The sequence below is a fragment of the Ranitomeya imitator genome, chromosome 5 (genome assembly GCF_032444005.1).
Source record: "Ranitomeya imitator isolate aRanImi1 chromosome 5, aRanImi1.pri, whole genome shotgun sequence".
NCBI classification, from domain to species: domain Eukaryota; kingdom Metazoa; phylum Chordata; class Amphibia; order Anura; family Dendrobatidae; genus Ranitomeya; species Ranitomeya imitator.
This window is the reverse complement of record NC_091286.1, coordinates 580,904,638-581,048,816: the sequence shown is the minus strand read 5'-3', so window position 1 is coordinate 581,048,816 and position 144,179 is coordinate 580,904,638. Positions and strand designations below refer to the sequence as shown.

Here is a 144,179-nt window from a genome sequence, read left to right as displayed (position 1 = left end):
TGGAATATGCAAATTAGCCTCCTAAAGCTTGAATCCCTGGTTTGGTGATGCTTTCGAAGCAGCTGGTCCCGGCTGTACCCAACGATCTTCTAGCTTAGGGAGACTTCGCTTCTCCCAGAAGGCACCTGGAATATGCAAATTAGCCTCCTAAAGCTTGAATCCCTGGTTTGGTGATGCTTTCGAAGCAGCTGGTCCCGGCTGTACCCAACGATCTTCTAGCTTAGGGAGACTTCGCTTCTCCCAGAAGGCACCTGGAATATGCAAATTAGCCTCCTAAAGCTTGAATCCCTGGTTTGGTGATGCTTTCGAAGCAGCTGGTCCCGGCTGTACCCAACGATCTTCTAGCTTAGGGAGACTTCGCTTCTCCCAGAAGGCACCTGGAATATGCAAATTAGCCTCCTAAAGCTTGAATCCCTGGTTTGGTGATGCTTTCGAAGCAGCTGGTCCCGGCTGTACCCAACGATCTTCTAGCTTAGGGAGACTTCGCTTCTCCCAGAAGGCACCTGGAATATGCAAATTAGCCTCCTAAAGCTTGAATCCCTGGTTTGGTGATGCTTTCGAAGCAGCTGGTCCCGGCTGTACCCAACGATCTTCTAGCTTAGGGAGACTTCGCTTCTCCCAGAAGGCACCTGGAATATGCAAATTAGCCTCCTAAAGCTTGAATCCCTGGTTTGGTGATGCTTTCGAAGCAGCTGGTCCCGGCTGTACCCAACGATCTTCTAGCTTAGGGAGACTTCGCTTCTCCCAGAAGGCACCTGGAATATGCAAATTAGCCTCCTAAAGCTTGAATCCCTGGTTTGGTGATGCTTTCGAAGCAGCTGGTCCCGGCTGTACCCAACGATCTTCTAGCTTAGGGAGACTTCGCTTCTCCCAGAAGGCACCTGGAATATGCAAATTAGCCTCCTAAAGCTTGAATCCCTGGTTTGGTGATGCTTTCGAAGCAGCTGGTCCCGGCTGTACCCAACGATCTTCTAGCTTAGGGAGACTTCGCTTCTCCCAGAAGGCACCTGGAATATGCAAATTAGCCTCCTAAAGCTTGAATCCCTGGTTTGGTGATGCTTTCGAAGCAGCTGGTCCCGGCTGTACCCAACGATCTTCTAGCTTAGGGAGACTTCGCTTCTCCCAGAAGGCACCTGGAATATGCAAATTAGCCTCCTAAAGCTTGAATCCCTGGTTTGGTGATGCTTTCGAAGCAGCTGGTCCCGGCTGTACCCAACGATCTTCTAGCTTAGGGAGACTTCGCTTCTCCCAGAAGGCACCTGGAATATGCAAATTAGCCTCCTAAAGCTTGAATCCCTGGTTTGGTGATGCTTTCGAAGCAGCTGGTCCCGGCTGTACCCAACGATCTTCTAGCTTAGGGAGACTTCGCTTCTCCCAGAAGGCACCTGGAATATGCAAATTAGCCTCCTAAAGCTTGAATCCCTGGTTTAGCTTGAATCCCTGGTTTCAAATAGAACATAATTTCTCAATATATACACCAATACAGTCCTTATTTGCGCCCGTGGTGGATAGGTAAAAATAACAACATGAATGTTCCTACCTCCAATGGCAAGTCCGTGATAAATGACCCTCACAGCGTCCCGTACTCACTCCCGGGCTTCGGTAACGGTCACGTGACCACACACGTCACGCAGGTCCTGTGCCTCACTCGGACTTACTGCTCTCGCACCACGCGGCGTCTGGTATTCCAGGACCCCGTTCCAGCTCGGAGGCTTACTTCAGGTGGCTGCTACCGGCCGGGGCAGCCACTAGTTTGGATTCTACAGCAGCGATCTGCACCTGGAGCTCCTTGAAAATACAGCGGCAGCACGATAGTCTTCTCATTTATCACGGACTTGCCATTGGAGGTAGGAACATTCATGTTGTTATTTTTACCTATCCACCACGGGCGCAAATAAGGACTGTATTGGTGTATATATTGAGAAACTATGTTCTATTTCACTACCCATTTGGGTTATTCCACTTTTTGGTTATAAACGTTTTTTGGCTATTATCAAGCGCGTACCTATTTTGCACTTAGGTGCATCATTTTATTGTGTTATTTATCTGTTTACCAACCAAGTGTGGAGGTCGGTTTGGTACTGCAGCAAGGATTGATAGCCCTCTCTTCCCTTTACATTTTGCGCCACCATCTATATTTTTATTAATTATCGATCAATGATGTTCTAAAAGTGTATGATGGAAGACAAGTCCAGAGAGGTTGCACGCCATTGTAACACAACATGTTTAGGCCATACAGGCTGCTCACAGTATCACGAGGAACAGGTGGCATTGGAGTCGCCTTGTTGAGAAATGGCTCTTAGGACACTTTTGAAAAATGACCGTATCTCTGCATTAATGATTGAGGCTTTCTGTTCTCACTAGTGAGAATGGACCTGACATAAAAAGCCTAAGGCCACCTTCATTATTTGGTCAGTATTTTACCTCCGTAATTGCGAGCCAAAACCAGGAGTGGGTGATAAATACAGAAGTGGTGACGTGTTTCTATTATACTTTTCCTCTGACTGTTCCTCTCCTGGTTTTGGCTTACAAATACTGAGGTAAAAAACTCACCAAATACTGATGGTGTGAACGTGGCCTAAGACATCCAAAGGTTAGTCTACATAAACTATAAGAAGGTGTTTGCATTACATTGTGCTATGAGCCAGACATCCAGATACAGGTGTCCATGGACCTCATACCACCGCTGTCAAAAGCTATCATGGCGCAGAACAAGACTGCATGGAGGTCTATTGTCTTCAGAAATGAGTTCTGCTGTTGTTTTAGATACAGTGATAGTAGGATATGGGTGTGGAGGTCACATAGACAACACCATGAAGAGGCCCTCATGAGGTAACGTCACACTGGTCCTACTCCTAGGATTATGGTGTACAATGGCATATCGTTTGGTTGTTGGATACCTTTATTCCTTTTTTTCAGGTACACTAATAGCTCGGTGTTGTCTAGATTTGGTCATGGTACCAGTGGTACCGCTGTTTCCCCATAGTATACCAGGTGCATTTTTCCACACAACGGCACCAGGCCACATGTTGCTCGTGTTACTGTGAGCAGCCTGCGTGTCCTAAATGTGCTTCCATTGCATGCACAATCTCCGGAATTGCCTCCGATCAAGCACACCTGGGACGTCATTGGTCGGCAACTACAAAGGTAGCTGCCAGCAGCGGATCTTGATGACTTTCCAAAATGCATTCAGCGCAGAAGAACATTCCTCATTGATAGCAGCCCAGGCGTGTAAGTGCCGGGATTTCTGCGCATGGTGCTCATACTCGTACATGTATATACACAAATCGCACAGATTCCATTTAATATATCCCATGTATGTATGATACAGTGTTACATCACATGTTAGTGTACATCCAGCTGTTCACTCTCGGCATTCTCTAATGCATATTAATGGTAGTAAGCCTCCTCCTTCCACAGAGAAGAGGATTACATAATTTATATATATATACCCTTTCGGATTCAATAGCTAAGCCATCTAGCCAGAAAACTGACCTTGAATCATTGGTAATATCCCTCCTACAAGCCATGAATGAGCACAACCAACTACTCCGAACCAGAAGACAAAGGTTTGAGCAACGCCGGCTACAGCTTTAAATGTTTTTGCAGCCGGAGAAGATGTGTGAATGATTGTCACAGTGCGGCTGTCTTTCTCTGTGGGTCTCGGAGACCTGCAGTAAAGCATCCAGTGCAGGGTCGCAGCCTGGGGTCCCAGCTTAGCTTCCGGTGGAGATCAAAGCAGAGAGGTGGCCCTGGGGTCAGCCAAGATCAGCAGTGACGTGTGTTCTGGGGGGCCTCCGACTGCACTGCCAGGGATTGGGACCATTTCTTGATCTCCCATGTGACCATCATTAGTCTTTATTCTATACACCTGCTGTGGGTTTCTGGCTTGCAACTATTAACCCTTTTCTGGATGTTTTTTTTACAAAGTGAGGTGGTGGTGGATTAGCCTAAAGCCATAGATTCCATTGTATGTGATATTTCTGCCTGGATTACACATATAAATAGAAAAAGCGTCAGTGCAGAATTCAATACGCACATATATGGCGACTCAAAAATCCAATAATCAAAAGTTAGGAGACACACGAGTCAAAACTGGCCACAATATATAATCAAAAAATAGTTTTTATTAAATAATCAAACTTACAAGTATATAGTAATCAAAAAAAGAACTATAAAGTGCATAGCAACTAAATCTGAGGGTACATCCAAGTCACCCATTAATCCAGGACAGGGCCCTAATGAGTATAGAACAATAATATATTCGATAATAAATATAGTTCTTTTTTTGATTACTATATACTTGTAAGTTTGATTATTTAATAAAAACTGGATTACACATAGTCGCACCAGTAACCAATATGATAGGGCTCGTGCAGACAACCATAGAAATCGGACGGGTGCCATCTGTGATTTTGACGGATGGACATACCCATGTTATTCTATGGGGCTGTGCACCTGTCTGATTTTTTTTTTTTTGTGAGACTCGTGGCACTCTTCCATTCAAGTCTATAGGTCTGCGAAAAGAAAAAATTTAGATTTTCGTGGACTGACACAGTGAATAAGATGGAGGAACGTGTTTTTTTTTTTTTTTGTTTTGTTTTGTTCTCTCTCCACCCCAGAGAAAATCGGATCTCACTCTGATCATAGTCTGAGTAGCACAATTGAACCAATTTTTTGGATGAAGATAAAAGGGTCATGTGACACTATCCTTAAAGGGGTTGTCCATTTTTGGGGGGCTTTTTTTTTTTTTACATGCATGTTTTTTTGGGGTTCATAAAAAAAAAAAGCATGGTTTTGTCTTCTACAGACTCTGTTTTACAGTATTGCTGGCTGCAGCAATAATAGGTTAACTGAGAATCAGTCAGTGAGCTTGTTCTGCTGCTCTGATAAGACAGTTTGCAACGTTTGTCTTTTTTTTAACACTCCTTTCAGCTGTTCTATTATTTATTTTTTACTACCATCTGTAATATAGCAGTGGTGCCACATTTTTTTTTTAATGAAACGGAATTCCAAAAATGATTTTTAGTCCCAAATAAATGCATTTAAGTAAAAAAAAAAATATAAATTTGCCCCCAGAGCTGGGCAACCTTTTTACATTAGTATATTTATGATCATCTATGCTTTTCTATGGTCCCACTATAATGAATGGACCTTCCAGTGATGAAGAAAGCAGCTTGTGTTTACCAGGCCCTGTGTTTTATGTAAAACATATAAAAATCCCATATTTCAGGGTTTTTATGGGTCAATATCCTAAAAACTATCATCTCCAATCACATCTCCCAGATCAGTGGGCTTTCTGAGCATAGTAGTTCATTGCCACAATTATTATTATTTCTTATTATAGCGCTATTAATTCCATGGCGCTTTACATGTGAGGAGGGGTATACATAATGAAAACAAGTACAATAATCTTGAACAATACAAGTCCCTACTGGTACAGGAGGAGAGAGGACCCTGCCCGCGAGGGCTCACAATCTACACTATGAGAATTCCTGTAGTTGGCTTGATGTGATGTATAAGTTGGTAAGAAATAACTAGTTTGTATTAGACAAGGTATAAAAGATGACTTCAAGTCATCTCGGGCTCACCATCACCATGTCATTTTTTGTTCTTCTAGATTATAAGCACTCCCCAGAGACTGAGCGCTGGAGCCGATCTTCTCATAGGGAGACAGTTCACCGCGGCCACCTCAGCCATGGTCACCCAGACTCACATCACAGATGCCTCCAGCTGGATTCCTGGGTAATTGTTGGCCCATGTAATTTATTTAAGAGAATTGAAAACCTCTGCAGTTTCTCATCTTTGGTGCCACTTTTGGTTCTTGTCAAGTCTAGCTTTTCTATACAATTGTAATAGTTATGTAAGGGAGAAACGCATAATGTTTCATGGGTAAAGGTGAAGCCAGACGGAGAAATGCGACGTAAATGTGGGAGAATGACGTGTCATCAGGTAGGACGTACATGTCCATTCAGGACATATTGTCAGTATAACCTAATAGGTTAGGATACTAATGAATGAACTTGTAAGTTGGGAAATTCTCCCTAAGCTTTCTCTAGATAAGCACATACTTATTGTTACAGGCATATACTCAGTTACTAACGCAAGAAATATTTTTCTTCCATAGGGATCGGAAACGTACCCGTGAGTTCATAGAGTCTGACTTCTCCGAGAGGTAAGGGCAAAAAACAGACGAGTGGTGCTGAAGGGATGGCAGTTTTGATAAAGGTTACACTATTCAGCCTGGAAAAAAAACACACACACGCGCGCGCACGCACACACGCACACACGCACACACGCACACACACACACACACACACACACACTATGGAAAGTATTCAAACCCCTTTAAATTTTTCACTCTTTGTTTCATTGCAGCCATTTGCTAAATTCAAAAAACTTCATTTTTTCACATTAATGTACACTGTGCACCCCATCTTGACTGAAGAAAAAAAACAGAAATGTAGAAATTTTTGCAAATTTAATACAAAAGAAAAACTGAAATATCACATGGTCATAAGTATTCAGACCCTTTGCTCAGACACTCGTATGTAAGTCACATGCTGTCCATTTCCTTGTGATCCTCCTTGAGATGGTTCTACTCCTTCATTGGAGTCCAGCTGTGTTTAATTAAATTGATAGGACTTGATTTGGAAAGGCACACACCTGTCTATATAAGACCTCACAGCTCACAGTGCATGTCAGACCAAATGAGAATCATGAGGTCAAAGGAACTGGCCAAGGAGCTCAGAGACAGAATTGTGGCAAGGCACAAATCTGGCCATGGTTATAACAGAATTTCTGCAATACTCAAGGTTCCTAAGAGCACAGTCGCCTCCATAATCCTTAAATAGAAGAACTTTGGGACCACCAGAAGTCTTCCTAGACCTGGCCATCCAACCAAACTGAAGAATCATGAGAGAAGAGCCTTGGGGGAGAGGGGTTAAGAAGAACCCCAAGATCTCTATGGCTGAGCTCCAGAGATGCAGTAGGGAGATGGGAGAAAGTTGCATAAAGTCAACTATCACTGCAGCCCTCTTCCAGTCGGGCCTTTATGGCAGAGTGGCCAGACGGAAGCCTCTCCTCAGTGCAAGACCTATGAAAGCCTGCATAGTTTGCTAAAAAACACATGAAGGACTCCCAGACTATGAGAAATAAGATTCTCTGGTCTGATGAGACGAAGATAGACCGTTTTGGTGATTATTCTAAGCGGTATGTGTGGAGAAAACCAGGTACTGCTCATCAACTGCCCAATACAATCCCAACAGTGAAACATGGTGGTGGCAGCATCATGCTATGGGGGTGTTTTTCAGCTGCAGGGACAGGACGACTGGTTGTCATTGAAGGAAACATGAATGCAGCCAAGTACGGAGATATCCTTGATGAAAACCTTTTCCAGAGTGCTCTAGACCACAGACTTGGCCGAAGGTTCACCTTCCAACAAGACAATGACCCTAAGTACACAGCTAAAATAACAAAGGAGTGGCTTCAGAACAACTGTGACCATTCTTGACTGGCCCAGCCAGAGCTCTGACCTAAACCAAATTGAGCATCTCTGGAGAGACCTGAAAATGGCTGTCCACCAACGTTCACTATCCAACCTGACGGAACTGGAGAGGATCTGCAAGGAAGAATGGCAGAGGATCCCCAAATCCAGGTGTGAAAAACTTGTTGCATCATTCCCAAAAAGACTCATGGCTGTACTAGCTCAAAAGGTGCTTCTACTCAATACTGAGCAAAGGGTCTGAATACTTATGACCATGTCATATTTCAGTTTTTCTTTTGTAATAAATTTGCAAAAATTTCTATATTTCTGTTTTTTCAGTCAAGATGGGGTGCAGAGTGTACATTAATGAGAAAAAAAATGAACTTTTTGAATTTACCAAATGGCTGCAAAGAAACTGTGAAAAATTTAAAGGGGACTGAATATAAATAGATATATATGTATGTGTGTATGGGTATATATACAGGTGCTTCTCACAAAATTACAATATCATCAACAAGTTAATTTTAATATTTCGGTTCTTCAGTACTAAAATTGAAAGTCATTTCTTATACACCATTTATTACTAACAGTGTTATCTACTTCAAATGTTTACTTCTGTTACTGTTGATGATTATGGATTACAGCCGATGAAAACCCAAAAGTAATTATCTCAGTAAATTAGAATAATTAACATAAATCACCTGCAAAGGTTTCCTAATCATTTAAAAAGGTCCCGTAGTCTGTTTTGGTAGGCTCCACAATCATGGGCAAGACTGCTGACTTGACAGATGTACAGAAGGCAGTCATTGACACACTCCACAGGGAGGGTAAGCCACAAAAGGTCATTGGTAAAGAAGCCGGCTGTTCAGAGTGCTGTATCCAAGCATATTAATGGAAAGTTTAGTGGAAGGAAAAAGTGTGGTAGGGAAAGGTGCCCAAGCAACCAGGATAACCGCAGCCTTGGAAGGATTGTTAAGAAAAGGTAATTCAAAAATGTGGGGAAGATTCACAAGGAGTGGACTCCTGCTGGAGTCATTGCTTTAAGAGCCACCACACACAGACGTATCCAGGACATGAACTACAAGTGTCGCATTCCTTGTGTGAAGCCACTCATGACCAATAGACAACGCCAGAAGCATCTTACCTGGGCCAACTTGACTGTTGCTCGGTGGTCCAAGGTGTTGTTTTCAGATGAAAGTAAATTTAGCATTTCATTTGGAAATCAAGGTCCCAGAGTCTGGAGGAAGAGTGGAGAGGATACAATCCAAGCTGCTTGAGGTCTAGTGTGAAGTTTCCACAATCAGTGATGGTTTGGGGAGCCATGTCATCTGCTGGTGTAGGGCCACTGTGTTTTATCAAGATCAAAGTCAGCGCAGCCGTCTACCAGGAAATTTTAGAGCACTTCATGCTTCCCTCTGCCGACAAGCTTGTTGGAGATGGAATTTTTCATTCTCCAGCAGGGCTTGGTACCTGTCCACACGGCCAAAAGTACCAATACCTGGTTTAACCCCTTTACCCCCAAGGGTGGTTTGCACGTCAATGACCAGGCCAATTTTTACAATTCTGACCACTGTCCCTTTATGAGGTTATAACTCCGAAACGCTTCAACGGATCCTGGTGATTCTGACATTGTTTTCTCGTGACATATTGTACTTCATGATAGTGGTAAAATTTCTTTGATAGTACCTGCGTTTATTTGTGAAAAAAACGGAAATTTGGCGAAAATTTTGCAATTTTCAAACTTTGAATTTTTATGCAATTAAATCACAGAGATATGTCACACAAAATACTTAATAAGTAACATTTCCCACATGTCTCCTTTACATCAGCATAATTTTGGAACCAATTTTTTTTTTTGTTAGGGAGTTATAAGGGTTAAAAGTTGACCAGCAATTTCTCATTTTTACAACACCATTTTTTTTAGGGACCACGTCTCATTTGAAGTCATTTTGAGGGGTCTATATGATAGAAAATGCCCAAGTGTGACACCATTCTAAAAACTGCACCCCTCAAGGTGCTCAAAACCACATTCAAGAAGTTTATTAACCCTTCAGGTGTTTAATAGGAATTTTTGGAATGTTTAAATAAAAATGAACATTTAACTTTTTTACACAAAAAATTTACTTCAGCTCCAATTTGTTTTATTTTACCAAGGGTAACAGGAGAAATTGGACCCAAAAAGTTGTTGTCCAATTTGTCCTGAGTACGCTGATACCCCATATGTGGCAGTAAACCACTGTTTGGGCGCATGGGAGAGCTCGGAAGGGAAGGAGCGCAGTTTGACTTTTCAATGCAAAATTGACAGAAATTGAGATGGGACGCCATGTTGCGTTTGGAGAGCCACTGATGTGCCTAAACATTGAAACCCCCCACAAGTGACACCATTTTGGAAAGTAGACCCCCTAAGGAACTTATCTAGAGGTGTGGTGAGCACTTTGACCCACCAAGTGCTTCACAGAAGTTTATAATGCAGAACCGTAAAAATAAAAAATCATATTTTTTCACAAAAATTATATTTTTGCCCCCAATTTTTTATTTTTCCAAGGGTAAGAGAAGAAATTGGACCTCAAAAGTTGTTGTCCAATTTGTCCCGAGTACGCTGATACCCCATATGTGGCAGTAAACCACTGTTTGGGCGCATGGGAGAGCTTGGAAGGGAAGGAGCGCCGTTTGACTTTTCAATGCAAAATTGACAGGAATTGAGATGGGACGCCATGTTGCGTTTGGAGAGCCACTGATGTGCCTAAACATTGAAACCCCCCACAAGTGACACCATTTTGGAAAGTAGACCCCCTAAGGAACTTATCTGGATGTGTGGTGAGCACTTTGACCCACCAAGGGCTTCACAGAAGTTTATAATGCAGAGCCATAAAAATAAAACAAAATTTTTTTCCCACAAAAATTATTTTTTAGCCCCCAGTTTTGTATTTTCCCTAGGGTAACAGGAGAAATTGGACCCCAAAAGTTGTTGTCCAATTTGTCCTGAGTACGCTGATACCCCATATGTGGGGGGGAACCACCGTTTGGGCGCATGGGAGGGTTCGGAAGGGAAGGAGCGCCATTTGGAATGCAGACTTAGATGGAATGGTCTGCAGGCGTCACATTGCGTTTGCAGAGCCCCTAATGTACCTAAACAGTAGAAACCCCCCACAAGTGACACCATTTTGGAAAGTAGACCCCCTAAGGAACTCATCTTGATGTGTTGTGAGAGCTTTGAACCCCCAAGTATTTCACTACAGTTTATAACGCAGAGCCATGCAAATAAAAAATATTTTTTTTTCCACAAAAATTATATTTTAGCCCCCAGTTTTGTATTTTTCCAAGGTTAGCAGGAGAAATTGGACCCTAAATGTTGTTGTCCAATTTGTCCTGAGTACGCTGATACCCGATATGTGGGGGGGAACCACCGTTTGGGCGCATGGGAGGGCTCGGAAGGGAAGGAGCATCATTTGGAATGCAGACTTAGATGGATTGGTCTGCAGGCGTCACATTGCGTTTGCAGAGCCCCTAATGTACCTAAACAGTAGAAACCCCCCACAAGTGACCCCATATTGGAAACTAGACCCCTCAATGAACTTATCTAGATGTGTTGTGAGAACTTTGAACCCCCAAGTGTTTCACTACAGTTTATAACGCAGAGCCGTGAAAATAAAAAATCTTTTTGTTTTCCCACAAAAATTATTTTTTAGCCCCCAGTTTTGTATTTTCCCAAGGGTAACAGGAGAAATTGGTCCACAAAAGTTGTTGTCCAATTTGTCCTGAGTACGCTGATACCCCATATGTTGGGGTAAACCCCTGTTTGGGCACACAGGAGAGCTCGGAAGGGAAGGAGCACTGTTTTACTTTTTCAACGCAGAATTGGCTGGAATTGAGATCGGACGCCATGTCGTGTTTGGAGAGCCCCTGATGTGCCGAAACAGTGGAAACCCCCCAATTATAACTGAAACCCTAATCTAAACACACCCCTAACCCTAATTCCAACGGTAACCCTAACCACACCTCTAACCCTGACACACCCCTAACCCTAATCCCAACCCTATTCCCAACTGTAAATGTAATCTAAACCCTAACCCTAACTTTAGCCCCAACCCTAACTGTAGCCCCAACCCTAACCCTAACCCTAGCCCTAACCCTAACCCTAGCCCTAACCCTAACCCTAGCCCTAACCCTAGCCCTAACCCTAGCCCTAACCCTAGCCCTAGCCCTAACCCTAGCCCTAATGGGAAAATGGAAATAAATACATTTTTTTTTATTTTTCCCTAACTAAGGGGGTGATGAAGGGGGGTTTGATTTACTTTTATAGCAAGTTTTTTAGCGGATTTTTATGATTGGCAGCCGTCACACACTGAAAGACCCTTTTTATTGCAAAAAATATTTTTTGCAATACCACATTTTGAGAGCTATAATTTTTCCATATTTTGGTCCACAGAGTCATGTGAGGTCTTGTTTTTTGCGGGACGAGTTGACGTTTTTATTGAAAACATTTTTGGGCACGTGACATTTTTTGATCGCTTTTTATTACGATTTTTGTGAGGAAGAATGACCAAAAGCCAGCTATTCATGAATTTCTATTGGGGGAGGCGTTTATACCGTTCCGCGTTTGGTAAAATTGATAAATCCGTTTTATTCTTCGGGTCAGTACGATTACAGCGATACCTCATTTATATCATTTTTTTATGGTTTGGCGCTTTTATACGATAAAAACTATTTTACAGAAAAAATAATTATTTTTGCATCGCTTTATTCTCAGGACTATAACTTTTTTATTTTTTTGCTGATGATGCTGTATGGCGGCTCTTTTTTTGCGGGACAATATGACGCTTTCAGCGGTACCATGGTTATTTATATCTGTCCTTTTGATCGCGTGTTATTCCACTTTTTGTTCGGCGGTATGATAATAAAGCGTTGTTTTTTGCCTCGTTTTTTTTTTTTTCTTACGGTGTTTACTGAAGGGGTTAACTAGTGGGACAGTTTTATAGGTCGGGTCGTTATGGATGCGGCGATACTAAATATGTGTACTTTTATTGTTTTTTTTTTTTTATTTAGATGAAGAAATGTATTTATGGGAATAATATATTTTTTTTTTTTTCATTATTTTGGAATATTTTTTTTTATTTTTTTTTACACAGTTGGAAATTTTTTTTTTTAACTTTTTTACTTTGTCCCAGGGGGGGACATCACAGATCAGTGATCTGACAGTTTGCACAGCACTCTGTCAGATCACTGATCTGACTTGCAGCGCTGCAGCCTTCACAGTGCCTGCTCTGAGCAGGCTCTGTGAAGCCACCTCCCTCCCTGCAGGACCCGGATCCGCGGCCATCTTGGATCCGGGGCTGGAGGGAGCAGGGAGGGAGGTGAGACCCTCGCAGCAACGCGATCACATCGCGTTGCTCCGGGGGTCTCAGGGAAGCCCGCAGGGAGCCCCCTCCCTGCGCGGTGCTTCCCTGCACCGCCGGCACATCGCGATCATCTTTGATCGCGGTGTGCCAGGGGTTAATGTGCCGGGGGTGGTCCGTGACCGCTCCTGGCACATAGTGCCGGATGTCAGCTGCGATAAGCAGCTGACACCCGGCCGCGATCGGCCGCGCTCCCCCCGTGAGCGCGGCCGATCGGTTATGACGTACTATCCCGTCCAGGGTCAGATAAGCCCAGGGCACCTCGACGGGATAGTACGTCTAAGGTCACAGAGGGGTTAAAAACAACAGTATCACTGTGCTTGATTGGCCAGGGAACTCGCCTGACCGTAATCCCATAGAGAATCTATGGAGTATTGTCAAAAGGAACATGAGACACCAGACCCAACAATGCAGACGAACTGAAGGCTGCTATCAAAGTAACCTGGGCTTCCATAACAACTCAGCAGTGCCACAGGTTGATCTCCTCCATGCTACGCCGCATTGATGCAGTAATTGATGCAAAAGGAGCCCCGACCAAGTATTGAGTGCATTTACTGAAAAATACATTTCAGTAGGCCAACATTTCGGATTTTAAAGTAAGTTTTCAGGATGGTATTATAAAGTATTCTAATTTACTGAGATAATGACTTTTGGGTTCTCATTGGCTGTAAGCCAAAATCATCAACATTACCAGAAATAAACACTTGAAATAGATCACTCTGTTTGTAATGATTCTACATAATGAGTTTCACTTTTTGCATTGAAGATCTGAAATAAATTAACTTTTTGATGATGATGTAATTTTGTGATAAGCACTGTGTGTGTATGCGTGTGTGTGTGTGTGTATGCATGTATGTATGTGTGTGTGTGTGCGTGCATACATAATGGCATGGTCTCCTATACAAGCCATCACACTAGTAGAGCAGTGAATAGATGCTATATTCCTCCATGTGAATATAGAGCAGTTCGGGCCGGTTGCTCCCTGGCAGCGTCCTGACTCTTCCACTTCTATTCATTTCCTCGTCCTATTCCTTCTTATTCCTAACAAGGAATCTGGAACTAATCCCTGTGGATTTTTTCAGCGAGTGACTGGCCACTATGGCAACCACTTGTCAGGAAGCATCTTTATCATCTGCCATATTTCTTCTTGAGTCTCTGCATTAGACACCTATCTAGTGTCAGTGCAGCAAATTCCAAATGCAATGAATTCTTTCCTAGGAAGACAATGGCTCCTGACAGCCTTTGGAATATCTTTTTTTATTCAATTATTTAAATGTTGGGAGTTCATCTTGTGTGTTCTTATTAAGTAGATTTTTAATGCATTTTGCTTAAATTACACATTTTATATCTGATATACGTTTGTTAGTTGTTTATATATTTTTATTCATTGTATATATAAATTACCAGTTATAAGGTATCCTTTCTTTTTTTTTTTTTTTTTTTTTTTTAAATATCTGAAACACAAGGTCGTTTAGATTCTCGTCCCATGTGCATCACACTCCTTTTTTTTTTTTTCTTTTTTTTTTTAAATTATAATTCAGGGATAATAATGGGATAGAAAGCATAGCATAGTCAAAAAGTACCCACACCACCCGACTGGTTTACTCTATTGTGAATGAATGGGATCTGTTCATAAACTGATCCGTCGTGCTCCCATTACATCATTACTAAACAAAGAAAAAAAGAGAGGGGCGCCAGCCAACTAAATTGAAGAGTGTATAAACTGCAATATGCGCTACATACGAGGTGGTAACGATGGACACATGTGATAGTCTTCCAATATAAAAAGTGGTTTATTTAAGAATTCATACAATAAAAAAAATTGCGATATCTACGAAGGGGAAACGCGTAGGTATTTTTCTCCGTTTTTTTTCTGAAAAGTTTTATGAAATGGTGTATTTATATTTTTTGTATCTGATGTTACTTTTGTTGTTATGCTATGCATTCTTTGGGCCCCTGTAAATCTTAGATGATGATAGCCAAAATATGTCGATTATGTATGGTTATGCTTTCTAGGATATCGTGACTCGCTTGTGGTGGTAATCAGCAAGGGCGTTGGCTGTCACTAGCTTCTTATCAGATGACATAATATCCATCTGCACCCTTCCCAAAAACACGACCCCATGTGTGCCTACTTTTCTGAGTTCTTTTTCGCAAAATGAAAAGTTAAACCATTTTGATTTTGATGTGAGGTGCGAGATGTGTTACAAGACAAAGTTCTGATAACTGTACTGTATCCGTCATCAGGACGGCGTTATTGACATGAGACAGACAACGTTGAATTCACTGATCGCAGACTGAGATCTGGGAAGGCTGTGAGGAATTGGTACAGAAAATATATTGGAAAGTCGTATAACTTCATTGTGCAAAGAATAATATTTGTTTGTACTCATGGAGTTAGATGAAAGTTTGTGTTTCATTGTAAGGTTCTAGTTGTTTATAAGATTGTAGAGTTGTTGTTTTTTTTAGGATTTACTGTATTTTAGATATGAAATCACCAAAAATTTGGAAAGTTCATGATCGATCCATCCATATATTCTATAAATTGTTGCCTTCCCATCTACAGTAAAAGAAGTAAGAGAGGGGAGAAGAGCGGGAAGGGTCTGCGACATTTCTCTATGAAGGTTTGTGAGAAGGTTCAGACCAAAGGGACCACGTCCTACAATGAAGTGGCGGATGAACTGGTGGCTGAGTTTACCAGTTCTGCGGGGCAGTTGCCATCCGACTCTGTAAGTAAAGTCTACATGATCTTATACTATTAGCCTTTTTTTTATACTCACTTTGCACCATACATTTATGTAAGATGTGGCACTGCTCCATCCAGATGGGACATTTCAGGGCACTGGTCTCTGGATCAGGGTACCAAATCATGGAGCCCAACTGATTCAGAAAGTTATCACCCTTTTGGACGTTCACCAGAGGGGTTGTTCCATACTTTGCAGCTTATACTCCATGGGTATACTGCTGGTCAACTGGTATCAGTTCCTAGTGGGCGGTGTCAAATGGATGCTGCCACCAATCAGCAGCCAGGATGGGAGTGTTTATCTTCATCGCGAGTCCGCTGATTATAAGTGAAGTAAGGGATAACCTCTTTACGAGCGCAGGGAGTAAGATGAATGGCCACCGAAAGTCCAAAAATCAAACAGTTGTTTTGGGGAAGCACAATATTTATTCTTGTAAAGCCATCATGTTCTTTGTATACCATGGAAATGGCTAATGGTATAGGCTAATTAATGGATGGCGTTTGAACACTGGTGGTCTAATAAATGTACACTAAGCCCCTGCTTCATCAACACTGGCGGACATGAAGGGGTGTGATCTGACGAGTGGCATGTACCTCTGTTCACCGCGCAGAAGTCTTACACCAGTCCCTATTTTGACGTATCTAAGAGAAAGTAGTGGCTCCAAAAGTTGCAGAATTTTTTGCACAACTCCAAATTTGCCTCCAAATTTATAAACCCATTACATCAGAATTTTGACAAAATTCCTTTAATGAATCTGGTCCTATATACTTTGTTTGTTATTCCTTGTTTTTTTCCCTTTAGTCATTGCTTATGATGCTAGTGTGCAGGGAGTAATAGTTCCTTGTTTCATACTCAGGCTTATGACCAGAAGAACATCAGGCGGCGAGTTTACGATGCCCTGAATGTACTAATGGCCATGAATATCATCTCCAAGGAGAAGAAGGAAATTAAATGGATTGGTTTACCGTCCAACTCTGTGCAGGAATGTGAGAATTTAGAGGTACGCTGATAATATTGTAGCATTTTTTTTATTTTATTTTTTTTACATTTTATTAATTCATTTTCCCAAAATTAAAACTGTTAGATACTTTTTGATTAAAATTAATACAAAAATTGCTCTGTTTCAGGACTGTGGTTTTCACCATTGTTTAGGGAAGTGTTTGTTAAGCAGCTTACCAATGTTCTTTGCTGCTCTCCATATTTATAAACCTACAAAAATGTGCACAAAGACCTCATCGTACAAAAATATAATACATTTTATTAGGAACAATAACAACAATAGATGTTTAAAAAACAATATTGATGGGAACTGGTACTAAGTAAAAACACCCCAGACCAGAGGTAAGCATATTACAACGTTTATAACCAACCGCCATAGAAATATCTCTGAGAAAGGAAGTCTCTCATGCCTGCACGGCACAATCACTGTATGACCCCAAACTACCATCGAATCCGGCGGCACAGTAGGACAAAGATATATATATATAATGTGATGATACTATACCTCTGGTCGGATGGTGCCACAACCCCTGCTGAAGAAGTGTAACTACCAGGATAGCAGTCTCGGCTCCTTAGTTGAGTTGGGGTGAGGGAAATGGCTAAAGGGGGGTTTCTAAAACTTCAATACCAGACTGGTGGGGTCCAAATTCCCAGCACAGCTGCTAAGCCTCTGTATCTATACACTTAGATGGCAGAGAGATCGCAGTACCGTTCATGGCCACTGAGCAGTGTGTGGAGCTCTGCGGACCCTTCAACCAGCTGATCACTGGGGGTGATGGGAATTAGACTCCCATTGATTTGATAATCATAACCTATTATTGAAAATTTTCTCACCCCAAAGAAACTTTAATGAAGTCCTTAGCGATCTTTTTTTTTCCTTTGGAGGTAGTTATTAACAGGGTCTAAAAAAAAAAAAGTAGCAATGATCTTTTCAGTGCAAACCCTGGATGAGCGGCAGTGACTTGTTATACACAGACTGCCACTATATTACATGTAATATGGGGGCGGACATATCAGTGGTGCAACGTGTGCAGCTGCACTGGGGCCCAAGAGGTAAGGGGGCCACTGCTAGCTCCAAAGCAGGTGGAATTGTGCATTATGACGAGATCCTGGACTATAAAGGGACCATATACTGTTCTTATACACAGATCCTACCATTAGTGCAACCTATGCAACCGCACTGGGGCCCAAGAGGTAAGGGGGCCAGTACCACCTCCCAAGCAGGTGGGATTGTGCATTATGAGGAGCACAGGGACCCTCTCCTGTCTGTGTCCGCCCCTCTTGTGATGTATCTCCGCATGTGCTCATGGCTTTGCTCTATATTCTTGTCCTGTATGCTGTTATTCCGGTGCTGAGCAGATTGTGGTCCTGCTATAATTAGGTGCCTGACATATTTTCTTGGATCTGAATGAATTAATCCTCATGCTAGGCTGAACCGGGTTATTCGGGGTGGTTTTCCTTCCATATATCAGCCTGGATAGCATGCACATGGATGCACGTTGTGAAGATCCACGGTGTCTGTGTATTTGTGTATATGTGTGCACTAACACACCCCTCCCCCTGTCTGACCACAACCTACTGACATTCTCGTCCCTCTCCTCTCCTAGTGTGCAACCCCCACTCCACAAACTCACTCACCCTCGCAGAAATCTCAAACATCTCAACTTACAATCACTCTCGGAGTCCCTTCTCCTTCTCACAGACATAGCTTCCCTTCATGACACAGATGCTGCTGCCACTTTTTATAACACCACAATAACCACAACACTCGATTCGGCCGCCCCACTCATGCATAGTAAAACTCGTACAATTAACAGGCAGCCCTGGCTGACCAGCCTGACCAAAGAATTGAGACGGGCTTCCAGGATTGCCGAGCGGAGATGGAAGCGATCCCACTCTGCCGACCACTTCACTGCATACAAGCAGTCCCTCGCCAGCTTCAAGTCTGCGCTCACTGCCGCAAAACAAACTTACTTCTCATCCCTCATATCCTCCCTGTCCCACAACCCTAAACAGCTTTTCAACACTTTCAATTCTCTACTCCGTCCCCCCGCACCTCCTCCCTCCCCCCTCATTTCTGCTGATGACTTCGCCTCTTTCTTTAAACAGAAGATCGATACGATCAGAGAAAGCTTTGGCCCACAGCGCCCACTGCCCCTCTTAGCTGCTTAACCCTGCTCCTCCAAAACCAGCTTCTCCACCATGACAGAAGATCAGCTCTCCACCCTCCTGTCAAGATCACACCTCACCACCTGCACGCTTGACCCGCTCCCATCCCACCTCATCCCTAACCTTTCCACGGTCTTCATCCCAACCCTAACGCACCTCTTCAACCTCTCACTCACAACAGGTGTCTTTCCCTCATCCTTCAAGCATGCCAAGATCACACCCATCCTCAAAAAGCCCTCCCTCGACCCATCCTCTGTGTCTAGCTATCGCCCAATATCTCTTCTCCCTTATGCCTCCAAATTGCTGGAGCAACACGTCCATCTTGAACTGTCCTCCCACTTCTCCTCCTGCTCCCTCTTTGATCGGTTACAATCAGGCTTCCGTTCCCATCACTCAACTGAAACTGCCCTAACTAAAGTCACCAATGACCTACTAACTGCCAGGAGCAAGCGACACTACTCTGTCCTCCTTCTCCTGGACTTGTCTTCTGCCTTTGACACTGTTGACCACTCCCTTTTGCTACAAATCCTCTCATCCCTTGGCATCACAGACTTGGCCCTTTCCTGGATCTCGTCATATCTGACAGACCGAACATTCAGTGTCTCCCTCCCCCACACCACCTCCTCACTTCGCCCCTTGTCAGTCGGTGTTCCTCAAGGCTCTGTTCTAGGACCCCTACTCTTCTCCATCTACACTTTCGGCCTGGGACAGCTCATAGAATCCCACGGTATGCAGTACCATCTCTACGCTGACGACACGCAGATCTACCTCTCCGGACCGGACCTCTCCTCCTTGCTTACCAAAATCCCGCACTGTCTGTCTGCCATTTCAGCCTTCTTTTCTGCTCGCTTTCTACAACTGAACATGGACAAAACAGAATTCATCATCTTTCCCCCATCTCACTCTACCCCTCCACCACATCTATCCATCAATGTCAATGGCTGCTCACTATCCCCAGTCCCACACGCCCGGTGTCTCGGGGTGATCCTCGACTCTGCCCTCTCTTTCAAGCCACATATCCAAGCCCTTGCCTCCTCCTGTCGTCTCAAACTCAAAAATATTTCCCGGATCCGTGCTTTCCTTGACCGCAACACTGCAAAAACGCTAGTGCATGCCCTTATCATCTCCCGCCTCGACTACTGCAACCTCCTACTCTCTGGACTCCCCTCTAGCACTCTGGCACCACTCCAATCCATCCTACACTCTGCTGCCCGACTAATCCACCTGTCCCCCCGCTATTCCCCAGCCTCTCCCCTGTGTCAAGCCCTTCACTGGCTTCCTATCGCCCAGAGACTCCAGTTCAAAACCCTCACACTGACATACAAAGCCATCCACAACCTGTCTCCTCCATACATCTGTGACATGGTCTCCCGGTACCTACCTACACGCGACCTCCGATCCTCCCAAGACCTCCTTCTCTACTCCCCTCTCATCTCTTCTTCCCATAACCGCATCCAAGACTTCTCCCGTGCTTCCCCCATACTCTGGAACTCTCTACCCCAACACATCAGACTTGCGCCTACCATAGAAACCTTCAAAAAGAACCTGAAGACTCATCTCTTCCGACAAGCCTACAGCCTGCAGTGATCCTCAACCTACTGAACAGCCGCACAGCCAGCTTTTCCCTCTCCTAGTGTATCCTCACCCACCCCCTGCAGACTGTGAGCCCTCCCGGGCAGGGTCCTCCCTCCTTATGTACTCGTGTGCCTTGTTATCTGCTCATGTTTAATGTATTTGTCTATATTTGCCCCGTATTCACATGTAAAGCGCCATGGAATAAATGGCGCTATAAAAATGTATAATAATAATATAATAATAATATTTCAGGCTCTATATGATGCCGGCAGGACATGTACAGAGCTGAGGTCCCTGTACCCAGCTGTGGGGAGCAGCTGACTCGGCAGCTCATTACTAGTGCATCAGACCATGGCTGCCCGCATGAGCTGGGGCAGAAATGTATGTGCCGATGAGAATCCACATCATGGTCACAGCCTGCATTATGTAAAGAGCTATTTTTATGTATCACCAGGAAAGCTTCATCCCAAACGCTCACAGTTCAGCTCCCGTCTTCTCTGGCGTCTCTTCCTAGTATTCTCTGCTTTGTCGGTTCCGTCTGTATATGTGATGTTGGCACTAATGTGCACGTGACGGTGAAATTATTATTAATTAGCTGGTCCAATGTTTGGGGGTTGGGAAAAGTATAGTTTCTTGAGACACGTTGTAAAAAGTCATTTTAGCATACATCAATGGTACAAGCAAATAGAAGACACGTTTTTATATCTTATCAGATAAATATGCTTCTTTATCCACTTATAAGCCACCTCCTCCCTCTTCCTCTTCAATTCCTCATTCAGTCTGAAGTACTGCTAAAATCTGTCTTGTTAAAAGTCGAGTTAGACCTGCCTACTCACTGAGAGATCAGATTACATTTACTAGTAATGTCTATAGAGAGCGGAGGGATGAAGGAGCAGAGCGAGAGGGAGTTACAGACAAACACCTGTTCTTCTGCTTTCTAGTAAGCATTTATCTCCCACCAGTGCTGGAGTCGCAGCTACACTGGTTAGTACTGCTGAATAATGTCCTCCACGCTTCTGTCTACTTGCTACATAGACTCAGGAGAGCAGATTCTCCTCTGTTTGTGTGCTCGCTGTATGGAAGACCTCATCGAAGCTAGTTTCCAGCCACTAGATCAGAGACAACTGCAGAGTTTTGAAATAGGGAAGGCAGGGGGTAAAACTAATGAAAAATGCAGGCTAGAAGAACACAGGGCTAAAATGGTTTTATTTTTCCTCATGTAGATGGCACAACCGCCTAATCTGAGAAGTCCCCTGAAATAGATATGTGCTCTTTACAGGAATTGTCCAGTACTTTTTGTCTTGATGGCCTATTCTTGGGGTAAGTCATCAATACCAGATCAATGACAGCCCCGACGATCAGCTGTTCCCGGAGTTGGTGGGTTAGGACCTATGCTAAGTATAGGCCATCAGTAAAAAAAAGTCTCAGACCCGACAACTTCTTCAAGAATTGTACATTGTGTTATGCACTTGATATCTGGATTATGGACTTTTATGGCTCAACTGGGGTCTTTGTACAGACATCTCTCTGATATAATTTCAGCAAAGATGAAATCATTTCCTTTCATGTTTGCGTTTGGTGTTGCAGATCGAGAAGCAGAGGAGGATAGAGCGCATAAAGCAGAAGAGTGCTCAGCTCCAGGAACTGCTGCTCCAGGTACGCCGCCCGCCACCACACTGGTATCACAACGTCCAGAAATGGCCAATAATTACAGAAATCTGGTCATTTATTTTAGGCGTTCTTCCTGAAGGTACTCTGCCTACGATATATACACCTATACCCTTTCCATGCACTTTTCTATGATCATCCTGTAATCCAAAATATTCCATAATTCGTCACCTACCATGTCCCATTGGCACAGTATTAATACACTTCTCATGGTGTACCGCGAAGCAACATGAACACATTTATTAGTGTCAGTCGTAAACTTCATTTCTATGTCTCAGATACTGTGCAGGTTAATATTATAATTTCTTTATATATAAGGTCTATATCGATATCCCCTGCATATATTTGAGATTCCTTCCATAGGGACATGTTTTTGTTTTTATTATATGCTCTCCTTCTTCCAGGAGAGATGACACCTTTTTTTTTAAATTTTTTGTCAATATACGGTAGTCTTATGAGGATGTTTTTGTTGAACAAGTTGGTGTTTTCTGCCATATACACTGCACAAAAATGCCAATCCGTGGTATGGGTGTGGGTTATACAGAGCTCGGCATTCAGAGAACTGCTAGATCTACAGCAGGTAAATTTTATCAAAATGGCAGCAAGCAGCTCCGTAAGTGACACATCATGGGAATCAGGATCTCTGCCCCTACCGTATACTGGGGAGCAAAAACATAACATTCCCTTTTAAGGAACTACAGTTGTGGCCAAAAGTATTGACACCCCTGCAATTCTGTCAGCTAATACTCAGTTTCTTCCTGAAAATGATTGCAAACACAAATTCTTTGTTATTATTATCTTCATTTAATTTGTCTTAAATGAAAAAACACAAAAAGAATTGTCCTAAAGCCAAATTGGATATAATTCCACACCAAACATAAAAAGGGGGTGGACAAAAGTATTGGCACTGTTCGAAAAATCATGTGATGCTTCTCTAATTTGTGTAATGAACAGCACCTGTAACTTACCTGTAGCACCTAACAGGTGTTGGCAATAACTAAATCACACTTGCAGCCAGTTGACATGGATTAAAGCTGACTCAACCTCTGTCCTGTGTCCTTGGGTGTACCACATTGAGCATGGAGAAAAGAAAGAAGACCAAAGAACTGTCTGAGGACTTGAGAAACCAAATTCTGAGGAAGCATGAGCAACCTCAAGGCTACAAGTCCATCTCCGAAGACCTGAATGTTCCTGTGTCTACCGTGCGCAGTGTCATCAAGAAGTGTAAAGCCCATGGCACTGTGGCTAACCTCCCTAGATGTGGACGGAAAAAAAAATTGACAAGAGATTTCAACGCAAGATTGTGCGGATGTTGGATAAAGAACCTCGACTAAAGGTACCGTCACACTAAGCGACGCTGCAGCGATACCGACAACGATCCGGATCTCTGCAGCGTCGCTGTTTGGTCGCTGGAGAGCTGTCACACAGACAGCTCTCCAGCGACCAACGATGCCGGTAACCAGGGTAAACATCGGGTTACTAAGCGCAGGGCCGCGCTTAGTAACCCGATGTTTACCCTGGTTACCATCGTTAAAGTAAAAAAAACAACCACTACATACTTACCTACCGCTGTCTGTCCTCGACGCTCTGCTTCTTTGCTCTGGCTGTGAGCGCCAGGCAGCCGGAAAGCAGAGCGGTGACGTCACCGCTCTGCTTTCCGGACGCTGTGCTCACAGCCAGAGCAGAGAAGCACAGCGCCGGGGACAGACAGCGGTAGGTAAGTATGTAGTGGTTGTTTTTTTTACTTTAACGATGGTAACCAGGGTAAACATCGGGTTACTAAGCGCGGCCCTGCGCTTAGTAACTCGATGTTTACCCTGGTACCAGCGAAGACATCGCTGAATCGGTGTCACACACACCGATTCAGCGATGTCAGCGGGAGATCCAGCGACGAAACAAAGTTCTGGACTTTCTTCCCCGACCAGCGATATCACAGCAGGGGCCTGATCGCTGCTGCGTGTCACACTGGACGATATCGATAGCGAGGACGCTGCAACGTCACGGATCGCTAGCGATATCGTCTAGTGTGACAGTACCTTAACATCCAAACAAGTTCAAGCTGCCCTGCAGTCCGAGGATACAAGAGTGTCAACCTGTAGTATCAGTCGGCATCTGAATGAAAAGGGACTGTATGGTAGGAGACCCAGGAAGACCCAACTTCTCACCCCGAGACATAAAAAAGCCAGGCTGGAGTTTGCCAAAACTTACCTAAAACGTTTTGGAACAATGTTTTCTGGTCAGATGAGACACAAGTAGAGCTTTTTGGGTAAAGGCATCAACATAGAGTTTACAGGAGAAAAAAAAGAGGCATTCAAAGAAAAGAACACGGTCCCTACAGTCAAACATGGCGGAGGTTCCCTGATGTTTTGGGGTTGCTTTGCTGCCTCTGGCGCTGGATTGCTTGACCGTGTGCATGGCATTATGATGTCTGAAGACTACCAACAAATTTTGCAGCATAATGTTGGGCCCAGTTTGAGAAAACTGGGTCTCCCTCAGAGGTCATGGGTCTTCCAGCAGGACAATGACCCAAAACACACTTCAAAAAGCACTAGAAAATGGTTTGAGAGAAAGCACTGGAGACTTCTAAGGTGGCCAGCAATGAGTCCAGACCTGAATCCCATAGAACACCAGTGGAGAGATCTAAAAATGGCAGTTTGGAGAAGGCACCCTTCAAATATCAGGGACCTGGAGCAGTTTGCCAAAGAAGAATGGTCTAAAATTCCAGCAGAGCATTGTAAGAAACTCCTTGATGGTTACCGGAAGCGGTTGGTCGCAGTTATTTTGGCTAAAGGTTGTGCAACCAAGTATTAACCCCTTCATGACCATGGGATTTTTCGTTTTTCCGTGTTTGTTTTTCACTCCCCTCCTTCCCAGAGCCATAACTTTTTTATTTTTCCGTCAATTTGGCCATGTGAGGGCTTATTTTTTGCGAGACGAGTTGTACTTTTGAACGACCTCATTGGTTTTACCATGTCGTGTACTAGAAAACGGTAAAAAAATTCCAAGTGCGGTGAAATTGCAAAAAAAGTGCAATCCCACACTTGTTTTTTGCTTGGCTTTTTTGCTAGGTTCACTAAATGCTAAAACTGACCTGCCATTGTGATTCTGCAGGTCATTACGAGTTCATAGACACCTAACATGACTAGGTTATTTTTTACCTAAGTAGTGAAAAAAAATTCCAAACTTTGCTAAAAAAATAAATAAAATTGCGCCATTTTCCGATACTCGTAGCGTCTCCATTTTTCATGATCTGGGGTCAGTTGAGGGATTATTTTTTGCGTGTCGAGCTGGCGTTTTTAATGATTCCAATTCGATGCAGATACGTGCTTTTGATCGCCCCATTATTGCATTTTAATGCAATGTCGCCGGCGACCAAAAAAAATTCTGGCGTTTCGATTTTTTTCTCGTTACGCTGTTTAGCGATCAGGTTAATGCTTTTTTTTTATTGATAGATCGGGCGATTCTGAACGTGGCAATACCAAATATGTGTAGATTTGATTTTTTTTTTTATTGATTTATTTTGATTGGGGCGAAAGGGGGGCGATTTAAACTTTTATATTTTTTTTTTATTTTTTTCACATTTTTTTTTAACTTTTGCCATGCTTCAATAGCCTCCATGGGAAGCTAGAAGCAGGCACAATGCGATCGCCTCTGCTACATAGCAGCGATCTGATGTTCGCTGCTATGTAGTAGAAAATCAGGTGTGCTGTGAGCGCCGACCACAGGGTGGCGATCACAGCTACCGGCAATCAGTAACCATAGAGGTCTCAATGACCTCTATGGTTACAATGGAGAAGCATCGCCGACCCCCGATCATGTGACGGGGGTCGGCGATGACGTCATTTCCGGCCGCCCGGCCGGATGCGGTAGTTAAATGCCGCTGTTTGACAGCGGCATCTAACTAGTTAATAGCGGCGGGTGAATCGCGATTTCACCCGCCGCTATTGCGGGCACATGTCAGCTGTTCAAAACAGCTGACATGTCCCGGCTTTGATGCGGGCTCACCGCGGAGCCCTGCATCAAAGCAGGGGAGCTGACATCGGACGTACTATACCGTCCGATGTCAGTAAGGGGTTAAGCTGAGGGTGCCAATACTTTTGTCTGGCCCATTTTTGGAGTTTTGTGTGAAATGATCAATGTTTTGCTTTTTGCTTCATTCTCTTTTGTGGTTTTTCATTTATGACAAATTAAATGAAGATAATAATACCAAAGAATTTGTGATTGCAATCATTTTCAGGAAGAAACTGAGTATTATCTGACAGAATTGCAGGGGTGTCAGTACTTTTGGCCACAACTGTATGTAGTTTCCTATGAACTTGGAGATCATATAATCAGAAAAGCATTGCCCTGACTGCTATAAATATGTATTATGGAATTAATCAGCACATAACGCTGGGCCTAAAATCTACTAATGTTCAATCTTTTTTTTTTTTTTTTTTTATCAGATAGATTTTTATTATCCGCAAAGAATAAACAATCAGAATATTTCTCATGGCAATGTTTCATTAAACATTTACAGATAACTTTTTCCCCCCCGACCCAGAGCCCCCCCACCCTGCCCAACCCGAGACCTCAGCCAGAGCCACCCCACTTCCCATCATCATACAACCATTTGAATAAACATCCGTTATATTTCCATTGAATACTAGGTTCCCTATATTCTCATTTATCATCCTAATTCAAGTCCATCCACGGTTGCCACAGCTTGTGGAAGATGTCCAGCTTATTCCTTTTGGTGTAGATACTTTTCTCCAAAGTAAGTATATGCTCCGCTTGCTTAAGAAAGTCTCTTCTTGTTGGAGGTTCCTCTCTAATCCAAAATTTGGCGATCAATTTCCTAGCAATGAATAACAATCGTGCAATAGCTATTTTAAACATGTTGTCCGTAACAATTTCCTCCACATATCCCAATATGCAAGTCAGTGGAACCCTAGGGACAGAACATCCATACACCAGTTCAATACGATTTAAAACAACTATCCAGAAGGAGGACAGTCTAGGGCACTGCCACATCATATGCAATATCCCCGCCTGGGATTGTGAGCACCGAGGGCAGTCCGAGTTCTGCCTAAGCCCAGCCTTGAACAACCTGTCAGGGGTTCTATAGGCCCTATGGATTACGAATAACTGTGATAGCCTGCCTGGTTCACTCATTGATATCTTGGGCACATATTCTAGGACCGACTCCCATCTATCATTGTCAATTATTCCCAATTCAGCTTCCCATTTCCCTTTGGCTCGGATGGGATATTTTTCCAGGAAAGAAAAAAGTAGAAACCCATATATTTCTGAAATCGCCCCCTTCGTGCAGCTATTCTTAAGGATATAGTCGAGCATGAGATCAATCTGTACCACTATGGCTCCCCTTTTATTCTGTGCCTGATAAGCATGAGAGATACGATTATACTGGAACAATTCAGACCGTGGCAACTGAAATTCTTCCTGCAACTCCTCAAATGTTTTAAGTCTGCCCTGACTTATCAGCTGCCCCAGCCATTTAATACCTGCTGCAGACCAAAAGTGAAAACCCTCCCTCTGCCTAAATTCCGGTAGATAAATGTTGTCCCAAATAGGCGAGAATCTGGTGAACCCACTCACTTCCCTAATGAGTTTGACTTTTTCCCATACTCTGTGAATTAATTTGATAGTGCACCCCTGTGAACCCATTTGTTTGAATTGTCCTCCCTCCAAACTGTCACTCAAAACGTCTGCCTGTAGTAAGAACCTCAAGCTATTAGGTATTTGCACACTCCCTGCCTCCTCCCCCCATCCTTTGAGATGTTGACACTGTGCTGCTAAGAAGTATAGCCATGGATTAGGAAGTGCAAGACCCCCCTCTGTTTTGGCCCTCTGAAGTATCTCCTGTTTAAACCTAGGACTCTTTCCTCCCCATATTAATTCCCCAAACAAAGACCTAATCTTACGGAATCTGCATTGTGTAATCCAAATGGGAGAGTTAAGGTACTGTCACACTAGACGATATCGCTAGCGATCCGTGACGTTGCAGCGTCCTCGCTAGCGATATCGTCCAGTGTGACAGGCAGCAGCGATCAGGCCCCTGCTGGGAGATCGCTGGTCGGGGAAGAAAGTCCAGAACTTTATTTCGTCGCTGGACTCCCCGTAGACATCGCTGAATCGGCGTGTGTGACACCGATTCAGCGATGTCTTCACTGGTAACCAGGGTAAACATCGGGTAACTAAGCGCAGGGCCGCGCTTAGTAACCCGCTGTTTACCCTGGTTTCCAGCGTAAAAAAACAAACAGTACATACTTACATTCAGCTGTCTGTCCCTTGCTGTCTGGTTCCTGCCTTGACTGCTGGCCGTAGTGAAAGCAGAGCACAGCCACAGCAGTGAGTCACCGCTGTGTGACTCACTGCTGTGCTGTGCTTTCACTTTCACTTTGCGGCCAGCAGTCAGTGCAGGGACCAGACGGCAAGGGACAGACAGCTGAATGTAAGTATGTACTGTTTGTTTTTTTACGCTGGTAACCAGGGTAAACATCGGGTTACTAAGCGCGGCCCTGCGCTTAGTTACCCGATGTTTACCCTGGTTACTGGGGACCTCGGGATCGTTGGTCGCTGGAGAGCGGTCTGTGTGACAGCTCTCCAGCGACCAAACAGCGACGCTGCAGCGATCCGGATCGTTGTCGGTATCGCTGCAGCGTCGCTAAGTGTGACGGTACCTTTATGTAGCACGTACAACAACTGTGGCATTACAATCATCTTTAAGAGGTTCACCCTACCAACCACCGATAAATGTAATTTGTTCCATGCCGCAATCTTGGTACGAATTTTCTGCATTAATGGACTTAAATTCAGTTCCTCAAAGGTAGTTAGAGGAAGAGCAATCTGAATACCCAAATATTTGAATTTTTGAACAATCTTTAATTTTGTGGTTATCGCCCTCTCTCCACTGCCCATACTGTCCCCCTCAATCAACAACATACAAGACTTATCCCAGTTTATTGTGAGACCCGAAAACCGACCAAACTCCTCAATCAAAGCAACCGCATTGCACAGGGACCTTTCAGAATCCTCCAGGAACAACAAAATATCGTCAGCATATAATGCAATTTTGTCTTCCCTCCTACCATAGATGTAACCTCTAACCTCCTGAGCACCTCTTATTTTAGCCGCTAACGGCTCCACGGCCAGAGCGAAGAGCAACGGGGACAGCGGACACCCCTGTCTGGTACCCCTAAACAGCGGGAAACTCTCTGACAAATTATTATTAACTCTAATTTTTGCCATTGGGAACGAGTACAGCAACTTAACCCAGGAGATGAATTTTGGACCAAACCCCAGGCGATCCAGTACCGACCACAAGTAACTCCACTCCACACAATCAAAGGCCTTGTGGGCATCTAAAGACACCACAACTCTTTTTCCGGCATTGTCTGCAGGAATTTGCATATTTAAAAATAGCCTTCTCAAGTTAATTGCCGTGGATTTATTGGGCATAAAGCCAGACTGGTCTGGGTGAATCAATTTATCGATCACTTGGGTCAGCCTGTTCGCCAGGGCCTTCGCCAAAATCTTTATGTCAGCCGTTAGAAGTGAAATTGGTCTATACGACTCCGGCTGTTGAGGATCTTTATCAGCTTTAGGAATAACCACCACGATGGCCTCTCTCATTGATGGGGGCAGCACTCCCCTCTCCAACGACTCAGAGAACACTCGCTCCAATTTGGGCATTAACTCTGCATTAAGAATTTTATAAACCTCTACTGGGATACCGTCCGTCCCCGGAGCCTTGCCCCCCGCCATATTCGCCAAAGCCGCCTTCAATTCTTCCTCCCCAAGCGGTCTATCCATCCACTCCCTTTCCTCTCTACCTAGTCTGGGTAAGTCAACCTCTTTCAGATATCTATTCATTTCCTCAGGACTTTTATCCACCCTAGAGGAATATAATAATGTTCAATCTTTTAAATGAAATCTTTAGTTGTAGTTTTCTTTTGCGTAGTTTGTGATTTCGGAAATAATTGAAACTGCCATTAAAGTATAACTAACTATAGGCCGGTAGATCTGTCACCATAAAATGCAGGATCTTCAGCGTATGTTTTCCACGGTCCTAATCTAAGCGCTTTACCACCAAATACCTTAGACGACTTCTCTTATCTAATCACTCACATCACATTTCTTAATGCATGTTTGGCCTGCCACCGAGCAGAGACGTATAATGGCCCGATTGCGAGCCCTACAGACGCGATCGTTCTTCTACCTCAGGCCCGGAGCCGTGTGCGTTGTGACGTTGTGCACTCGCTTTCCGGAAGCATCCATCTATCGTATTCTCCTCATCTGCTCATTCTGTTCCCATTTTCCATTGAATACAGAAAGATTCCTCTCCCTTGGTGCCATATTTAGAGACTAAGGGTCCTGTGTGTGATTGTTAATTTAGGCGGGCATCATGTGAGCCGCTGGTCACAGGGCCACCCGTACAATTCCTGCTGCAGGGGCCTGTGACAATGGAAGTATTTGTTAGGTCCCATCAGATGCCAGAATCTCTCATGGGCATCCTGTCCTCCGTTTAGTAGTTTTTTTAGTCATTTTTTTTTTACACTGTTTATTTGGGCTGTGTACATCCATTACAAATGCAGGACACTCCTGTGTCCTACCATATATGAAGGAACATGTCTGGTCTGTAATATAATATTAATGACTTCTGCGCGGTCTGTAATTATATGGAAAAGCTACAAGGGGGCATCACATGTTTCTCCCCTTGATTAGTGTTTTCCCGATGACAGACCTATAGTACCAGCACATCATTCATTATCCCTCTACAAGTGGGAAGTGTGAGGGGAGGGCGGACTGGTTTTCTTTAGAGCCCTGCAGAGAATGGGATCTTATGGGTACTACATGGGGAAACCATGAAAATTGTCCCTGTCCAGAAGGAAATGATCTTAGAGGGGCCACCTGTTGGGGGTATCTCCGGGGCATGTAAATGTCCGACCCATTGGCAAGCCTTGTAACATGACTAGGGATATTCGTCATACCAGGCGCCCATCTGCTGACCCATTTTTAGGTTACCGACCCCTCATCAATGTACAGCAGGGTTTGGCTGAGTGAATGTGATGCCGCCTCTATGGCAGGGAAAATAAAGAGAATAACAATGCTTTTAACCAGTCAATCCCAGTTCTTCACTGATGAGCAGCAGCAGTACCCCGAAATGGGCGTCGTTACTTGGAGTATGGCTTGGTTGATCTCCCTAGTCATGTTGTAAGGTCCATTAAAGGGTTGGACACAGACTTACAGAGCAGCTGCCCTCCTATAGGTGACACCATCATTTTCTTGCTCACAGAGCTTTCCTATGCCTTATAGCCAGGGCTGTGGAGTCGGTAAGCCAAACCTCTGACTACGACTCCAACTCTGACTACGACTGTTCAGTTTTCCTGACTTCCGACTCCACATCCCTGCTGATAGCTTCCTTCCACCTGTGATAAGATTCATTGCTTCTAAACCTGTAATAAGAGTAGAACGCTGAATATACCGCAGCTCCCTGGACAGACAAGACCGCCATGAGGTTGTCAGCTTAAATATTTACTCCATTGGCTCCTGTTCTTTCCCCCTGCCGCTCCAGTGCCGGCTCTGCACTGCTACTTCCAGTTTTTGTTGATATCGCCGCAGTGATGATGTCTTAACGACATCAAGTGACCTCTTTAGCCAATCACTGAGATCATAGGTTTGGTTTTGCTCTATAGGCGTCATCGTTAAGCCCAGTGATTGGCTGCAGCGGTCATATTATGTTGACGTGATGTCCTCACTAAAACCATTTCAACAAAGTCTAGAAGCAGCTGCAAAGATGGAACGGCAGGAGGTAAGGACAGATGGAATTGTTATCTTTATGTACAAGAAGCCTATGAAATAAAGTACACTGGACAGCCCCTGTAATGTGTTATACTGTACCCCCGGGCAAACATGTCCCTGCCACTGTTCTATCTAGAAGATGAGCTTATCTGATGATTTTCTCTTCTTACCTTCCTTCCCATAGCAAATCGCCTTCAAGCACCTCGTACAAAGAAACCGGCAAAACGAACAACTGAATCAAACTCCTCCCGCTCTAAACTCCACCATCAAGCTGCCATTCATCATTGTGAACACAAGCAAGAAGACGGTCATAGATTGCAGCATTTCTAGTGACAAGTGAGTACAAAGAAGTGTTAATCCTCAGTATGGGCTCCACTACGAGCTGGTCTGCTCCTATTTTTAAGTCCAAATTTAGGCCTGACTATTTTTATAATGAACTAGATGGCAGCCCGATTCTAAAGAATCGGGAGTCTAGAATCCATATATACTTTATTTATTCAAATGTAAGAATAATACAATTAATAAATAATAGTAAGAAAGAACAAAAATAATAGGCAGTATATGGAGAAAACACCAAACAAAAGTTCAAAATTGGTGTGAAAATGTCCCTGAACCACTTCACAACTAAATATATATAGTTTTGGTAAATGGTATTATCATTTTTTTGACGAAATTCGGCAGAAGCTTGAAGAGCAACGTCACTGGGCCCGCCTCCACGCAGTAGAAACTTGCTGTGAGGTAAAAATTCAAAAATCACACCAAAATGGCGGGCGGAGTGTGTCACAGTACGGCACGTTTCTGATTGGTCGCTCTCAGCAGGCGGCAACCAATCAGACACTGGACACTGTTGACGTCACTTATCTCCGGACATTAGCTCCGGACATTAGCTCCGGACAGGAAGTTGGCACAAATTGCAGGAAGTAGTATTCTAGGCAATTATATATTAGATTATCTTGATAAATGATATATTTTTGCCTGCGTGCTTCCACCACTAGTGGGCGCTCTTAATTAACATTTACAGCTAGCATAAAGAATCAAAGGTGTGTAGTGAGCTCCCCCTAGTGGTGGGTGCAGGTTGTCCTATAACAAGCTAGCCACATAAAGGTGTATTTTTATAATTGTGTATTTATGACATCTGCCCTCAGATTTATGAATGAATATATATTGGTAAAGACAGTCATAGTCCAATTTATCCTTCCATTTACCCCGTATCAATCACTATTTTTTTATACGTTCCCACTCTCGTACATAATCGTTCGTCTCTAGTTTGTGTGATTTTTGTCGTTTCATCCCGGGCTGCGTGTTCTTCACAGGTTTGAATATCTTTTCAATTTCGACAACGCCTTTGAAATTCACGACGACATTGAGGTTCTGAAAAGGATGGGGATGTCCTTTGGCTTGGAATCTGGAAAATGCACATCAGAAAACTTAAAACTTGCCAAATCTTTTGTACCCAGAGCTTTGGAAGGATATGTGTCAGGTGGGTGATGTTATTGCGAGGGTAAGCCTTGTATTTAGAGGGGGTGGGGAATAATTTTTGCAATTGTGCTCTATTAGAAATGTTCTACTGTTTGTTTGGTTTTTTTTTTTTGCTATGACAAACTTCAATGTGACCTGTGCTCACTGGGCCAGCGGAATGAGCTCGCTGACGGAATCTCAGTTAACCCATTCTACCACAAGCAACACAGTGCATCACAGAAGCTGAAAAACCTTTAATGAAGTCCAATTACTTCAATGCATATATATATATACATTTTTTTTTTGTTGTTTATAAGTTTGCAGTTTTTGCCGTGAGATCTCGGGTACCAAGCTGCAAAGACATAGCGCGGTGTGACTGTGCGGGTGCAGCAGGAGCTTATATATTTTATTGCAACCTGCCGCAAAAACATTGATGATTCTTCCACACTTAATATCCTCCTCCTGCATTCTGCCTTTTCCCGGTGGTCTCCATGAGGAGACCCCTGCTGTTCAGACTGTTGCGGGCAGTTAAAATGAAACTTCTAGTAGGTACAAATAGGAAAAACCAACCCTGGGCGTGATACAAAGAATATGGGACATTAAGTGAATTGTCTAGGCCCCATCTCCTTAGAAGAAGCTCTAAAGTATTGATTTGCGTTGCAATTAAATGTACTCTATTGTTCTCCTTTATCAGCCACTGAGCTGGTGCTTTTGCAATGAAATTAACGACTGTAAGTTCAGAAAAAATGTCTGCCGCCATAATCCTGAATTTATCTCGTACATCTGCACTTTCGAGAATTTATACATGTATTTAATAATCTGCCTCTAGGGTTACTAGCCCTTTAAATATCACTTGAATTTCTTATTTAGGCGCCAAATTTGCAAAGCTCTGATAGGGAACTCTAAATTACTTTGTTGATGCTGAAAGAGTTAAAAAGTGAAGTGATCTGGCAGGGTTTGGATGCATGATTGCAGCATACAAAGCCACTAAGTGGTGGGGGCTCCTTGGTCTTGGGCATTGTCTGCAGAGCTGGCTGTAGACAGGCCCTGCATATTAACAGGGACTGGGCCATTCATTTCCTCCCCGGTGCCATTTCTGCTCAATGAAAAGGGCTTTTCCTGTTGATCACTCAGAACAGTCTGTCCACTGAAGGGAAATCCCATTCACATTTACTGGGCAGCGTGATCCGGTATTATGTGCCTAATGTAGAGCTCTGTCCTCAATGCCAGATACACAGATTCCATTAGTATGCATAGTAACAACTCCTATAGCATCAGGGTAACCGTACTGTCAGCTATAGCACTGGGACAAGGTCTCGCCATTCGTCTAGATTGTCTCCATGTCTACCAATCTAATGCTCAATGTTCTTATATTGAAGGTGTGGGGTCCATATTTGGTATAAAATAATAGCTATAAGTAATTAGCACTTGTATTGATTAAATGAGTTGCCTAACACCACTAATTTGCCCATTTAGACGAGCCAATAATCAGAGAACAAGAAATAATAGGAACGATCATTCTGTCAGCCAAGCTAAACTGGCCAGCAATATCCCAAGCAATGCGGTTGCTCAGTTTTTAAAGAGGATCTGTCCTTTGCTAAAAATAAATTTGAGTTGGATACCTTAAAAAATCCCCTGATCTTGTCAAACTTTTCCGTTTTACTTTGGATTTCTCATTTGCAGAGATATTCACATTTTATGATATTTGGAGCGCAGTATGTGACATCTCTGCTTGCAGTGTAATTTTTTGTAAGTTTCTTCTCTGGGGACTTGCTCTTTCACTTTTCCTCCTCAGGTGCTGTCAATCATAGCTCAGCAGCTGGTCTAGTGGTCTCGGAGTGAGGGATGATGATAGCACACACCCTCCGTTGAACTGCAATCTGAGACTTCACATATTGCACACCAAAACCATAATTTGAATATCTCTACATTGACGAGACTCAGCACAAAATGGAAAAGAGTGGCAGAATCAGGGGAACTGAGAGATTTTTATAATGTATTTAGCTACATTTTTTTGAGTAAAGGACTGGTCATCTTTATGTAGGCAGGTGTAAAAATCAACATTTTTGGCAGCACATTGTCCTGATTAAATATACGCTGCCGAGAACATAGGGGAACAGAAGTATCGCATGTATCTGCATACAATTTTTGTCAGCTTGTGTAAGCGGGCAAGTAAGCGACCGCACATCAGCGGGGATATATCTAACTAGCTATTGAACCCGTTCTACGCCCGGGTAGCGAGCATTTATATTGGTATATGGTCTCCATCCTGGTATGTGCTGCTCCATCCTGCGTCCCCATCCTGTCATGCGCTGCTCTATCCTGCGTCCCCATCCTGTCATGCGCTGCTCCCATCCTGCGTCCCCATCCTGTCATGCGCTGCTCCATCCTGCGTCCCCATCCTGTGATGCGCTGCTCCCATCCTGTGTCCCCATCCTGCGTCCCCATCCTGTGATGCGCTGCTCCCATCCTGTGATGCGCTGCTCCCATCCTGCGTCCCCATCCTGTCATGTGCTGCTCCATCCTGCGTCCCCATCCTGTCATGCGCTGCTCCATCCTGCGCCCCCATCCTGTCATGCGCTGCTCCATCCTGCGTCCCCATCCTGTCATGCGCTGCTCCCATCCTGCGTCCCCATCCTGTCATGCGCTGCTCCCATCCTGCGTCCCCATCCTGTCGTGTGCTGCTCCATCCTGCGCCTCCATTCTGTCATGTGCTGCTTCATCCTGCGTCCCCATCCTGTCATGCGCTGCTCCATCCTGCGTCCCCATCCTGTCATGCGCTGCTCCCATCCTGCGTCCCCATCCTGTCATGCGCTGCTCCCATCCTGCGTCCCCATCCTGTCATGCGCTGCTCCCATCCTGTGATGTGCTGCTCCCATCCTGCGTCCCCATCCTGTGATGCGCTGCTCCCATCCTGCGTCCCCATCCTGTTATGTGCTGCTGCATCCTGCGTCCCCATCCTTATGTGCTGCTCCGTCCTGCGTCCCCATCCTTTCATGTGCTGCTCCATCCTGCATCCCCATCCTGTTATGTGCTGCTCCCATCCTGCGTCCCCATCCTTATGTGCTGCTCCCATCCTGCGTCCCCATCCTTATGTGCTGCTCCATCCTGCGTCCCCATCCTTATGTGCTGCTGCATCCTGCGTCCCCATCCTTATGTGCTGCTGCATCCTGCGTCCCCATCCTTATGTGCTGCTGCATCCTGCGTCCCCATCCTTATGTGCTGCTCCATCCTGCGTCCCCATCCTTATGTGCTCCTCCATCCTGCGTCCCCATCCTTATGTGCTGCTCCATCCTGCGTCCCCATCCTTATGTGCTGCTCCATCCTGCGTCCCCATCCTTATGTGCTGCTCCATCCTGCGTCCCCATCCTTATGTGCTGCTCCATCCTGCGTCCCCATCCTTATGTGCTGCTCCATCCTGCGTCCCCATCCTTATGTGCTGCTCCATCCTGCGTCCCCATCCTTATGTGCTGCTCCATCCTGCGTCCCCATCCTTATGTGCTGCTGCATCCTGCGTCCCCATCCTTATGTGCTGCTCCATCCTGCGTCTCCATCCTTATGTGCTGCCCCATCCTGCGTCCCCATCCTTATGTGCTGCTCCATCCTGCGTCCCCATCCTTATGTGCTGCTCCATCCTGCGTCCCCATCCTTATGTGCTCCTCCATCCTGCGTCCCCATCCTTATGTGCTCCTCCATCCTGCGTCCCCATCCTTATGTGCTGCTCCATCCTGCGTCCCCATCCTTATGTGCTGCTGCATCCTGCGTCCCCATCCTTATGTGCTGCTCCCATCCTGCGTCCCCATCCTTATGTGCTGCTCCATCCTGCGTCCCCATCCTTATGTGCTGCTCCATCCTGCGTCCCCATCCTTATGTGCTGCTCCATTCTGCGTCCCCATCCTTATGTGCTGCTCCATCCTGCGTCCCCATCCTTATGTGCTGCTCCATCCTGCGTCCCCATCCTTATGTGCTGCTCCATCCTGCGTCCCCATCCTTATGTGCTGCTCCATCCTGCGTCCCCATCCTTATGTGCTGCTCCATCCTGCGTCCCCATCCTTATGTGCTCCTCCATCCTGCTTCCCCATCCTTATGTGCTGCTCCATCCTGCGTCCCCATCCTTATGTGCTGCTCCATCCTGCGTCCCCATCCTTATGTGCTGCTGCATCCTGCGTCCCCATCCTTATGTGCTGCTCCATCCTGCGTCCCCATACTGCCTCTGACCCGCTCGGCGCCGAGTGCTGGGGGGCCTGAGCAGGCGGGGACACCGGCACGCTGTGGGGGTCAGGTGCCGGTATCGCCGCCAGCTCAGGCCCCCCAGCACTTCCTATACTCACCTGTCTGTCCCGTTCCATCGCTGAGTGCCGCCATCTTCCCGGTCTCCTGGCTGTGACTGTTCAGTCAGAGGGCGGCGCCGGCGCGCATTAAGTGCGTCACCACGCCCTCTGAACTGAAGGTTACAGGCCGAAGACCGGGAAGATGGCGGCGCTCAGCGATGGAACGGGGACAGGTGAATATAGCTCATACTCACCCTCCTGGCGGTCCCTGCTTCTTTGTTGGAGATCGCGGTGTGCGTTCAGTGTGAACGCACACCGCGATCTCCCGGGAGCGTCACTCTGTGAGGCCCAGACTGCGCCGGCGCTTGCGCCTGCGCAGTCTATAGAGGCTTCGGACAGAGTGACGCTCCCAGCGTTATATTATAGATGGTCTGATGAGCCTTCAATATATGACCTGGATTGACCCCCTGATAAGACATTAATGACTGCTCTGAATTTGTCATACAGCAGATATATGGGTCATATATCAGCATTGCCTGGGATTTACCACTACTTCTATTACTGTGCAATTCACTATGTATAGTATAATCTCTCATTACAAAAGCCCACCTCTGTGAAGTGGTAGGATGAGCCACGAATATTGTAGCAGCACTGAAACCAACCGGATCCAATGGCTGCCATCAGCAGATGCACGTAGCTCGGACAAGGGCAAGGTCGGCCTCTTCTCATAACAGTTTAACTACATGGGAACTACAAGTTGGCACCTACCAGAACGAGGAACTGCAGTTGTAAGCACATCATTCCTGAGGGTCATGGCATTGCGTTCTCATTCCCTCATTCTTAAGGTCTTGCTAATCATATCTTAAATCACAAGTATTAGCCGGCCATGAAAGCATCTGGGTGCATCAGTGACATGAGTGAGAACAACCCGAGTACTTGTGTGATGAGCGGACATACCAGGCACGATGTAATGTCAGGGAGCCAGTGGAATAAGGAATATGTGTATTGGGTATGATGGAGAGATGGACAGACATCTGTCTGGGATGATTTAGTGAATCCTGCTTTGAGCAGGAGGTTGGACCAGATGATCTAGGAGGTCCCTTCCAACTCTACCGTTCTATGGGAGGAGGAGACAGTTAATAGAACATGTAGTGTATTCTTGGTCTGATAGGAACTTACGATACTGGTTTTAGTTGAACTAGGGGTATAGAAGTACCTCATTTTTGTGTGATCATTAATGAATTGGGCCATTTTTGGTATTTTCTGTCTGTAGACATGGCCTCCGGGACATCTTGGGCAGACCAAGGACTTCCTTTCAGCACATCTCAGACTGCCTCCGCAGCGCACACTGCTGGCACTACTACGTACTCACACTCCAGGTATGGTTATGTCCAGAGTTGCGATAAACGAGCGTGCTCGGATAAGGTGTTGTCTGAGCACACTCATGTCCCAATCGAATATTTTCGGCGTACTCGAAAAGAATTCTCGAGTTGCTGCGGGTGCATGTCACGCGGCTGTTCGACAGCTGTAACACATACAGGGATTGTCTAACAAACCGGTCAATCCCTACATGTGTTGCGGCTGTTGAACAGTAGCAAGACATACAGCCACGGTGACCCAAGCACTTTTTTCGAGCACACTGAAATTACTCAATTAGGACCCGTGCGTGCTCGGATAGCACCTTATCCAAGCACGCTCGCTCATCACTAGTCCAGATCATCGGGACATAATACACATGTATTGATTTACTTTTAATGGTGATGTACAGAATTAGAAAACAATGGCCCCGTTCCGTAAACTGTGCCACAGCTAAAAGCGTGTGAAATTGCATCTGCAATACCAGTCACAATCAACTGCACAGATTCTGGAAAGCAGCCATGTTTTTCTAATCCTGTAAAACCCTGATAGTAGGCTTTCAGATAACTCCATTCTTTTCCTTCTTTGTGTTTTGTTCTTACAGTGTGAACACTGGATTATTTTTTGACGCTGACCTGTCATTGACTAACAGCAGCCACCACTCCAGCTCTGGAACATCCCACTATACAGAATCTCGAGGTGAAACCCCCTGTTCATTCGATGATGACGAAGATGATGAAGATGACTCTTCCTCCTTGGAATAAAACAGAAGTGCGACACATCTGAGTGTTTGTGAACGAGTGTATTAATAGTTTAGTCTTCCAACGCAGTTTCGATGGGAGATCACATCGGGATCAACAAAGTTTTTTGTTTTTTTCAAAATGAGAAAACGCAATGTACGCTGTCATATTTCACGATGGCGTCTTGCCAGTTGAGAGGTGACTACACTTGCTCCAATAATGCCATTTTGATTGTTGGACTTTTAGACACTGTGTCTGCGAGGATTATGCACAGGGTATATTGACGGACCTGTATGAGCCGGGAGAGTGAGCGCTCCTTTACCTGCAGACTGTCGGAGCGAACACTTCACTGCCTTCGAAAATTTAATGCATCTTTTGTAAATTCCTATCTTACTCTTGAAGCCACTTCAGCAACACAGAACACCCAGCTAAGCTAAAAGTGACGCCCCAGCTAAGCTAAAAGTGATGCCTGCCAACGATCTGTGGGAAAGATGCTGCTATGTTCTAATTCCTGCAGTAACGAAAATCGGAGGACATTTCTGTAACGGAGCCTGTCTTGTACACAAAGGATTTCTAGTGCCATCCATACAGAAAAAGGGAACACTGTGATGGAGAATGCTGACAAAGATTTTTTTTTTTGCGGTTTTATGTCATGACCATTTATCCCCAACTTTTTTTTTTTACTTTTTTTTTTTTTGAGTAATGAGTGACATCACAAGGGACATTTCATCCATTGTAATAAGTGCTGCATATGATCTCATGCTGAGTCCTGGAGGCACATTTAATGTGTCTTACCTTACCGCCTATTTTCCCGCACATACTAATCCGGTCTTCACAGGATTTGGGCGAGTGAACATTGGTCCAGGGTAAAATGGCTGTCTCTGCCACATGTAGGAAATGAGTATAGTCCTGTATAGGTTTATTGTTCCAAACCTGTTCTGATCGATACCTGATCCTCAAGCGCTATGGTCGCCCATAATTGTCATTCATCTCTACCAGTTTCAACTTTTACCCAATAGAAAATGATCTAACTCAATATAGGACTTTGGTGGTGTCATTATTTTCTGAAAAATATATGTTTTAGAGTCTTTTCTGTCTGCTGTATTTCTCGAGCATGCATGTGATGGCGCGGGATTCTCCTTGAGTTTGTTACATGGCGCTCCCATTAGTCATCCAGTCGTGCTCTTTATCTGTACACCCCAGTGCCTATTAGATTTGTTAATTACGTGAAGCATTTCCAAGAAACGTGAAATAAGGGCTCCATTGCATATGTCTTTATTTAGAAAGTACCCTGTAGAAGGCTAGTTTCACACTAGCGTTTACCTGATCTGCGGCGGGCTGCGGACTTCCTCTGTGAAGCCCCGCCCTCGGCCGCACCTCCGCCGCTAGCTCCGCCTACTTCATGTGGCCTGCGTACCTGCTGTATGCGGATGCTGCCGCATGCGTCGTTTTGACGATGCGGAAAAAAAAAATGCTACAGGCTGCGTCCTCCGCTGGTCGCCGCATCGTCAAAACGACACATGCGGCAGCATCCGCATACAGCCGCACGACCTGCGTACCTAATGTTAAAGGTAAGAAAAAGCAGAAGTCCAGCGCGGGTGATGTCCATAAAAAATACCTTTTATTCCATATTCGTTAAAAGCACATAAATCCAAAGTCCATCTTCATATCCATAGACACAAAAACGGGTGATTCATACCAGTGACAGTCACAGGCTTAAAGTGCATTAAAATCATTATGATTTTAATGCACTTTAAGCCTGTGACTGTCACTGGTATGAATCACCCGTTTTTGTGTCTATGGATATGAAGATGGACTTTGGATTTATGTGCTTTTAACGAATATGGAATAAAAGGTATTTTTTATGGACATCACCCGCGCTGGACTTCTGCTTTTTCTTCAAACTACTTGCTGCACTGCATGATCCGTGCGCTGGGCCTGAGAGGAGGTGAGCTGATCTTCGTTGCTTTTTCTTTTCTAATGTTAAAGGTAGGTACGCAGGCCGCATGCAGAAGTAGGTGGAGCTAGCTGCGGAGGTGCGGCCGAGGGCGGGGCTTCATGGAGGAAGTCTGCAGCCCGCCGCAGATCAGGTAAACGCTAATGTGAAACCGGCCTTAGATGCCGTTACTTCAAGACTATATCCTCAGGATAAAGGGAGTTGTAGTGCTTGTTAGAGTAAGGGTCCATTTATACTGCAAGACTATTGTGAATGAGCATTCCTGGGAGTGTTCGTCGTGATGATGATCTTGGTCTGAACAGGCTGCCGATCACCCAATGAATGAAGAGATCACTCGATTGTAGGGTGAAATGATCTTTTGGTCTGCACTAACGATCGTTCTCAGCAGTGCATCGTCTTGTGTAAGCAGGACTCGTGCTGGCGAGAGCAATGGCAGCCTTTGCACACTGAGCAGTCTAAGGCAAATCGCTCAGTGTGCATCATTAAGTGCAGACTTCCTGTGTAATCAGGATATTAAACGACGCCTCCGGATCAGCCGAATTGTCAGGTATATTGTGGAATGGCAAATCCTATTCCCTTTTCAGTGCCCAGTCTGTCTGTCCGTCCTCTACGCGAAGCGGCCAAGCAATGGTCTCCTGTTATATGGACACTTCTCTTTGGAAGCATCATTGATTGCAGTGCCATCTAATCACACATGCCTGACAAGATTGTAATTACTGCCTTTTCAAAGAAGCAGACTACTAAAGTCTTGTGACCAGTCCTGAACACATTTGGGTGCACTACCGACCATAGCGGGTCCTTGCTCGGGGACCCCACATTTGTACTATTCTCCAAGACGTCACTAGTAAATATGAGTACATTTGCATATTCTTTTTTTTTTTTTTTTCTTCACATGGAAAATGTCTTTGTAAATTAAATCTAATGCTGCTATTAAGGCTGGGTTCACATTAATGCCATTTTTATTACTTTGATTATTTCAGAAATGGCAGCAGATTCTATAGGAACTGCCGGATGCATGCGCTTACCCGGGATACAAGGATCGCGGCATGCTGTCAATGGAATACAAATTGACATTTTATGCTTCAGTTCTAGAAATACATGATTTCTTATACAAGGGAAGAAACATCTCCTCTATTCATTATTTAATGTTTTGTCCCTTTTTTTGTACTTTTCCTAAGTGGCTAAAGTCTTATAAATCTATAGCGATCCTGGCTCAGGACTTTAATGTTGAGCGCCCATGTTGCCGCCTAGTCATGGAGTCGTGTATGTGCTGCTGCAATGTATCGCTCTATTCTCTGACATCAGAAGATACAATGATGGGATAATTCGGAGGATTAATTTGCACAAGGTTATGGTTTTTTAGTCATTTTTCACGCGCTATGAAAAATAACAGCTGTAATCTTAATTGATTGGCATGGGTGGCACATCAATCATTTGTCCTATGTCGATGATGTAATTGTGGCACACTGATGTCGTCATTCTGCAATAATGTGTCAATATTCCCAACACTTCCCATTCAGGATATAGCAAAGGCTCCTTTTGCCTTTCCCATTTATGCTTTTAATTATCTTTACAATATGAAACGAAGGATAAAAACCTCATGCAAATGTACAGTAAAAGTGGAAATATGTTGAGGTCTCGTCTAAAAAGCTCCTGTCCCTTCTCTGCTGGAGCCTGTGTCCTATGAGTGCTGCCAAAAACACCGGACAAAATGGTGCAGCGTACTGGATTATTTTATTCAGTTGACATGATGACCGATTTGACGGGAGCAATAGGCATCCAATGTAGTCAATGAGGTTTTTTGGGTGCAGCCGTTTCTGGCTTGGATGGAGACTAACAATGCCATTAGTTTCATTGTTGTGCCCCTACAGTGCTGAGCCTAACGCAGCGGGATCACGCCACGCCTTGGGAGGTTTTTGTCAAGTTTTACAGTACAAAAATCAAATTTTCCACTAACATATAAGAATGGCAAGAAAACATATTTGTCCTATATTGCAAACACTTGTAACTTTGTATATGTAAGTAACTTTGTATTTGTATAAGTAAACTTTTGAAAAAAAATTTCAGCTATCTGTGGTGGTCTCCGAACGTGGAATTAATGGGACAAATTAAATATAAAAAAGTTTAGTTAATCTATAACCCTTTTTACCACGAACATACTCTATTTTTCTATGAAGCTGGCTCAGGAGCTGAGCCTGCACCATGTAGCACTGGCTGTTATGTGGCCAGCATGTGATAGTAACTGATGCAATCGGAGCTAGTTTTACCCAGTGGCATTTAAGTTGTGTGACAGCGGCTTCAACATGATGGCTGTCTCTTCTGATGGCCACCGGCACATGGCGTGCTTCGGTCACGGGTGTTGATTAGTTTTTATGGCAGCTAGAGATCTTCTAAAGGTTATCCCACCTTGTCTTCATTGCCTATGGAGCTTTTGCCTGTGGCTGAATGTCTCAAGAGACCAGAGATTTCACATTACACTTCAATACTGTTGTATTGTATGGGCGATCAAGTGTTTGCAGGTTCAAGTCTAATTAAAAAAATAAATCCATCTCCCCAGTAAAAACACTTACAAAAGTTTAAATTTCCTCCGTTTAGAACAAAATGAAAATTTTAGTCCATTCACGGCAGTGGCTTGTCTGGTAATGCATCTCGTCCCCATTGATGTGGAGATGAGCTACAATACCACTCCCAACTAGTGATGGGCGAACGTGCTTGGGTAACGTGTTATCCAAGCATCTTGGGCGTGCTCGAAAAATATGTTTGAGCCCCTGCGGCTGCATCTTTTTGCCATCCCCGCATGTGTTGCAGCTGTCTACAGCCACGAATCATGCATCCACTGGGACTCAAACCTATTTTTTTCAAGCATGCCCAAGATGCTTGGATAACATGTTATCCAAGCACGTTCTCTCATCACTACTCATGGTCGGGGATGGCGCTATTTCTGAAAGAAAGCCTTCATGTTTTTCCAATCCTGGACAACTCTTTAAGAGAATAGAAATACTTTCAGATGTAGCATTCCCACAACGCCACCAGCTGACGAGGAGCTTTTTTATACTGAAACAATATTAAAGGACTTGTCCAGAATTAGAAAATGGGTGAGGACCCTACTCTTGACTCTGCCTGGTATTGCAGACTGCAGTACTCAACACCCTCCATGGACAGAAGAGGCATGGTTTCTGGATTTATAGGGGATTGTTTTTTTCCTTTTTCTCCATCCTGGATCATCTTTAAGCCCACCCATTGTACTGTATTGGAGTATTGCAGGTCATCTAATCCTGAATTCTCCAGGTGACGGGATGCCATTAGACAGCCTTGCTAATCCGACATTTCAATCTATGCTGGACTATACGAGATATACTACGGATCTGGGATGCTTGTGATCTTCGAGTTCTGCTCCTTATATTTATCTTTGCGCCTGTGTGATGTTTCCTCTAGTTTTATAAGGCAGGCGTACGCGAGGAAGTGCCAATGTCTTATTGGTGACCTGTTTTTTAATTGTATTTAATGCTGTAAATGCCCATTATCTTTCTGAGAAATTGTGTAACATACTAAATGTTTATCTCGGTAAAACTATTTTTTGTTTTCACGACTTCCTTTTATTGGAAATTAATTGATGCTGAACCCCCCCCCCCCCCCCTGTAAATCTTGCAGAATTACTTTTATAGCAGGAATGGAGACTCATAAAAAACAAAACTTGTATGTGAGGTGAAACATTGGCTGAGTAGTGACACAGAGATGAAACAGCAGACACTTTGTGGATGGGGGATTGAGGAAGACAGGCATTTTCTTCTCTAATTTACAACCCTTAAAAGGGTATTCTCAAGTTGTCTCTTGAGCAGCTTGAAGCATTGCAGTCTAAGGCTTCTTTCACACTAGCGTCGGAATCTCCCCATCGCAATGCGTCGTGGAGAGATTCCGACGCTAGCGTTTGCTGCATTGCACAATGGGTGCAGCGGATGCATTTTTCCGGCGCATCCGCTGCCCCATTGTAAGGTGCGGGGAGGTGGGGGCGGAGTTCCGGCCGCGCATGCCCGGTCGGAAAAAGCGGTCCGTCAGGGGAAAAAACGTTACATGTAGCGTTTTTTTCTCCCGACGGTCCGCCAAAGCACGACGCATCCGTCGCAAGACGGATGCGAAGTGTGGCAATCCGTCGCAAATGCGTCGTCAATAGAAGTCTATGGGGAAAAAACGCATCCTGCAAGCACTTTTGCAGGATGCGTTTTTTCTGCAAAACGACGCATTGTGACGGATTTAAAAAAACGCTAGTGTGAAAGTAGCCTTACTTCCTGGTCTTTGAGTGACCATTCTGTTGAGTATCAGAGTTGTAGTATAAGTATAGCTCAGCACAAGTTCTGCTGTAAAACATTCAGCTATCAGTGGTAAGTTCTGGAGTCTACACTGTTATTCCTGTATTTAGATATAGAGAAAACAGGACATTTGGAACAAGCACACAGGTCAGGACAGAGAGAGCCATGTTAAAGTGAAGTGCACTGAAAGCTGTCTATTGTATGGCCTGGTTATTTTGCAAGATTTTTATCAGCAGCTTGTCAGATGCTGAGAAAGAGGGGGAGAGAGGTGAGCAACTAAAGGTACCGTCACACTAAGCGACGCTGCAGCGATACCGACAACGATGTTGATCGCTGCAGCGTCGCTGGAGAGCTGTCACACAGACAGCTCTCCAGCGACCAACGATCCCGAAGTCCCCGGTAACCAGGGTAAACATCGGGTTACTAAGTGCAGGGCCGCGCTTAGTAACCCGATGTTTACCCTGGTTACCGTTGTAAATGTAAAAAAAAAAACTACATACTTACATTCCCGGTGTCTGGTCATGTCCCTGGCCTTCAGCTTCCCGCACTGACTGAGTGCCGGCCGTAAAGTACAGCGGTGACGTCACCGCTGTGCTGTACTTTATGGCCGGCCGGCGCTCACCAGTCAGTGCGGGAAGCTGACGGCGAGGGACATGACCAGACACCGGGAATGTAAGTATGTAGTGTTTTTTTTTTTTTTTACATTTACAACTGTAACCAGGGTAAACATCGGGTTACTAAGCGCGGCCCTGCGCTTAGTAACCCGATGTTTACCCTGGTTAACAGTGAAGACATCGCTGAATCGGCGTCACACACGCCGATTCAGCGATGTCAGCGGGAGATTCAGCGACAAAATAAAGTGCTGCACTTTCCCCAGCGACCAACGATCTCCCAGCAGGGGCCTGATCGTTGGTCGCTGTCACACATAACGATTTCGTTAACGATATCGTTGCTACGTCACAAAAAGCAACGATATCGTTAACGATATCGTTATGTGTGACAGTACCTTAAGGCCCCTTCACATTAAGCGACGCTGCAGCGATACCGACAACGATCCGGATCGCTGCAGCGTCGCTGTTTGGTCGCTGGAGAGCTGTCACACAGACCGCTCTCCAGCGACCAACGATGCCGGTAACCAGGGTAAACATCGGGTAACTAAGCGCAGGGCCGCGCTTAGTAACCCGATGTTTACCCTGGTTACCATGCTAAAAGTAAAAAAAAACAAACACTAGATGCTTACCTACAGCCGTCTGTCCTCCAGCGCTGCGCTCTGCTTCTCTGCACTCCTCCTGTACTGGCTGTGAGCCGGAAAGCAGAGCGGTGACGTCACCGCTCTGCTTTCCGGCTCACAGACAGTACAGGAGGAGTGCAGAGAAGCAGAGCGCAGCGCTGGAGGACAGACAGCGGTAGGTAAGTATGTACTGTTTGTTTTTTTTACTTTTAGGATGGTAACCAGGGTAAACATCGGGTTACTAAGCGCGGCCCTGCGCTTAGTTACCCGATGTTTACCCTGGTTACCAGTGAAGACATCGCTGGATCGGTGTCACACACGCCGATCCAGCGATGTCCACGGGAGATCCAGCGACGAAATAAAGTTCTGGACTTTCTTCAGCGACCAACGATCTCCCAGCAGGGGCCTGATCGTTGGTCGCTGTCACACATAGCGATTTTATTAACGATATCGTTGCTACGTCACAAAAAGCAACGATATCGTTAACAATATCGTTATGTGTGAAGGTACCTTTAACTTACATCAATCAATAAGCTGGAGAGAGGATGGTATGTTAGGTGTTAACTCGTTTGGAATATAACTACTGCACATGCTCGCAAGAGCTCCATAGAAACCAGCTGTACTCTGAAAGATCAAAGCTCTCTTGACAGCAGAAGTAGGTTGGCAACTTTGCCACAGACTTTTTTTCAATATTTAATTCTGGTTAATAAAATTTCATAACTTAAGAATACCTTTACAAATTCTAGTGACTTGTTAGGCAGAGCTAGGCCATATGCCCTCTCACGCGAAGCTATGAATGTCACCATTCCACTGGTAATCTGCTGTTGCTGTCACTGAGCATTCTGCTATGGCAGTGTTTCTCAACTCCAGTCCTCAAGACCCACCAAAAGGTCATGTTTTCAGGATTTCCTTAGTATTGCATAGGTGATGGAATTAATGCTTGAGCAGGTGATGAAATTATCACCTGTTCAATACTAAGGATATCCTGAAAACTTGACCTATTGGTGAATCTTGAGGACCGGAGTTGAGAAACACTGCGCTATGGTATGGGTTGGTTGAGAACTCTGCCATAAGAAGAGGAAATGAAGAACAAAGACAAAAAATCAGAATAATAAGAAAATTGGAGAAAGAAACTGATCACAAACTAAGATGTTTTTATACAAATGCACAGAGCATGGGCAACAAACAAGGAGAATTGGAGCTACTAATATAGGAGAAGAAATATCATTGGCATCACTGAAACTTGGTGGGATGATAATCATGATTGGAATACAACTTATTTGCAAGAAACAGACTTAATAATCGTGAAGGAGGTGTTGCATTGTTTGTTAGGAAACTGTATATCTCCACTGAGAATGAAGCTTCAGAGATTAGGAGATCTGTGGAAAGGACACCATTGCAAATGTTTACTTTAGGCCACCTGGGCAAGCTGAAGATATGGATGAACTCTTTATGCATCAGATTGCAAAGTTATCAAAAACGTTTGACACAGAGATCATGGAAGATTTCAACCACCAAGACCTTTGTTGGGAATCACAGGCAAAAGTAACAGGTCTGGCAAATCCTTATCCTCTCTTGCTGAGGTTAGCTTCCAAAAAAAGGTATAAGATAGAACAAGGTGATCTGCTACCTTTGATCGAATCCTCATAAAGGAGGAAATAGTTGAGGTAAGAGTGGCTAGGATCCTAGGAGGCAGTGATCATGCTATCATAGAATTTTAGTAACCTTTAAAGGTTGGATTTCAGAAAGGCAGATTTTAAAGGACTCTGAAAGAGGATAGGAGGAAGCCAATGGCTGGATGTCCTTAAGGACAGAAATGTCCAGAAGGGATGGGAAATTTTGAAAAAAAAATTCAAAGCACAATTGTTATCAATCTGTAAAAGAGGGAAGCATTTTAGGAAACCAGAGTGGATGAACACAGAACTTAAACATTTCTTTCTTCCTTTTTAGCATGTGTTTATCAAATGGAAAGAAGGAAGCATATCTAAAGAAGAATATAAAGCTATCTGCAGGGCACGCATCAGATTATCTAAAGCCGATAATGAATTTAAGCTTGCAAGAGACGTCAAAAGCAATAAGAAAGGATTTTTGGACTATGTCAAAAGTAGAAGAAAAGTCAAAGATGCTATAGGATATTTACAGGATGAAAGTGGTAAAAAATGTTGAAGACTGAATTTTTTAATTCCTATTTTGCATCTGTGTTCTCTCAGAAAGTAAATGTAATATCAACTGATCTTCACTGTACTAGTTAAGGAATATAAGAATCCACACTATCTATAAAACAGATAGTGAGGGAACATTTAACAAATTAAATCAAGTCTCCAGGTCCATATGAATTGCATCCTAGAGTACTGAATGAGATGGCAGAGGAAATTATTGAACTACGCTTCATCTTTGAAAATACTTGGAGAACAGGAAAAGTCCCAGAAGACTGGAGAAAAGTGAATGTTGTTCCTATCTTAAAGTAGAAGAAGGTGGACCCAGGGAACTTATAGGCCTGTGAGCCTTACATGTATACCAGGAAAGATCTTTGAACAAATTATTAAACATGTATGCAATACCTTTATGAGAATGAAGTAATTAACCAGAGCCAGCATTGGTTTGTAACTAATAAGTCATGTCAGACTAACAATTCCCTTCTCTGACACAATCACTGACCTGGTGGATTAGGGAAATGCTGTATATCTAGTAAATTTTGACTTCAAGCAAAGCATTTGACCAAGTACGTCATGCCATCCTTATTGTAAAAATGACCAACTATGGAATGGACAAGGCAACTGTTTGGTGGATGCATAACTGGCATAGTGATCGGACCCAAACAGTGGTCATAAATGGTTGCACATCCAGTTGAAACAGTCTGTCTTGGGTCTGGTGTTTTTCAACATCTTTATCAATGATTTAGATGAAGGAATATAAGGTAAACTGATTAACTTTGCTGATGACACAGCTAGGAGGGATATCTAAAGACTAGAGAAAAGAGGATTCAAAAATATCTAAACAAACTGGAACTGTGGGCAGCAACTAACAGAATGTTTTATAATGGAGAAATGCATCGTCCTCGATCTGGGCAAGAAAAATCAAAGCATATACAGAATGGGAGGAATACGGCTAAGCAACAGCACATGTGAAAAAGACTTGGGTATTCTAATAGATCACAGGCTGCACATGAGTCAACAGTGTGATGCAGCAGCAAAAAAGGCAAACCGTTCTAAGATGTATTAACAGAAGCATAGAGTCTAGATCACGTGAAGTAATTAACCCCTCTACTCCTCTTTGGTCAGGTCTCATCCCTAATACAGTGTCCACTTCTGGGCACCACATTTTAAAAAACACATGAACAAACTGCAGCAAGTTCAGCGAAGAGCAACCAAAATGGTGAGCTGTCTGCAAACAATGTCCTATGAGGAATGGTTAAAGGATTTGGGAATATTTAGCTTGCAAAAGAGGAGACTTTGTTATGAATCAATATCTCTTAAATGCAAAACTGCAGCATATAAAAGTAGCTGGTAAAAGCCATTTTATTTCTTTAGTAATGATGGGCAGCCCCCTAAATTTTACAATGCCTACATAAACAAATATTCTCCCCCACCCTGATGTAGTCAATGTTTCAAATAAGCCATAACATTGCCCAGTACAATAAGAGTTAATTATACGTATTGTCTAAACTAACAGGAAAGTATAGAGCACAAGACAAGAGTTTCCTTCATCCCAATTCACTGACCTTGGTGCCAGAATACCATTGTCTGCTACAAAGGATACACTTCCCCACGGAGGAAACAGAAAAGCCCCAGCTAACAATTCACACACTTGTGCATATGGTTTTGGCAAGTTGTTATTAGAAGGGAGAAAGAAATAAAAAAAAAACGCACCTCGTACCACTTGGAGATGGCAGAGGATGAGAAGGAATTGTCTCAATGCCCATAAGCACCAATGTTACACATATGGATAGAGTAGCCTGCCACCATCCTTCAAATGGTCCAAGATGTCGGCCCCAAAATACAAAGATGCCATCAACAGACCAGAGATCAAGGAGAAGCTCCAATGTTTCCATAATAACGTGTATGAACTCAACCCAGAAGGAGTACACCTAGCGGTAAGAGACTTTAACGACATTCTATATGCCATGGCAGAAATGTCTGACCTGAAAAGAAGCATCAACAAGAGGAGACCGAGTAAACAAAATCCCAACAACTGGTTTGACAAAGAATGCAAGACCGTTCGGAAGGCCCTAAGAATGGCCTCAAATAAAAAACACAGAGAACCCAATAACCCCACTCTGAGAGAAGCCTACCACACCATACAACAAAATTACAAAGCCATCCTCAGAAAGAAAAAGCAAAACGACATCTCTACCAAACTCCTCCAACTCCAAGATGCCCTTGAAGACAACAAATTTTGGGAACTGTGGAATCACCTTGGATCCAACCAGAAAAGCAACAGCCTCCACATCCAGAGCGGCAACATCTGGCTCCAGTACTTCAAGGACCTCTACAATGACATCCCAAGTGAAGACCTGAACCTGGCACAAAATGAGCTTGTGAAAAAACTGAAAGATATGGAGGAAAAGTTCAAAGATTTCCAAAATCCTCTGGATACACCAATCACACTGACAGAAATAACAGAAAGGATCACACAGATCAAAGGTAAAAAAGCCAGTGGTCCAGATGGGATCCTCCAAGAAATGCTGAAATACAGCCCTCCAGACATCCAGGCTGCCATAACAAAACTATTTAATATTGTACTGCAGGCCGGCTGCTTCCCCAAAAACTGGAACCAAGGCCTTATAACCCCTATACACAAAAATGGGGACAAGTACGACCCAGCAAACTACCGAGGGATGTGTCAGCAGCAACCTGGGTAAACTCTTCAACTGCATCCTGAACAAGAGGATCCTCACCTTCCTCACCGAGCACAACGTCCTCAGCAAGAGCCAAGCAGGGTTCATGCCAAACCACCGCACCACTGACCACATCTACACTCTGCACAGCCTCATCAAGAGCCACGTCCACAATACAAAGAACGGGAAGATATACGCTTGTTTTGTGGACTTCAAGAAGGCCTTCGACTCAGTGTGGCACCCAGGACTATTCCTAAAATTGCTGGGGAGCGGAATAGGAGGCAAAACATATGATGTCATCCGAAGCTCCTACACTGAGAACAGTTGCAGTGTGAAGGTCAACGGAAGGAGGACGGCCTATTTCCAACAGAGTCGAGGAGTGAGACAGGGCTGCAGCCTCAGTCCAACGCTCTTTAACATCTACATCAATGAGCTGGCAGTGGCCCTAGAGTCCTCCTCAGCACCAGGACTCGCCCTCCATGACACCCAGGTGAAATTTCTGCTGTATGCAGATGACCTCGTGCTGTTATCACCAACTGAGAAAGGCCTCCAAGATCATCTGAAAATCCTAGAGACCTTCAGCAGCACATGGGCACTGCCAATCAACGAGAAAAAAACTAATATCATGGTGTTCCAGAAAAGAAAGCAGAAACCCACTGGCAATCCTACCTTTATGATAGACAACCGTCCACTTACTGAAACCAACAGGTACACCTACCTGGGCCTAGAACTCAGCCAGTCAGGGAGCTTCAAGCAAGCCATAGAGTCACTAAAAGACAAGGCATCCAAAGCCTTCTATGCCATCAGAAGGCGTCTGTACCACCTCAAGGCACCAGTAACCGTATGGCTAAAATTTTTTGACTCCATCATTGCCCCAATTCTTCTATACGGTAGTGAGGTCTGGGGCACAGTCTCATACCCAAACTCGTCAAAGTGGGACGCTGGGCCGACAGAAATATTCCACCTAGAGTTCTGCAAGCATCTTCTCCAAGTCCATCGGAGCACATCAAATAGCGCCTGCCGAGCAGAGCTGGGCCGATTCCCACTACACATCGCAATAAAGAAGAAGGCGCTGTCATTCAAGGCTCATCTACAAAGTAGCAGTCCCAGCTCCTACCATCACAAAGCCTTCCTACACCAGGAAGCCTCCCAAGAAAAAGTACCCAAAGCCAGTCTGACCAAGCCATCAACCTCCATGACCTGACAAAAGGTGAAATCCAGAAAATGGTACACAAAGTCAAAGCGGAATATCTCAGCATCTGGAGGAACGACATAAATCCCAGAAACTGACAATATACCAGAATCTACAGAGGGAGTACAAATTGGCCCCATATCTAGAGAAACTAGAAAACCCCAAAGATCGACAGGTCCTGAGCCGGTACAGACTGAGCGCCCACAGCCTACTCATCGAATCCGGGCGGCACCGACAGAACTACAAGCCGAGAGAGAGCAGACTCTGCCAGCAGTGCCCCCAGGAGGCCGTGGAGGATGAGGCCCACTTCCTGCTGAGGTGCCCCAAATACTCCGCAGTGAGGGACACTTACTTCAAGAGACTGTCTGATCTCCTCCCAGACTTCACCTCCAAGGAGGAGGAAGAGAAACTGCCGATAATACTGGGGGAAGAGGAAAGTGCAGTGGCCATAGCAGCGGAATATGTCAGTGCCTGCCACAGACTAAGAGGAGCCTGATATGTCATGGACTCCTGTATCCCAACACTGGACAAATCCCTATCCCCCGACTAAAGAGCCTGATATGTCATGGACTCCTATACCCCACCCTGGAAACATCCCCTATCCTCTAAAAGGAATTTGATATTCCCTGGACCTCTATATGCCCCCCTCCCCCACCCCCGTATTTTACCATATGCTTTGGCAATGCTAGCATGTACTTAGTCCTGCCAATAAAGCTCATTTGAATTGAATTGAATTGTAAAAGGCAATGTACAAACTCTAATCATTGAGTACCTCCCTCCTTCCCGACAAGATCACTTTCAGGATTGCCTTAGTTTTACTCAGGTGATGTAACTATCGCCAGTGTCTCAAATATGTCCACATGTACTCCTTATATGTTGTTCTCAAAGCGTGAGCAGTTGTGGTTTAATTCTCATGTATTTCTTTGACACCTCGTTTACCTAAAAATATAACTTGGTTAGGTCGGGTTCACACGGATGGGTTTTTGGTCAGTGTCCAGTCCTTGTGCACAATGTAGAGTAGAGCCAAACAAGTCACAGGACTCGGATCCAGTAGTCACAGATATCAGTGGCTGCCGGACTAGAGCACTGCTAACATCCCACCACTTCTGAATAATGGATGTAATGGCAGCCAGCTCAGGTACCAAGAATATGAAGCTGCACATGGACCCATAAAAATCTGCATTATTGGCGACTGGCCCAATAAGGACTACGGAGGCGTGAGGCATGACCAAGAATTAGAGATGAATGAAAGGCAAAAACATCACAGAGTTGGTTCATTTTATTGTGTTGCAAATGTGAAAAGCCTTATAGTGGGTAGGGAGTCCTCAACAGGGGTCTCTCCATTTGAGCCATTATACCACAGACATCCCAGGGGTCTGCTGGACATAGCCAAAGATGTAGGAACTAGTGAGGAGCGAACGTGCCCGAATAAGGCCCATAAAAGTGTTACAGAACACGTTGCGATGCCGATTGTAAAGGAACATCTCGTGGATGCCCAGGCAGCGCAGCGCATACCCTAAAAAGGTCAGTCTTTTAAGAAGGCTCATTATTCTCACAGACATGATTAAAATGATAGGCAACTCCTCTATACGCATCTGATAACACAAGATCCATCAATAACAAAAAGTGATGTCACAGATGCTCATAACATAAAATTGATAAAACTGATTTAAACATTAGGTCATCTTCTGAAGACATGTTCCCTCTAAACGGAATGAGTCAGCGGGTATTTGCTATGTAATCTGAAAGTAACATGATGTAGGGGCAGAGAGCCTGATGAGTTAATTACAGGACTGTGTGCTGCTGTTTCAATAAATTTAGTGTTTTACTCAGAAGTAGACTAACTGGACGACTAGATCTCTTATGCCTTAGTTCTGTTCGGTGTAACCGTGCCCCTACCACTGATTGGATGCTTTTTGCCTATGCACTGTGTACACAGAAAGCTGCCATTCAGTGGTGTGAGTGAGGTCATATAGAGCTCAGCATTCCGAGAACTGCTAAAACTGCAGCAGAGAAAACGGATTGAATCAAAGTGACAGCAAGCAGACAAGCAAGTAATACATTGTTGGAATCTGGGACTCAGACCCTACATCGTGCTGCTCATAGAAAAAAACCTGGGTAGCGAATCCTTGTAACCCGCCTGATTTCAGAGCCCCATTTTTCAAAATCAGACACGTCACTTTACGTGGTAACTCTTGAATGCGTCAACATAGCCCAGGAATTCCAAGTTGGTCTTCTTTGCGACATGAACCTTAAAAATATTACTCATTTTTTTGTGACTGTCACAACATAGCAAATATTTGATGACATTTTAGAAACATCCCCCCGCCACCACCACATACACACAAAATAGTCATCATCATTTCCCATAAGTCTACTTTATGTCAGCACTTTTCAAAACTTTTTTTTTTGGAAGCTGTTTTTTTCCACAGAAATTGTCATTTTTAATGGACCTAGTCTGTTTCAAGAGCGACGTTGAAAATCCAGATTACTTACCGGTAATGCTCTTTTAGAGAGTCCACAACAGCACCCACATGAGAGAGGGGATCCGCCATAGGAACAGGAAACCTACAGAATAAAAGGAGGCTGTCCCCCTCGCCTCAGTTTGGTTTTCAGAGTACGAGAGGAACCTCAAAGTGTTAGTTTAATTCATACCAGATAATGATAATAACTTAAAATACTTTATACATCAAGCCATTAGTGAGTGTCAGAAAATGCATATGAATAGGGAGGGAAGTGAGTGGGTGCTGTCGTGGACTCTCTAAAAGAGCATTACCGGTAAGTAATCCGGCTTTTTACCCTTTGCCATGACAGCACCGAGAGTCTTTCAGAGAACCATCACCTGGGTGGGATTACTGTGCTAAGGACAGCTCTACCAAAAGCCAAGTCAGAAGATGTTGAAAGATCAAGTCTATAGTGGTTGTAGAAAGTGGAAGGTGTTGACCAGGTTGCAGGCTTAGATATTAAATAGATTGGCCTGTCTTGCTTTATCAGCCCAAGATGATGCCATAGCCTGTGCAGAATGTGCTTTTAGTCCTTCCGGAGGAATTTTGCCTTTTGACAAATAAGCCAGGCAGATAGCTTCTCTGATCCACCGGGATAAGGTAGTTTTTTTGACCCCGTGTCCTTTTCTGTGGCCCCGAAAAGACACAAACAAAGCCCTACTCTGCCTCCAGTCCCGAGTTTTCTCTATATAGGTCAGGACGGCTCTCTTAACATCTAAAGTATGAAACTTTTCTTCTTGCGGACCCGAGGGAGTATCAAAGAAGGAAGTAAGAAATATCTCCTGTGACCTATGATAACTAGATGCGACCTTAGGGAGGTGTGAGGGGTCTGGTTTGAGAATTATCTGGTCTTGGAATACTAACAAGAAAGGCGGATCTATGGAGAGGGCCTGGATGTCACGGCTACCAGTAGAGCTACCTTATACGACATGTTATTTAAGGAGCTAGATTCTAGTGGCTCAAACGAGGAACTAGTTAAGGCCTCAAGGACTAGATTCAAATCCCAGGGTGGCACACGTGGAATGTGGACCAGGTTACTTCGCTCACACGCCTTAATGAATCTTGTGACCTATCTGTCTCCTGCTATATTACACCCATAAAAAGCCCCCAAGGCTGAAATCTGGACCTTTAAAGTGCTTACTGATAGAACTGGGTTTTTCTGTAAAAATTCTAGAATGGCTAAGATTGGAACTTGTTTAGTAAAAGGTTCCGTATGGAAGTTTAGAAATTTTCTCCACACCCTGCTATATATTAATGTAGTAGATTCTTTCCTACTTAGCAAAAGTGTGTTTACAAGGTCATTAGAGAAGACTCTTGCACTAAAGGTACCGTTACACTAAACGACCTACCAACGATCACGACCAGCGATACGACCTGGCCGTGATCGTTGGTAAGTTGTTGTGTGGTCGCTGGGGAGCTGTCACACAGACAGCTCTCTCCAGCGACCAACGATCAGGGGAAAGACTTCGGCATCGTTGAAACTGTCTTCAACGATGCCGAAGTCCCCCTGCAGCACCCGGGTAACCAGGGTAAACATCAGGTTACTAAGTGCAGGGCCGCGCTTAGTAACCAGATATTTACCCTGGTTACCATTGTAAAAGTAAAAAAATAAAAACAAAACACTACATACTCACATTCCGATGTCTGTCACGTCCCCCACCGTCAGCTTCCCGCACTGACTGTGTCAGCGCCGGCCGTAAAGCAGAGCACAGCGGTGACGTCACCCCTGTGCTCTGCTTTACGGCCGGCGCCGCTGACAGTCGGTGCAGGGAAGCTGACGCCGGGGGACGTGACAGACATCGGAATGTGAGTATGTACTGTTTTTTTTTTTTTTTTTTTTTAACTTTTACAATGGTAACCAGGGTAAATATCGGGTTACTAAGCGCGGCCCTGCGCTTAGTAACCCGATATTTACCATGGTTAAAAGTGAACACATCGCTGGATCAGCGTCACACACGCCGATCCAGCGATGACAGCAGGTGGTCAGCGACCAAAAAAAGGTCCTGATCATTCCCCAACGACCAACGATCTCCCAGCAGGGGCTTGATCGTTGGTCGTTGTCACACATAACGAGATAGCAGGATCGTTGCTACGTCACAAACAGCGTGACGTTGCAACGATATCGTTAACGAAATCGTTGTGTGAAGGTACCTTTAGTAGCTGCCTCTCAAGTTCCAGGCCGTCAAGTGCAGTCCCTTCACCTGAGGGTGAAAGAATGGGCCTTGAGAGAGCAGCTTCGGGTCTGGTGGAAGAATCCAAGGTTCGCATACTGACATGGCTCGGAGACAAGAGAACCACGGTCTCTTCGGCTAAAAGGGTGCGATAAGCATCACCCGATTTTTCCTGAGCACCAGCGGGATTAGCGTCATCGGAGGAAAAGCATATGCTAGGTCGAACTTTCAGGGAAACTGAAGAGAGTCCAGCATGTCCAGACGATCTATTTTGTTTAGGGATGCAAACCTTTGTACTTGCCTGTTCTCCCTGGTAGCTAACAGATTTATGTGTGGAAAACCCCATAATTCCACTATCTTTTTGAATATATGAACGTTGAGAGTCCATTCTCCCTGGTACAGCATGCTTTGACTGAGAAAGTCTGCTTTTGTGTTTTCCACTCCTCTGATATGAAGGGCTGTTAGGGATAATAGATTGGTTTCTGCCAACTGAAAAATATCTGCTGTTCTTAGATTTTCCGATCGTGTTCCACCTTGACAATTTTGTGGAATTGTCCGATAAGATTCTTACATGGGTTCCCTGAATCTGTGGAAGAAAACGATTCAAAGCATGATCGACCACTTTTAATTCTTTCCAGTTAGAAGTATAAGATGATTCTCCAGAACTCCAGCGATCCTGTGCTAGGCTATCCCCCATATGGGCACCCCATCCGGAAGGACTAGTGTCAGTGGTGATTATTCTGGACGATTCTATTAACCAGGTACTCCTATCTAGCCACCAGGCCAAAAACTAATACATTGTGGGAAAGGGTTATCTTCCTCTCTAGATGCCCCTGCGAGATTTCCTGAGCATATAAAATTTCATGTTAGGCCCAGATATGATATTGGGCCCATAGAACTGTTGGAATACTTGAGGTGAGAAATCCCAGCAGGGACATGGACTCCTTTAGTGACCTCTTAGGGTTCTTCCTTGCTAAACTAACTTTTGATATTATAGTCAATTCTTGGGACTCTGGAAGAAGAAATCTCTGACTTACGGAGTCCAGATGTAGTCCTAGGAAGGACTGGAGGGTTTCCAGAACCAGTCAGGATTTTTTAAATTGATGATCCATTCTAACTCCTGTAAGGATGAAATCGTATTAGATAGACAATCTTCACATAGAGACAGATCTTCCCACCACTAGAAAATCATCTCGGTAGGGTACAATTAGCGTATCCTGTTGATGTAGGTAAGCCATCACCTCTAGCATTACTTTTGTGAATACAGGAGGAGCCATCGAAAGACCAAAGGGCATCGCTGTATATTGGAAATGACGGATCTGGCCTGCCAGGTTGATTGCCACTCTCAGGTACCGTTGGTGCTTGGCGTGTATGGGAAGATGGTAATAGGCATCTTTCAAGTCTATTCCTGCCATCAGACATCTGGGAAATAGAAGTTTAATAGTAGAACTGATGTACTCCATTTTAAAGGTACGATTATATAAAAAGGTATTTCATTTTTTTAGATTTACAATGGTTCGGAATGAACCATCAGGTTTGGTGACCAGGAATAAAGGGGATTAAAATCCCCTTCCTTCCTAATCTTTGGGAACTTCTACCAAAACTTTCTTGGATAGTAAGGACAAGACCTCTAATTCAAGAGCCTCCTGTTGTTCCGGCCCTCTAGATGTTACTATAAATGAATCCTGGGGAATGATGTTATATGTGCCCATTTCTGAAAAAAACTTTTTAGCCTAGCACCAACCTGAGGATTAACGGTACTTATTGCGCTTTGCTGCAAAAGATCCACCAAACAAGGCAACTTTCTGTTTCGTGTCTTGTTTCCCAACGATCTCTCTGGGGTTCAAATGCTTTACTCCTATTAAAAGGTGGTCTTCTAAACGCTCTCCTATAGGAAGGAATAGACTGATTAGGGAATCCTTTCTTTCTTTCTCCTGCTTTGGTCAGTAGATAATCTAGCATCTTCCCAAACAGGAACTCACCCTGGCGCGGAATTGTACAAAGTTTTGCTTTTGACTGAGCGCCCCCCTTCCAGCTTTTTAACCAGAGTGCTCGCTGGGCTGTGTTTACTAAGCCGGCTGACCTAGCAGCTAAATGCAGGGAATCTGCCGATGCATCCACCAGAAATGCCACAGCCTCTTTAATTAGTGGGATTGTAGGCAGAATTTTCTCTCTGGCTACTTTGCCTCTAATCTGTTCTTCCAATTGATCCACCCAAACTAGTAATGACCTTGCAGTACATGTACTAGAAATGGCTGGTTTGAATGCCCCTGTATTGGCCTACCACGATCTTTTAAGCATGTGCAGCACCCCAGAGTCCTGGTCGTTGCAGTAATGTTATTCTTCCACCAGGGGGAGTGATGTTACGTCTGAAGGCAATGAAGGAGATCTCCTGTCCAGGTATCACAACCACAATACACACTTCACACTCCAGGCCGCCAGGGGCAGCCATGCTTCTATCTATTAGGGCACTCCTCACAATTAGCTAAAACTGGTAGTCTGGGCAGAACGTTAGAAGGAGGAGACGAGAGCAGACGGAAGGTCTGTGGGAGAATGAGGGTTCACAGAGCTGCGCCTGTCCCACGTGCGGCAGCATCCAAAGAAAGACATTGAATGGAATTGTGTTGCAGTGAGTGAGAAACGAAGTCATAGCAAAAGGAGAGGAACATCACGGGAGACCAGCTAGAAGCAGGCTGCCACTTCTGAAGCGCAGTAACCGGTAGCCAGAACACCAAGGGAGTAAGGAACTCTATGCTTTACTTCAGAGACTGGCAGGACAGTTGATTCCACGTTGGCTGCCCGACCATATACCCAGGAGGCACGGTGGCAATTTGTGGGGGCTGGGGCATCTCTAGGGTCCCTGTAAAAAGCCTCAGGCCATCAGTCATACGGGTTTGTCCTATCCGTCAGGGGGACAGAGAGAGAGAGACTTAACACCGACGATAGTTGTGAGGACCTCACTGAGGAGCTCAGCAGGGAGGTACTACAACACTCAGGCGCTAGAGGAAGGCTATTGAATTCCACCTGGATAAGGGGACTCTAGATTTGCCTCCAGACCGGCCAGACTGCCTACCCTGTGGTCTCTACCCTGGACTGTGGATGTTGAAGCCCTCAGTAAAGGTATAGAGACTGCAACCTTGTGTCCTCGTTATTCACTGCGCCTTACATTATCCAGCATCTACACTCTGGGAAGCCCTGGGGACATACTTCACCTGTGGGAAGGTATACCATCTAGCTGCCATAACATCATCCCAGTGAACCCCTAAGCAGCGTCGATCACCCTGACCGAATACCACAGGTGGCATCACGAACATTTAAAGAACAATATTAAAGAATATTTTGGGATTATTTTTACTCTCCCTGGCAATGAGTCTCTGTCTCAATCTTTGCTGCCTTGATTTGCTTTTTACAGAATTTATTTATTTTTTTGTATTTATTTAATGCCTCCTCACTACCTACTCCCTTTAATTCTCTAAATGCTTTATTTTTGTCACTTATTGCGTCCCTAACAGCTCTATTTAGCCATATTCGTTTCCTCCTATTTCTAGTATGTTTATTCCCATACGGTATATACTGTGCACAGGTCCTATCCAGGATGCTAATAAATGTCTCCCATTTTCTTTGTGTATTTTTATGTCTCAGGATATCGTCCCAGTTAATTGCACAAAGATCCTCTCTTATCCGTTGGAAATTGCCCTCCTGAAGTTTAGTGTCCTTGTAACCCCTTTACTATACATCTTAAAAGGATACATGAAAACTTATTATTTAGATCCTTTTGTGTCAGGGCACCCCACTATTTCCAACAGATTTAATTAACCCCTTCCTGACCTTTGACGCCACGTAGGCGTCATGAAAGTCGGTGCCATTCCGACCCATGACGCCTATGCGGCGTCATGGAAAGATCGCGTCCCTGCAGATCGGGTGAAAGGGTTAACTCCCATTTCACCTGATCTGCAGGGACAGGGGGGGTGGCTTCACCCCCTCGTGGCTACGATCGCTCTGATTGGCTGTTGAAAGTGAAACTGCCAATCAGAGCGATTTGTAATATTTCACCCATTATAACGGGTGAAATATTACAATCCAGCCATGGCCGATGCTGAAATATCATCGGCCATGGCTGGAAATACTAGTGTGCCCCCACCCCACCCCTCCGATCGCCCCCCCAGCCCTCCGATCTGGCCGGTACACTGCTCCGGCTCCCCTCCGTCCAGTGCTCCGCTCCCCCCCGTGCTCTTGTCCGCTCCCCCCGTGCTCCAATCACCCCCCCGTGCTCCAATCACCCCCCCTGCACTCCGATCCACCCCCCCGGTGCTCCGTTCCACCCCCCCGTGCTCCGTTCCAGCCCCCCCGTGCTCCGTTCCACGCCCCCCGTGCTCCGTTCCACCCCTCCCGCACTCCGATTCCCCCCCGCCCGTGCTCCGATCCCCCCCCCGTGGTCCCCCCCACCCCATCATACTTACCGATCCAGCCGGGGTCCCGTCCGTCTTCTCCCTGGGCGCCGCCATCTTCCAAAATGGCGGGCGCATGCGCAGTGCGCCCGCCGAATCTGCCGGCCGGCAGATTCGTTCCAAAGTGCATTTTGATCACTGAGATATAATCTATCTCAGTGATCAAAATAAAAAAAATAATAAATGACCCCCCCCCCCCTTTGTCACCCCCATAGGTAGGGACAATAAAAAAATAAAGAAATTTTTTTTTTCCCACTAATGTTAGAATAGGGTTAGGGTTAGGGGTAGGGTTAGGGTTAGGGTTAGGGCTAGGGTTAGGGGTAGGGGTAGGGTTAGGGCTAGGGGTAGGGTTAGGGCTAGGGTTAGGGTTTCGGTATGTGCACACGTATTCTGGTCCTCTGCGGATTTTTCCGCTGCGGATTTGATAAATCCGCAGTGCTAAACCGCTGCGGATTTACCGCGGTTTTTCTCCGCATTTCACTGCGGTTTTACAACTGCGATTTTCTATTTGAGCAGTTGTAAAACCGCTGCGGAATCCGCACAAAGAAGTGACATGCTGCGGAATGTAAACCGCTGCGTTTCCGTGCAGTTTTTCCGCAGCATGGGCACAGCGATTTTTGTTTCCCGTAGGTTTACATTGAACTGTAAACTCATGGGAAACTGCTGCGGATCCGCAGCGTTTTCCGCAGCGTGTGCACATACCTTTAGAATTAGGCTATGTGCACACGGTGCGGATTTGGCTGCGGATTCGCAGCAGTGTTCCATCAGGTTTACAGTACCATGTAAACATATGGAAACCAAATCCGCTGTGCCCATGGTGCAGAAAATACCACGCGGAAACGCTGCGTTGTATTTTCCGCAGCATGTCAATTCTTTGTGCGGATTCCGCAGCGTTTTACACCTGTTCCTCAATAGGAATCCGCAGGTGAAATCCGCACAAAAAACACTGGAAATCCGCGGAAAATCCGCAGGTAAAACGCAGTGCCTTTTACCCGCGGATTTTTCAAAAATGGTGCGAAAATATCTCACACGAATCCGCAACGTGGGCACATAGCCTTAGGGTTAGGGTTGGAATTAGGGTTGTGGTTATGGTTAGGGGTGTGTTGGGGTTAGGGTTGTGGTTAGGGGTGTGTTGCGGTTAGGGTTGTGTTTAGGGTTATGGCTACAGTTGGGATTAGGGTTAGGGGTGTGTTGGGGTTAGTGTTGGAGGTAGAATTGAGGGGTTACCACTGTTTAGGCACATCAGGGGTCTCCAAACGCAACATGGCGCCACCATTGATTCCAGCCAATCTCGTATTCAAAAAGTCAAATGGTGCTCCCTCACTTCCGAGCCCTGACGTGTGCCCAAACAGTGGTTTACCCCCACACATGGGGTACCAGCATACTCAGGACAAACTGCGCAACAATTACTGGGGTCCAATTTCTCCTGTTACCCTTGTGAATCAAAAAAAATGCTTGCTAAAACATAATTTTTGAGGAAAGAAAAATGATTTTTTATTTTCACGGCTCTGCGTTGTAAACGTCTGTGAAGCACTTGGGGGTTCAAAGTGCTCACCACATATCTAGATAAGTTCCTTGGGGGGTCTAATTTCTAAAATGGGGTCACTTGTGGGGGTTTCTACTGTTTAGGCACACCAGGGGCTCTGCAAACGCAACGTGACACCCGCAGACCATTCCATCAAAGTCTGCATTTCAAAAGTCACTACTTCCCTTCTGAGCCCCGACGTGTGCCCAAACAGTGGTTTACCCCCACTCATGGGGTATCAGCGTACTCAGGAGAAACTGGACAACAACTTTTGGGGTCCAATTTCTCCTGTAACCCTTGGGAAAATAAAAAATTCTGGGCTAAATAATTATTTTTGAGGAAAGAAAATGTATTTATTATTTTCACGGCTCTGCATTATAAACTTCTATGAAGCGCTTGGGGGTTCAAAGTGCTCACCACACATCTAGATAAGTTCCTTTCGGGGTCTAGTTTCCAAAATGCGGTCACTTGTGGGGGGTTTCTACTGGTAAGCCACATCAGGGGCTCTGCAAACGCAACGTGACGCCCACAGAGCATTCCATCAAAGTCTGCATTTCAAAACGTCACTACTTCACTTCCGAGCCCCGGCATGTGCCCAAACAGTGATTTACCCCCACATATGGGGTATCAGCGTACTTAGGAGAAACTGGACAACAACTTTTGGGGTCAAATTTCTCCTGTTACCCTTGGGAAAATAAAAAATTGCAGGCTAAAAGATCATTTTTGAGAAAATAATTTTTTTTTTTTTTTTCATGGCTCTGCGTTATAAACTTCTGTGAAGCACTTGGGGGTTCAAAGTCCTCACCACACATCTAGATTAGTTCCTTTGGGGGTCTAGTTTCCAAAATGGTGTCATTTCTGGGGGATCTCCAATGTTTAGGCACACAGGGGCTCTCCAAACGTGACATGGTGTCCGCTAATGATTGGAGCTAATTTTCCATTTAAAAAGCCAAATGGCGTGCCATCCCTTCCGAGCCCTGCCGTGCGCCCAAACAGTGGTTTACCCCCACATATTGGGTATCTGCGTACTCAGGACAAACAGGACAACAATATTTGGGGTCCAATTTCTCCTATTATCCTTGGCAAAATAGGAAATTCCAGGCTAAAAAATCATTTTTGAGGAAAGAAAAATTATTTTTTATTTTCATGGCTCTGCGTTATAAACTTCTGTGAAGCACCTGGGGGTTTAAAGTGCTCAATATGCATCTAGATAAGTTCCTTGGGGGGTCTAGTTTCCAAAATGGGGTCACTTGTGGGGGAGCTCCAATGTTTAGGCACACAGGGGCTCTCCAAACGCGACATGGTGTCCGCTAACAATTGGAGCTAATTTTCCATTCAAAAAGTCAAATGGCGCGCCTTCCCTTCCGAGCCCTGCCGAGTGCCCAAACAGTGGTTTACCCCCACATATGAGGTATCGACGTACTCGGGAGAAATTGCCCAACAAATTTTATGATCCATTTTACCCTACTGCCCATGTGAAAATGAAAAAATTGAGGCGAAAAGAATTTTTTTGTGAAAAAAAAGGACTTTTTCATTTTTACAGATCAATTTGTGAAGCACCTGAGGGTTTAAAGTGCTCACTAGGCATCTAAATAAGTTCCTTGGGGGGTCTAGTTTCCAAAATGGGGTCACTTGTGGGGGAGCGCCAATGTTTAGGCACACAGGAGCTCTCCAAACGCGACATGGTGTCCGCTAACGATGGAAATAATTTTTCATTCAAAAAGTCAAATGGCGCTCCTTCCCTTCCGAGCCTTACCATGTGCCCAAACAGTGGTTTACCCCCACATGTGAGGTATTGGTGTACTCAGGAGAAATTGCCCCAACACATTTTAGGATCCATTTTATCCTGTTGCCCATGTGAAAATGAAAAAATTGAGGCTAAAAGAATTTTTTTGTGAAAAAAAAGGACTTTTTCATTTTTACGGATTAATTTGTGAAGCACCTGGGGGTTCAAAGTGCTCACTATGCATCTAGATAAGTTCCTTGGGGCGTCTAGTTTCCAAAATGGGGTCACTTGTGGGGGAGCTCCAATTTTTAGGCACACGGGGGCTCTCCAAACGTGACATGGTGTCCGCTAAAGAGTGGAGCCAATTTTTGATTCAAAAAGTCAAATGGCGCTCCTTCCCTTCCAAGCCCTGCCGTGCGCCCAAACAGTGGTTTACCCCCACATATGAGGTATCAGCGTACTCAGGACAAATTGGACAACAACTTTCGTGGTTCAGTTTCTCCTTTTACCATTGGGAAAATAAAAAAATTGTTGCTAAAAGATAATTTTTGTGACTAAAAAGTTAAATGTTCATTTTTTCCTTCCATGTTGCTTCTGCTGCTGTGAAGCACCTGAAGGGTTAATAAACTTCTTGAATGTGGTTTTGAGTACCTTGAGGAGTGCGGTTTTTAGAATGGTGTCACTTTTGGGTATTTTCAGCCATATAGACCCCTCAAACTGACTTCAAATGTGAGGTGGTCCCTAAAAAAAATGGTTTTGTAAATTTCGTTGTAAAAATGACAAATCGCTGGTCAAATTTTAACCCTTATAACTTCCTAACAAAAAAAAATTTTGTTTCCAAAATTGTGCTGATGTAAAGTAAACATGTGGGAAATGTTATTTATTAACTATTTTGTGTCACATATCTCTCTGGTTTAACAGAATAAAAATTCAAAATGTGAAAATTGCGAAATTTTCAAAATTTTCGCCAAATTTCTGTTTTTATCACAAATAAACGCAGAATTTATTGACCTAAATTTACCACTAACATGAAGCCCAATATGTCACGAAAAAACAATCTCAGAACCGCTAGGATCCGTTGAAGCGTTCCTGAGTTATTACCTCATAAAGGGACACTGGTCAGAATTGCAAAAAACGGCAAGGTCTTTAAGGTCAAAATAGGCTGGGTCATGAAGGGGTTAAATTATCTATACTGCTATCAGGAAGGCAGAGACAACCTTCATATTCTGACGAACTTGACTGAGACTTTGGAGAATTAGAGGATCTACCCTGAACTTCATCTGAATCTGAACTGGCCACTGGGGAAAAGGATCTACTCTGTGTTTGCCCACTTGTTCCGCTGGACTGACCCAAAGTCTGAATTTCTTCTCTAATCTCTATTGCATGCTGCTGTGGGATTTATTAATATTCTATGTTTTGATGGGCGACCTGTGACTATAGCTTGGGAATTTTATAGCAAAAAGGGCATCCATATATCTACCTTGGGGCATGTATTAACACTCATCTTAGGTTCTGTCTGGGTAGTATGCACATACAGAGCACGGTACCTGGTTATTTAACCGATATGCTGTCCATATAGATGTCCAATTCAAGGGTATTTGTTCAGTCATATTTATATGTCCTATGAGTCATGCTCAGGTTGTAGTCTTATTGTGGGCTGTTTTGTGTATAGGATGTTCTTGTGAACCCCTTTTTTAATTGTTTTTAAATGTAAATGTCTTGTGAGTTTGACCTTAATAAAAGCTGTGTATACTTTTTGTCAATCATTGTCTATGGAGATCCCCGTGTTATGGCCTATTCTTCTTTCTCTTGGTTCAACATGGTATTTTTTCATAGGTCAGGGTTAGGATCCCCTTAATATATACTAAACATGGTTTTTTGGTCGCCGCGACATTGCATTAAAATGCAATAACGGGCAATCAAAATGGTATTATTAAAAACATCAGCCCGGCCCGCAAAAATAAGCCCTCACCTGACCCCAGATCACGAAAAATGGAGACGCTACGAGTATTGAAAAATTGCGCAATTTTGTTGTTTTTTTTTTTTAAGCAAAGTTTGGATTTTTTTTACCACTTAGATAAAACGTAACCTAGACATGTTTGGTGTCTATGAACTCGTAATGACCTGGAGAATCAAAATGGCAGGTCAGTTTTACCATTTAGTGAACCTAGCAAAAAAAAAAACAGACAAAAAAACAAGTGTGGGATTGTACTTTTTTGCAATTTCACCGCACTTGGAATTTTTTTCCCGTTTTCTAGTACACGACGTGGTAAAACCAATGATGTCTTTCAAAAGTGCAACTTGTCCCGCAAAAAAAAAAAAAAATTCAAATGGCCATATCGACGGAAAAATAAAAAAAGTTATGGCTCTGGGAAGGAGGGGAGCGAAAAACGAGAACGTAAAAACAGAAAAGGGTAAGGTCTTGAAGGGGTTAATAGGAGAATAATATTTACACTCACCCAGTGAAGTTGAAAGGTACCGGTTCTGGAGGCGGGGCACCCCTCGGAGTCTAGGTGGTTCGTCCTTTCTACCTTGCTGTCCCCTACTAGAGGATCGCTTTTCTCTAGGGCGACCACTGCTGCTCTTGCTGTCACTTTTAGCTCTTCCCTCCTTGCTGGGAGGACGCCGCGCTACTGCGGATGGGTGCGCTTCATCAGCTGGCACAGACATGTTGGACACGCCGGCTCCATTGCGTGCAGCCATTTTTAAAACTGGCGCCACATCTCCTGCCTCCCCCGGAAGCGTTCCAATCACTTCCGAGTGAGACGCGCCAACTCCCATCACCGCCTGGTAGGACAGATGCCAAAAGTTTTTAAAAAGAAAAAGCTGGCCGGCGTCTCACCGCTGCAGTGCCTCTGCGTGTCCTCGTGGAACCGTGCGGCCCACCCTGGACCCAGACAGATGATCAGACGAGGGGGGAGACTGCAAGCAGGGGCTTCCCCATTGCTGCGTCTGGTACCGCAGCCCCTGCTGTTCCTCAGATACCACACAGGCGGATACTCTGGCCCAGAAATCCTCTTCTCTGCAGGTATTCTGGGATTCCTATAGGAACAGGAAACCAAAACTGAGGAGGAGAGGGGGACCGCCTCCTTTTATTCTGTAGGTTTCCTGTTCCTATGGGCGGATCCCCTCTCTCATGTGGGTGCTGTCGTGGCGAAGGGTAAAAATCCTATATATCGGAAACCCCATTAAGTGAAACCATTTTTCAAAGCTGCACTGCATTTCTTTTCATTAAAATATTGCTTTAGCTGCAAACTGTTAATTTTCACAAGGGTTAAGAGACCCAAAAGTTATAACATTTTTCCAGAAAGTGGAATATCCCACCTGGTTAAAATAAACAACTACTCTTTGGGCACATTGTGAATGACGTGACATTTGCAGAACCCCCCACAAGTGACCCCCATTTTGGAAGTTAGAACCCTCAAGAAATTCACCTGTGTGTTGAGCATTTACAGAACTTTAACATTTGGATATGAAAAAAAAAGTCTCCAGTAAATATATATTGTTTTAGCCCCAAGTTTGTAATTGGGGGTAAACAGAGAAAATGAACCCCATAAATGTGTTACACAATTTCTCATTCCGCCATTTGAACGCAATGAGTTGGCAAAAGAAGCAGAAAACTTACAAGTGACCCCATATGGGGAAACTAAACCCCACAAGGAAATCATCTTGGTGTGTGGAAATTTTTTTTTGTTTAATTTTTTTAACCCACAAACTAACGGCCATCGAATCTCAGGTTGAGATAAGTATCGACATACGAGATCACGGAGCACCGATTGTTTAGACAGCCTTCCTTTGGCTGCGCCATCTAAAACAGTCAATGCTCCCCGAGGACTGATTGTGGAGGGTGTCAGCTGTCAAATACAGCCAACACCAGCAGCAATTTCATCCGTCGGGGGAACATTAGTCAATTTATCCCCATCGCGGAGGATTAAGGCCCCTTAATGACAGCCATTAAACCTGGAGGGGTTGCTTTAACCCCTTATGGCAAATTTTTCTACTCCCCAAACCTGTGTAGGTAGTGTGTTATTGATACAAATCCACTCCAGGACACATCCTCACTTTTAAAATCCACTTTATTTTGCTTTTTCATACAGGACTTAAGGCATCTGCACAAGACACACAATTCTTGCAGAGGTTATAAAATCTTTCCATTTTTTTTATTTTTTTTTTCCATTTTTATTTGTTTGTACATGTTGGTCAGGTACCATTCACTTATTTGTCATTTTTCCTTTGTTCCCTAAAACTGTGTAGGCGTTTTTTGAGATATGACCGTTAAACCAGTGTTAACTCAATTAAATATTTACATAGCACAACACATTAAGCTTGTAACACTCACAGAGGGGCTTCGGGGAGGGAATAAAATCACATCAAAAATAGGACGAACACCACCAGTATTATGTTCGGAATCAGCTATTTACAGGTCCCCTAATATGAAATGATAATTTACTTATTCCTTTATTGTTTGTAAACTGGCCCCTCCGCACTGGGGCAGAGAAATGCGTGCAAGGACGAGTTTAACCTCTTCACCGCTGGAAAGGCCCGTCGAAACGCTAAGCTGCCTCTCTGAGCACAGAAGAGGTTAAAGCATCATGGTGGAAGCACACTGTTATGCTACCCTGAATCATGTGCCATTTACATTATCTTCCCAGATGGTTTCAAATCCTACAAAAGCAGGTATGGCTGATTAAAAAAAAAAAAAAAAATTATAATAATATTAAAAAAAATAAAATAAAAATAATCTAATGTCTTCAACTGGACACTGTTCAGCTGCCTATTTTAATCTTTAATTTGGACTCTGAAAATCACTCGACCAAGGAACTTGTCTCGATCATCTTCGTTCTTCAAGTTGGAGGATCCGTGAACCTTGCACTCGAGCACTATTTCCGATGTGCCGGTGGAATTGGAAGGAATGATTTTCACAGCAACCAGCGGCTGTACGTAATTCAACTGCAGAGAGAATAGACAGGTTTATATCCAGACAAACAGAAGGACTGGATGCAGCAACACAAGGATATACTCTAGAGATGAGCCACCATAGCCAGTAAGCAGAATCCAGGGCAGGTCTGGAGACACCGCGTGCTGCCGCCAGGAGCCTCGTCATCGAGGTTGTCCCCCGGAATCAATGCAAAGTCTTACAAGGTGATGGATGGCAGCCATAAAACTCAGGCCTTTGTTGGCTTTCGTGGGGAAAATTGCAACGCACCTCAATAAGGCAGGTGATGATCTATGGCATAATGCCAAGAAAATCTAGAATTTACTACATTATTGGGTGTATAAGTTTCCGAAAATTACAGGATAGGAACAGCAGAGGAGCCATGTAATTAAAAGAGGATTTATAGTTTTAGAAAACTGGTCCTCCGCCAGAGTTGTTTTCTTTTCTTCTTTTTTTTTATAAATATATAAACTCTGCTTTACTCATCCTCCCCAGATCCAACACAGAGGTTCCCACTGCTGCTCCTGTTTTCAGTGCTGAAGCTAATAACAGACACCTAAGAGCACTAGCAAAGACTCGACAATGGACCTGGGGAGGGCGAGTAAAACATGGGGACACATTTTCTGAACCTTGAAAGTATCTAACATCCAGAGCTGTCCATAAATGATGTTATATAAACAAATCGGTGCAAATTCTAGTAAGTCTCTGACCTTTTGTTTTGGTTGGAGTTGTGCTTTGAGGTCATTACTTCTTACTGGACGTTGTACTCATAGGCTGCACCACTTATAGTCAATGATGTATTCTCAAAGAAACTTTAGAGATCAAAGAAGTGTTTTTGCTTGTGAAAACTGATAATGGAGCAGCCAAGTTCCTCACATTCACAGCAATCTGTAAGATGTGGACATGTTGGCAGCCGTGTACAGTCTGTGAGAGTGATCAGGAAGAAATCCCAAGAGTCACATCTGACCCCTGAGGCCACCAGCTAAGCAGCCATGATCTACATCCAAGTACTGACGTTACTCATGGGATTATGTGTTGTGATATCATCACTTTAATAAGCTGTCAGCTCCCACAGACCATTAAGCTGGGTGTCTACAAGCAATGTCGTGGACATCGACTCAAACGCCAAAGCAAATGTTGTCACAGAACACTTCAGGTTAATGTAACGAGTCAAGAATGAAACAGAACGGGCATTCATACAACACTTACGTGGATTTTCTTGCCATAGTATGGAAAGTACATCAAGTCGATCTTCCCGTACTCTGGGTAATACTGCAGGCTTATGTTCTCTGCCTGCACAAAAGAAATGTGACGTCAGTCCTGGTCAGTAAAGCAGGAGCTATCAATCAAGGATCTGGGAGGAAATAGATGGAAGTAAAGTAGGTGGGAGGGTGCACGGATCTGTACGATAGGGTGCCCCGAGCGCCTGTGCTTGGCTTCATCAGCCTCTTTAATTGCCCAATGGTTTGAGTATTTTATTCTCCTCTCCCCACTGAAATAAACAAGCTCATGCAGACAACCATAATAATCGGATGAGTGCGATCTGTCGTTTTGACGTGTAGCACCCATCCCCATGTTATTCTATGGGGCCATGCACATATCCATTTTCTAAAAATTGTAGAGTGTGATTTGCTCAATTGAACAGATTCTTTCAGATGAGAGAATTTACACTGACGAGACCCTACCCTTCGTGTCGTGTGGGGATGACGCTACTGAGGGAAAAAGACGTCAGCAATCAGTTATATCGGAGAAAACCTTAGGGGACGTCCATGGATCTCGGTCCGATCACAGACCACAATGCACAGACTGGCTGTGGGGCTCCCGATTGGAGAACAAGTGTCATATCTATGAGGCCATCATGCTCCAGGCAGGAGAACCAAGGATAGTTCATGCATTGCTGGGCATAATCGGGCAGAGATCCATGGATGTCTGCGTGAGCCCTTACAGATTTCGAATGGCCACTAAATTGGCAAGACTGGCAATGTTTTGACACCAGCATAGGTATACATTCACCATTATAGTCTTTATCTCCGAGCAGATCTCTCGGCCATAACTGTACAGGGCATCCTCGGAGCATCTGTCCATGGCCTCAGTGGTCTTCAGCAATATATAGAACCACAAGGTAAGGAGAGAGAACTGCCATTACAGGACTCTACCATCTCCTTTCTATCAGTCCAAACCTTGTTCTTCACTTTTGGACAATTTCACTTATCTGTTAGTGAATCTACTCGAACCATGCAAGGTACAGACTCACTTGTATGTTCAGTGGATTTACTTCTAGGTATACGATGTACTAAGCAGAGGGCTCCTTAAAGTGTTGAAACAAATGCAGGTCTATTTGGGGCCAACATTTAGGTATTTATCTCAAAACTTCAATAAAATGCACCGGAGGCAGCAGGAACTTCGTTTGTGTCACGAGCAGATGACCACAAGGCACAGATACTACAAGGATTTATGAACATTTGTTCCACGGCTTTTGATGAACACGGTGACTTTGTGTATTCAGCTGCTCTCACAAACTGAGTGGATGGAGCAAAGTTACAGCTGCCTGAAGAAAAACAAAACCAGTGAGGGAATGAGTATGGGTGTGACTGTATGACAGGGGGTAAAGGGTGCTGGCGTACAGCCGCTGACACAGGAACAGGCCCCGCTGTGTCCTGCATACCCCAGCAGTGCCCCATGGAATTGTGGGAAATGTCCCACATACTCTAGTGAGCAGTAGAAGAAAGGAAAATGGTGCCACAATCCCATCTGATCAGATGATAGAAGCACTGCGGTGGTCTCTGAGGAATCCTTATTATAGGAAACATTCCTTTTCCCTGATTAATAGCGGGTTATGTAACACTTACCTTAGAAGTACAGTTTATTTTAGGATTTCCAAGGGGTTTCAATCCAATAATCTAAAACAGTCAAAGATAAATTAGTTCAGAGCTGCGTTACTAGAAAATGATTAAAGCAGAGATTACCACATTTACAATTAAACTCCTACCTAAAACAGGCCCGCATCCCATGCCACTAGTGAACTTGCCTGTTGTAAAAGACCTGTGGTTGCCCCCTACGTGACCCCTTACTGCTGTAGAAACCTTAAGCATGTCTTGACAGATTAGTTGCTTGACAGCTAGGGTGTTGCAGGTTGCTAACCTGTGAACTAACCTAACCGATAGAGAACCTCATCAGGAGACTACCCAATTAGTCAACCTTGGCTCTCAAAATACAACAGTGCATACAATATAAAATGTATCCCTTAGAGCTAATGAGGCTGGTGTATTTAATTGGAAAATGCATTTCATAAAGGCTATATACGCTACATAAGAGCTATTCAGTCTTCACCCACCCAGCCTAACAACTGCAGCTTGTACTGAGCAGTGAGAGTTCTTCACAACACCAGGGAGGAGGGACATTGAGGAGCCGCCAATCGGGCTAGGTGGGCAGAGGCACTTTTAATCTTCTAAAAAAGATTACACTGCCATTCTGACATGGATTTGCATAGTAAGTACACTAGCTTTGTTGGGTCTAGGAGATCCAGTCAAAACAGATGCCATCAGATGCACACAATTAGGAAGGTTGTCAAATCTGCACATTTGTAAGATTGGGGCATATTTTTACCTAAGATAATAAGTCTACACAAATGCAATATCTGCAGTGAGTTTGTATGTTTTCCCCGTGTTTCCGTGTGTTTCCTCCGGGTTCTCTGGTTTCCTCCCACACTCCAAAGACATACTGATAGGGAATTTAGATTGTGAGCCTCACCGGGAACAGTGCCAATAATGTTTGTAAAGCGCTGCGAAATTAATGGCGCTATATAAATGAGTAAAATAAATAAATAAAAAAATAAATGTATGGTAGGACATCCAACTATAGAAACTATATCTGTGCCAACCTCCCTCAAGAAATAAACTTCAGATGGGCACTGTTACTCCTGATTATGCCATTTATACCACAATCTCTATGCGATCTCAATAGCTCATAACACACGTACCCTGTTCATTTTCACTATTACACATGGGCTCCCTTCATTGTACCCAAAGTACTCATTCCCCTCAAGTCCGGCACAAGGTCCCAGCGAGGACCTGTTGAACTGGCAAGACTTCTTTTCCTCCACTCCATCCTGCTCATAGTAGTGGCCTTGCGTGCATGGCACATTTGAAGCTTGTATGGAGTCGTTGTACGCTGGAAGACACAAGGTCAACATCTTCACAAATAACTGCGCCAGGTCACCCTAGTACAATCAACATGGAACATGCTTCCTAAATCCATCACATGTGTAAACACCACAGAGCGGGGCTTTAATCTGACCCAGACCAACAGTGAAGAAATAGCTTGTTATGTGTCCGAGTTAAAATGTTGGAAATCGCAGTCTTTGCAGATATTTTTCTGCCTCACTTCTAGTAGGACAGAAGGTCACTTTGGCCCTGCTGAGAACTGAACAACTGACCTCCTGATCACAGCATGTCCAAGAAAGGCACATGTAACCATTTCACTGCTTGAAGGCAGAGCACAAAAACTGCTGTAACCCTGAGGTAGTAGGACTAATGGGCTTTCTGGCAAAATAAAAAGGAATCTTGGCTAAAAATCCAGAATTCCTTTCTTCTAGGTCCTAATTGTTGTGAACACAAATACACAATCGACCAACGGGAGCTATGGAGTATTCGGTGATGAGAAACAAGGAGTTTCATATTACAGTGCACCTTAAGGGGGTATTCTGGAAAGAAGAGAGCACTCATCACATACACGTCTAGACCAGTGGTGGGGTTGATCTTGCAGTTGTCCCCAGTTAAATGTCGCGATGTTTGAGCATGCAAGCCTCCATCTCCATTGCTTCGCTATAGGACCTCCGGAGATCGCGTACTGAGCCCAAATATATCATAGCAGTGCCAATAATACTTTAAGTATGCCAAATGTGTGTTTGTAGTAAGGAGTCTGTTAGAAGGGAAAAGCTGGACAATTTTGGCGTGCATTGTGGCCACAAAGGGAATTTTGCAGCACCTACACCAGTACCAAAATGTTGTGTGCCCCATGCTAGCTGAAGGCCAAATTTAGTCTGGTCTACCACCATGTGCTACTATAGATCTATGTATAGGTCCCACTCAGTATATAATGAATAGGTATGGAGAAGTGTATATATATTAATTGGAACGTTGGCAGCGCAGTAAGTAGAACAGGTAGTGCGGTTTTTAAGTGCACTCACTACTTCATCAGGAAAACTTGTGGTTCTCCTGATGAAGGGAGTGCACTTCAAAATGCATTGGAGAATAAAACTGCATTACCAGTTCTACATTCTAGACATCTGCATTTATAGGAACGTCGGCAGCGCAGCATATCCGCTTCTCAATATCCATTTGTTTTACGGTTGTATTTGCCAGCCTGCAAAACAGCAGCAGTTGGCCTTATTTCTGAGCCCGTCTAAGTGTTGTGCACACTACATGACTAGGTGAGCAGTGCCACACTTGTTGTCTGGATGACGGCCTATTTTACTCTCTTGATATACACAATGTTTATTATATGTGAGATTTCACAATTTTAAAAAGACAAAAAAGAAAGCAACCAAAAATTCCCTTACGTCACCCAAACAGCATTATTTAGAGGCAGGGCTGTGGAGTTGGAGACCATTTTGGTGGACTCAGTGTTATGGAAATTGAGGAGTCGGAGGTTTGGCTTACTGACTCCACAGCCCTGTCCGGGTTGTGGAGTCTGAGTCCATTTTGGTGGGGTGAGAGTTGGTGTCATGGAAATTGAGGAGTCATAGTCGAAGGTTTGGCTTACCGACTTCACAGGCCTGTTTAGAAGTAGTTGCACATAGCGTCCAAAATTCAGAAAAGATGCAACGGCAAAACGTGACGACATATCCGTTGGTGTGGATTTTAATTTGATTGTTAAATGATCACGTGGACAGGGCTATAGACTAATAGTGCCGACAGCGCGAACGTGTGCTTTGTCGTGCATCATTTTCGGGAGTGTAGGCCTACTGGAGGCAGACAGACATAGTAGACTTCATCAGTGTCCGCCAACAGTAGGTGTACATGCCCGAAAATGATGCAGTCGGCACATACGCCCCAACCCCATTTAGTGGGTGGGAGGGTTCGGATGCAAGTCCTAACAGGGACAAGGAACAGGTGCCTGAGCAAAATGTGAAGCAGTAGAAGCAATTGTAGGAAAACACTGGAGAGAATCTGCAGGGAATCAGGTCATCTGCAGCAGCTCTCCTTTGTTACCCTGATGATTCGGCTTGTAAAAGGAAGCACTCTGCCAAAGCAAAGTATTGGTGTTATACAAACAGATGTGCACCAAGAGTTCAGTGAGGTCACTGATGTGTCAGACAGATACTTACGCCCCAGAAATGAGTGAAGAACCTTAGTGTAGGTATCATATGAAGACTTCTCACTCTTGCTGAACGTAAGCTCCAAGCCAGCAGATTTGGGAGAAATCATAAGACCTAACATAAAAAAGGAAAAGTTACATTTAAGTCATTAAATCAAGCTGTATTATTACAAAATCAAATGAAGTAAATCACTTCCAGAGCGGAGAGCATTTTATTGTGGTGAAGGATTATTTATCATCGCATTTAAATCAAATACAAAAAGAGTTGAGATCATAAAATAAATCAACATCCGAATTTTATGACACAAGGCAACGTGGGGTGACGGGATCCAACGTGGAAGGAATTGCATCTCAAAGCCAGTCTTCCATGAAATCTTTGTAATCGCGTATAGATCTGGTGGAAGGTGGAGCAGAGCCTTTATAAATAGGGTGCTCAGAGTGTGCGATGCCCAGGAGACAGGCGGGTCAGGTCTCACAAAGCCGTGTGTGTCCTGCTGTGGGATTGACGATGTCATGTGGAATTTTGGTGTGAAAAGCTTTTGTGCTTAGATAGGGGGAAGGTGCGGGCCGCCGATGAACGCTGCACACTGAACTTGTTGTCAGGGGGGGGGCATTACAAAGGACAGAATCAGCACATACAGTACCTAGGGGGTGTTTATAAACTAAATCATGTGACTCGGAAAGTGCAATCCATCAGCTTGATGCTGGGTTAAAACATAAAAAATGACATCATTTACAAAAAAAAATAATAAATATTGCGCTAGCCGTGAGCCCACACTTGTCTCTAGCTTGTGGTGTAGTGTACAGCCAGGATACGGCCATAGAGCGCGACCTGGGACATCTGTCACACCTCCACCCCCTGTAGACCATGTTCACGCTAAATTTTAGGAGCGTTCAAAAAAGGACAATTTATTTATTTTTATTTTTTGTAAGCAGAAATTGCTTCACAAAACACTTTTTACTTTCCCCCCGAAATACATTTTTTTGGCTTTGTTTTGATTGGGACAGCGCTTAGTTAGAAGCAGTTTTTCCCATCCCGATCAGCTTCAAAAAGAAGAGTCATGCACACTTGTTTCCTTTTTTCCACCAGGCATTTTGAGGCGGTCAAAAAAGACAAGTTTTCTTGGCAGAAACTTTCAAAGGTCAGTTTTTGGAGAAGTTATTCATCTCCTGAAGAGCCTTTGAAGAGGTTTTTTTTCCCTGCAGTCTTGATTGGACATTGCCTAGTTTGGACGGATTTCCATCTTGTTCTGCGGCAAAAAAGTGACTTGCACTTCTCTCCCACCAGCTTTTTTATTTTGTTTTTTTTGAAGACCTTAAGCAGAAGAAAAACGCTCAAAAGACCAGCAAATTGTTTTATAACAAATGAATTGAAAGAGTCTTTTCAGCCTGTAAGTATATACGGTAATTTTCTGTGTAATTTTTTAAAATTTCCTTCTGTAAACTACTCTACAGGACTTAAAGTCCAGGAAAAATTGCAAATATGTCAGGAAAAATAAAAAGCCGCTGGAAACCCACAGAAAAGGGTCCTAACCCCACCATATACCAAACTCCGAAAAACTGTGTGAAAATGGCCTCCACGGAAGTGAAGAAACAGAAGGTGCTGTATTGTGTTCTGTGCCTCACATCTGCCCAGAATACGGCCAACAACCACAGCATTGAGGAGGGAAAAAAGAAGAAATCTTAGATATTCGTTAACACAGGCACAATGGTTTTAGAAAAATATATCATACGTCATATTATGGAGCTTAAAATGTCAGATCAACTAAGGTCAGAAATGGCAGAAGCGGCCCGCGCGTCGGCCATTAGGAAAACCGAAAGGATACTTGTCAGTCCAGGTTCATAAGAACACCTCGTGTCCTGCCCGAAGGCCTTAAGAAATGGCAGAAGGAGAAGTAATCGTTAGCTGCTCACAGGAAAATTTCCTTTATTCAAAAATTAATCAGACCAGACAGATGCCGGAGTATAAAATATTCTGGATAATTGGTAAATATGGAAAATTAGATTGGGAGATTCAAGGACAAATGTAAATGAGAAAGTTGGGGTCAGTCACGAGATGTACAGATTATCAGGAAGTCATCAAAACACAACGCAAATATGGAGGTACCCCAACTTCTCACAATGTGATTAGGAAAACCCTACTGCGAAAATCTCACACATCCATTAATGATCAATATCCTAAAATCAAAATCAGACCCCTCAGATCAGATGATTATTAATAATAGTGTCGACACCACAGACGGACAGCACACTCGGCAAGCGTAGTGGCCGAGACCCATGGCCCGAGCACTGCGGAGAGAGAACAGGTTATGTAACAGGATGAGTACATTATCAAATAGACGAAGCACAATGCTACAACATAGATTCACCGAGATGTTCCAAAAAAGGACTGCAAAATAAACAGAGTATCTGTCACCGAGCCAAAAGTGGCCCCTTTCTGCTTATATTTTAAGCCCGGATAATTCCACTTTGTTTTAAGGTTCCAGCGAGATGGGCAATTTTATATCATGCTACATTTCAGCGTCTCTTCTAAGGGTGCGCTGTTCACAGGATCCTCTGGGGCGTGTACTTAGGCAGCTTTGCATGATCGCATTGAGCCAAGTCACTCTGTAAAATCGCTAAATATTAGCATTAAATAAAAAAGGCCCATGTCTCTGGAACTATATAGCCGATTTAAGAGAAAAATAAATATAAATATGGAATAAATCGGAGAACCTGTGAGAATATAAAACAAAAACTGTCCACTTTTGACCTGGTGTCAGGTACTATTTAAATAGGAGTTAAATAAACCGAGGATTAAAGGGATTGTCCACTACTCCGACAAATTATATATATATATATATATATATATATATATATATATATATATATATATATATATATATATATATATATATATATATATATATATATATATATATATATATATATATATATATATATATACATACACACACACACACACACACAACACTTGAAGTCACCTCCTGTGCTGGCGCCATTCCAGCAGTTTGGCACTGAAGGACTGGAGGATTTGAGCGATCACCACAGCTCTCCCTTCCTCCAGATGTCAGAAGGTGGAGCCAGTGAAGTAGCCGCCCGCCGTCTGACTGCAAGGATAGCATGACAATGTCACGTGAGCCCCAGAAGAGCCAGTGCCTACACATTGGAACGGTGCCAGCACTGGAGATATTTTATAAGGAAGGGGGGGCAGTGATTAAAAAGGGGTTGACCAAGTAGTGGACAACCCCTTAATAAAAATAAAAAAATAAAAATCAGTTTGCGCAGAGATGTGAGGGGCACTATGCCCTCCAATTCATCAATTGCATAAATATCAAGTACAGATTGACAGCATCGATGACATGTCTTCCCCTTCTATATCATACAAACAAAGGCTCCAGAAAGTCCAGATGCAAGAGACTGGGTAGGCTATAAAAGGGGTTATCCACTTCTCAACGTGATTGTCTAGCCAAAAGACACCCCATTAATTGTATCCGAATGTAGAATCCCATCACTCCGTTGAGCAGCTGTTTGCGATGCACTCCTGCGAAAGTGGCGTCACCTTCATTATACCAGGCACAATTCAGAACCTTAAGTAGCGGCCTTCCTCGCTATTACAGCCTTGTCCTACTTAAGTGAATGGGACGTAGTACTAAACACAGTGGCCATTAAATGTGCAGTATTTGGCAGTATGGAGTGGTGTTAACCATGAACGGGCTATAGTGCTAGTGGAAGCGCTGCCGCCCCACCACACACTATTTGTAAATATATAAGAAAATCCCAAAGAGCATTATCGGTGGTGGAAACCAATTCTATCTGAATTGAATGTGTGTGTATAAAAAGAACCACACACTGCTGTATATACAATATACCACCACCTATGTCTGGACACCTGGACAACTGCAATTTTATTATATCTAAACATACTAAAAACAGACAAAAGATACATAATGGGGCTAAAAAGATGACTCAAAAGGGTCACCCACAACATGAAAAAGCCCAAGGTAGGGTGTCAACCTATCACAAAAACAATGGTAGCAAACAGGGTACAGCACTTAACATATTAATGTGGCCACATGTAAGAAAATAAATATGGCCATAACCCATATACGCTGTATAGTAGTAAAACTTCCCCAAGCTCAAATGAGCCATGTGGTTTACCTGATGCAGATGGTCAATACTGTAGGGACACCCGACCACCCCGACGCGCGTTTCGGTGTGTTACCTTCCTCAGGGGGCGCCCAGGGGGTTATGGCCATATTTATTTTCTTACATGTGGCCACATTAATATGTTAAGTGCTGTACCCTGTTTGCGATCATTGTTTTTGTGATAGGTTGACACCCTACCTTGGGCTTTTTCATGTTGTGGGTGACCCTTTTGAGTCATCTTTTTAGCCCCATTACGTATCTTTTGTCTGTTTTTAGCATGTTTAGATGTAATAAAATTATTGTTATTCGGACTTTTTGACTGCTGGGTGCTCTTTTGTTGTTACACTATTTGTAAAGTAGGAGCAGTCTCACTCCCTACTATAGGTCTTTCGGGTCAGGAGTATTTTTGCACGCCATGATCTTATACAGTGGGTGCAGAAAGTATTCAGACGCATTTAAATTTTTCACTGTTTCTTTGCAGCCAATTGGTATATTCAAACAAGTTTTTTTTTCTCACATTAATGTACACTCTGCACCCCATCTTGCATGAAAAAAATACAGTAATGTAGAAGCTTTTGCAAATTCTACTAAAAAAGAAAAACTGAAATATCACATGGTCATAAGTATTCAGACTTTGTTCAGACACTCATATTTAAGTGACATCTGTCCATTTCCTTGTGATCCTCCTTGAGATGGTTCATTGGAGTCCAGCTGTGTTTAATTAAACTGATAGGACTTGATTTGGAAAGGCGCACACCTGTCTATATAAGATCTCACAGCTCACAGTGCATGTCAGACCAAATGAGAATCATGAGGTCAAAGGAACTGGCCGAGGAGCTCAGAGATAGAATTGTGGCAAGGCACAGATCTGGCCAAGGTTACAACAGAATTTCTGCAATACTCAAGGTTCCCAAGAGCACAATGGCCTCCATAATCCTTAAATAGAAGAAGTTTGGGACCACCAGAAGTCTTCCTAGACCTGGCCATCCAGCCAAACTGAGCAATCGTGGGAGAAGAGCCTTGGTGAGAGAGGTAAAGAAGAACACCAAGATCTCTGTGGCTGAGCTCCAGAGATGCAGTAGGGAGATGGGAGAAAATTCCACAAAGTCAACTATCACTGCAGCCCTCTTCCAGTCGGGCCTTTATGGCAGAGTGGCCAGACGGAAGCCTCTCCTCAGTGCAAGACATATGAAAGCCCGCATAGTGTTTGCTAAAAAAACACATGAAGGGCTCCCAGACTATGAGAAATAAGATTCTCTAGTCTGATGAGAAGACGACAGATGTTTTTGGTGATAATTCTAAGCGGTATGTGTGGAGAAAACCAGGCACTGCTCATCACCTGCCCAATACAATCCCAACAGTGAAACATGGTGGTGGCAGCATCATGCTCTGGGGGTGATTTTCAGCTGCAGGGACAGGACGACTGGTTGCCATTGAAGAAAACATGAATGCGGCCAAGTACAGAGATATCCTGGATGAAAACCTCTTCCAGAGTGCTCTAGACCACAGACTTGGCCGAAGGTTCACCTTCCAACAAGACAGTGACCCTAAGCACACAGCTAAAATAACAAAGGAGTGGCTTCAGAACAACTCTGCGACCATTCTTCACTGGTCCAGCTAGAGCCCTGACCTAAACCTAATTGAGCATCTCTGGAGAGACCTGAAAATGGCTGTCCAACAATGTTCACCATCCAACCTGACGGAACTGGAGAGGATCTGCAAGGAAGAATGGCAGAGGATCCCCAAATCCAGGTGTGAAAAACTTGTTGCATTATTTCCAAGAAGACTCATTGCTGTACTAACTCAAAGGGTGCTTCTACTCAAATACTGAGCAAAGGGTCTGAATACTTGACCATGTGATAATCGAGTTTTTATTTTTTAATAAATTTGCAAAAATTACTACATTTCTGTTTTTTTTTTTAGTCAAGATGGGGTGCAGAGTGTATGTTAATGAGAAAAAAAAATTAAATTTTTTGAATTTACCAAATGGCTGCAATGAAAGAGTGAAAAATTTAAAGGGGTATGAATACGTTCCGTTACCACTATGTCCTACAAAGAGAATGGAATTGAAAGTCACAAGAAGAATACATCAGTGTATAATCTGAACTGGAGAGTTTGTGCTGATCTACCGCTGGGAATAATAAATCCTACAAGGCTCAGCAATCTGCTCTTCCTTCACAGATTAACATTTCAAAAAGGAGGTAAAAAATAGCCAGAAGTCTAGATAACGGTACTGATACATCCGCAGGAGCTACATCAGCATGGATCCTTTATGGATTTCATGAATATGATTTGTGAAGTTTGGTCTCACTGTGCTTATTAGGGAGCCAACCACTGAACTCACTGCAGTAAAGCCCATGTGGGGCGCCACCGAGCATAGACTGTGACAGAGGAGACTACAAAAGATCTCTTAATCCACGGCTCAGCATGGTCGCCTTCAGTACTGCGGAAGTATGGGTGATGAATATTGCACACTTACCAACAGCACTTTTTCTGTAAATTGGCGTGTGCTCCTCTAAGTCCAACCTGCACGGTCTGAGTAGGGACTGGTGTCAGACCATCCATGAGTCTCCTCCCTGACCTGAGCTCAGAGGCTGCCGAGGTCAAGACATCAGTCCATACTCTGACCGTGAAAGCAGCTTTAGCTACAGTGCTAGGAGGCAAGATCTCACCCAATTGAGCAACCAACTACTGTTCTTTGAAGATTTAAGGGAGGGAAAAGAAAACAAATTTTGTCCGTAAAAAAAAAATTGAGGCATTCAATTTTTTTTTATTTTTTTTTTTTTAAACTGGAGAAACTTAGATCATTCTAATTAATTATCATAATTAGCCACGCAGACAAGGATGGGACTAAGGAGCCACGCAGACAAGGATGGGACTAGGGAGCCACGCAGACAAGGATGGGGACTAAGATGCCATGCAGATAATGACAGTGAATGCAGCTAATGTCATCTGACATTTATGGGTTGTAGACGTGTATCACTTATGATCAGATGACTTCGTATGGATTGCCAGTATGTCGGTAAGAAATGCCGATCTGATTTTTTGATAAACCGTTCTAAACAAAAACACATGCGCGACAGTGCACAGAGACAGGTCAGCGTCACGTGCCATTCTCCAGACCTCATGGAGGTACTTGCAGAGGATACTAAGATTTTTAGTACCGTATATATTATACACGTATAGAATAAAAGAACCCAGGAAAGAACAAATGCCAACAAAGTGGTCAAAATAGAATATATAACAAAAATCTTATCAAATACGAATCCAAATGTTGTCAAAGCATAAAAATAACAAAAAAGGTAATGGCAATGTTATAGTAGCATCAAAAATAGTTGAAGTAAGGATAGTGATGTCTACTGTATGGAAATGTCCTGTGTGGACAAGCACACAACTGCAAGTAGTTTTCCCCTTGAGAAAGCAGCATATTTCCAAGCGAAACGCGCGTCGGGGGATTTTTATTCCGTTCTGGTTCCAGGTCGGTGTTTTATTGCCCTGCAAATCTGTGGTAAGTCCTGCGCAAACAATATATGTAGACATTTTACTCATGACAATGGCGGTGACTTGCCGCTCTGCTATTACCAGCATTCTGACTATGTCAGACTGGTCGCATTATTAGGGGCATATCACACACCAGTGGATACCTGTTTTTCTCTCACTATCCTTGTGCACCTTATTTGTATTTATATGTGTAATGTCATTTCTTATTACTATGTATGACTTCCTTTTGATACCATAATAAATAGTTTATACCCGCTATGCTCCTCTTTCTCCGTGTTGTCTAGTTTTAAGTCCGAATGCAGTCATGTGATGTCAGCAAACAGTCAAGAAGAAAAAATAAGAGCTAATATAAGCTTATACGAGCCACTCTCAAATGTCTGATTTACCCTTTTGTGAGCCGCAGTGTCTTTCAAGTGATGCACCCACCCCGACGCGCGTTTCAGCGTGGCCTTACTCAGGGACCCCTGACCTTGATATGCGTCTCCTTTTATTGTTGCATGAACCCTGCACATCTAGCTTTTGTTTCATATTTAATTTTTAAAGGATTTATGTTTTAGATTATATTTTGACCACTGTCTGCTTCTTGCTCTCCTGGGTCCTTTGCAATTTTCCGACAAGTTTTTCATGATGGTCCACTTAATCTATACACATTTCCAACACTACATTCAACATTCATGTAAATGACACTCATCTTGATTTAGACATATGAGCATTTATGTGTGCATACAGGCATTTTTCTAACCCAATAACATTGCATATAATACATCATGTTCCTTATCTTCTATACGTGGCTAACGTTAAACATAGATTTAGAAGAACAGCAAGGAAACTTTTTTTTTTTTACAGAGCTTGGGAACCCCCTCATGAGACAAATGGGAGGGGCATTATGATGTTGGGACACGTACTGTATGTATTAATGTGACAAAACATTTCACATGGCACGTAGTAATACACTTGTATACCGACTGCGGTAGGAACTGGATGGCCAACTCAATCAAATAATTTGTGCAAAGGAATGGTGTCCCTTCAAAATACTAATTTAAAATAATTTTATACATTCTATTCCCCAATTTCATTTCATGGGTATTGTTTTTCTTATATTTTATGGAGGCAGCCATGATCAAGAGCGGTTATTCCAAGCTTAGTACAGCAGATCTGTAGATTGTAGTAGATTGTAGTACAGCAGGCACTGGATGTGGGAGAAAAAGGACGGGAGCCTCCCTTTTGTAAAAGAAAAAAAAAATACAGTATATACTCTTGTATAAGCAGAGCTTTTCAGCACTTTTCTTGTGCTGAAAATGCTCCTCTCGACTTAAACACCAGTCATTGTCCCAGAAGATGGCAGGGGAGGGGGAGCAGCGGGTCACAGAGGCAGGAGCCGGCAGCTGCGGCTAAAGCCCCCGTCACACATAGCGAGATCCCTAGCGAGATCGCTGCTGAGTCACAAGTTTTGTGACGCAACAGCGACCTCAGTAGCGATCTCGCTATGTGTGACACGTAGCAGCAACCAGGCCCCTGCTGTGAGATCGCTGGTCGTGTCGGAATGGCCTGGACCGTTTTTTGATCGTTGAGGTCCCGCTGGGTAGCACACATCGCTGTGTTTGACACCTTACCAACGACCTCGTTGACAGGACGTCCCATTGAATCGTCATGAAATAGCATCGCTGTACAGGTCGCCGCATCGCTGCTGCGTCATTGGGGAGATCTCACTGTTTGACATCTCACCAGCGACCACATAACGACGCAGCAACGATCCCTGACAGGTCGTATCGTTGTCGGGATCGCTTAAGCGTCGCTATGTGTGACGGGGCCTTAAAGCCTGTGCCCACTGCTAAAGAGAAAAGAATATTCACTGCACTGGCAATGAATATTCATTTCTCTTATAGCGCACACAGTTACAGCCACAGGGCTATCACGGGTGACCGTTCATTAAGGTAATAAATATTCACCTCTTTCCACTCCCATAGGGGTGGAGAGAGGTGAATATTCATTCCCGTAAAAAGTGGGGACACGTGATCGCCTGGCTGCATGAGCTGCTGGCACTGGAACAAGATGCTGCGAGGGCGCGCAGGGAAGTCAAGTAGGATGTTTTTGTTTTTATTATGCTTTTCTCATGGGGGCCACGCATACAAGGATAGAGATGAGGAACCAAGCATACAAGGATGGGATTAAGGGGTCACGCAGACCAGGATAGGGATGAGGAGCCACGCAGACAAGGATGGGACTAAGGAGCCACGCAGACAAGGATGGGACTAAGGAGCCACGCAGACAAGGATGGGACTAAGGAGGCACGCAGACAAGGATAGGACTAAGGAGGCACGCAGACAAGGATAGGACTAAGAAGCCACGCAGACAAGGATGGGGATGAGGAACCATGCATACCAGGGGCGGCATGGTGGCGCAGTGGTTAGCACTGCAGCCTTGCAGCGCTGGAGTCCTGGGTTCAAACCCCACCAAGGACAACATCTGCAAAGAGTATGTTCTCTCCGTGTTTGCGTGGGTTTCCTCCGGGCACTCCGGATTCCTCCCACATTCCAAAGACATACTGATAGGGAATTTAGATTGTGAGCCCCATCGGGGATAGTGATGATAATGTGTGCAAAAATGTAAAGCGCTGCGGAATATGTTAGCGCTATATAAAAATAAAAATTACTATTATTATTATTACCAGACTAAGGATTAGGAGACAATGCATACCCAGCTAATACTCGAGTCAATAAGTTTTCCCAGCTTTTTGTGGCAAAATTAGGTGACTCGGCTTACACTTGGGTCAGCCTATACACGAGTATATACAGTATAGAAAATGTACATCTCTCATCCCATACATTCCTGGGCTGCTGCATCAGATATCAGCTGATCAGTGCATGTGACGGAAAGTCATGAAAAATCCCATTTAAAGAAAAATAAATAGTACATGCAATGTGTCAATGTACTAGTACATTAATATGCTCCCTTTAAATAAGGTCAGATTCCCATATGTGTTGTGGGAGGAAAGGAATTAGGAAAGTTGAGCCGCAGGTTTGACAAGTAGAATCAGTATGTTAGTCCTGGTTACAAAAAAAGATACAAAAGGGCATTACCTGGGGTGGGAACCCTATCCCGATACTTGGGTACAGAGTCGTCCAGTGTTTGCAGCATTACCCACATTGTCAGGGTGAAGAGTCCCGCCAGAAAGCCATAGAAGACCAGGTAAAAGAGCAGGATCAGAGCTGTGGAAGGGAACAGGGCAGTTACTTCACCATCATCACCGACAAGCAGCTATTAAAAGTGATTTACACAGTTTATAAAAAGGACAAGTAACCCAAACATTCCCAGAGTCAGGCGTGGAGGCAGCGACATGGTAGAGCCAACATCATCTTCTTGGAGCCGCTGTGTAAAGTTTATTCAGATATTTCCTCTCCCCGTCATTATAGAAAACCTACAATAATGCTCGGCCCACGGCGTCCACCTCTACCACTGCAGGAATGGTGAGCCCACACATTAGATGGTCGGTTGCCAGTTGAGCAGTTCAGAGAATTTAATGTACAATCCACATTATTAAAGCTCTTTAAGAAGGAGGAGATTAAAACAAAACAAAAACACAAAACGCGTATCTGAATAAAGCACCAGCAAGAAAACAGATTTGCTTTATTTGGACATTAAGACCACGGCATATCTGTATGGAGAGATTCTGCTACAAAAATATCAAAGCGTAAAAGGGGATAACCAGAAAAAAAAAAAAAAATGTAAAATCCGCATTAATTTTGTTGCGGATCAATCACTATCTCTCTATTAAAACACATCAGCCTTGCTCCCTATGACTGAGCACAAGCCAGAAAATAAAACGCACAAAAATAAGGAAAAAAAAAAAAGTCTGTGCCATCATGGAGGAAGACACTACTAGTGGGAGCACAAGATGCAATAAAAGGGTTGTGCAGGACTTGAGGCCCATGTTGCCCATTGGTACGACAACCTCATGACTGTTCCATACCCACGAATGCTCAGCTCTGCATTCATGTTTTCTCACCGGAAGTCAGTACAACTCATTAAATCCATACAGGAAAAGAAATCAAACCATACATGTCCATAAATTAATTTAAGTGTAGTAATGAGAAATGACACAGGATAAAAGTATTGAATATTATTACAGAAATGTATTTAATACTTTGCACAAAAGCCTTTGTTGGTGATAACAGCTTCAAGACGCCTCCTGTATGGAGAAACTAGTCGCCTGCATTGCTCAGGTGTGATTTTGACCCATTCTTACACACAAACACTCTTCATATCCTGAAGATCCCATGGTCTATGAACTCTCAGCTTTAGTTCCTTCCAGAAATTGTCTATTGGATTCAGGTTAGGTGATAGGCTGGGCCATTCTAGCAGCTTTATTTTCACTCTGAAAACAATTGATTTTCCTTGGATGTGTGTTTGGGATTACGGTCTTGATGAAACAAGGGTGGACATTTCAGTATCATCCTGGTAAATGGCAACAGATTTTTAGCAAGAATGTCTCTGTACATTTATCCATTCATCCTTCCTTCACTTATATGATGTTTGCTAGTGCCGTATGCTGAAAAACAGCCACGATGTTCCCACCTCCAAACTGCACTGTTGGTATGGTGCTTTTTGAGATGCTATACGGTGCCCTTTGGCCTCTAAGTATTGTGTGTACCGTAATATGGCAACCAAAGAGTTCAATTTTGGTCTTATCTGACCAGACTATATTATCCCAGCATTTTACAGGCTTGTCTAAAATGTTGTAAAGAAAAACTTTAAACGTCCTTAAACATGCTTTTTGTTCAGCAATATAGTTTTGCGTGGCGACATGCATACAGGCCATGGGAGGTTGAGTGCACTACTTATTTTCTTTGAGGCAACTGTACCTGTTGATTCCAGGTCTTTCTTTAGTGCTCCGCAGGTGGTCCTTAGCTCTTGTACAACTGGTAATTCTATTCACTACTGTCTGAAATCTTGCAGAGAGCAATGGAACTTAGCAGTTTTACAGTGAAATAATGTTCTTTCCACATTCTTCTGTAACCAATGTCATCACTATATTTTGCAACAATAAGGTTGCAAAGGTCCTGAGACAGCTCGCTGATTTTACCCATCATGAGATATTTCTTATGTGGCACCTTGGTAATAACATATCTTTTCATATGCCATCAGTTGAACTAGTGAAGAGACATTGCAACAAGAAAAAAAGGTTTCTCCTTTCCCTTCCTTCAGGGCACTTTGCATTTCATTTCAGTCAAATACCAGCCATATGGCAAAGAATCTTCCCAGTATCCTAACCACTTGTTTCTGACCATTGTGAACATTTGTCGACAGCAAATTAAAAAAATAAATAAATAAAGTGGCGCCCACAGATGCAAATCAAAGGGTCGACCATGATTTCCCACCTAAAATAATAGCATCAAACTGATTACTAGTAACACAAAAGAGTGAATTCTCGGCATATCCATTCCATAATCTGCATAGTACATGAGGATTTGAGGTCACATCAGCAGGAGAAAACTAACTATACTCATTTTATGCAGCTCGTAAGATAAAAATACTATTACAAAAAATAATGGAAGCCTAAAAATATAACGCGAATATACTGGAAAAGTAAATACAGTAGTTGGAAATAATCAGCATAAAAAACAAAAAAAAAAACAAAAAAAAACACACACCTCTCTTCGGTCTCTGGATATTCCCAACAAGTAATCTCTTGGCTGAAAGACACGGCCTCTTGTTCCAGCACATCAGTCACTTGTCGGCTGAAGAGGTTTGCAGGGAGCTGTGAAGTGGACGCCGCCCGCCGCACCCTGTGCCCATCACGCAGATCCATTTTAGGAAACATTACTGGCTGTTAAGAATCCCATTGGCCAAAATAAAGAAGGTTTCATGTAAAATTAATTTTGATGAGTTGAGGATCAATAATGTACAAAGATTCCTTATATTTGTAGATCTGATCAGCGGCTCCTGCGCCATTACAAGTGCCAGCTGGCTACAATAAGCCACAATTGGGAAGCCTTCGGCTGAGCATTTTTAGACAGTGGACTCAGATTCATTATTTGGATTTTCTTTTAAGTCGCTTTTTTTCTTTCGTCTTGTGGTACTTGCAGCAGTTTTTTTTTTTTGCTCTACATTCTTCAGTGGGTGCACGTGATTCAGGAATTTTGCCCAAGCCCAAAAATGGTTTATTTTAGGTTTTTATTTTTTATTCCTTTAACCTCATTTGAAATTTTAGGGCAGAAAGCTGCAAATTTCGTAAATTTATGCAAATATTTGACAAAATAAAAAAATTCTAGGGGTGGGGATGGGGAATGAAACTTGTTCTACCCCAAAAATACCGTAAGTTAATTTTTTTTAAAAGTAAGACTTTCAGGAGTCGAAGATGATGAAACAGGCTAACCCCACACCCCTCCCCCCAATAAAAAACAAACATAAAAAAAAAAACTCAAAAACTAGCAGAAAAAGGCGCAAATGTAATAATGAATCGGCCCTATTGTTTCTTCCACTTTTTTCTGCACATTCCTAGTCCCTCAAGTAATAAATAGCTGCCATTACATTGCTTTCCATTCAATTATGTTCCCAAAAATTTACTCCTAACCCACCAAAAGTTAACGCAGATCAACCCTTCATAGAGCGGGGGGCTGCACCACTTAGGTTGCGAGCGAGTATGGAAGTGTAACCCCGACACAGCTGAATACGTCAGTCCTAACAGAGGACAGACCGGCTCCAGAGTCTCCTCCGCCGGACCCTGTAGTCATCGTCAGGATGAAGGTGAACAATTTATGGCAATAGCTCATGAGCCATCACTTATAAGGAGAAGATGACCGCAGACCAAGGAGAGCAGTGGGCGCAGGTGGAGGGATTGGGGTTCTAGGACACGAACGCCAGGAACTATCCTAGCTGTAGGGAAGTGAATACCTTCATCAAAGTTCTGACTCTCCTGCTCGTTAGCGTTTTTTTCATTATGGAGTTTCCTACTGCTCAGATCCCCTCCCCAGCAATCAGCAACAAGTGTCCTATCCCTCCCTATACAGCGCCACCACTGGAGGAACAAAGAATTACACAATCCCATTGAACTCATGGGAGTATAAAGCATACGCTGCACTAGCTAAAACGCAAGCTATACAAGCATTTTTAATCAGAATAAATGGAGGGATATGGTCAGAGGTTTGCTTGCAAAATAAAGTGATTGTGCAGGTGAATAGCAGAAACACTGCACAGCTGCATGTGAATGCAGTCTAAACTTTGCCCTATTTAAAAGAGGTTGGTCACGCTTGGGGCTGGTTTTTAACTAAAATGCATGCATTTACTCAGTCACCCCCTTCTCAATCCATCTGTAAAATAACAGTTACATTCACCTGTGGCGTCAGTACTGGCTCTCTCAGGGATCACTCGACATTATGTCATGTGATCCCTGAGGCTCCTCTATGTTTCTCTTGATGTATGATTTGTCTGGAGGCAGGGAGAGTGAAGCCAAGGCTGATTGGCCGTAGGGATCATGTGACAATGTAACTTGATCCCCGGGAAAGCCAGTGCTGACAACGGAGGGGAGTACAAGACCATGTACAGGAAAAAGTATAATAGAAACATGTCACCACTTCTGCATTTCTCAACCACTCCAGTATTTTACATCAGTATTTGTAAGCCAAAACCAGAACGTGTGAACATGGATTTAGTGTTATTTTACTGGAGGCAAGCCTGCGGATGGAGATGGGATTGTCCAAGTAATGGAAAACCCCTTTAAAAATGTTGCACTGTTTTGCTTTTATGGGCTCCTGGTGTCACTGCACATTCCACTTTGAGGTAATCTGTGGTCATAAATCAGTGAGAGGAGCTTAGGGAAAGAAAAAAAAGTCACAAGTGCCCCATCTGTCATAGCAGCAAACTGATAGATTCTCAGTTAACTCCTCATTGCACGGTAGAATGGGTCACCGGGGAGAAAACAAGATTAACCTCCAACATTGACAGAAGCATAGGTGACGGTGATGGCCCAAGCATCATCTGTTACTACCCGGCTACTTTAGGTGGAAAAAAAAAAAGGCTATATTGGCAGCGAAAAGAAAAAAAAAAACCAAACAAGGCAAATCTACAAGGAAAAAATAAGCAACATGTGCATGAGCTTTCAGAAATCTCAGGCTATCTGCCGACGATCCGGAAGTAGCAGCGCTTTGGATGAAGAGCGTGTACGCTGCCTTCTAATCATGCAGATATGATCACTGAACCGCGCGGATTTACCGCATCTAATACATTCTATTGATGGAATTTCTTTGATGGAGACTTGCGTCTCCGAAAGAGCAATTGACATGCTGTGGTCCTGAAAGACGCGCCGCATGTCCGTCTCCACGGGTGATCCCACACACAGTAGATATGATTTCTAGAAATCTAGAAATCCCATCTACTATGCTGTAACATCTGGCTGCTGCGGTTTTGATACTGTACAAATATGCAACACACACACATATACAGTGGGGCAAAAAAGTATTTAGTCAGTCAGCAATAGTGCAAGTTACACCACTTAAAAAGATGAGAGGCGTCTGTAATTTACATCATAGGTAGACCTCAACTATGGGAGACAAACTGAGAAAAAAAAATCCAGAAAATCACATTGTCTGTTTTTTTAACATTTTATTTGCATATTATGGTGGAAAATAAGTATTTGGTCAGAAACAAACAATCAAGATTTCTGGCTCTCACAGACCTGTAACTTCTTCTTTAAGAGTCTCCTCTTTCCTCCACTTATTACCTGTAGTAATGGCACCTGTTTAAACTTGTTATCAGTATAAAAAGACACCTGTGCACACCCTCAAACAGTCTGACTCCAAACTCCACTATGGTGAAGACCAAAGAGCTGTCAAAGGACACCAGAAACAAAATTGTAGCCCTGCACCAGGCTGGGAAGACTGAATCTGCAATAGCCAACCAGCTTGGAGTGAAGAAATCAACAGTGGGAGCAATAATTAGAAAATGGAAGACATACAAGACCACTGATAATCTCCCTCGATCTGCGGCTCCACGCAAAATCCCACGCCGTGGGGTCAGAATGATCACAAGAACGGGGAGCAAAAATCCCAGAACCACGCGGGGGGACCTAGTGAATGAACTGCAGAGAGCTGGGACCAATGTAACAAGGCCTACCATAAGTAACACACTACGCCACCATGGACTCAGATCCTGCAGTGCCAGACGTGTCCCACTGCTTAAGCCAGTACATGTCCGGGCCCGTCTGAAGTTTGCTAGAGAGCATTTGGATGATCCAGAGGAGTTTTAGGAGAATGTCCTATGGTCTGATGAAACCAAACTGGAACTGTTTGGTAGAAACACAACTTGTCGTGTTTGGAGGAAAAAGAATACTGAGTTGCATCCATCAAACACCATACCTACTGTAAAGTATGGTGGTGGAAACATCATGCTTTGGGGCTGTTTCTCTGCAAAGGGGCCAGGACGACTGATCCGGGTACATGAAAGAATGAATGGGGCCATGTATCGTGAGATTTTGAGTGCAAACCTCCTTCCATCAGCAAGGGCATTGAAGATGAAACGTGGCTGGGTCTTTCAACATGACAATGATCCAAAGCACACCGCCAGGGCAACGAAGGAGTGGCTTCGTAAGAAGCATTTCAAGGTCCTGGAGTCAGTCTCCAGATCTCAACCCTATAGAAAACCTTTGGAGGGAGTTGAAAGTCCGTGTTGCCCAGTGACAGGCCCAAAACATCACTGCTCTAGAGGAGATCTGCATGGAGGAATGGGCCAACATACCAACAACAGTGTGTGGCAACCTTGTGAAGACTTACAGAAAACGTTTGACCTCTGTCATTGCCAACAAAGGATATATTACAAAGTATTGAGATGAAATTTTGTTTCTGACCAAATACTTATTTTCCACCATAATATGCAAATAAAATGATAAAAAAAACAGACAATGTAATTTTCTGGATTTTTTTTTCACAGTTTGTCTCCCATAGTTGAGGTCTACCTATGATGTAAATTACAGACGCCTCTCATCTTTTTAAGTGGTGGAACTTGCACTATTGCTGACTGACTAAATACTTTTTTGCCCCACTGTGTGTGTGTATATATATATATATATATATATATATATATATATATATATATATATATATATATATATATATATATACACATACATACATGTACACACATCATGGAGTCAATTGTGCTTTATTAATGAATCATAATCCTACTCTGTGTGGGTAGGTGGCTGAGAAAAATCAGAAAAGAAATAAAGTGTATATGCAGTGCATAGTATGTTATTAGAAGATGAGAGCACAATGAGGTAAGTAAGAGGGACTGCAGCAAATATGAAAAGCAGCGCTACAGTGTAAAGCATGGGGAAGTGACAAGCAACAGTCTGATCTTCGGAGGGAACGTTAGGTTGGAGCTAGAAAGCGACATGTCAGGTAACCAAACATCACGCTGTGAAGCTGCTACACGGCAGCACAATGCAGGTGAATAGGATTGTATCGTGACCACCAAGTGATCAGGACCAGGTGGACACTTTGTCACTCTAGACCAGAAATCACAGTGTGACCCCCTGTACCCGCATTACTCAGCGCAGGGCGATCTTTGGTGCATGACCGATGCCGCAGCCAGTCACAGTATTAGGCAGCATCTCCCACGGGTATTAAACTTTGCTGATGAAATGAAACAAAATCAAACAAAATGTTGGTTATCACTTTAGAGGGAATGATAATCATCGGAAATAAAGTCAGCCATGATTGAGTTTGTCTACAAATAAAGATCTTTTACGGAAACCATATTCACAACTCGCTTGTTAGTTTATCATAATATACACCGCTCAAAAAAATAAAGGGAAAACTAAAATCAAACATCCTAGATATCACTGAATGAAATATTCCAGTTCTAAATCTTTATTCATTGCATAGTGGAATGTGTTGAGAACAATAAAACCTATAAATGATCAACGTAAATCACAACTAACATCCCACGGAGGTCTGGAGTTGGAGGCTGATCCAACTTCAGTGGAAATGCCTCAAGGCAAGGAAATTATGTTCAGTTGTGTGTGTGGCCTCCACGTGCCTGTATGACCTCCCTACAACGGCTGGGCTTTCTCCTGATGAGGAGGCGGATGGTCTCCTGAGGGATCTCCTCCCAGACCTGGACTAAAGCATCCGCCAACTCCTGGACAGTCTGTGGTGCAACGTGACGGTGGATGGTGCGAGACATGATGTCCCAGATGTGTTCAATCGGATTCAGGTCTGGAGAACGGGTGGGCCAATCCATAGCTTCAATGCCTTCATCTTGCAGGAACTGCTGACACACTCCAGCCACATGAGGTCTGGCATTGTCCTGCATTAGGAGGAACCCAGGGCCAACCGCACCAGCATATGGTCTCACAAGGGGTCTAAGGATCTCATCTCGGTACCTAATGGCAGTCAGGCTACCTCTGGCGAGCACATGGAGGGCTGTGCGGCCCTCCAAAGAAATGCCACCCAAAACCATTACTGACCCACTACCAAACCAGTCATGCTGAAGGATGTTGCAGGCAGCAGATCGCTCCCCACTGCGTCTCCAGTGGCGAATTTGCCAACCCTAGTGTTCTGTGGCAAATGCCAAGCGTCCTGCACAGTGTTGGGTTGTGAGCACAATCCCCATCTGTGGACGTCAGGCATTCAGACCATCCTCATGGAGTCTGTTTCAGACACATGCACATTTGTGCAGGGCTCTGGCAGTGCTCCTCCTGTTCCTCCTTGCACAAAGGCTGAGGTAGCAGTCCTGCTGCTGGGTTGTTGCCCTCCTACGGCCCCCTCCATGTCCCCTGGTGTACTGGTCTGTCTGCTGGTAGCGCCTCCAGCCTCTGGACACTACGCTGACAGACACAGCAAACCTTCTTGCCACAGCTCGCATTGATGTGCCATCCTGGATGAGCTGTACTACCTGAGCCACTTGTGTGGGTTGTAGAGTCCGTCTCATGCTACCACGAGTGTAAAAGCACAACAAACATTCAAAAGTGACCAAAACATCAGCCAGAAAGCATTGGTACTGAGATGTGGTCTGTGGTCCTCACCTGCAGAACCACTCATTTATTGTGTCTTGATAATTGCCAATAATTTCCATCTGTTATCTATTCCATTTGCACAACAGCATGTGACATTGATAGTCAAACAGTGTTGCTTCCTAAGTGGACAGTTTGATTTCACAGAAGTTTGATTTACTTGGAGTTCTATTCTGTTTAAGTGTTCCCTTTATTTTTTTTGAGGCCGGGTTGTATAACGAACAGTCTATATCAGGGATGTGACTGCCTGGAAGCAGCGATCATTCACCAGACAATAGCACATTCAATGGTTGTTCAACCATCAGGCTACTTTTGTGTTGTACATGGCCACCATATAAGCAGGTGCACAAAGGACAGAATTACTGGAAACTTCCACAAGTAAAACCAGCCGCAAATTACAATATCTGGCAGGGAGAATCTGAAAACCCTCCAGAGCTGGTGAATGAGATTTCCGTGTGGGAATTGATATGCGGTATAGATGTTACAGTCAGCAGTGTATCAAGTGGTTGCAGATTTTTAATCCTTCGCCCTTTCAATGCAGAATGGGTGAAATTTGTGGCAAATCTGCAAGTAACATAAGAATTTACTACTCATTTGAAGGGAGATCCGATGCCAAAACATCTCCTGTGTGAACCTACCCATAAAGTAGATTCATAATTGTGCAGTGTGTCTTCTGCCTGCCTGTGGATGACCGGCCTCCTCCACCCTCAGGCCGGTCATTCACATGCAGGGAGGAGAAGACCCAGTGCACAGTCCGGCCCCTGGGCACCAAAAACTAACTGGCGAAAAACTCAGCCCTGTGAATGACCAGCCTCCTGAAATATCAGAAGTGACCTGTCATTCACAAACCAGAGGCAGGCGGAGGGGAAGGGGAATCACAGACAGGGAGGAGAAGACCCAATTAGTAGAAAACTTCAAATGCTCATTACAGAAGAACAGCAAAGCAGATTTCTCCCCCAAAGGTACCTATGTAATCAGTATTACAGAACCATTAGGTTACAAAATCGTGCTGACAGGTTCTCTTTAAGGGATTGTTCACTTTATTTTAAAGGAAATCTCTCAGTAGGATAAATCCTACTAAGCAGTCTATGTGGGCATGCAGATCATGGAACATTGAATAAAAGGATACCTCAATATTTTATTATTCCAGAAAGAAGAAAAAAAAAAAAACCTCACATTTTTTCTTATATGTAAAAGATCTATGGGCCGGACACGGATCTTCCCGAGAATCTGCCTCCAGAGATTATTTAAATAAATGGAAGAGTTACCAGTGTGAGACATGTAATGGCACCTAACAGTAGAACTGAACTTTGTCTTCCATTGTCTCCAACATTATGTCCTCCCTCTACCTAGAACTGAATCTGTCAAAAACTGAAGGCCATGTTTCCTCATTCCACTAACCTACTTATGCCCGATATTGTCATTTCAGTGTGTGGTTTTACCATTAGTATGTGCACACGTTGCAGATATGCCTGTGGAATTTTCTACGCACATTCTGCATCTCTTGGCAGAAAACGAAGGTAAAAAGCTGCACGTTTTTGAAGTGTTTTTGATGCGTTTTTTCCTTGCGGATTTGTAGGCTAAATAAAGATCTATTATTTAACAACAACAAAAAAAAAAAAGAATTGTGGTGTCATTTCTTGTCCAACCTCTTTATTTTAATACTCCATTGAAGAATACTGTTTACACAGATAGATCTATAGATAGATAGATCTATAGATAGATAGGGCATCGGCCTATCGGATTAAGGGCACCGTTCTCTCCTGGTTCTCCTCCTATCTCTCTGACCGCTCCTTCACTGTATCTTTTGCTGGTTCCTCTCATCCTCCCCTTACTTTTGGGGTTCCTCAAGGATCAGTCCTAGGCCCCCTCCTCTTCTCTTTGTTTAGTGCCCCTATTGGACAAACAATCAGTAGATTTGGTTTCCAGTACCATCTCTATGCTGATGACACCCAATTATACACTTCTCCTGATATCACGCCTGCCTTTTTAGAAAACACCAGTGATTGTCTTACCGCTGTCCCTAACATGTCCTCCCTCTATCTGAAACTGAACCTGTCAAAAACTGAACTCCTTGTGTTCTCTCCCTCTACTAATGTACCTATGCCTGATATTGCCATTTCCATGTGTGGTTCCACCATTACTCCCTAGCAACATGCCGCTGCCTTGGGGGTCATCCTTGATTCTGAGCTTTCCTTCACCCCCCACATCCGATCATTGGCTCGCTCTTGTTATCTGCACCTCAAAAACATTTCTAGAATTCGACCCGGTCTTACTTTCGACTCTGCAAAAACTCTCACTGTTTCTCTTATTCATTTTCGTCTGGACTATTGTAATTCTCTACTAATCGGCCTCCATCTTACCAAACTCTCCCCTCTCCAATCTGCCTTGAATGCTTGGACCATGGATATTGGCCTCCCTGGCTACAAACACCAGCACACAACCGCCCCAGAAATGGCGCATCTGTAAGATGCACCAATTCCGGCACTTAGCCTCTCTTCCGACTGCCCTGTAGCGGTGGCATATGGGGTAATAGGGGGTTAATGTCACCTTTGTATTGTAAGGTGACATCAAGCCGGCTTAGTAATGGAGAGGTTTCAATAAGACACCTATCCATTACTAATCCTATAGATGTTAAAGGGTTAAATAAAGACACAGCCAGAATAAAAGTATTTTAATGAAATAAAACAACAAAGTTTTGCCATCTTTATTGCTACGCCTAATTCCTTCGACGCCCTCGATCTCCTGTAAAAAAGAAAAAATAATAAACCAACAAATACTCCCTGGTCTGACGCAGTCCATTTAATAACGAGTGTTCCACGACGATCTCCCCTATAGAGCTGTCACATCAGGAGATGTGACTGCTCTATAGGCCTCCAGTGACACACTGACAGGAGACAATGTAGTGTTATCACTGAGGGTTCAATGAGTTCATGTGCTCACTTTACGGCACTACTGCATGAGAATTTTCCCACGCAGCGGTGCTGCAAGTGACAGTATGAATTCTGCTGAACTCGGCGGAGGGATACATTGTGGAGGATTACCTGCTGTCACCATCACCAGAGCCCCTGGAGAGCGCTCACATCTGCCGATGTGACAGCTCTACACAGGAGATCGTCGTGGTCAACTCGTTATTAAATGGATTACATCGGATTAGGGAGTAAAAAACCTCAACATGTGCACACAGCCTCAGCCTGAAAAATATGGTAGTTTAAGGAGATAAGATGCATCCCCCACCCATTTGGGGGGTTAATGGTGGGTGCAGCTTATTGTACGAACATAGCTTACCGGTGTTGCGGCGGTGGAGCGGGATCACAGGAGGCAGGGTCCCTTCCTCAGGAAGCCGATGCTGTGGGCCCGGTGTCAGCGGTGAGGTAGAGTGCACTGCTTTCCCGGCGGCCATTTTCCTGAAGTCATGGGCTGTAGTAGGCAGGGCATGCGCAGACTGGGATCTCAGTCCAGCCAAGATCCCAGTCTGTGCAAGCGGTGCTGTAGGCGGCCATTTCCCTGAAGCCTGCGGCTTCATGAAGATTGCCATCGGAGGCTGAACGAGGCTTCATGAAGAAGGCAGCCGGGAAACCACTGCACTCTGCCTCACTGCCAACCCAGAGCCTGCAGCGCTGCACCGCTGTGGCACCCACGGCCTGGAGCATAGCACCCAGGGCCCACAGCATTTCCGGTGTCACATGTCACAACAGCAGCATGAGAGCCCCCTGGGAGAGCGAGTGCTAACACCATAGAAACGGCGCCAACACGAAAGGTGAGTATAAGCTTTATTTTATTGGGACCCAAGCGTAGGGTATGAGAAGTTGTCCAAGTAGTGGACAATTTCTTTACTAGAGCTCTGTGTATTTACTTGTACACATAATTGCTGGTGACCGGTTCATGCAGCGTTCTGTGAATACCTCATCTACTATATAATTGTCTAAGGGTCACTTCCGTCTGTCCTTCTGTCTTTCTGTCACAGTTATTCATTCGCTGATTGGTCTCGGCAGCTGCCTGTCATGGCTGCCGCGACCAATCAGCAACGACCACAATCCGGAAGAAAATGGCCGCTCCTTCCTCCCCACAGTCAGTGCCCGGTGTCCGCATACTCCCCTCCGGTCAGCGCTCACACAGGGTTAATGGCAGCGTTGACCGCGGTGTAACGCGCGCGGTTATCGCCGCTATTAACCCTGTGTGACCAACTTTTTACTCATGCTGCCTATGCAGCATGAATAGTAAAAATATCTAATGTTAAAAATAATTTAAAAAATAGTTACATACTCACCCTCCGGTGGCCCCCCAGATCAGAAACCGGCCTTTCCCGCTCCGCGCGACATCCCGGTGACCGCTGCATGCATTGCGGTCTCGCGAGATGATGACGTAGCGGTCTCGCGAGACCGCAATGCAATCTTCAGACTGGAGCGCATGACAAGCATCGGGAACCGGCCGCTTCGATCCGGAGGCTCCAGGAGGTGAGTATGTAACTATTTTTTATTTTAATTTTTTTCTTTTTTTTTTTTAACAGGGATATGGTGCATACTACGTGACTGGCCAATATACTACGTCGCTGGGCAATATACTACGTGGCTCTGTGCTGTATACTATGTGGCTCTGTGCTGTATACTACGTGAGTGGGCAGTATACTACGTGGCTCTGTGCTGTATACTACGTGGCTGGGCAATATACTATGTGGCTGGCCAATATACTATGTGGCTGGGCAATATACTATGTCACTGGGCAATATACTATGTGAACTACGTAGCTGGGCAATATACTATGTCACTGGGCAATATACTATGTGAACTACGTGGCTGGGCAATATACTATGTCACTGGGCAATATACTATGTATACTACGTGGCTGGGCAATATACTATGTCACTGGGCAATATACTATGTGAACTACGTAGCTGGGCAATATACTATGTCACTGGGCAATATACTATGTGAACTACGTGGCTGGGCAATATACTATGTCACTGGGCAATATACTATGTGAACTACGTGGCTGGGCAATATACTATGTATACTACGTGGCTGGGCAATATACTATGTCACTGGGCAATATACTATGTGAACTACGTAGCTGGACAATATACTATGTCACTGGGCAATATACTATGTGAACTATGTGGCTGGGCAATATACTATGTCACTGGGCAATATACTATGTATACTACGTGGCTGGGCAACATACTACGTGGCTGGGCAATATACTACGTGGACATACATATTCTAGAATACCCGATGCGTTAGAATCGGGCCACCATCTAGTTTATTTTCATGGCTGGACTATATACGACAATCATTTACCTTTTGTGTCTCCCCCCATTTCCTCAGATTGTAAGCAGGGCCCTCACTCTTTTTGGTACGTGTTCAGTTGTGCTATTCTGTAATGTCTATTGTCTGTACAATTCCCCTCTAAAATGTAAAGTGCTGCGGAATATGTTGGTGCTATAGAAATAAAAAATATCTTAAATACGTTACGTGTCAGATCTTACAGCTCTGCTGTATTGTAACAATATTGCAACCATGTCTGCCTGTGAGATGGCACTGAAGCCGAGAAGAACCCGGAGATGTGTCCGGTATAATCACACACAGCTCTGAAGCGAGATCAGGAGAGCAGAGAGCAGCCATTACACATCACACTGGTAACTCCCCCTTTCATTTATAATTATTAGTGATGACTGAGCGAATGTGCTCAGATGAGGTGTTATCTGAGCATGCTCAGGTAAAACAGAGCATCTTTGGCGTGCTTGAAAAATATGTTCAAGTCCCCGGCAGTTGCATGTTCAACAGCTGTGGAGACTCAAACACATTTTTTGAGCACGCCAAAGACACTGGGTTAGCACCCGAGCATGTTCGGATAACACCTTATCCTAGCACAATCGCTTATCACTAATAACAATCTCTGGAGGCAGATTCTCCTGCAGATCTATGTCCGGCCCATAGCCTGGAACAGCTCATTTACATATAAGAAAAAGGTGGATATCTCTGGAATAAGACATTGCATCGCAGATATCAAGCTATCAGTTTATTAATCTTCCTATAACCTGTGTGCCCATGTAGACAGCTTACTAGGTAGATCCTAGTGTCAGGCTCACTTTAAACACTTGCTTGGGACATGATCGAGTATATTGATAAGTGCTCTAAGCCTGAATGCAGGCAGTGATCATGGACAGATTGTAGCACTGATGGGTACCAGTTTTACCGTCTAACGATTTATGCAAGTTATTCCAGCACTAACCAACAAGTCTCAGGAGCAAGCTTTTTTTTTGTTTGTTTTTGTTTTTTTTAAATAAAACTTGGGTAATGCATGAACACAGCAGTATGGCAGCTAATACTGCACATCAAGGACAAAAAATCTAGACCCTTATCGGGTATCCGACTAATCCCAGAAAAAGGGGGAAAAATCCCCATTACTTACCCTTCCTGGGTCCAGCACAGTCTCCGGTGGTTGCTTCTGCCGTCTACTGCCCCTGAGAGCAACAGCAGAAACTCAGGACTGGATCTTGGGAGAGTTCCGTATAATTTATTTATTTTATTTTTTTAAATATTAGCCAAAATGTTTTGCTTTTTGGCAACAGAATGCAGGGTATAGAATATTTTGTTTCTGGTATTTTCTTTCCCACGTGCATTAACACTGTCAAGACGAGGAGTGACGATGGTAGGTGACGGCGCAACATTCTTGACAACTGCTAAAATTTGGTTCACTGTGGAAAAAAGGTCCATTTTTTTTCTTTCTTACCTTTGACTATTTTAATGCGGTCTAATACAGGAAGCAAATGTAATCCCCAGAACAATAGCTGTCAGGACAAATGACTAGGACGGCACGGTGAATAAAGTGTACTCTGGCCGCCGTCGTTCCTGCACTAAACAAGGTAAACACGACACGGACGGCATAAAGACTAGCTCCACAAACGCTTGTCCGTGGTACGCTTAGGCCATGTTCACACAGTGCGTTTTTTTACCGCGGAACCGCGGCGGTTTTGCCGCTGCGGTTCCGCAGCTGTTTTCCATGCAGGGTACAGTACACTGTACCCTATGGAAAATAGGACACACTGTGCACATGGTCCGGAAATTGTTAAAAAAAAGACGCGCTGAATAGCTCCCGGAAAAAAGAAGGAGCATGTCAATTCTTTTTCCGGAGCCGCAGCGGTTCTGCACCCATAGACCTCCATTGTGAGGTCCAAACCGCAGTAAAACCCGCAGATCAAAAATATATCTGCGGGTTTTACTGCGATTTGATGTGCAGAACCGCTGCAGCAGGAAGTGCGGGGAGCGGGCGGAAGTGCGTGGGCGGAGTGTGGCTGCCCCCCCCGTGTTCCGATCCCGCCCCCCCGTGCTCCGATGCCCCCCCCCAGTGCTCCGATGCCCCCCCCCAGTGCTCCGATGCCCCCCCCGTGCCCTAATCTCCCCCCCTTATACTCACCCGGCGTCCCGGTGTCCGTCCGGCCGTCTTCTCCCTGGGCGCCGCCATCTTGCAAAATGGCGGGCGCATGCGCAGTGCGCCCGCCGAATCTGCCGGCCGGCAGATTCGTTCCAAAGTGCATTTTGATCACTGAGATATAACCTATCTCAGTGATCAAAATAAAAAAATAGTAAATGACACCCCCCCCCCTTTGTCACCCCCATAGGTAGGGACAATAAAAAAAATAAAGAATTTTTTTTTTTTTTTTTCACTAAGGTTAGAATAGGGGTAGGGGTAGGGTTAGGGGTAGGGTTAGGGTTAGGGGTAGGGTTAGGGTTAGGGGTAGGGTTAGGGGTAGGGTTAGGGTTAGGGTTAGGGGTAGGGTTAGGGGTAGGGTTAGGGGTAGGGTTAGGGGTAGGGTTAGGGGTAGGGTTAGGGTTAGGGGTAGGGTTAGGGTATTTTCAGCCATTTTAACCCTAAAAAAATTCCTAGAAAACACACAGACTCTGGCTAGAAAACTGCATCAAAAAAACGCATCAAAAAACGCATCAAAAACGGACCAAAAAAGGACCAAAAAAAGGACCTGCGTTTTCTGCCAAGAGCTGCAGTTTTTTAAAAAACAGTCAGGAAAAAAAAAGGATGGAAATCCTGAACGTGTGAACATACCCTTAGTCAGCTGTGCTGCCACATGGAGGCCCACTTGTAAAAAACTGTAGGCACGCAAAGTGCCCGTTTATCAACGGCAAGGGAAGCAAGCAATATTTTTGACAATTCTGACATTATTTGTAGGCTGCGCCAGAAACAGAAAATTGTTGGCCAATGTCCACACCGATCGGTGGAGCGAGGTAGAAGAGTGGAGGAGCAGCATGTGGCAAGTTGTGGTGGGAGACCAAGCTGTTCACTTTTGGGGGGTTTCTGAGAACATAAAATTGATTATGCTTTGGATAGGTCACCCATTTCTGATCTACAGGAGTATAACTCGTGAATGGTACGGGGGTGATGAATGCTAGACCCCAACAAATCTGATGCTGAAGACCTATCCAAGGGTATGGTTATCAATATTGTAGTCGCCTGAACACCTCTTTACAAATGGGGCCACAAACAGCTGCGAGATAAATAAAGTATTACATGGCAACAGCTCCAAATAAATGACCACCCATGAAACAGAAGGTCAGCTCCAGTCACTACATACCGTAGACAGCCTATCCATAAGAGCAGCTCCCTGTGCTAACTTTTAGAGTGGGGGCTCCCAAACGGAGGACCACCTGTATAATGTCCATATTCCCAAATAGAACATGTACGGGGTTGTCATGAGGAAATCCTTTTACTTTCTCCACAGACATGGTGGATCATGCCCACAAATACTAGGTCTCTGAGCTCCGACGCTGGCCATACACATTTGGGGCTTTTTAGAGAACTACGACGTAACCTGGTAACCAAGTGTGTATGAGGAAAAACTGCCATTTTCCTCCTACCCGTCTCCAGTCGAGGGTCAGATACCTCTCGTTTATCTCCCTCTATTGATTCATTAGGGAAAATTGCTTCCGTCAGAATAAGCTGATAAAATAGTTGTAGAATTTAAAGAAGCGCAGGCTATTTCTCTGTAATCTATATATATAATTGTCTAAGGGTTTTTCCGTCTGTCTGTCTGTCTGTCCTGGAAATCCCGCGTCTCTGGCGGCCTCGACCAATCAGCAACGGGCACAGCGACGATGATGTCATAAAGGACGTAGAAATCCCGCGTCTGATTGGTCGAGGCCGCCAGGCCTCGACCAATCAGCAACGGTCACAGCGACGATGATGTCATAAAGGACGTAGACATCTCACGTTTCTGATTCAGCGACGGGCACAGTATCGACGTAGATGTCATAATGGTTGCCATGGCAACGATGATGTCATAAAGGTTGCCTCGACCAATCAGCGACAGGCACAGTCTGCCGCGAATTCTGGAATCATCATTGTCCATATACTACGGGGACATGCATATTCTAGAATACCCGATGCGTTAGAATCGGGCCACAATCTAGTCTACTATATAATTGTCTAAGGGTCACTTCCGTCTGTCTGTCTTTCTGTCTGTCACGGATATTCATTGGTCGCAGCCTCTGTCTGTCATGGAAATCCAAGTCGCTGATTGGTCGTGGCAAAACACCCACGACCAGTCAGCGACGGCCATAGTCTGGCAGCAAAATGGCCGCTGCTTTACTGCCCTGCAGTCAGCGCTGAGCGCTCACACAGGGTTAATGCCAGAGTTAACGGACAGCGGTGTAATGCAGTCCGTTAACGCTGCTATTAACCCTGTGAGACCAACTTTTTACTGTGGATGCTGCGTATGCAGCATCAATAGTAAAACGATCTAATGTTAAAAATAATAATAATAATAATAAAAAAAAAAGGTTATTCTCACCCTCTGACGTGGCGCGCTGTACTCGGCGGTGCAAGCGGCAGGTTCCGGTGCCAAGGATGCTATGCGAGAAGGACCTGCCATGACGTCACGGTCATGTGACCACGACGTTATCACAGGACCTGCGCTCATACCAACCCTGGTACCGGAAGCTGCCGCGTGCACCGTACAGACGCCAGGACTTCAAGGGGCCCTCGGAAGGTGAGTATATGTTTATTTTAAGTCTTCTTTAACCACGCATATAGTGCCCACATTGCTATATACTACGTGGGCTGTGTTACATACTGCATGGGCTCTATTATATACTACGTCGCTGGGCAATATGCAACGTGACTGTGCAATATACAATGTGACTGTTCAATATACTATGTGCTATATACTACGTAGCTGTGCAATATACTATGTGGCTGTGTCGGTTCTGTTATATACTACGTCGACTGCAATATACTAAATGGCTCTGTTATATACTACGTGGCAGTGCAATATACTACGATATACGACGCGGCTATGTTATATACTACGTGGCTCTGCTACTGTATATACTACGTGGCTGACCAATATACTACATGCCTGTGCAATACACTACGTGGCTGTTATATACTACGTGGCTGTTATATACTACGTATGCTGTGTTACATACTACGTATCTCTGTTATATATTACGTCGGTTTGTGTTATATACTACGTCACTGTGCAATACAGTACGTAGCCTGTGCTATATACTACCTACATATTCTAGAATACCTGATACGAATCAGGGCCACCATCTAGTCTATAATGAGGACGACTAGTTCTTATACACGGAGGACACAGCATTTCTAGTTCTCAGGCACTTCTTCAGGGGGCTCAGAATTACATGGGCTCTATGTACTATGACGCCCACTTTTCCCTCTTTTTTGACACCCAACTGGACCAGTAAAATAATTAAAAACTAAAACACAATTTGCTTTTGGGAACTGGGGTCTTTACATGGGGAATAGAAATCATAAAAAAAACCAACACAAAATGTACTACAAGCCGACGACCGGCAAAGATGGAGATCAACTTAACTGCAACGTAGAGTAAAATATAAAACCACATTGGGAATTATGCAGGCAGCAAGTAACCCTTTCATTGGCCAGATATGAGAATTGCTCTGCAGGGTAATGTCGCAGCCCCCTGAGAACTAGCAAATCTTCTAATTCCACTTCACCTAATTAATACTGCATGAATAGAGGCCATTTTCTGCTAGGGGAGGGAGGAAAGGGGGATGCAAGTTGGGAGAGGTACCAGAGCCAAGACCCGTCCACGGAACAGCGCAGTGCAGCACACGGATCTATACCTGCACTCCGGCAACGACTGCAGTGCATTAATGAGGGGTCGTGGAGGCGCTGAAATCTGTACTGCGGCACTGCAATAATGGGGGGGGGGGGAAATCCTGATCAGAAGACTATACTGCGGGGGATTGCTCTTTGCCCAACGATCAGGACACCACAGAGGACACAAGTTGGCCGGACTGCAGAAGGTTGTAAAATATAGGGGAAACAGAAGTTTAGCAACCAGTGTCCGATTGTGTACGAGTCAATATACTTCCTCTAATCTGGTGCTGACAGGACATCAAAGTGTTGGATTACTAAATAATCAGGATTACCAGACTGACTAATGTCAGATTATCAGAAGTTATGGTCTAAGTAAAGTAGGATAAAGGAAGTTTTGCATCGATTTACTTTTACGGGTCACCAGGTGTCCAGCGTAAGTCACAGATAACAGTGACACTACGCTGTCCTTCTTCGTCCGGCAAGGTCAGCTCTGTTACCTACAGATGCTCCAAAGGAATATGTGGCCTTTATGTAATCTTGCAGCCATCACTGCGGTACAACCAGCATCTAGCTGTATGCCGGACTTTCGGCTGGGTTTGCAGCATGGAGGAGTTCACAGCACCAATTGGCTGCAAGTGCATGTAAAGGAGTGCACCATCTTTGATTTTGAGAGGATTCTCGGCAATTGCAGCTGTAATCCGGAAGCAGTTTAGCCACTATGATCTCGAATACACACTATGCTGCCGCCGCAGTTCAAGTCTGGCCCAGTACTGGAGCATGGCTGCCCCGTTACACGCACCATAATGAATCTGAAGCAAAATGGGCAATCTAGGTCTTCTCACTTCCAGGTAAGGGTGACTGCAAATTCATGTCTACAGATCGTTGCCTTGTCAAGTCAGAATTTCTAATAAAATATAACAGGTCCCACTAGTGCAAATGACTCAGTACAAGATTTATTTTTATCACTTATATAGCGCCATTAATTACAGACATCATCATCACTGTCCCCATCGGGGCTCACAACCTATATTCCCTATCACTATGTCTTTGGATTGAGGGAGGAATTTACCCAGCGGAAATCTACGCAAACATGGGGAGAACATACAAACTCCTTGCAGATGTTGTCCTTGGTGGGATTTGAAGCCAGGACCCCGACGCTGCAGTGCTATCCACTGAGCCACCGTGCTGCCTGTGTTGATGTCACCGACACTGCTCGCTTCCCTTCTGCGGAAGTGTGCGCAGCTGGATAAACCTTCAACGAAAATGTAGAGATCTTTAAAAAAAATACAAAAAAAAACTTTGATTATAAGCTCTTACAGGCAGAATCCGTTCCATTTCCCCATCATTGTCGTAGTGATGTTGATCGGATTTGTGAAGTGCTGCAGAATATGGCGGCACTATTTCATCAGGGGTCGTTATTGTAAAACAACAGTAGTGTAAGGCTTCTTTCACACTTCAGTTGTTTGGTGTCAGTCTTCTCCGACATTGTGACGGATTGACGGATCCGTCAAAATTGTTGAGAAAACGGATCCGTTTTTTTTACGCATCCGTGTATCTGGGAAAAGCATCTACTTTTTGGAGCATGCTCAATTGAAAAAGCGGATTGGGGTGAAGGATCCGCCAAATGACGGTCGCGACGGATCCGTCACCAATAGGCGACCATTCTAGGAAATGGCGGACAAAAACAGACAAAAAATGTTGCAGTGTCCGTCAATGTCTAGACTATGTCCGCCGAATTTCGACGGATCCGTCAGATGGCGGATGGAACGGAAGACCATCCGCCACTATCCGTCGCTAATGCAAGTCTATGGGAAAATAGCGGATCCGCAAAAAAAAAAAAAAAAAATGGCGGATCCACTATTTGACGAAAACGGCGGATTCAAACTGACGCCAAAAGACTGAAGTGTGAAAGAGGCCTAAGATAAAATCTGAGCGGTAATAAAGACAGAAGAGCCGACACAGGACTCGGCAGCATCACACCAAGCTCTTGGCAGATAGAAGGTTAACCCAGAAAAGCTGAAGAACAGCTAAGAAAAGAGCCGGCGAATTCATGTGGGTTCTGTAACGGTTACTGTGACACTCACCTATTCATTCGACCTACGCACGGAATGAATAAAAAAAGAGGGAGGAAGAGAAAAGGCAAGAAAAAAAGTGCTGATTGGGTTCTGAAATCACAAGACAGCAGCAGCGGGAGTGGAAATTTCCCTTCCTCTCAGTCAGCGGCATTACCAGGGTCTTATTTCCATTTCAATTGTGGGGAGGCGGCACATCACAAGAGCTGCCGGGAACAGTTATAAAAGGAAGACAGCTCCCCCCTTCCCAAGCTCTTAAAGCAGCAGCAATGTACTCTGGTGATTGGGTGCCCCCCAAACTGGAGAGGTGGGGGTCCATTTTTACGTTATTTTTAAAGACGGGGACCTCCGTTTATCACGGAGATGCCAGAGGGATACTTTGGAAACGGACATAGCTGCAGCATTGTTGGCAGCGGTGACATTTGCACGGGGCATCACACCGAGGGGGGCACATTTGTGTCCTCTTGCACAGAGGCACTAAAATAAATCATCGAGCATCTTCCAGTGTAAGGTTATATGTGAGGAGATGGCGGCAGAGCTCACCTGGAGCAAAGCTTCTGGGGGTCGCAGCTGTTCAAGTGTGAATAGGGTAAACCCTTTGCGGACCAAAGAAAGCAGGCCCGAAAGGAGACGACGTATCTGTGACGCACCTCTGTGTGACCTACTGACGGAGGCCATTTTGAAGGCTCCAGCAGCAGTGACTTGTGCTTTTTACCTCATCCATTCTCTTGTTAAATCAGCGAGTTTTTCAGCCCATATACATGGCCACTACATTACTGGAAACAGTACCACAGGCATGTAAATCACGGCCATGTTCGTCCATATGGACAGGTTACAGCCTAATTATACGATACTGTGGGCTTTCATTCATTTTAATTTTGTAGGCCACAGAATGGCCGACTAAACCATATGCAAAATCTGGTCATAAAGGGATAAAGAGCAACTCTAAAGCCCTCTCATGCACCTTTCGATGGTGGCAGTCAGCTGGCAAGCATCTCATCCAACTCTTCCATACACAGAAGCGCTCACTGACCGACTGCCCGCGAGTCTCCTGGTCCAAAAAAAAACCTCAACATCCATACAGCCATATAGAAGTCATGAGACCCGCGGCCGGTCAGCACCTGGCAGTCTGTACTCCAAGACCACGAACCCAGCCCAATTCTGCATAAAGGAAGTCCTTTATCACATGGGATGCATTGCACCCGTGATGCTCCCCATAGCAACCGGACTCCATTTTCAACAGAACCTTCCAAAATGGAAGTGGAAAACTAGTCGCTATGACAACTTAACGCACTAGGATTTTGCACCAATCCCCAACCCAACAAACCTTAGGTGAACCCTCCCTGGATGTCTTATAGAAGGAAAGACCACCGTGCATTAGATTATAGCAAGTCGCTGCCATACATATTTTAGTCATTCAACAAGTTCAGTGACATTGCCCCCAGAAAGATTGTTTCTTGCCCAATTTATTTACTTATTTTTGCATTCTCCCCTCCAATGAATATTATTGAGGGACGACCAATCTTTTCCCAGACCCTTTTTTCTGGGAATGAAACATCTTACAGACTTAAAAAAATAAAAAAAATAATGATCGACCATCTGTTCTTAAGATTTTACTTGACTAATATTATAGTTGAAATTGTTCCTTTTTATCACCTTTAATCCACTGCATAATGAGGGCCTTAAAAATACCCATGAAAATAAGAAGCTTTGTAATATATCTTATCAGAGAAATCTGCTTCCTTCACCAATTCTTGTAAAAAAAAAAAAAAGGAATATATTTATAAAATGTATTTTTTATATATATTTCTATTTATTTTTACTGAATACAGATTTTACCCATTCTAGAAAATGATAGTTGGTACTGGTGAGATTCTATGAGGAGGGGGAGGGGCCGTAAAAAGGAGGAGCTAGAGGCAGAGCTCCTCCCACTCGACTTTACATGTAATATCAGAAGCCACTGCCATCTCCTATCTCAGTAATGTAATGATTTGTCTCCAATTAATATAGATTTTATCTGGGAATGGAGAATGAGAAGTCAGTCCTGGAGGAGAAAGAAACCGATTTCTCCAAGATATATTACAAAGTCACTTATTTTCACATAGGAAAGGAAAAACTATGTAAGGCCGGGGTCACACATGCGAAAAACACGGCCGAGCCCGGTGCGGAGCTTGCGGCCGCATAGCAATACATGGAGCTGCGACGGCGGCAACGCCAGGTATTAACATGCGTGACTCGACCGTGCTTCTCGCATGTGTGATCCCGACCTAACAAAGACCACACAACTCCCCAAAACCACTCCAGTTAACGCTTTAGTTACGGAAAAAAGCTTCCAAAAACAGGAGCGATTGATGAAAATGTTTGCTTTTTTTTTTTTACAGTTTTTAAGTCAAAACGAAAACCTTTATGAGCACCTAGTCCAAAGGGTAGCGTGGGAGTCATAAGGGCTCATGTCCCCATAAAACCCATACCCAAATAAATACACAAAAGGCAGATTTAAGAGTGGAATAAAATGGCCGGGAGGTTTTATTCTGGGTTACATAAATACCTGAAAATATATCCAATAAATAAACTTCCATATAACATGTTTCAAAAATTCCAAACGTCCAAATCCACCCATAAATGAGTGATTTTTCCCCACAATTAAAACCACACAACAAAAGGAACAATTAATTAAAGGGAAGGAGGGCGGGCGCTTCTTTCTTCTTGCGCCAGCAACTGGGGTACCTTAAACCAACCAGGTGGTTTATATAATTCGGAAAAAAAAAAAAAACAGCCAAAACTAACGGCCAATTAAATTGCGGCAAAAACGGCGCGCAAAAAAACGGTCAAAAACCAGTTTGTCACAAATCTATTAATAGATTCTGACTTACAGAAAATTAAACATGGCTCATAAAAAAAACCAAAATAAAAAGAACCATAAACAGGGTCTATGTGGACATGAGACCCCCGCTGTATTTTCGTGTAGCTCAAGCGGGGGGCTAACATTAATTAACCCTTGGAAAAACCACATACATCGCGTAACATTCCTTACAAATGATGACGCTACATTATATGCGCCAGACTACCAAATATTCTGGACAATAAGACCATCATATTAACATATATGAAAGGTTATAAAAGCCAAAAAAAAAAAATAAAGTGTTAAGGGTTTAAATCACATTTACAGGTCACTTTTTTTTCTATAGAGATATGCGAGACAGAGGTAGGGGGGTCTCAAAACATTAGCTGCTTTTACCCTATATATTGCAAAGCTGAGTTGAAAATCTGCAGAACAAACAAAATGAGGTTTAAAAACCCGGTACCACATTTACATGACTTTTTTCCCCGCTACTAGTTAATCTCAACTTTTCTGCCACTGTGAAAATCAGGATGAAAATGTTGCAGCTTTTCCAGCTCTTTTAGGGTAGGTGCACAGCACAGCACATGTCCGCTGCATCTAAAGCGCTGCCGTCTATTGAACACAGAGGAATCCGCATGTGATCACCGTGCGGATTCACCAATACATTGTACGGGTAAGATTTATCTTGGAGAGTAATGTCTCCGCAAGCTAAATAGACATGCTGCGGTCTGGAGAGACGCGCCGCATGTCCGTCTCCGCGGGTGAGCCAGGGGCGTCTCTGGACACAGTGTTCACGGGGTTTCTTGAAATCCCATCCAATATGCTGTAACATCTGGACCCTGTGGGTTGGACGCCGCACAAGTACGGCACATCCAACCCGCAGCGTTTACGGATCATGTGCACATAACCTCACTCCGCTACATTCTTGTGAAATTCTACATTACGCTGCAGATTGGTGCTGGAAACAGATTAAATGATCAGATAATCTGAATTGTCAGATGTCATAATAAAGGAATTTTACTGAATCCTGCAAAAGGAAAGCCAGCGCTGCAGTCAGTAATTGGGCACATCCCGATCTAGCAGGGTGCTGCCCAAACCGCAGTTAATGACAATGTAAATTGCTCGTGCTGAAATCCTTCAAGTTGGGATTTCTGCTGTTGTGCCACGGAAGAGGTAACTTACAGGCCGCAAAATGGCCACATTTACCATGATTAGTAGCGGTGCGACACAAACCTCACATGAGGAGAAGGATTTCATGCGTTGTTCAGACTTATGTATATGGTCAGCTTCACATTGGACAGAGGGACCTTAAACTAGCGCTCATCTCAGTAATCCGCATCCTCGGTGACAAGTGACATTCTAAGGCTAAGTTCACATTTGCGTTGTGCGGTGCTGCGTCGGTGATACAACGCATGCAAAACGCAGCTTTTTGTGACGCATGCGTTCATTTTTGCATGATTTTTGGCGCAGAAGAAAATGCCTGACGCAGCACCGCACAACGCTAATGTGAACGTAGCCTTAGCACTTTACTGTTTAATATTTTGGATATTAGAAGAATTGCCCATTAGGGAATATTCCACCAACAATCCATTACATCTGGCCATGCAGGTAGCAATTTGCTTCAGAGCCAACCAGCAATATGCCCCCTTTCTTCACTGTAATGCTGGCTGTACACTCAGGTCATGTTCACACGTTCAGTATTTGGTGAGTTTTTTACCTCAGTATTTGTAAGCCAAAACCAGGAGTGGAACAATCTGAGGAAAAGTACAAGGCTACCGTCACACTAGCAGTATTTGGTCAGTATTTTACCTCAGTATTTGTAAGCCATAAAGCAGGAGTGGAACAAAGAGGAAAAGTATAATAGAAACATATGAACCACTTCTGCATTTATCACCCACTCTTGGTTTTGGCTTACAAATACTGAGGTAAAATACTGACCAAATACTGAACGTGTGAACGTGGCCTTATTAAGGAGATTTTCCAGAACTTCAATATTTATCTTAACAATAGGCCATCAATATCAGATTTCTGTTATTCCAACCCCAGACAGTGCCAGCCGATCAGTAGGGTAAAGGTGCTGCAAAGTGTGACTGCTCCATGTAAAGTCTAGCTGTGGAAGATGGAGGAGTGACTAGGGAAAGCACAATAGGGTTTTATCCAAGGAGCAGAGATAACAGAGGAAAGGGTAAAGCTCATCTGGTTCAGTTGTGTTATACACAACATATAGGGTAAAATGCATAAAGTACCAACTGCTGCAGCACCATGGGCTGACAAACCAATATGATGCCAGGTAGGAATAGGAAGGATGGGTGCTCTACACTGCTGGTAGGGATCCAAACCAAGATTCATTGAGGGTCACAATGTGGTCTATTGTCAACACGTTTTGAAGTCATCCAACTTTATCAGGAAAAACTACAATATTATGATTTTTTTCACATGAAGAAGTTGGATGACTGAAACGCGCTGGAAATAAGCTGCATTATTACCTTCATTGAATCCTCGTTTGGATCCCTACCGACGTCTCAGAACACCATCCTTTCTTTTCCTACCAAGTGGCTAAAAATGGCACTGCAAGCTCTATTTACTTGGGATCTTCAGCCATCCTATTGGTGGAGACACCAGATCCCTGTGAGCGTGTTCGTGATGGTGGGTGCGAAGTCCCAGAAAACCCCTGTAAAGATTCAGAACTGTCAGACTGATGAATCGTACATCGGGTGTCTTGTATTGGCGACCTGAACAACATCTACACGTCAGATCCAAGACTTTTTTTTAGAAAAACTTTAGTCTGACTTGTACAAAATTGTAATCGCTCGGCCAATCAAATCATACACATCACTTCAGCCGACAATGATCCATCATGAAGGATCACTGTAGTCTGCCGTCAGCAATCTATGATCAAAGGGAGTCATGTCAGCGCATTCATCTTCTGTGTACAGTCGGCCTTAGGAGCCTGGTCCCTTATGGGGGCAAACACCGCAGGATGTCTGTGCACAAATCCTGATCAAAAAGGATTATTTTATATAATCCATAAGGAAAATGTAGTTACCACTGATGGTGCAAACGTCCCTTAGAATGACTCCTGGGAACATGATACTAATCAATCAGTGATTCATAGGGTTGTCCTGAGCTTTGGGGGGGCTCACTGTTAGAGTGATGTATAGGTCTGAGGATGTCAGCAAAACTAGAGGGAAGGTAGCAATAAAGTGTCAAGGGACGCTGACAATAATAGTAAATGCAGCGTTACCCTAGGACGCTGGCAATAATAGTAAATGCAGCACTTTCTGTGGACGCTGACAATAATAGTAAATGCAGAATTACCCAAGGACTCTGGCAATAATAGTAAATGCAGCACTGTCTGTGGACGCTGACAATAATAGTAAATGCAGCGTTACCTGAGGAGGCTGACAATAATAGTAAATGCGGAGCTGCCCGAGGACGCTGACAATAATAGTAAATGCAGCGTTACCCAAGGACTCTGGCAATAATAGTAAATGCAGCACTGTCTGTGGACGCTGACAATAATAGTAAATGCAGCGTTACCTGAGGAGGCTGACAATAATAGTAAATGCAGCGTTACCCGAGGATGCTGGCAATAATAGTAAATGCAGCGCTACCAGAGGACGCTGGCAATAATAGTAAATGCAGCGTTACCCGAGGACGCTGGCAATAATAGTAAATGCAGCGTTACCCGAGGACGCTGGCAATAATAGTAAATGCAGCGTTACCCGAGGACGCTGGCAATAATAGTAAATGCAGCGTTACCCGAGGATGCTGGCAATAAGAGTAAATGCAGCGTTACCCGAGGATGCTGGCAATAATAGTAAATGCAGCGTTACCTGAGGACGCTGGCAATAATAGTAAATGCAGCGTTACCTGAGGACGCTGGCAATAATAGTAAATGCAGCTTTACCCGAGGATGCTGACAATAGTAAATGCAGCGTTACCTGAGGACGCTGGCAATAATAGTAAATGCAGCGTTACCTGAGGACGCTGGCAATAATAGTAAATGCAGCGTTACCTGAGGACGCTGGCAATAATAGTAAATGCAGCGCTGCCCGAGGACGCTGACAATAATAGTAAATGCAGCGCTGCCCGAGGACGCTGGCAATAATCGTAAATGCAGCGTTACCTGAGGACGCTGGCAATAATAGTAAATGCAGCGTTACCTGAGGACGCTGACAATAATAGTAAATGCAGCTTTACCCGAGGACGCTGACAATAATAGTAAATGCAGCGCTGCCCGAGGACGCTGACAATAGTAAATGCAGCGTTACCTGAGGACGCTGGCAATAATAGTAAATGCAGCGTTACCTGAGGACGCTGACAATAATAGTAAAGGCAGCGTTACCCGAGGACGCTGACAATAATAGTAAATGCAGCTTTACCCGAGGACGCTGACAATAATAGTAAATGCAGCGCTGCCCGAGGACGCTGACAATAGTAAATGCAGCGTTACCTGAGGACGCTGGCAATAATAGTAAATGCAGCGTTACCTGAGGACGCTGGCAATAATAGTAAATGCAGCGCTGCCCGAGGACGCTGACAATAATAGTAAATGCAGCGCTGCCCGAGGACGCTGGCAATAATCGTAAATGCAGCGTTACCTGAGGACGCTGACAATAATAGTAAATGCAGCGCTGCCCGAGGACGCTGGCAATAATCGTAAATGCAGCGTTACCTGAGGACGCTGACAATAATAGTAAAGGCAGCGTTACCCGATGACGCTGGCAATGCTCGTCTATAGGATTCCTCGTTATCCCATCAGGATGACAAGGAGTTAACAGATTATGGTCTTGCAGCAGATCTGCAGTTGTGACTGTGACAGACCATCCCCCCTGCCTCCATCTCCTCCAGAGGATGAGAGCTTCATTCAAAACAAAATGATGGGGAGAAAAAACACCCACCAAGACGGTCAAAAGGGAAGCCATGAAGGAGCTGATGCTGTGATGACCACCGACCTCCCCCCCACCTCTCCTTATAAAATGTGGACGAGGGGCGCAAATTAAAGAGCGGGGACGAGGAAGAGGGGGGTGTAAGGATTCTCTGCCAATGTGGAATAAGATGGCAGCCCCCCTCTGCTGTCTCCCATCCACAGTCACACAGAGTGCTATTTATAGCATCCAATGCGGCTGACTTCAGAGGCGCCCCCCACCGCCTCCCATCCACCATGATGGGTCACACCATCAATACAGAGACTTCCCCACCGCAGCCAACAAATGGTTAATGCCAGGTGTTCTGCAATGATGAGGAGATGGAGGCTCTAGGATGCCGATGGGCAGAGCAACGTCATTGTGCCAGCACCGACCATGGCGCGACCTCCTGGAGACAGACGGCTGTGCGTTATCTAGTCACAGGCGATGGATCAACCCACAATGGGAAAACACAAAAAGATATGATCATAGAATGATGCTGGGTCTGGGAACGTCACTCCTGTCACTCCTCAGGATGCCCTGGTGCCACACCTTGACGAGCATTTCCCACCCCATCACACACTGTACCAAGCTTGTAGGAGCACGGCTCACATCCCCAGTCATCCCATAGCCGATAGATAGGACCCCAATAGTGATGGCACACATTGTCCCCCACCAGAGGTCACCACTTAATGGAGAGGTTATCGCTGCAGTCATCCCCCAGAACATGTCTCCATCCCATATCAGCGGGGCTGGGGGGCGCTACATCCAGGATTATGTATCGTATAGCACCATTAGGGGGCGCTACATCCAGGATTATGTATCGTATAGCACCATTAGGGGGCGCTACATCCAGGATTATGTATCGTATAGCACCATTAGGGGGCGCTACATCCAGGATTATGTATCGTATAGCACCATTAGGGGGCGCTACATCTAGGATTATGGGTTTTATAGCACCATTAGGGGGCGCTACATCCAGGATTATGGGTTTTACAGCACCATTAGGGGCGCTACATCCAGGATTATGGGTTTTACAGCACCATTAGGGGCGCTACATCCAGGATTATGGGTTTTATAGCACCATTAGGGGGCTCTACATCCAGGATTATGGGTTTTATAGCACCATTAGGGGGCGCTACATCCAGGATTATGGGTTTTACAGCACCATTAGGGGCGCTACATCCAGGATTATGGGTTTTACAGCACCATTAGGGGCTCTACATCCAGGATTATGGGTTTTATAGCACCATTAGGGGCTCTACATCCAGGATTATGGGTTTTATAGCACCATTAGGGGGCACTACATCCAGGATTATGGGTTTTATAGCACCATTAGGGGGCGCTATATCTAGGATTATGTATCGTATAGCACCATTAGGGGGCGCTACATCCAGGATTATGTATTATGTAGCACCATTAGGGGGCACTACATCCAGGATTATGGGTTTTATAGCACCATTAGGGGGCACTACATCCAGGATTATGGGTTTTATAGCACCATTAGGGGGCGCTATATCTAGGATTATGTATCGTATAGCACCATTAGGGGGCGCTACATCCAGGATTATGTATTATGTAGCACCATTAGGGGGCGCTACATCCAGGATTATGGGTTTTATAGCACCATTAGGGGGCGCTACATCCAGGATTATGTATCATATAGCACCATTAGGGGGCTCTACATCCAGGATTATGGGTTTTATAGCACCATTAGGGGGCGCTACATCCAGGATTATGTATCATATAGCACCATTAGGGGGCGCTACATCCAGGATTATGTATCGTATAGCACCATTAGGGGGCACTACATCCAGGATTATGTATCATATAGCACCATTAGGGGGCGCTACATCCAGGATTATGTATCGTATAGCACCATTAGGGGGCGCTACATCCAGGATTATGGGTTTTATAGCACCATTAGGGGGCGCTACATCCAGGATTATGTATCGTATAGCACCATTAGGGGGCGCTACATCCAGGATTATGTATCGTATAGCACCATTAGGGGGCGCTACATCCAGGATTATGTATTATGTAGCACCATTAGGGGGCACTACATCCAGGATTATGGGTTTTATAGCACCATTAGGGGGCGCTACATCCAGGATTATGTATCATATAGCACCATTAGGGGGCGCTACATCCAGGATTATGTATTATGTAGCACCATAGCTCACATACGGTAATACAGAAGTGTTCAAGGGTCGATCAGCCAGGGGAGAGCCCCCCAGACACTGCACAGGAGAAAGCCGCAATACAGCCTCTGCAAATGTATCAATGAGAACAGCAGAGGTCATCAATACCAAAAAACAGAAGCAGTCTCCCCAGGGGGCCGTCACCTGTCCCCTCAGTATAGCCTGCAAGCACTACTACCCCCACAATGCCTCCCATCATCCTGCACACTGCATTCTCTGGTGATCGGCGGCAGCTCAGTGACCGTCACCTCTGCAGGACTCATGTGACCGCTGCCTGCAGTCAGGATGCACCGCTGCATTACAGCCATCCTTCCCATCGCCCCCGCCCCGATGAATGCCGGCGGCAGCGCTCACCCCAGCTGCTGGCTGTGCGGCCCAGGATCTCCCCACTCCTCGGGTTGTAGATGAACTGCTTCCATTCAGACGATGGCTGCTCCCCGTCCTTGTTCTCCTCCTTGGCCATGGTGCTGCTGCTGCTGCTGCTGGAGATGGCGGGTGGGTGAAGCACAGACTCCCGGAGCTGCGATGCGCTCGATACCGTGGACCTGCAGCCTGGACCAGTACGTCCCCGCCGGCCGCTCTCCAATCTGAGGCCGCTGCGGCACTAGCACGCAATTCCCCGGCACAGCAGATTCGGGGCGTGTTGATGTTTAGCCAATCAGAATTCAGTTAGGGAAAGTTAGGGCGGAGTCTAACGTTTTGGAAAACCAGTACCAGGCAACTATGGGCGTGACTTTAAAGACTAGTGGAGGGAAGCCCTGCGCAGGAGGGCGTGGCCAAAGAGCTAGAGACCAATCTGAATTATTGCTGCATAACGGGGATCGCGCCCAGCCTGCTAGCGGGCGGTGTGTGTAGATGGATGCGGGGACGAGCCTGGTAGAATGAAGCAGTGCGCGTCCCCGCCAACTAGCGGGAACTGGTGCTGCCCTCCAACATCTGCAGTCTGGTCACATGTGCCCCCATCCCGGCACCGGCGGCTCCTGGCTGCATGTATGTGCTTCCACCTGGACCACCGGCTGCTGGTGTGTACGACGGGGCCGGACATCACTTGTATTGGGCACCCGCCGATTCTATAGTGCTAGTATTCTGACTGTTCCCCACCCCGTTAAATATGTCACACCACAAAGTAATGCCCTTAAGTACAACAGTGGCAGCCGCAGTGCCCCCCAAACTAGTGACAGCCGCAGTGCCCCCCAAACTAGTGGCAGCCGCAGTGCCCCCCAAACTAGTGGCAGCCGCAGTGCCCCCCAAACTAGTGACAGCCGCAGTGCCCCCCAAACTAGTGACAGCCGCAGTGCCCCCCAAACTAGTGACAGCCGCAGTGCCCCCCAAACTAGTGACAGCCGCAGTGCCCCCCAAACTAGTGACAGCCGCAGTGCCCCCCAAACTAGTGACAGCCGCAGTGCCCCCCAAACTAGTGGCAGCCGAAGTGCCCCCCAAACTAGTGACAGCCGCAGTGCCCCCCAAACTAGTGACAGCCGCAGTGCCCCCCAAACTAGTGACAGCCGCAGTGCCCCCCAAACTAGTGGCAGCCGAAGTGCCCCCCAAACTAGTGACAGCCGCAGTGCCCCCCAAACTAGTGACAGCCGCAGTGCCCCCCAAACTAGTGACAGCCGCAGTGCCCCCCAAACTAGTGACAGCCGCAGTGCCCCCCAAACTAGTGACAGCCGCAGTGCCCCCCAAACTAGTGACAGCCGCAGTGCCCCCCAAACTAGTGACAGCCGCAGTGCCCCCTAAACTAGTGACAGCCGCAGTGCCCCCTAAACTAGTGACAGTAACAGTGCCCCCTAAACTAGTGACAGCCGCAGTGCCCACCAAACTAGTGACAGCCGCAGTGCCCCCAAACTAGTGACAGCCGCAGTGCCCCCCAAACTAGTGACAGCCGCAGTGCCCCCCAAACTAGTGACAGCCGCAGTGCCCCTAAACTAGTGACAGCCGCAGTGCCCACCAAACTAGTGACAGCCACAGTGCCCACCAAACTAGTGACAGCCGCAGTGCCCCCCAAACTAGTGACAGCCGCAGTGCCCATCAAACTAGTGACAGCCGCAGTGCCCCCCAAACTAGTGACAGCCGCAGTGCCCATCAAACTAGTGACAGCCGCAGTGCCCCCAAACTAGTGACAGCCGCAGTGCCCATCAATCTAGTGACAGCCGCAGTTCCCCCCAAACTAGTGACAGCCGCAGTGCCCCCCAAACTAGTGACAGCCGCAGTGCCCCCCAAACTAGTGACAGCCGCAGTGCCCATCAAACTAGTGACAGCCGCAGTGCCCCCCAAACTAGTGACAGCCGCAGTGCCCATCAAACTAGTGACAGCCGCAGTGCTCACCAAAACTAGTGACAGCCGCAGTGCCGCCCAAACTAGTGACAGCCGCAGTGCACACCAAACTAGTGACAGCCGCAGTGCCCCCCAAACTAGTGACAGCCGCAGTGCTCACCAAACTAGTGACAGCCGCAGTGCTCACCAAACTAGTGACAGCCGCAGTGCCCCCCAAACTAGTGACAGCCGCAGTGCCCATCAAACTAGTGACAGCCGAAGTGCCCCCCAAACTAGTGACAGCCGCAGTGCCCACCAAACTAGTGACAGCCGCAGTGCCCACCAAACTAGTAACAGCCGAAGTGCCCCCCAAACTAGTGACAGCCGCAGTGCCCACCAAACTAGTGACAGCCGAAGTGCCCCCCAAACTAGTGACAGCCGCAGTGCCCACCAAACTAGTGACAGCCGCAGTGCCCCCCAAACTAGTGACAGCCGCAGTGCCCACCAAACTAGTGACAGCCGAAGTGCCCCCCAAACTAGTGACAGCCGCAGTGCCCCCTAAGCTAGTGACAGCCGCAGTGCCCCCTAAGCTAGTGACAGCCGCAGTGCCCACTAAACTAGTAACAGCCGAAGTGCCCCCCAAACTAGTAACAGCCGCAGTGCCCACCAAACTAGTGACAGCCGCAGTGCCCCTAAACTAGTGACAGCCACAGTGCCCCTACACTAGTGACAGCCGCAGTGCCCCCCAAACTAGTGACAGCTGCAGTGCCCCCCAAACTAGTGACAGCCGCAGTGCACCCCAAACTAGTGACAGTCGCAGTGCCCCTAAATTAGTGACAACCGCAGTGCCCCCCAAACTAGTGACAACCGCAGTGCCCCCAAACTAGTGACAGCCGCAGTGCCCCCCAAACTAGTGACAGTCGCAGTGCCCCTAAACTAGTGACAGCCGCAGTGCCCCCCAAACTAGTGACAACTGCAGTGCCCCCAAACTAGTGACAGCCGCAGTGCCCCCAAACTAGTGACAGCCGCAGTGCCCCTAAACTAGTGACAGCCGCAGTGCCCCCCAAACTAGTGATAGCCGCAGAGCCCCGCATACTAGTGACAGCCACAGTGCCCCCAAACTAGTGACAGCCGCAGTGCCCCCCAAAATAGTGACAGCCGCAGAGCCCCCAAACTAGTGACCGCAGCAGAGCCCCGCATACTAGTAACAGCCGCAGTACCCCCCAAACTGACAGCCGCAGTGCCCCCCAAACTAGTGACAGCTGCAGTGCCCCCAAACTAGTGACAGCTGCAGTGCCCCTAAACTAATGACAGCCGCAGTGCCCCCCAAACTAGTGACAGCCACAGAGCGCCCCAAACTAGTGACCGCAGCAGAGCCCTGCATACTAGTGACAGCCGCAGTGCCCCCCCAAACTAGTGACAGCCGCAGTGCCCCCCAAACTGACAGCCGCAGTGCCCCCCAAACTAGTGACAGCAAGTGTCCCCCAAACTATTGGCAGCTGAAGTGCCCCTTAAACTGATGACAGCTGCAGTGCCCCTAAACTAATGACAGCCGCAGTGCCCCCCAAACTAGTGACAGCCGCAGAGCGCCCCAAACTAGTGACAGCTGCAGTGCCCCCAAACTAGTGACAGCTGCAGTGCCCCTAAACTAATGACAGCCGCAGTGCCCCCCAAACTAGTGACAGCCGCAGAGCGCCCCAAACTAGTGACCGCAGCAGAGCCCTGCATACTAGTGACAGCCGCAGTGCCCCCCCAAACTAGTGACAGCCGCAGTGCCCACCAAACTAGTGACAGCCGCAGTGCCCACCAAACTAGTAACAGCCGAAGTGCCCCCCAAACTAGTGACACCCGCAGTGCCCACCAAACTAGTGACAGCCGAAGTGCCCCCCAAACTAGTGACAGCCGCAGTGCCCACCAAACTAGTGACAGCCGCAGTGCCCACCAAACTAGTGACAGCCGCAGTGCCCCCCAAACTAGTGACAGCCGCAGTGCCCACCAAACTAGTGACAGCCGCAGTGCCCCCCAAACTAGTGACAGCCGCAGTGCCCCCTAAGCTAGTGACAGCCGCAGTGCCCACTAAACTAGTAACAGCCGCAGTGCCCACCAAACTAGTGACAGCCGCAGTGCCCCTAAACTAGTGACAGCCACAGTGCCCCTACACTAGTGACAGCCGCAGTGCCCCCCAAACTAGTGACAGCTGCAGTGCCCCCCAAACTAGTGACAGCCGCAGTGCCCCCCAAACTAGTGACAGTCGCAGTGCCCCTAAATTAGTGACAGCCGCAGTGCCCCCCAAACTAGTGACAACCGCAGTGCCCCCAAACTAGTGACAGCCGCAGTGCCCCCCAAACTAGTGACAGTCGCAGTGCCCCTAAACTAGTGACAGCCGCAGTGCCCCCCAAACTAGTGACAACTGCAGTGCCCCCAAACTAGTGACAGCCGCAGTGCCCCCAAACTAGTGACAGCCGCAGTGCCCCTAAACTAGTGACAGCCGCAGTGCCCCCCAAACTAGTGATAGCCGCAGAGCCCCGCATACTAGTGACAGCCACAGTGCCCCCAAACTAGTGACAGCCGCAGTGCCCCCCAAACTAGTGACAGCCGCAGAGCCCCCAAACTAGTGACCGCAGCAGAGCCCCGCATACTAGTAACAGCCGCAGTACCCCCCAAACTGACAGCCGCAGTGCCCCCCAAACTAGTGACATCTGCAGTGCCCCCAAACTAGTGACAGCTGCAGTGCCCCTAAACTAATGACAGCCGCAGTGCCCCCCAAACTAGTGACAGCAAGTGTCCCCCAAACTATTGGCAGCTGAAGTGCCCCTTAAACTGATGACAGCAAGTGTCCCCCAAATTAGGGACAGCCACAGTGCCCCAAACTAGTGACAGCTGCAGTGCCCCCCAAACTAGTGACAGCCGTAGTGCCCCCCAAACTGACAGCCACAGTGTCCCCCAAACTAGTGACAGCAAGTGTCCCCCAAACTAGTGGCAGCCGAAGTGCCCCTTAAACTGATGACAGCAAGTGTCCCCAGGCCCAAACTAGTGACAGCCACAGTGCCCCCCAAACTAGTGACAGCCGCAATGCCCCCCAAACTAGTGACAGCCACAGTGCCCCCCTCCCAAACTAGTGACAGCAAGTGTCCTCCAAACTAGTGGCAGTCACAGTGCCCCCCAAACTAGTGACAGCCGCAGTTCCCTCTAAACTAGTAACAGCCAGCGTGGCCCCCAAATTATTGACAGCTGCAGTGCCCCCCCAAACTAGTGACAGCTAAAGTGCCCCACAAACTAGTGACAACAGGAGAGCCCCCATACAAGTGACAGTCACAGTGTCCCACAAAATAGTGACAGCCGAAGTGCCCCACAAACTAGTGACAGCAGCAGAGCCCCCCATACTAGTGACAGCCACAGTGTCCCCCAAACTATTGACAGCCGAAGTGCCCCCCAAACCAATCTAGTGGCAGCTGAAGTGCCCCCCAAACTAGTGACGTCCGAAGTACTCCCAAACCAATCTAGTGACAGCTGAAGTGCCCCCATACTAGTGACAGCCATAGTGTCCCCCAAACTAGTGACAGCCGAAGTGCACCCAAACCAAGCTAGGGACAGCCAAAGTGCCCCACAAACTAGTCACAGCCGAAGTGCACCCACAAAATAGTAACAGCAGCAAAGCCCCCATACTAGTGACAGCCACAGTGTCCCCCAAACTAGTGATAGCCGAAGTGCCCCCCAAATTAGTGACAGTCGAAGTGCTCCACAAACTAGTGACAGCAGCAGAGCCCCCCATACTAGTGATAGCCAGTGTCCCACAAACTAGTGACAGATGAAGTGCCCCCCAAACTAGTGACAGCCGGAGTGCCCTCTAAACTAATAACAGCCAACGTGCCACCCAAACTAGTGACATAAAGTGTCCCCCAAAATATTGACAGACGCAGTGCCCCCCCAACCTAGTGACAGCCACAGTGCCCTGCAAACTAGTGACAGCCAAAGTGCCCCCAAACTAGTTACATCCAAAGTGCCCCACAAACTAGTGACAGCAGCAGAGCCCCCCATACTAGTGACAGCCACAGTGCCCCACAAACTAGTGACAGCAGCAGAGCCCCCATACTAGTGACAGCCACAGTGTCCCCCAAACTAGTGACAGCCGCAGTACCCCACAAACTAGTGACAGCAGCAGAGCCCTCAAACTAGTAACAGCTGAATTGCCTCACAAACTGACAGCAGCAGAGCCCTCCAAACTAGTGAGCCACAATGCCCCCCAAAAAACTAGTGACAGCAGAAGTGCCCCGCAAACAAGTGACAGCCACAGTGTCCCTAAACTAGTGACAGCCGAAGCGCCCCACAAACTAGTGACAGCAGCAGAGCCCCACAAACTAGTGGCAGCAGCAGAGCCCCCATACTAGTGACAGCCACAGTGTCCCCCAAACTAGTGACAGCCAAAGTGCCCCACAAACTAGTGACAGCAGCAGAGCCCCCATACTAGTGACAGCCACAGTGCCCCCAAAACTAGTGACAGCCGAAGTGCCCCAAAACTAGTGACAGCCGCAGTTCCCCATAAGCTAGTGACAGCCAAAGTGATCCCAAACTGTAGACAGCCGTAGGGCCCCCTCAAACTAGTGACAGCCGTAGTGCCACATAAACTAGTGACAGCCGTAGTGTCCCCCAAACTATTGACAGCCAAAGTGTTCCCCCAAGCTATTGACAGCCGTAGTGTCCCCCAAACTAGCGATTGCAGCAGAGCCCCCATACTAGTGACAGCCACAGTGTTCCCCAAACTAGTGACTGCAGCAGAGCCCCCCAATCCAAACTAGTGACTGTCAAAGTGCCCCCAAACTAGTGACAGCAGCAGAGTCCCCCAAACTAGTGGCAGCTGGAGTGTCCCACAAACTAGTGACAGCCGCATTGCCCCAATCTAATGACAGCCGCAGTGCCCCCCAAACTTGACAGTCGCAGTGTCCCACAAACTAGTGACAGCTGCAGTGTCTCCCCAAACTAGTGACAACCGCCGTGTCCCCCCAAATTAGTGAGTTGCAGTGCCCCAAAACTAGTGACAGCCGCAGTGCCGCCCAAGCTAGTGACAGCTAGTGTCCCCCAAACTACTGACAGCCGCAGTGCCCCACAATATAGTGACAGTCGCAGTGACCCAAAACAGTCGCAGTGCAGCCCAAACTAGTGACAGCCAGTGTCCCGCTAAACTAGTGACAGCCACAGTATCCCCCTAAACTAGTGACAGCCACATTGCCCCACAAATTAGTGACTGCCGTAGTGCCCACAAACTAGTGACAGTCACAGTGTCTCCCCAAACTTGCGCCCCCAAACTAGTGACAGCTAGAGCCCTCCTAACTAGTGATAGCCGCAGAGCCCCCCAAACTAGTGACAGCAGCAGTGCCCCCAAACACTCTTGTTGTAACTAGGTTGGGCGGCACTGCAGCTGCCACTAGTTTGGGGGCACTGTGGCTGTAATTAGTTTGGGGGCACTGCGGCTGTCACTAGTTTGGGGTTACTGTAACTGTCACTAATTTGTTTCATTGTGGCTATCACTAGATTGGGGCACTATGGTTATCATTAGTTCTAGTTTGGGTACAATCTTGTAACTAGTTTGGGGGGTCACTGTGGCTGTCACTAGTTTGGGGGGGAACTGTGGTTGTCACTGGTTTGGGGGCAAAATGTCCATCTGATCTTCTAATGTGTTTGCAGACAGAAGATATTGGGAATGAATTGGAACGTTGGGTCCTTTTGTTCTTGGGGTGCATATATTGGGGGGATGGAGAGATCTGATGTGTGTGCAGCATCAGGCACTCCCGTGTGCCCCGGCAGAGCCATGTTTTACAGCCAAATTTCCCCACTGATCAGTGGTTGTACCTGCCTCAGGCCTCTGATCAGTCTGATAAATGACTGGTAACTTGTATAAATTCTTATTTAGTAAGTGACGGTCTCTGCTATTTTCTTCTCTTCATCACTGACTCGCCTTCTCTCACCATGTGAGGTCACTCAGAGGACCATTCACCCAATTGGCTCCTGATCTTGGTGACCTTCAAAAACTGCATATATACATGGCCCTTTTACTTAGTGAACTTTGCTCATTGAAGAGGTGACGGGAGAGGGTAGAGAAGAGAACCAGCCTTGGAAATGGAGAATCTGGTGAATGGGTGACCGGAATGGGTGTATCATGGCCGGTCATCACAGATCCAATCAAACCAGTGGGTGCCATGTAGTGATAGCAGTGGATTTTAAATGCAGGTGGCCAAAACAAACTATTACACAGGGTTGTCAGAGATAAATGGAAGAAAATTCTAATAATAATGAATAAAAAATACAATCTTAATTTTTATAGTTGATGTTATTCTATGACACCGTTATATTTCCCTCCTATCCTACACCAGCGGTCCGCATCGGTTCTGCGTATGCACAAGGCATCATTGACACAAGCGATGAGATCACATGACTATGTGACATTCCAATGCTAAAGTGAATTCTAAAAAACATATTTTTTTTAGTTTTACCTTTTTCTGGCTGAGGCTTCAAAATCCAAACTGGAGATTTGTCAATTTTCCCATGAGTCTGGAGAGCTATCCTTTATTTGGAATTTTCCCAGACATTTCAGGATTGTTGACAAGTATGCATAAAGCAATGGTATGGGAGAGTATGCCATTATGCCATCACTTTATGATTGATGGGGTTCTTCTGACCTCTAGATGGTACAGCACAGTGTCCTGATCACTGGTTTTCATTAAATAATAGAGCCTGGCCATTCATCTGTGCAGGGAGCTGCAGCATAGCTCCGTTCACTTAGCTGCGGGAAGCTGCGCAGAGACAAATTGAAATGGGGTGTAGTGTCCACCAGCACTGCATTCCCTTTACTGCTGGGGATCTCAGAGGTTGGACTTTCATGGATCATAAAGTGATGTTTTGTCTCGTCGCTATACGATTTATAACATTGGGGAACCCCTTTAAAGGGGTTTGGCGGTCTTTCGTTGCAGATTTTTGAATCGTTACAGCATGTGCACCGTACGCTGTCAGTATACTTCGGTGTTGCTGGTGAGAGAGGGTGGTCACTTGACTATATTCAAGAGCTTCTCACTAAATTAAAATATCAAAAAGTTAATTTATTTCAGTTGTTCAATACAAAAAGTGAAACTCATATATAGAGTCAGTACAAACAAAGTGATCTATTTCATAGTAACAAACATAGGCCGAAAAAAGACATTTGTCCTTCCAGTTCAGCCTATATTCCATCAGAATAAATCCCCAGATCTACGTCCTTCTACAGAACCTAATATCAAGTGTTTACTTCTGTTAATGTTGATGATTATGGCTTACAGCCAATGAAAACCCCAAAGTTATTATCTTAGTAAATTAGAATAATTAACAAAAACACCTGCAAAGGCTTCCTAAGAGTTTAAAACAGTTCCTTAGGGTACCGTCACACTATACGATTTACCTACGATCACGACCAGCGATATGACCTGGCCGTGATCGTAGGTAAATCGTAGTGTGGTCGCTGGGGAGCTGTCACACAGACAGCTCTCCAGCGACCAACGATGCCGAGGTCCCTGGGTAACCAGGGTAAACATCGAGTAACTAAGCGCAGGACCGCGCTTAGTTACCCGATGTTTACCCTGGTTACAAGCGTTAAACTAAAAAAAAAAAAAACAGTACATACTTACATTCTGGTGTCCGTCAGGTCCCTTGCCGCCTGCTTCCCGCACTCACTGACTGCCGGCCGTAAAGTGAAAGTGAAAGCACAGCCGCTGTGCTCTGCTTTCACTTTACGGCCGGCAGTCACAGTGCGGGAAGCAGACGGCAAGGGACCTGACGGACACCAGAATGTAAGTATGTGCTGTTTGTTTTTTTTTAGTTTAACGCTTGTAACCAGGGTAAACATCGGGTAACTAAGCGCGGTCCTGCGCTTAGTTACCCGATGTTTACCCTGGTTACAAGCGAACGCATCGCTGGATCGCATCGCTAGATCGCAAGATCGGTGTCACACACACCGATCTAGCGATGACAGCGGGAGATCCAGCGATGAAAGAAAGTTCTAAACGATCTGCTACGACGTACGATTCTCAGCAGGATCCCTGATCGCTGCTGCGTGTCAGACACAGCGATATCGTAACGATATCGCTGGAACGTCACGAATCGTACCGTCGTAGCGATCGAAATGTTATAGTGTGACGGTACCCTTAGTCTGTTTCAGTAGCTCCACAATCATGGGGACGATTGCTGACTTGACAGATGTCCAGAAGGCAGTTATTGACACACTCCTCAAGGAGGGTAAGCCACAAAAGGTCATTGCTAAAGAAGCTGGCTGTTCCCAGTTTGTTGTATGCAAGTATATTAATGGAAAGTTGAATGGAAGGAAAAAGTGTGGTAGAAAAAGGTGCACAAGCAACCAGGATAACCGCAGCCTTGAAATGATTGTTACGAAAATGTCATTCAAAAATTTGGGGGAGATTCACAAGGAGTGGACTGCTGCTGGAGTCATTGCTTCAAGAGCCACCACACATAGACGTATCCAGGACATGGGCTACAAGTGTCAGATTCCTTGTGTCAGGCCACTCATGACCAATAGACAACGCCAGAAGCATCTGACCTGGGCCAAGGAGAAAAAGAACTGGACTGTTGCTCAGTAGTCCAAGGTGTTTTCAGATTAAAGTAAATTTTGCATTTCATTTGGAAATCAAGGTCCCAGAGTCTGGAGGAAGAGTGGAGAGGCCACAATCCAAGCTGCTGGAGGTCTAGTGTGAAGTTTCCACAATCAGTGATGGTTTGGGGAGCCATGTCATCTGCTGGTGTAGGTCCACTGTGTTTTATCAAGACCAAAGTCAGCGCAGCCGTCTGCCAGGAAATTTTAGAGCACTTCATGCTTCTCTCTGCCGACAAGCTTTTTGGAGATGTAAATGTCATTCTCCAGCAGGACTTGGCACCTGTCCACACTGCCAAAAGTACCAATACCTGGTTTAACCCCTTAAGCCCCAAGGGTGGTTTGCACGTTAATGACCGGGCCAATTTTTACTATTCTGACCACTGTCCATTTATGAGGTTATAACTCTGGAACACTTCAACGGATCCCGGTGATTCTGACAGTATTTTCTCGGGACATATTAGGCTTCATGATAGGGGTAAAATTTCTTTGATATTACCTGCGTTTATTTGTGAAAAAACAGAAATTTGGTGAAAATTTTGAAAATTTCGCAATTTTCAAACTTTTAATTTTTATGCCCTTAACCCCTTTCTGACATCGGACGTACTATCCCATCGAGGTGGGGTGGGCCCCCATGACCACGGACGGGATAGTACGTCCAGCGCGATCGGCGGCGCTCACGGGGGGAGCGCGGCCGATCGCGGCCGGGTGTCAGCTGCCTATCGCAGCTGACATCCGGCACTATGTGCCAGGAGCGGTCATGGACCGCCCCCGGCACACTAACCCCTGGCATATCGCGATCAAAGATGATCGCGATGTGCCGGCGGTGCAGGGAAGCATCGCGCAGGGAGGGGGCTCCCTGCGGGCTTCCCTGAGCCCCCCGCAGCAACGCGATGTGATCGCGTTGCTGCGAGGGTCTTACCTCCCTCCCTGCTTGCTCCAGGCCCGGATCCAAGATGGCCGCGGATTTGGGTCCTGCAGGTAGGGAGGTGGCTTCACAGAGCCTGCTCAGAGCAGGCACTGTGAAGCAGCCTGCACTGCTATCAGATCGGTGATCTGACAGAGTGCTGTGCAAACTGTCAGATCATCGATCTGTGATGTCCCCCCAGGGACAAAGTAAAAAAGTTAAAAAAAAAATTTCCAAATGTGTAAAAAAAAATAAAAAAAAATATTCCTAAATAATGAAAAAAAATATATATATTATTCCCATAAATACATTTCTTTAAATAAATAAAAAAAAACAATAAAAGTACATATATTTAGTATCGCCGCGTCCGTAACGGCCCGACCTATAAAACTGTCCCACTAGTTAACCCCTTCAGTAATCACCGTAAGAAAAAAAAAAAAAAAAAAAACGAGGCAAAAAACGACGCTTTATTATCATACCGCCGAGCAAAAAGTGGAATAACACGCGATCAAAAGGACAGATATAAATAACCATGGAACCGCTGAAAACGTCATCTTGTCCCGCAAAAAACGAGCCGCCATACAGCATCATCAGCAAAAAAAGAAAAACTTATAGTCCTGAGAATAAAGCGATGCCAAAATAATTATTTTTTCTATAAAATAGTTTTTATCGTATAAAAGCGCCAAAACATAAAAAAATGATATAAATGAGGTGTCGCTGTAATCGTACTGACCCAAAGAATAAAACTGCTTTATCAATTTTACCAAACGCAGAACGGTATAAACGCCTCCCCCAAAAGAAGTTCATGAATAGCTGGTTTTTGGTCATTCTGTCTCACAAAAATCGGAATAAAAAGCGATCAAAAAATGTCACGCGCCCGAAAATGTTACCAATAAAAACGTCAACTCGTCGCGCAAAAAACAAGACATCACATGACTCTGTGGACCAAAATATGGAAAAATTATAGCTCTCAAAATGTGGTAACGCAAAAAATATTTTTTGCAATAAAAAGCGTCTTTCAGTGTGTGACGGCTGCCAATCATAAAAATCCGCTAAAAAACCCGCTATAAAAGTAAATCAAACCCCCCTTCATCACCCCCTTAGTTAGGGAAAAATTAAAAAAATGTATTTATTTCCATTTTCCCATTAGGGTTAGGGCTAGGGTTAGGGCTAGGGCTACAGTTTGGGTTGGGGCTAAAGTTACAGTTAGGGTTTAGATTACATTTACAGTTGGGAATAGGGTTGGGATTAGGGTTAGGGGTGTGTCAGGGTTAGAGGTGTGGTTAGGGTTACCGTTGGAATTAGGGTTAGGGGAGTGTTTGGATTAGGGTTTCAGTTATAATTGGGGGGTTTCCACTGTTTAGGCACATCAGGGGCTCTCCAAAAGCGACATGGCGTCCGATCTCAATTCCAGCCAATTCTGCGTTGAAAAAGTAAAACAGTGCTTCTTCCCTTCCGAGCTCGCCCGTGTGCCCAAACAGGGGTTTACCCCAACATATGGGGTATCAGCGTACTCAGGACAAATAGGACAACAACTGTTGAGGTCCAATTTCTCCTGATACCCTTGGGAAAATACAAAACTGGGGGCTAAAAAATAATTTTTGTGGGAAAAAAAGATTTTTTATTTTTACGGCTCTGCGTTATAAACTGTAGTGAAACACTTGGGGGTTCAAAGTTCTCACAACACATCTAGATAAGTTCCCTGGGGGGTCTAGTTTCCAATATGGGGTCAGTTGTGGGGGGTTTCTACTGTTTAGGTATATTAGGGGTTCTGCAAACGCAATGTGACGCCTGCAGACCATTCCATCTAAGTCTGCATTCCAAATGGCACTCCTTCCCTTCCGAGCCCTCCCATGCGCCCAAACGGTGGTTCGCCCCACATATGGGGTATCAGTGCACTCAGGACAAATTGGACAACAAATTTTGGGGTCCAATTTGTCCTGTTACCCTCGGGAAAATACAAAACTGGGGGCTAAAAAATAATTTTTGTGGGAAAAAATGTTTGTTTTATTTTTACGGCTCTCCATTATAAACTTCTGTGAAGCCCTTGGTGGGTCAAAGCGCTCACCACACATCTAGATAAGTTCCTTAGGGGGTCTACTTTCCAAAATGGTGTGACTTTTGGGGGGTTTCTACTGTTTAGGTACATTAGGGGCTCTGCAAACGCAATGTGACACCTGCAGACCATTCCATCTAAGTCTGCATTCAAATGGCACTCCTTCCCTTCCGAGCCCTCCCATGCGCCCAAACTGTGGTTTCCCCCCACATATGGGGTATCAGCGCACTCAGGACAAATTGGACAACAAATTTTGGGGTCCAATTTCTTCTCTTACCCTTGGAAAAATAAAAAATTGGGGGCGAAAAGATAATTTTTGTGAAAAAATATGATTTTTTATTTTTACGGTTCTGCATTATAAACTTCTGTGAAGCACTGGGTGGGTCAAAGTGCTCACCACACCTCTAGATAAGTTCCTTAGGGGGTCTACTTTCCAAAATGGTGTCACTTGTGGGGGGTTTCAATGTTTAGGCACATCAGTGGCTCTCCAAACGCAACATGGCGTCCCATCTCAATTCCTGTCAATTTTGCATTGAAAAGTCAAACGGCGCTCCTTCCCTTCCGAGCTCTCCCATCCGCCCAAACAGTGGTTTACCCCCACATATGGGGTATCAGCGTGCTCAGGACAAATTGTACAACAACTTTTGGGGTCCAATTTCTTCTCTTACCCTTGGAAAAATAAAAAATTGGGGGTGAAAAGATAATTTTTGTGAAAAAATATGATTTTTTATTTTTACGGTTCTACATTATAAACTTCTGTGAAGCACTTGGTGGGTCAAAGAGCTCACCACACCTCTAGATAAGTTCCTTAGGGGGTCTACTTTCCAAAATGGTGTCACTTGTGGGGGGTTTCAATGTTTAGGCACATCAGGGGCTCTCCAAATGAAACATGGCGTCCCATCTCAATTCCAGTCAATTTTGCATTGAAAAGTCAAATGGCGCTCCTTCGCTTCCGAGCTGTGCCATGCGCCCAAACAGTGGTTTACCCCCACATGTGGGGTATTGGCGTACTCAGGACAAATTGTACAACAATGATTGGGGTCCATTTTCTCCTGTTACCCTTGGTAAAATAAAACAAATTGGAGCTGAATTAAATTTTTTGTGAAAAAAAGTTAAATGTTCATTTTTATTTAAACATTCAAAAAATTCCTGTGAAGCACCAGAAGGGTTAATAAACTTCTTGAAAGTGGTTTTGAGCACCTTGAGGGGTGTAGTTTTTAGAATGGTGTCACACTTGGGTATTTTATATCATATAGACCCCTCAAAATGACTTCAAATGAGATGTGGTCCCTAAAATAAAATGGTGTTGTAGAAATGAGAAATTGCTGGTCAACTTTTAACCCTTATAACTCCCTAACAAAAAAAACTTGTGGTTCCAAAATTGTGCTGATGTAAAGTAGACATGTGGGAAATGTTACTTATTAAGTATTTTGTGTGACATATCTCTGGGATTTAATTGCATAAAAATTCAAAGTTGGAAAATTGCGAAATTTTCATAATTTTCGCAAAATTTCCGTTTTTTTCACAAATAAACGCAGGTACTATCAAAGAATTTTTACCATTGTCATGAAGTACAATATGTCACGAGAAAACATTGTCAGATTCACTGGGATCCGTTGAAGCGTTCCAGAGTTATAACCTCATAAAGGGACAGTGGTCAGAATTGTAAAAATTGGCCCGGTCATTAACGTGCAAACCACCCTTGGGGGTAAAGGGGTTAAATCACAGAGATATGTCACACAAAATACTTAATAAGTAACATTTCCCACATCTCTACTTTACATCAGCACAATTTTGGAACCAAATTTTTTTTTTCTGTTAGAGAGTTATAAGGGTTAAAAGTTGACCAGCAATTTCTCATTTGTACAACACTATTTTTTTTTAGGGACCACATCACATTTGAAGTCATTTTGAGGGGTCTATATGTTAGAAAATAACCAAGTGTGACACCATTCTAAAAATTGCACCCCTCAAGGTGCTCAAAACCACATTCAAGAAGTTTATTAACCCTTCAGGTGTTTCACAGGAAATTTAGAATATTTAAAAAAAAAATGAACATTTAACTTTTTTCCCAAAAAGTTATTCAGCTCCAATTTGTTTTATTTTACCAAGGGTAACAGGAGAAAATGGACCCCAAAAGTTGTTGTACAATTTGTCCTGAGTACGCCAATACCCCATATGTGGGGGTAAACCACTGTTTGGGCGCATGGCAGAACTCGAAAGGGAAGGAGCGCTATTTGGAATGCAGACTTAGATGGATTGGTCTGCAGGCGTCACGTTGCATTTGCAGAGCCCCTGATGTGCCTAAACAGTAGAAACCCCCCACAAGTGACCCCATATTGGAAACTAGACCCCCCAAGGAACGTATCTAGATGTGTTGTGAGAACTTTGAACCCCGAAGTGTTTCACTACAGTTTATAACGCAGAGCCGTGAAAATAAAAAAATCTTTTTTTCCCACAAAAATGTTTTTTTAGCCCCCCAAATTTTTATTTTTCCAAGGGTAACAATAGAAATTGGACCCCAAAAGTTGTACAATTTGTCCTGAGTACGCTGATACCCCATATGTTGGGATAAACCCCTGTTTGGGCGCACGGGAGAGCTCGCAAGGGAAGGAGCACTGTTTTACTTTTTCAATGCAGAATTGACTGGAATTGAGATCGGACGCCATGTCGCGATTGGAGAGCCCTGATGTGCCTAAACAGTGGAAACCCCCAATTGTAACTGAAACCCTAATCCAAACACACCCCTAACCCTAATCCCAACCACAACACACCCCTAGCCCTAATTCCAACCCTAACCACACCCCTAACTCCAACACACCCCTAACCCTAATCCCAACCATAACCCTAACCACACTCCTAACTCTGACACACCCCTAATCCCAACCTTAAATGTAATCCAAACCCTAACTTTAGCCCCAACCCTAACATTATTATTATTTTATTTTTGTTATATAGCGCTAACATATTCCACAGCGCTTTACATTTTGCACACATTATCATCGCTGTCCCCGATGTGGCTCACAATCTAAATTCCCTATCAGTATGTCTTTGGAATGTGGGAGGAAATTGAAGAACCCGGAAGAAACCCACGCAAACACGGAGAGAACATACAAACTCTTTGCAGATGTTGTCCTTGGTGGGGTTTGAACCCAGGACTCCAGCGCTGCAAGGCTGCTGTGCTAACCACTGTGCCACCGTGCCGAACATTAGCCCCAACCCTAACTTTAGCCTCAGCCCTAACCCTAACTTTATCCCTAACCCTAACTTTAGCCCCAACCCTAACTGTAGCCCTAACCCTAACTTTAGCCTCAACCCTAACCCTAACTTTAGCCCTAACCCTAACTTTAGCCCCAACCCTAATTGTAACCCTAACCCTAGCCCCAACCGTAGCCCTAACCCTAATGGGAAAATGGAAATAAATAAATTTTTTTAATTGTATTATTTTCCCTAGCTAAGGGGGTGATGAAGAGGGGTTTGATTTACTTTTATAGCGGGTTTTTTAGCGGATTTTTATGATTGGCAGCTGTCACACTAAAAGACGCTTTTTATTGCAAAAAATAGTTTTTGCATCTCCACATTTTCTTGTTTTTTGCGGGACGAGTTGACGTTTTTATTGGTAACATTTTCAGGCACGTGACATTTTTTGATCGCTTTTTATTCCGATTTTTGTGAGGCAGAATGACCAAAAACCAGCTATTCATGAATTTCTTTTGGGGGGGGCGTTCATACTGTTCCATGTTTGGTAAAATTGATAAAGCAGTTTTATTCTTCGGGTCAGTACGATTACAGCGATACCTCATTTATATCTTTTTTATGTTTTGGCACTTTTATATGATAAAAGCTTGTTTATAGAAAAAATAATTATTTTTGCATCGCTTTATTCTGAGGACTATAACTTTTTTATTTTCTGATGATGCTGTATGGCAGCTCATTTTTTTGCGGGACAAGATGACATTTTCAGCGGTATCATGGTTATTTATATCTGTCTTTTTGATCGCATGTTATTTCACTTTTTGTTCGGCGGTATGATAAAGCGTTGTTTTTGGCCTCGTTTTTTTTTTACGGTGTTCACTAAAGGGGTTAACTAGTGGGACAGTTTTATAGATTGGGTCATTACGGACGCGGCGATACTTTATATGTTTACTTTTATTGTTTGTTTCTTTTATTTAAATAAAGAAATGTATTTATGGGAACTATATTTTTTTCTTTATTTAGGAATTATTTTTATTTTTTTTTACACATCTAAATATTTTTTTTTGCATTATCACATTGTCCCGGGGGGGGGGAATCACTATATAGTGACAGATCGCTGATCTGACACTTTGCAGAGCACTGTGTCAGATCAGCGATCTGGCATGCCCTGCTCCTGGCTTACAGGCGCCTGCTCTGAGCATGCGCTTGCAAGCCACCTCCCTGCAGGACCCGGAAGTAGCCCCGCAGCCATTTTGGATCCAGGGCCTGCAGGGAGGAGACGCTCGGTACAAGGTGAGCACATCGCCTTGTACCGAGGGTCTCAGGGAAGGCCGCAGGGAGCCCCCTCCCTGCGCGATGCTTCCCTATGCCCCAGGAACGCTGCAATCATGTTTGATTGCACTGTTTCGCTCCTGGTGCATAGTGCCGGATGTCAGCTGCGATAGCTGATACCCGGCCACGATCGGCCGCGCTCCCCCCGTGAGCGCTGCCGATCGCAAATGAATTACTATCCCGTCACTGGGAATTAAGTCCCAGGTCACCTTGACGGGATAGTACGTCATATGGGATTAAGGGGTTAAAGACAACAGCATGACTGTGCTGGATTGATCAGCAATCTCTCTTGACCTTAACCCCATAAAGAATCAATGGGGTATTATCAAGAGGAAGATGAGAGACACCAGACCCAACAATGCAGATGAGCTGAAGGCTGCTATCAAAATAACCTGGGCTTCCATAACCCCTCAGCAGTGCCACAGGCTAATCACCTCTGTGCCATGTCGCATTGACGCAAAAGGAGCCACGATCAAGTATTGAGTGCATTTACTAAGCATACATTTCAGTAGGCCAACATTTCAGATTTTAAAATCATATTTCAAGCTGGTGTTATAAAATATTCAAATTTAATGAGATAATGACTTTTGGGTTTTGATTGGCTGTAAGCCATAATCATCAACATTAACAGAAATAAACACTTAAAATAGATCACTCTGTTTGTAATTACTCTATATAATATGAGTTTCACTTTTTGTATTGAAGAACTGAAATAAATTAACTTTTTGATGATATTGTAATTTTGTGACAAGCACCTCTATAGCATATATAATATTTTCTAGAGCAATAATGCAATTCAAATTTCATATGCGTATTTCCTATTTGCATGTTACAGCGCTACAGAGTGCTACTTGTTGGTTATATATGGAGATGGCACCTCTTAGTTAGCACCTGTACACACCTGATTTCTGTTTGGAAATAATGGTAAATTTTTTTATATTTGTACAGTGGGGGAAATAAGTATTTGATCCCTTGCTGATTTTGTAAGTTCGCCCACTCACAAAAACATGAACAGTCTATAATTTTGAGGGTAGGTTAATTTTAACATTGAGAGATAGAATATCAAAAATAAAATCCAGAAAATCACATTGTATAAATTATATAAATTTATTTGCATTTTGCAGTGAGAGATAAGTATTTGATCCGCTACCAACCATTAAGGGTATGTTTCCACGTTCAGGAAACGCTGCGTTTTTGACGCTGCGTTGAGCCGCCGCATCAAAAACGCAGTGTCCAGATGTTACAGCATAGTGGAGGGGATTTAATGAAATCCCGTCTCCACTATGCAGGAAAAAATGCATGCGGCATAGCCGCGAAAACGCACATGCGGTGCGTCATTTCAGAACGCAGCATGTCGTTACAATGAGCAAAACACGCAAGAACACCGCAGGTGACCTGCCAGTGACCTCAGGTGCAGATTTGGTAAGGATTTTACCTGCATAAAATCCTGACCAAATCCTGAAGCAAGCCTGAACGTGGACACATACCCTAAGAGTTCTGGCTCCTACAGACCAGTTAGATGCTCCTGATCAATTCATTACCTGCATTAAAGACAGCTGTCTTACATAGTCACCTTTATAAAAGACTCTTGTCCACAGACTCAATCAGTAAGACTAACCTCTACAACATGGGCAAGACCAAAGAGCTTTATAAAGATGTCAGGGACAAGATCATAGACCTGCACAAAGCTGGAATGGGCTACAAAACCATAAGTAAGATGCTGGGTGAGAAAGAGACAACTGTTGGTGCAATAGTAAGAAAATAGAAAAAATACAAAATGACTGTCAATCGACATCGATCTGGGGCACCATGCCAAATCTCACCTCATGGGGTATCCTTGATCATGAGGAAGGTGAGAGACCAGCCTAAAACTACACAGGGGAACTTGTGAATGATCTCCAGGCAGCTGGGACCACAGTCACCAAGAAAACCATTGGTAACACATGCCCGCAAGGTCCCCCTGCTCAAGAAGGCACATGTGCAGGCCCATCTGAAGTTTGCCAGTGAACACCTGGATGATTCTGTGAGCGACTGGAAGAGGGTGCTGTGGTCAGATGAGACAAAAATTGAGGGCTTTGGCATTAACTCAACTCGCCGTGCTTGGAGGAAGAGAAATGCTGCCTATGACCCCCACTGTATACATGGGCTCTCTGACCGAGCACTCCACACATCAGCCTCGGGCATTTTTAATTACAGCTGTATCCAACCTTCCCATGTAAATATAGTCTTCAGCCAAGAGAGGATTCACTGAGGCAGGTTCCCAGCAACAAGAATCGTCTTATCATGGCTGCAGGGGACACATGATTTGGCCAATTTATGCACTAAGTATTCTCCATTTTTCTAATATTCTACAACAGTGATGCAGTTCTCATTTCATATACTGTATTTCATGTTTCTATGCTACAGAGTGCTACTTTATTTGTTGGTCAAATATATACAGTGGCTTGCGAAAGTATTCACCTCCTTGTCATTTTCCTTGTTTTGCTACCTCACAACTTGGAATTTCACTGTTTTTTTTGGAGGGTTTGCATCGGTTCATGTAAAGAGCATTCCTACAACTGTGGACATTTTTTGTTTTCCTTGTGAAGCAAGCAACACTTTTTTAATTAATTTATTTTACTCATTTATATAGCGCCATTAATTCCTCAGTGCTTTATAGACATTATCTTCATTGTTCCTATTTGGGCTCACAATCTAAATTCCCTATCCGTATGTCTTTGAGTGTGGAAGGAAACTGGAGAACCCGGAGGAAACCCACGGAAACATGCGGAGAACATACAAACTCCTTGTAAATGTCCTTGGTTGCGGTGCAAGGCTGCAGTGGTAACCACTGAGTTACCGTACTGCCTAGGACAAAATAACTGCAAACTTCAACGTGCACCCCCTATTTGCCCTCTCTTAAGTCAGTACTTTGTAGAACCTCCTTTTGTGGCAATTACAGCTGTAAGTCACTTTGGATCAGTCTCTATGAGCTTTTCACATCTTACCACTTGGAGTTTTGCCCATTCCTCAAGGCAAAACTCCTAACTCCGTTGTTAGATGGTATCCTCTGTTGAACAGCAATTTTCAAGTCAGACCACAGATTCGCAATTGGATTAAAGTCTGAGCTCTGACTAGTCCACTCCAAAACATTTAGACATTTCCCCTTAAACTACTTGAGTGTTGCTCTTGCAGTATGCTTTGGGTCATAGTCTTGTTGGAAGTTGAACCCTTCGGCCCAGTCTGAAATCACTGACAGACTGAAACAGGTTTTGTTTGAAAATATCCCTATATTTCGCACCATCCATTTTCCCCTCGACTCAATTTTTTCTGTCCCTGCTGGCAAAAAATATCCCCACAGCATGCTGGTTCAATCACCATGCTTCATTGTGGGGATGGTGTTAGGGTGATGAAATGTGTTGATTTGGCACCAGACATAGCGTTTACCTTGGTGACCAAAAACTTAAATTTTGGTCTCGTCTGTCCACAGCACCTTCCTCCAAACATTTGGAGAGTTTACTACATGTCTTTTGGCAAACTCAAAAAGAGTGTTACAATTTTTGTATGTAAGTAAAGGCTTTTTTTCTGCCTACTCATCCATAAAGGCATGAATACTTTTGCAAGACACTGTATATAGCAGTATGATCGCGATGCTATTTCATTGCATATTTGGGACTGTAACTGAACATCTGAAGCCCTTAAAACTTACCATCGCTAGTTAGACAATAAGAAAAAAATTACATTCTGTAAATTGAGCCTGAAAAACAGAATCAGTGAGTGAGGGGAATTTATTACATGTTTTGTGCCAACATTTTTGTACATTTTGTGTTATGTTTAGCTTTAAGACATTTATAAGAGTAAATGGTTTAAACCATTTTACTTTTTTTTCTCTTTTATTATTTTGAGCTCTTTAAAACAGGCATTTTCATAGTCTTTTTCAAAATATTGGACAAAATGTCACAATCTCATAAGAGCAAACGGAAAAATTAAAAAGTAAAAAATCAGATGTACAGAAAATTCTAACTTCAACTATTGTGTGACACTTTCATAAATTTGTGCAAACAGCAACGATGCAACCACAAGTAAAAGCGACTTCAAATGTTCCTCTCACGATAAATTTCCCTTGATGTGTTTCAGCCAACTCGATTCTTTGGCTTCCTGCATGAGAACAGGACACCACTTCTTTAATTTCTTGCATTAACACCTCGATCTTCTTCAGAAGGATGTAATTTCAGGCAGATTGAATCCTGCCAGCATGGCTCAGCTTCAGGAGGAGGAATGGTCCGTGCCTCTTGTGCTTTTCTGTTCTTCACAATATTCTATTTGTATTCCAGGCATTAGAAAATCAGATTCTTAGAAAATGAAATAGCTGCAGATTATTTATTAGGAGTATCTTCAACTCGTAGTTAGGCGAGTTTGTTTATGGATAGGTGTTATTGTGAGTGTTGGGGTTTTTTATACTTTTTTTATAAAATAATGATGGTTACATACAGTTGAAACCAGAAGATTACATACATTTTATAACATTGTTGATGTATCTGCCTACAATGCATTTGTTTCATGGCGTGAAATAAACCCCGATTGGAACGTCAGTAAACTGCATAAATGAAGACTCTTTCTGGGAGAATTCGGAAAGTCACTTGTTATGCTACCTATTTTATGAAGAAAAGTAGAATCCCAAAGTGAAAGAGCGTCAGACATAGTAAACCGCATCCAGCAGCATGCCCAACAATGTGAACCCATGGGCTCCACCGGCACTGGAAAAAAGCCTAAATATGAAAAGATGCCGCATTTGTCCATCTCCGTGTGATAAAACAAATATTACATGTCACTTTATGTAGTAATAACTCTGGAACTCTTTAACAAATCCCAGGTGATTTTGAGATTTTTTTTGTGACACATTATACTTTATGATAATGGTAAATTTAGGTTGATATGATTTGTGTTTATTTATAAAAAAATATTAAATTTGACAAAATGTGAAAAAAATTAGCAATTTTCAGACTTTGAGTGATTATCCCTTTAATTCAGATAGTCATACCATAGCAAAACATTAATAAATAATATTTCCACATGTCTGCTTGACATCAGCACCATTTGTAAAATGTCATTGTATTTTGTTAGCATTTTAGGAGGTTTACAAATGCAGCAGTCATTTTTTATTTTTTTCAAGGAAATTTACAAAATTATTTTTTAGGGGCTTATCCAGGTTTGAAGTGACTTTTGGGGTCCCATATATTGGAAAACACACAAAACTGATACCATTTTAAAAATAACACCTCCTGACATATTGAAAACTGCTGTCAGGTAGTTTATTAACCCTCAGGTGCTTTTCAGGAATTAATACAAAGTGGCATGATCTCAGGGTGCTGATGGGGATAAAGCGGAAGCTCACACATTCTTTTAAACATTTATATGATATAGTTATTATTGACAGCAGCGTCTAAGGCTACTTTCACACTAGTCCATCGGTACGGGCCGTCGCAAACCATCGGCCCGACGTACCGACGGACAGTGTGTTAATGTACCACAACGTGGGCAGCGGATGCAGTTTTACAACGCATTCGCTGCCTATTGTGAGTTCTGGGGAGGAGGGGGCGCATGCGCCGTCTAAAATGGCGGACCCGACGAACAAAAAACGTTACATGTAACTTTTTTTGTCGAGGGACCGCCAAAACACGATGCATCCATGTGGCCATACGTCGCAATGCATCACTAATGCAAGTCTATGGAGAAAAAACGCATCCTGCGGGCAACTTTGCAGGATGCATTTTTTCTTCAAAACGACTCATTGAGACGTACAGCAAACAATGCTAGTGTGAAAGTAGCCTTTGGGGTTAAACAGATATGAGCACTGCCAACACTGATCGTGGCTGATGCAGCAAATTGTCAGCTATAGTGTCCAGCCGACAGCTGCTGGATTGTCTCCTGTATGAGGGATGCTATTGTCTGATATCTCGGGTCAGTAAAAAGACGTATCCGCGGTCATTAAGGGGGTTTTAAAGAAAGTAAAGCAAACTGAAGTTTTTATTTTTAACCCCTTAATCCCATATGACATACTATCCCGTCAAGGTGCTCTGGGACTTAATTCCCAGTGACGGGATAGTACGTCATATGCGATCGGCCGCGCTCACGGTGGGAGCACGGCCGGGTGTCAGCTGCCTATCGCAGCTAACATCAGGCACTATGTTCCAGGAGCGGTCACGGACCGCTCCCGGCACATTAACC

At 44.7% G+C, this 144,179-nt stretch overlaps 2 protein-coding genes across 3 annotated transcripts in view; one reads left to right on the top strand and one right to left on the bottom strand.

Moving 5' to 3' along the window:
- TFDP2 (transcription factor Dp-2) overlaps positions 1-40,754 on the top strand; it is a 105,005-nt gene extending 64,251 nt beyond the window's left edge. For both annotated transcript variants that reach the window (XM_069727876.1, XM_069727877.1), the window contains exons 3-11: positions 5,621-5,745; positions 6,128-6,175; positions 15,449-15,611; positions 16,483-16,626; positions 21,957-22,025; positions 32,026-32,177; positions 33,155-33,321; positions 38,844-38,949; positions 39,531-40,754. In XM_069727876.1, coding sequence (XP_069583977.1) covers positions 5,621-5,745; positions 6,128-6,175; positions 15,449-15,611; positions 16,483-16,626; positions 21,957-22,025; positions 32,026-32,177; positions 33,155-33,321; positions 38,844-38,949; positions 39,531-39,690 — 1,134 coding nt within the window. In that variant the 3' untranslated portion in view covers positions 39,691-40,754. The remainder of the gene's footprint in view (positions 1-5,620; positions 5,746-6,127; positions 6,176-15,448; positions 15,612-16,482; positions 16,627-21,956; positions 22,026-32,025; positions 32,178-33,154; positions 33,322-38,843; positions 38,950-39,530) is intronic.
- A 28,868-nt stretch (positions 40,755-69,622) lies between these two features.
- Positions 69,623-120,193, bottom strand: ATP1B3 (ATPase Na+/K+ transporting subunit beta 3). The gene is made up of 7 exons (XM_069727874.1): positions 119,955-120,193; positions 87,549-87,677; positions 76,829-76,933; positions 74,480-74,670; positions 73,350-73,400; positions 71,710-71,793; positions 69,623-70,514 (listed from the first exon to the last, which is right to left on the bottom strand). The coding sequence occupies exons 1-7, from the start codon at positions 120,061-120,063 to the stop codon at positions 70,344-70,346; spliced, it is 840 nt and encodes a 279-aa protein (XP_069583975.1). The 5' UTR covers positions 120,064-120,193; the 3' UTR covers positions 69,623-70,343.
- Between the last annotated feature and the right edge of the window lie 23,986 nt (positions 120,194-144,179).

Bases quoted from the DNA above. Each gene is read 5' to 3' on its own strand.
- ATP1B3 (XM_069727874.1), bottom strand. From the start codon at position 120,063: ATGGCCAAGGAGGAGAACAAGGACGGGGAGCAGCCATCGTCTGAATGG. The intron at 87,678-119,954 runs GTGAGCGCTGCC...TCCCTTCCACAG, and splicing joins CCGCACAGCCAGCAGCTGGG to CTCTGATCCTGCTCTTTTAC. The intron at 76,934-87,548 runs GTAATGCCCTTT...TTTTTATGTTAG, and splicing joins GGATAGGGTTCCCACCCCAG to GTCTTATGATTTCTCCCAAA.